General features: G+C 40.3%; 1 protein-coding gene and 1 long non-coding RNA gene across 3 annotated transcripts; one reads left to right on the top strand and one right to left on the bottom strand.

Moving 5' to 3' along the window:
• Positions 1-2,157: 2,157 nt before the first annotated feature.
• LOC112982209 (cadherin-6) lies at positions 2,158-112,522 on the bottom strand. 2 transcript variants are annotated; one of them, XM_064506885.1, is made up of 13 exons: positions 112,394-112,522; positions 112,061-112,275; positions 58,820-59,175; positions 33,607-33,901; positions 30,856-30,975; positions 28,061-28,228; positions 26,318-26,505; positions 24,598-24,851; positions 18,611-18,747; positions 14,178-14,299; positions 13,259-13,376; positions 12,917-13,168; positions 2,158-9,092 (listed from the first exon to the last, which is right to left on the bottom strand). In XM_064506885.1, exons 3-13 carry the CDS (start codon positions 59,045-59,047, stop codon positions 8,602-8,604), a joined length of 2,373 nt encoding a protein of 790 aa, XP_064362955.1. In that variant the 5' UTR covers positions 59,048-59,175; positions 112,061-112,275; positions 112,394-112,522; the 3' UTR covers positions 2,158-8,601. The 2 variants fall into 2 exon arrangements, with proteins under 2 accessions (XP_064362955.1, XP_064362954.1); XM_064506884.1 differs by lacking the exon at positions 112,394-112,522 and having other exon boundaries at positions 112,061-112,309.
• Positions 112,523-112,611: 89 nt separating this feature from the next.
• LOC112982210 (uncharacterized) lies at positions 112,612-115,347 on the top strand. Its single transcript, XR_003258922.2, has 2 exons — positions 112,612-113,294; positions 114,869-115,347. It is a non-coding gene; the product is annotated as an uncharacterized LOC112982210 (long non-coding RNA).
• Positions 115,348-121,896: the final 6,549 nt, after the last annotated feature.

Genomic DNA, 121,896 nt, shown 5'->3' with positions numbered 1-121,896 from the left:
TAGGCCACGAGTATCTCCTCAGCTAGTAAAAATATACATGGATTTGTGCGCTCTTTGGCTTGCTAAGGTTAAAAAATGCCTAACGAGTACTAGAGCAATTCTGATAATAGATAGTAAGTAACCAATGACTTCAGACAAGCCAGGAGTTCACTTTCTAATTTATGGAGAATAAGGAAAGTGGGATCAGCTTTTCTGAGTGGAGGGACAGAAAAGCTTGGGGACCTGATGTGGGAACAGACGACTGCTGAGAATTTTTTAGTTGGTATGGCCAGTTAGGAGAAGAACAGGAAGATGTAGAGGATGGTTATTTGCTAGATAGTTAGCTATGCTAGAAAACAGGGAAAGAAGTTCTAGCACTCTTTAGAATGAAAGAAAGAGAAAAGACTTCCAAAGATTCAGATAAGAGTACGTAATTTTTTTTTTCATTTACAGCATCAAAAGTAATGTCATAGAAGATTAAAGTCAGAGGGATGAACACTGAATTCAGATCTTTGTTGACACTTGGCTGCTCCTGTAAGTGATCATTCCAGCAATTTTTATGCAAGGGTAAAAACTCAGTGAAATATATTGCCCGTTTCTTTAGTTTCCTTGTTTGAGCTGTCCTTGAAAATTGACAGAAACTGGTAACACTTTTCAGAGTAAGATACTGTGGGCGTTAATGGCATCTAGTTAACTTGTCTCTGTGACAACTTTGATAGTATTAATGAAAGATGAATATTGAGAGTTTTGTGATAAATGTGTAGCTTTTTTGGGGGGAGGGGGGCATTTTATAGGGATAACTGGTAAATGAATGACTAAGAAATGAATTTCTAGCTGAAGTTGCAGCCTTTATTTCTCTCTTCCATGTGATTGAGGTGCTCTCTGATGTAGTAAATCAAATAAGAAGATAAGAAATATATCTGATTCCGCTCTCCTGTCAAGAAAAGTGATAGAGTCCTTGATTTGTATTTCTGGCACTGAGACCCCCCTCCCCCCCCCAGCATATGTGGAGGATTAAAGATTCTGGGCTACCTATCAGCAGGTGGCCAGCAGGGATTCCTGCTGTGACTAATGTGTTTGTTTAGAAGAAGAAACACTAAAGCTGACATATTGTGAGATTTCTTAGGCTTGCTCTAATACAAAAGGCAGCAGAACCAAGACACAGGGTAACTTTGCCCTCTGTGTGCTTGCACCTGCATGTGTGTGTCCTTAGTGTGCGCGCAGCAGGGGGAAGTAGCTAGGTCCTGCATGTACAGTGCCTAGTTTCTATGTGGTGTTCAGATAATGACATAATAAAAAGTGAATGCCTTTTAATTACTTCACAGACCTATGAATTTATAGCATCATGTTCTATTACTGAATGATTAAAAAAAAAGTTTCGTTGGCATTTTCATACAGAAAGTTTCTTCTTAAGGTCCACCAAAGATTGCATGATGTATAGGCTAATTTTTCTAGTGAGCGACAAAAGTTACTCTGTGGATTAAATTCATAAACCACATACAAGTCTCAGCATTAAATGGTTGTTTTTTGTGGTTATTTCTAGTGTTTTTGACAATACACTGCTTTGCTATGAGTTTTCCCACTCTTTTCTTTGCCGTTGTGCTTAGGAAATGCCACAGATACAGATAGATAATTTATTTAGGAAATGTTAAAATGAATAATTTTCTCTGGAGGTTTTTCTTTTTATATGAAAAGATATTGCAAATGACATTTGGAATCTCCATAAGGTAATGCAGTCATTAAGTGTTTTTGGAGCTCATGCACAAAGATAAATAACTGACTGGTAACGTTATAAATTGCATGATTTTTTTAATATGCTTTGGGGAAGGTGTTCCACGCTCTTTACTTGGGCAAAGCTCCTGATGACTTTCAGGGAAACCTCAGCTAATCAAAATATGGCATGTGACCATGTATTGTGTCCTCAAAGTAAACATCACTAAGTGATGCCTTCTTAAATTATATCACTCTTTTGGGGAGGCCTCACCAATCACAGAACACTGATCCTAGTGCTCTTACAGCATTTTGGAAGCCAGGCGTTTACAAATGGCATTTGAAAGATTGAGCCAATTCACATCTATGTCTTAAAATAACTATAAAATCTTTTTTTTATGACTCATCTTTATGATAGCTTTGTAAATACAAACCATAGATTGAGAGAATTAGGAAAAAAAAAACAAGTTAGAAAAAACAATTTATTAAGTAATATCATATAAATAACTTGTTACAAAAATCAATTTGCAAAAAGGCAAATTCACTCTATCTGTGAGAAATCGTTGTTCAAATTGGTTTCTCATTAAATTCATAAATTTCTTTCTCCCCCCCCCCCCAAAAAAGAAAGCCATTATGGTGAACAAGAAATATAAGGGAGAGAGTGCACACTTGCCATCTGACCATAGCAAATTGCCCAGCCACGCTGCAAGACACAATCATTCCAGCATGGGTCCCTTTGTTACATAGGGAAACTTCTAGGTGTAAACCTCTTGGGTGACAGAAATCTTATCGCCCACAAATGTTCCTCTGTGCTGACTGGTGACCGGATCCATCCGATGCTCAGGCTCCTTCATAGAACAAGGGGATGACATTGCGAGAGACTGTGTGGCTGGAGTGTGCCAGCAAGTAAATCCTCCCAGGTGGTGGCATCAGTTTCAATTTATGCTTGGAAGTATTTTTAATTAAAAAAAATCAATACCAAAAAGCATTTATTTTAAGGGTTTAAAAATCACATACCGCAATAGGAGTTTGCCAGATTGATTTAGCTCAGTAACACAGTTAAGATGCACATAGCATTTATTATAAGGCCTTTTTTTTAAGTTTAATTTTCAAAGCAATGAAAGTAATCACAGAATTAAAACAGTACAGTGATTCTGAAGAGTTTTTATGTGTCAAAATCCAAGACAATTTCATGTTTGTAGTGTTGTTTCTCTGTTGTTTTTACCTGAATGCTTAATAATTCTATACATTTGTTTCTTTAATAAACACTAAAGTAATAGAGCATAGAAAACTAAAAGCTTATAGAAAGTGTCTCCCGGTATATTTACATAAATAGTGCAGTCTCGTAGGAAAGGTCAAAAGCCTGTTGGAGTGGAAAGGATTTCTCTGTGTGCTGGACTTGCTCCTTATTTGTCCAATCAACTTTGTAGAAAGGGAAATTTAAAGTTTGCAGCTCCTGTATATTTTTTCTTTCCCTCTCTTCTTTTTTTTAAAGAAAGAATAAGACACATGCAGGAGAAATAAGAGCAGGTTCTACAAAAACTCCTTTGAAATCTAGTAACTATGCATAATATGGCAGCTTTGTGGCTTTTAAGTGCCATGGGCCTGCCTTGTATATGACGATTACTTTCCGCCCTAAACTCCATGCAATTAATTTTCTTCTCTTCCTGAAACTCCCCATTTTCTGACTCTCAAATGCCCTATAACCCCATACATGTTTTTTGGATACCTACTGCTGAATTTTATGAACTATTCATGATGAACGCAGGTCTGGGCTGAAAAGTGTAATATTGCAGAATGATGGGCAGGATCAAGATTGCCTTAGCTGTGCCAAAATAAAATGGCTGAGACGACAGGCAGGCATTAAAACGTGAAAGACATCTTGCTTCCTTTCTCAAGTGAATTGACTACTGTGCTTTTCCCTTCCTACTGGAGTAGTGCGTGAGGCTATAGACATTAAATATGCTTTCGTTCCTCTTCTTTCTTAAGTACAGAAACTGTCTCTTAGAAAACAATTCTTTCTAAATACCAAACATTAAAATGTTGTGTCTGTGATGTTTATTGGAGGAGGCTGCTGTTTCACAGTTCTAGAGGGAAAAGAACACTGCCTTTCACAATTTATGAACTAAAACATACTAGTCAGAAGTAGCGTAATGACTGTTAACTTCTCAGCTCTCATTTGACAAGGGAGCTCAGACTGCAGCCTTAATTGAAACACAAAGGGGCAGGAGATGGCAGCATCCAGTTGGGACGGTAGTCTTCTAAAGCACTTTAATACTTCTTATAGCATGAAATAAAGAGGCATTTTAAAACATGTGCTGGTAGGAATAGCTAACGTTATGGTGTCCGCAGTTACCGGCTCAGAACCACTGGCTGTAGTTCACTGCACACTGCTACAGAAAGCCATCAAGATAGATCTGTTGCAGAAGTTTATTATTAAAGCATGTTAATTATCAGAAAGTTGCACCAGTTCATCAGTTGCGGGGACTTTCTTCCCTGGAGATTTGAATCAAAATAGCCTGGATCTCTTTTGCTTGTTCTAAAAGAAGATAGTATCTTGCTTTCTATCCAGGCAAAACTCCCTCTGGCTGTTCTAGGAATTCTGGAAGTGTTGGAAATGGCTCTGCGCTTTAGCCCCTGTTCAACATGGATAAGTCTGATTTAGAAATGTGTCCAGTTGCTGATGTTCATTATTTTCTTTTTTATTCATACCGTGTATGTGTGCATGTGCACAGACATTCCCATAGCCATTTCTCCCTGCTCCACTTGTTTATAACCATACCACTTTTTATGAGATTACACAAATTCAGTTAATTGTTTTTTTCCTCTTTCTGTGACAGAGAAATAAGTGTTGTGCCTTGTAATGCAGCTCGCTACTTGCAAAACTTAATAATTTGAAGACTGCTTCTCTCATTCACATTTAACAGCTATGAAATACCTTTCCACGGAATGAAGTAAGACCTGACAACTAACAAAATATGTAAAATCCTTTTTCTTCTTCTGGAATAATGTGGCCACTTTGGGAGCTGGAGTGGAATAGCTATGCTAGAATCCTTAGTCTATTATAACTGTAGAGATGTTATTATTCTGCAGTAGCAAGGCTCACAATTTCACCTAGGTAAACAGGCCCTCATTTCATGTTAACCTCACTGAACTCCATGGTGTTTTTTAATAGCTCCCCGGTTTTTAGATCGGACACTTTTCCAAATTAAAAGTGAACTGCATTGCTCATCTCTGCCTGTCTTAGCTAAGTCTCTTAGCATTGTTTCTTCTCTTCAGATAGATGTGGCTCTAACAGGAGCAGTGTTTCTTAACGCAACCTTGAAACCCACTTTGTAGCCCATAATCTAACACTTGTTCATCTCTAAATGACAATTCTAGCATTGTGTGAAAGCATTGCAAAATACACATTTCTATATCATCTAGTACTCTGGCATGCAACGAGGTGCAAAGAAATACTATTGCAAAGTTTTGTATTCACTGCAATATGGCATTTTAATTATTTAATATGCAGTACCGATTTTATAAATTGCACTTTGTGGTACTGCCAAGAAAGAAGGAAAGTCAGAACTGAACTCTTCTTGCTGTGCGTGAGAGATACTAAATCTGCCTAATTTGCAGAAGAAAAAAGACCTCAAAACTTAGGTGTGTAAATAATAATTCAGATGTGAGCTATACATTTTCCTCTAATTTTTTGTTTGTTTTTTAGAAGAATCTCTTTGCTATTCAGGTACCACATCTGTGGTGTCATTACATAATTTATATAAAATATATTTACACGACAGGCACGAGTAGCCACTGTATTTACTGTGTCACTCATTGGACAAGATAAAACCAGCTGGCAAAGAAAAAAAAAAAGCAAAACTTGAGCTTGAACTGTTACTATCACTAACTTGGACAAAACCACTGTACAAATATAGGAAAATAGTTACAGGGAGATCAGTGATCCACCCCTATTTTGTTATTCCACTCCAAAGAGTGACTAAGGCAAATTTACTTGCAGGTTGGTCCAGTCCTTTCAGGGTTGTGGGCAGGCTCCCTGTGTGGAGGCAGGTGTAAGTACTGCCTTCAGTAAAGTGGCAGTGTCTCCCTCTTCCAGGGCCAAATGCCTGGGCATCCACAGGCCTAAAAGGTCTTAGAGCCACCCACCCTTGCTACCTCTTCGCCACACAGATCCGTGTCCTGGGGGAAGGGAGAATTCACTGACTCTGGGCATCTCACCTCACTCTGAGTTTGAGGCAAGTTGCTCTGAGCTCCCTGTACTGCAAAGGATGAGAAATAGGCACCTTGCAGGGTGCAGTTTGGATCACCAAAGTGAGGCTTCTGCTTGAAAGAGCCTCCTGAAGAGCACTGTCACCTCTCCATGGACAGTATGAGGAGAACAGCCCAAAGTGAGGGGACTGCAGCAGGTGGTGCCAAGCGTTTCCTTCTCCTCCCATATTGTTGAAAACCATTTTGGAACCAGGTGGTCTGGTTTGTATGCCAGAGCCAGATTTCAGACAGGCTGCCTTCTGGATGCTCTGATTTTAAGGAAGCCATGAAGGACTTTTACAGGTGTCATCCTAAATTGCAGAGAGATCCTTAGGAGAACGTTGAGAGTCTAGTCACGTCATTACTGTTGTGACAGGCACAGCAGGCTCAGGCACCTAACTCCACTGGAATAAAGTACCTTGAGAGGCCTCAATCAGTGAGACTGGAGGCTCAGCAGCTTTCAGAGCTCTGGACTCTCTCTACTCTGACAACCCATCTTATCTATAATGCTGGGCATCTATGAATCACTAGCTACCTTGCTTTAAACTTGTAATTGTGTAATGATCTCCACTGCAAAGGAGTCCCTTCTGGTTATGAGTGGACATCTTGGTGTAGACTGCTTGTCCTTTTAGCTGTGAGCGGGTTTGCAAAATCTGAAATTATATTGCCATGCTCAAATGTTTAATACTCTGGCATCCTACTACTCTCTTTGTTTAACTCTGAGTAACGAATTCCAGGGATTAATTTTTAATCCCTTTTAGTTTTCTGTTTATTAACTTTTTTTCCCTTCTCTTTTATTTTTTGAGTAAATTGGAGCTCTTGTTTGGTTTTCAAACTGATTCACTGAAGATTCTTGCGGGGGGGGGGGGGGGAAATCAATCCACGCCTGTAATTCTAGTATGCAATACTGTTTCAAAAATGAAATAAATGAGATTATTTACGATTATTTACACACACACACGGACACATGCCTTCCCCTTTCCTTGGTATGGTGTCACAGGCTCTGTCCCTATTGTGGGACCCAGGAGTGCTTTTAGCTCCTGGAACTGGGCACGCCCCATGGCCACCCTTCAGGATTTTCTCCACATAGCCTCTCCTAAATGGCTGGATTTGAATAGCAGCACTGCATGTTCTTGACAAGTGGTACTGGGTAGTGCGCAAACTGTTAAGAAAAGGTCTTGGTCTGAGTACTATGGCATTTTCTTTCTCCTTGCCCCAGCCCGGACAAAAATTGCTTAACTTGGCAAAGTGGATTAATACACCCTTGGAGAACTTCTGTTTAAAATGCTCTCTTTTGGTGAAGTCTTTAACAACCCTAGCTGACTAGTTTATTAAAAAGAGAGTTACAGTTATAAACCCTACTTTTCAGGCCTCTGGAATGACAATTGATTCTTACTTGTGCATTCGGGGCTTGAAACAGCAAAAAAATCCAAAAAGATGAGGAATTACTTCCTATGGCAGAATGCCAGTGTCTTCTCTAAGAATTTTGCAAATGATTCATCTATTCGTTGCAACATCCTGATGAGGTAGGTGTTGTTTCCCCACTTTACGGGTGGCAAAGCTGGGCAGAGAGTCAGTTGGGGAGCCACCCTGGGCATCCAAGCAGGGGAGTTCAGGGCATAAAAGTACTCCTTTCCTCCGATGCAGTTGCTTCTCTTGCCCCAATGGGTGGTAGTCACTGGAAAGCAACCACTCCCCTCCCGCACATACGAACAGGCAGAAGTAAATGGATATGAAAAGCCTGACTCCCACACCCCCAGCACAGTGGCCAGCACCACTGAACTGATGTGCAAGTGGAAGCCATCAGAACTACAAAGAAAAGCTTTTGTTCTGCTCCTTTCTCCAAGTCACGGTCTAATCTGCACTTGGATTAGATGAGTTGCCCCATATCACAAGGCAAGTCTGGGTTAGAACTGGGATACTGTCTAAAAATTAGCTGTAGGGGCTACTGACCACACACACATGCACGCACACACATCTCTCCAGCAATGCTAGGTCAGAAGAATATATACATAGCAGTCAATGAAATATATATACGTGTGTGATAATATAATTCAGTGCATTGGGGCAATGGCAAGTTCTAGAAAAACACTCAGATTTGAATGACTATTAGGCCTGTCTATCCTCCTCATGAGTAAAATGCATGTTTGATGGTTTTTCTCAGCTGACTCTACTTGTGTAATAAACCTCCATTCCACCACCACTACTTTTGACTATAATACATAGGTTAAACTAGGGTACCTCATTACATAAGGATGTGCAATACACAATCAACAGAGCAGTTGTCTGAACTGAATAATCTGAATACAAGTAAAAAGAGTAAGTGAGCTTAAACAGTAATATACTCCAATTTACAATATAAGCAGAACAAGTAAAAATATTGCTCCCCATCTGATCCTTTTTTTCCCTCCTCTACTGCTGTGCCTGTAAGATTGACTTGGTAAACTGGATACACTAAAAAATAATAACTTTGCCTCTTTGAAGCTCATAAAACGATACTAGAAAAGGTTTTCTGACAGTTGAGCCACACAGACTGCAGTCATTAGACAATTAGAACTGGTAGAATAGAGAACCCTTTCACAGAGCTGTGGAGAAATAGAAAGAAATAGCCACTTCACATATCTCAGTGCTGTTTCTGAAAATGAAAAAAAAGGCAACAAATTAAGAGTCTTTGTCACTGTCCATTGCGCCATACATATCTGCCAGCTTTTTAAACCGAGGCCCCCAGTCACTGAGGTAATCGTAGTCCTGATCTCCATCTGTAGTCACTGACTCCAAGGAGCTGAGGGACTCTGCTACAGAACCATTACCTTCATATGCGTAGGTTGCTAACGAGTCATATGGGGGTGCAGTTGGATCTGTATCATTTTCCTTTAACCTTTGGTTAATGAAATCTCTGACATCCGTGTTATCTCGCGCTGCTGCAGTCCGCCGTGGCATAAAAAGTGTTTCCGGCACAATGTCTCTGCGTAATTTATTATCATCTATGGCTTCGGGATTCCTCAGCGTGCCAATATCAAATGCCTGGGTATCTTCCTCTCCACCACCTTCATCGTTATAACTGACAATGTTGTCTCTGATGTCCTCTTTGGAAATAATCAAAGGCTCTTTTTTCCGTTGCCGTCTCAGCGCTGCAAACAGCACCACTGTAACTGGAAGCAAAAATAACAGAGGAAGAGAAAAGGAAAAGTTAATCCCTATCTCAATTAAAATCCCCAAGAAATGCTGCACTGCTTGAACTCTAAGTTTTAAAAGACGTTCTGCAAAACTGTGAACATATACTTTAGGTTTTCAGATTGTGCCTTATCTGTCTGTAAGTACCTTGTGAAATGAGGTATGCAGTAGAAGAAAGGAGATGGCAAGCTTGTAAGAAGCTAAGCAGGGTGTCATTTTTCCAGAAGTCATAGTTTTACGTAGAGACCTGTTGCTTTGAAAATAAAGCTAGTTTCATGAGACTTGGGAAGGGAGACTTATTCACCAAATAGGTAATAACATCAGATGTTAACTACCTTGAACCTCTGGGATGAGATGAAACTTGTGCTATGGACAAGGTTAGTATCTACTGGGCTGTCATGAAATGTTAGCAAGGCTACATTTCAAGAACAGTAAGCATCTCTTCCTCTGGAAAGAAGTTTGGAATGGGATGGGTTCTGAACCAGCACAAAGTACAAGTTCTGTTAACTTTCCTGGCATTTTTACAATGTACATCGCCTTAAAATCATACACAGCTTAAATCTTAAAGACTGATGAGATAAGATATTGGTATTATTTAATCTACTAAGGACATGAGATTTCTCAAACAGGTACTTTAGGCCATACATATATAATATTATATAATTGTATTTATTATATGTTATTATAAAGTGTACATAAATATATATACACACACACACACTTTAAAGTATATATTTCTTTTATTCTGAGGGTAGGAATTCTTTCCCAGGCCCTGATCCAGATTTAAATATTCACATTCAATAATGATCCCTAATACTGTCAGAGAAGTGGGCACAGAAAGGTGGGAGTGGATGTGTTCAACACTTTATTACCTTTAGAAGCTAATTTCAGGTTTCTTTAGTAGGATACTCCCTTAAATGATTGAATATTTAAAAATGAATAGTGGCAAGGAGCAGGCATGTATTACTGCTATCTCTGTTGCTTTGGTAGTCTGAGGCCCACAGTGCCCAGTCTTTCAGCTCTGCTGTGCAAACTCAGAAAAAAACCCACATCTTGCTGCTGTATTTGTAGTTCTTTTGTAGTTCTTTTTTAGCAAAGCAAATCAGAAAATATCTGCACTCATTGATATGAGATAATAACATGGATCAAAGTCATTTCTTGTGTTAGCTGTATTTCTGAAACTGTATGAGACAAGGCACAGTAACTGTCAAAGTCTTTTTTTTTTCCTGTAGTCCCTCCTTCATTTGTAACTGTGTTGAAGACATTGTCAAGTACTCAGGATATCTCCAAAACAAAATTTTAGCCCATTGAAACTAATCTTCTTTAGTTTCCCTTGTCAGACTAAAAGATAATTAAATAAATAAAAGAAGATAACTTAGAGCAAGATCCTCTTTGTAGGTGAGCTTCAGCACGTTCTGGAAAAGGCTCTTACTCTGTTTCTCTCCACTGACTATAGAGGAACTCAAGAAGACAGGATGAAGTAGGAGAATGCTCTCCTAATTCCTGCTGTGTCTTTGCCATAGACTAGTGTGAGAATATCTGTCAGTATGAGTTGAAAGGAAATGAGTTAAGTGGTGAAACTGAAAGAATTAGGAAGGCTGGTTCAGATGATGTTTCTTCATGCTGCTATACGAAAATGTAGTAAGAGAAATCCTGTCCTGAAGAGCATAAAGCTGTAAGACTATTTGGGAAGACTGGGAAAAGTCTGTATGAGAGAACAGAAGTATCTGGACAAAATCATGGAGAACTTGAAAAACAGAGTCAATTTTGAATGGGCTTCTAGAATAGTGACTGACAGAATTATCTGAGAAAGCATAGGAATAGTGCAGTTTTCTTTTTACGTGGAAGCGTTGCTGAAGTATCCCATTAACAAAAAAGATGTTATGTGGAATATGCTAGGATGATTCCTAAGACTGTGTGAGAGTCAAGGCACAATAACTGTCATTAATTAACTTACATTAATAATTATGTCACATCCTTGATACTTGGGTTTTCTTATTTTTTGCTGAACTTGCAGACAAAAAAACCCTAGATATTGCATGTTAGAGCACATCACCTTTATTTAGTCAACTTTTAGCAATATCTGAGGCCTCCTAATAAGCCACTAGGCCTACTCAAACTGCAGATAAAATCAGCAATTTTCAAGTACTTTTTGTTGATGCTAAACTTTAAATTTTCATTCAAGTCTGCCCAGAGTATTGTTTTTCACTCAGTCGTGGTTTCACATGCAAACCCAGCAAACAGACTGAAAGTAGAAAATTATATAGTAGACTTAATTGAAAATCTGCTTATGGTGCATGGCGGCGTGAGCAATAATTGACATAAAGTGCTGCTTAGCACACAGAATCAATTATTTTCGATTGACATAAAACAGGAAATCGTTTTAATGTTAGATTGATATTAATGAGTACAGTTGTACTAACTAGTGCAAAACTATCTGCAGAATCAGATTTCTTTGTCTGATAAGGAACTTGATACAAAGTGGGCTCAGCCCTTAGATACAATCATACCATGTTTTGAAAAATAATTTTAATTGCAAGTTAAAGGTCCTGGGAATCCTGTCTGCATTGCCTTGTGGGAATCCTTTCTGACAAAGGGATAGCGTTTATCTTGGCAAGCTATGACTATATTGTTGAAGTTTGAGACTCACCACATAGTCTTTAACTCGTGACTGGAGAGGGGAATATCTTGCTAATCATAAAGATCAAGATGATTCTGCTGTGGTGATCAGTGTGTTTGAGGGAGATAGGAGTACGGCAGAATCAAGTGGCATCACTGAGGAAACATTTTTCTCTCTTGCTTGACCCTGCTGATATAAAACCAGTCTGACTCCTTTTTTCCTGGGCAGATGCTAATGGTGACTAATGAAGTCTCCTTGAGAGCTGCCTATGTACAATTGTACTGTTCTCACCAGATGACTAGACTATGGTTAAAGGTTGAGGGACAGGTTTTCTGTTTGCTGTATGACATACAAGAGAGGTAGAACCTGGTTGAGAGGAATATGCAGTTAAACATTGCAAATGACCCTTATTTTTCAATTAAATAACGCTGACCACCTGTAAGTGCTGTAGCCTGCACATCCTCCAGACTCAGGAGATTCCAACTTCTTCATATTCCCAGGTGCTAGAAGTGGGGGACACTGTAGCTTTTGAGAGAGTGCTTTTATAGTCACCTCCTTTCAGTATCCATCTCCAGCACAACAAAAGCACTGTGTGAGACTCATTTCTCCTCACTTATAGACATGGAAAATTAATTGTTCAAAACTAAGTTATCTGGCCACCTTTTATAGTCATTGGAAATAGACAGACACCTCCAAGGGGTGATTTGGCTCATCCATCTCACATACCAATAAGAGCATGGGATAAGTGGCTCTCTAGAGGTGCCTGTCTCTTTCCGTTGGCCGGAGGGCAGAGCCCAGTCATCCCGTCTTGCTTGGACTTTGCTAACTTTTAGACAGCTATGGCCAGGTAGGATGAATTGTATCCACCACATCTGCAGTAGCCCTTAGAGAAGGAAATAAAATAATACAAATGCAGGATAAGACATTTGGTATCTCTGCTTTGTTATTACCCTAGCCTTGGCATAATCACTTGTAGCTATGCAAAATAAATCACTGTCATCTATGAGAGTGATCATTCTGATCTGGAAGAATTCTGTCCCCTTGTAACATTTATTTTGAGGAAAGCCAGTTTAATTTCTTTGTCCTACAAGTATTAAGGAGAGAAACTTTGCATGTATTATTTGTGTGAAATGTTCACTCCTAATCCAACTCTGAAAGGAACAATGTCTCTCTGCCACTTACCTAGTAATATAATGATACAGAGAAGAATAGCAATGAGAGCCCCAGTGCTAAGACCAGTAGGATGAATCAAAGCTTCTGCATTACAGGACAGCATCTTTCCTCGATGGTCACAAGCACATACTCGAATAGTCACTGTTTCGGTGCTGCTCTGGATAGGGTAGTCATTGTCTGATATTACCACTGGCAAGAAGTAGGTACTCATTTCATGCCGGTTATATCTGGTTTTTCGAGTGAAAATCCCTGCTGTGTTGTCTGGAAACACAAAGCAAACATTATAGGAGTACTCATCTGAAGAGCAAAAGCAAGGATGAGCTAATAAAGAAGGTCTTCCTAGAAATTCACCTCTGTTGTCCTGGAGTGTAAAGTTTGAGCTGCTGCCTGCCTCAGGAGCTAAGGAGAATGAAAACTGGTGTCCACTGAAAGAGTCGTCTTTATCAACGGCACTTAGTGTTTGTATCAGCTGAAACAATAAGAAAAACATTATCTCCAAAGTCATTTTGCCTTACTCTTATTTAGCTATACTAGGGTTGTAAAGTGATCTTATTGTATTAACTTCTTTATTCTACTTTAAGGCAGTTGATGCTGCTACAGTGAGCTTAATAAAAGTGATTCATGTGCCACTGATGCTACTTAGGATCACCATGCTATTGTATCCCAGGCTGTCAGCTCAGTAATGTAATGAATTTTGAAATCAGCAGGAGGATCATGTTGAATTCAAGAGAAGGCTTGGGCTGATGCTGCTCCAGCTGGATAGGAAACGTTTGCATTTGACAAGGAATGGAAATGAAAGGTGAGATAGTCCAAGCTGTCTGTATATTTTTCCACCCAAATCCCATGTCACAGGACTTGTTTGGCTGAGTTGTCTAAATTATCTACTACTTTGAACCATTTAACAGTAGGACTAGTAGAGAGAGAGTTATCTGGCAGCACACAGCTATATCACAGACAGGACTTTGTACAGACCTGTAACTCTTTCCTGAAGGAGGCAGTGGATGTGCCTGAATATAACAGAGGATCTCAGAGGGAAAATGCATCAGGGATAACAAGGCACAGTACAGAAAGCAGCTGTGTAAAACGTAGTGTCACTTTAGCTGCAAGAATACTAAGTATAGTCAGATTCTGTGCAGTCACTGTTTAATTTAATTTTGCAAAACTGACAGTTTATTGCAATGCAAAGTACACCTCTTGATGAGGTGATGCAGGAGTAGTACTGAAACACAATTTGTATGGAATATTTTCTTAGTACAAGCGGTCAACACACCTGTTCTGCCTTTGCATTTTCACAGACGAAGGTCTCGTAAAACATAGGAAACTCCGGAGCATTGTCATTTACATCCAAAACCTTAATGAACACTGGGACACGGCTGCTTTGTTTTGGGTTATCTGAAATGATAAAAACAGAAAGAACAGAGAATTTATTTAGCCCAGCTACTGACTTAGTGCAAAAAAAGAAAAGGACAGAGTTAGGGGCTCACTGCCTTAAATCTTTACTTGTTCATAACTCTCCACAAAAATCAGGCTTTGTTGTCATTACTCTGGTTCTGTGTAAACTGCTTGGCTAAGGCTGGGTAGGAATGAGTCCAGGGTTTATAAATTAATTTGAACATGCCAGGTGTGCTTATGAATGTATATGTAATATATATAAAATAAAATGCTGAAATTAGATGAAATAAATATATTAGCCTAAATAATACGATTTGGAGAAAACAAGGTTTCTGGAATCTATCATCTTCTCTAAGTCTGAAACAGGAGATCTGAACAGGTATGAAGGGTTTTTTACCTCTCCATCTGTAACAGACAGTATTCCCTGTCCCTACAAATCTTGTGTCACATTTAAGCTACTATGACTACCTTTACAATACATAAATCATAACTGTGTAGTTGTCATAGATCTTATCTGATCTTGTGTGGATTGATTTGGCTGATATTCTAGAATTGATGCTAAAACATATTGGCTGAACAACTTAAGCAGTACAAAGAATCTGCAGATCCCTGTATATAAACATACTATTTCTCCCGTAAGGACTATATGAGTACCAAGGGATTGAGTTTGATAAGGATATTCCTCAGCACAAAATACTTATTAAAATATTCCCATTGGACTCCCATAGAGGAATCCAAGAGACATTGCCAGTACTTGATAATCAGTGTCCCTTGTCCTCCATATCACATAAAAGTGATCCTGGACAGACTGGCTAGACATACACAACATAGTCCTTGGGAATATGTGCATGTGGGAATGTGAGAGAGTGAAATCTGTGAGGGAATGGGTGTGACTGAAATCAGTTTTATTTAAAATAAATATCATCTCCCCCTTTTTATGAACTCACATTGGTTTTTTTATGTTAATTTTCTACCCATGTTATAGTTTATTAATACACTTCAAACTATGTTTCAAGTGAAAAAAATGGTTGAATAAGATATAGCAGATCTATGACTCTGTATGCTTCTACAAGCACTCATTATAGTCATTTGAGTTAGGCTTTAGTGCAAACCCTATTACTGTATTTATCATACTTCTATAAATTTTAAAGTGCCTTCTTGAAAATTGGCACTGTATATTTATATTACAAAACTCAGTCATTTGGACAAAATGTTATACTTTAAAGCTCTATAGTCCCATTGAAGTTAATATGATTCCATTAGGCATAAAACACTCTAATATGAGCTGTTGGGCTACATTCACTCAGTTTAGTTGAATGTTTATTCAGTTTTGTATAATATCTGTATTAGCTGAACTCTGTCCTAAAATACATCAATACAATTGTTAAATTTTTATAACAGGCAGAAATCAAAGGTACTCATTTGAATTTGGAGGACTGCTTGCAAGACTATTTTGTATGGGTGTACTTTTCTAACAGATGCATTCAACACCTTTGTGTTGGGTGTATCTTTCTAACAAATGCATATATTGCCAAATGTATTTCTTTCCTCTCAAATATTACAATTGTTTTCTTTGTTGCTTTTTGAACATGTTTTTATTTTACTTTTTCTAGGTGCTTAAGATTCTGAAAAGTTAAAAAAGGTATTGTAGCAAATAGAAGTTTCATGAAAACCATATCCTCTGTGGACATGGGCCTTTTTTTTGATTTAATGGAAATATAAGTGGAAATATATTCATACAACTTAAAGTTTGTGGGTTTTTTACTTTTTTTCCTTTCAAACTATTTTTGCAAATGAATTAGTGTAGATTTTGTGTTGTGTTGTCCTTTAATCACTGCTGAGCTCCAACAGAAAGTTCCACCATACACAACAGATGCACAGATCTCCTTCAATCTGTTAAACTATATAGCAGTATGTTTTCTTTATAGCCAGCAACCAATCTGAAAACTTAAAAGTTTTTCTGAATATGGCCTCAAAGTCCTGCCAGTGTTTGGTTTATCCTTACGTCTTGAGCAAAGAATATTTGTTTTTAAATACTCTCAGAATTCTCTCAGATGAATCAGCTGTAATTCTGCAGCTGTGATTTGGGAGCTGTGTTCTGAGTTGTATTATCAGTCTGCCTTCTGACTATGTCTGGTAAACTGATCTAGTGTTTCACCAAGTATTTGCTTGCAGCTTTCAGAGGGTGATTCTCATGGCTGGTGAGGAACTGCTGCTCACACTGATGAAACACAGAGTCATTGGTAGTGTGTGTTTGGGAAAAAAAGCCCCCAAGTGTCTCAGGAAGACCATTCAAAAATGGAACTATCTACAAATAGTGTCTATTTTAGATAATTCAAGACAAAATTTATGTATTTCCATATTTTTTCTGTAAAATTAAATCAACAATAGTTATCACTGAAAGGTATTTCTATTTATGACTGTACCTTTGATTACTTTTTATATCAAAGGGAGCACCTACCTTTCTGAATGTATGTCCTGGCTGTAGCTAGACTGGATATTTGTTTTAAGTTATTTCAGGGAAATATACCCGGAGTTTGGTGTGATGGTATGTCACTGAGCGTGATTAATGATGAGCTGAAACTTAGTGGAATGGGACTTAGGCTAGCCTTGCTTGAAATCAGTAGTTTTAGCTAGGAGTGGTGAGTAGTGGTGTATTTCAGTCTAGTCACTTGAGACTAAAAGTTAGCCTTGCAGCCTGGATCTGTCTTGTTTCAACAGTAGCTCCATTTCAGCCAAGGAAATTGGCTTTGGAAGGCATCTACCCCTGTTAAGCCAAATTCAGTCTAGCTTCAGTGAAGTGCAGCCTGGGAGGTAGCTTGTTGCAGCCTGGAAGCATTCAGACTAAAGAGGAATTGTAATTAAGATAGAAACCCGCATCAGACACAAAAGGTTTGGTTTAGAATGCCTTGCCCCATATAAAGTCTGTCCTCAGGGGAGGAGGCAAGGAAGGAAATGGGTATTTCAGATAGAAGCTAACTTGTTTTTCAGATCTTATAGGTATCTTTATAATATACAATAATTTCAGTTCTGCTGGGATCAGTACAAGTGTATTTCCTAAATGTTCTTAGCGTTTTTTCCTTTCTAATTGTTTATCTTTCCTCTCTTCCTCTCCCTAGGAACTCAGGCTGTAGCGTACAAGTCTTGATCTTAGATCACTCCTTTAAAGACTTAACAGAAATACAACCTGACTATGAGTCAGCTAGAAGTCAAAGTGTTTGGTATGCTGAAACCACCTAGCATAAAAAGGGAAAGCTTTCAAGAGAGGGAAGGCTTTAGCCCACTACTGTTTTATGTAACTCCATCTGATTGTGTCAATCATGTTGTATTACATGAAGCAGTTTGCAGTTTTAAAAAGACTTTCTACAGAGTAAAGAAGAGCTGGAATCAAGTACTCCTTAGTTGCATTGTTTTACCTATTCAGCGGCTGAATGAGCTATATACACATGAACAAAAGATGAAAAAGTAGAGCTTATATTTGTATCAGTTCATATTTAAAAAAGAATGTCATTTAGCTTCTGAATTGCACAAAGACTTCGAGACAGTAACAGAACAGATGTTAGTATTAGATCTATCTACCATTCCACCATGCTTCACAATCACGGGTAATGTGACTCTAAAGTGAATAGGACTGCACTTATATTTGAGTGTGTCACATGCTTGTAGTTAATGTATTACAATAAAGAGGACTGTTTATTAAGATTACCTAGCATAACATGTCCTCATCTAGATCTCTTGCATTTTAGCTCCTAACATCAGTGTGACTAGTATTATCACAAGATGACTTCTGAGCAGTCCTAAACGAAACAACAGGATGGTTTGTAACTATGGATTTGAATTTCAAAGGAGAGTAAAGGAGTTAGAAATGAAAACCCTGTTAAAGCTGATTAAAAGCTGGGCACCTAGATCAATCCAGCCTCCTTAGGCCTACTTGAATGCATCCAGCCTGTGCTGAATTCAGTTTAGATCAAAACAAATTTGACCATGGAATGCAATTTGATTTTAAACCACACTGTATACCACTTTTCAGAATTCAACATTTATATTCAAATTTTAAAACGGCTATTACAGATTAGAAAACTCAGAAGTGTTGCCTTTCCTTCCTGCTCAGCTAAATTATCTCTTCATAAACTGTGTCCCTAGGAAACAGAAAACTGTAGATCGTCTCTTCCAGAGTTTCTACTGCTTCTTTACTATTGAGTAGGCCTATCCATATAACCTGACATCTGTCCAGCCGTGCTTTCCACACACTCATCTAGAAGGCTAAATTCATTGCATCAGGGACAGCAGTGATACCTAAGTTTGACTTACTGATCTCTGCTGCTATTACTGTAATGTTGTGCCATAGCAATGTTTCCCGGTCAAGGGGTTTTGAAGTAAATATCGAACCATTTCCTGAATTGATGTTGAATACTCGGTCCATATCAGTGTGTCGATCTACAGAATACCTGCAAATACAGATACAGTGGTTAGAAGAATGCTTTCCTTTTAATTTCTATGTCCTCAAAATATTTTCTAAGACTAGACATCAAACAACTAGTAAATGGGGTTGCCTTTTGTTTTCAGTTCAGGCTTCAGCATCTTTATATGGTCATACAAAGAGCTTGTTCTGAGCTGCTAGATAATGACACGTTGGAGGTTTGATTTAGAAGGTGGCATTGTTACTGAATAAATGAATTACTGTGGAATTTTCATACCTCTGAGACTCATGAAAGCTTTGTTTTTAGTGAGGAATATGAAGTCTGTGTCCTGAAAGATATGAAGTTTGTTTTAAGGCTGAAGTGGCTTTCCCATTATAAAATCCTCTTTTTATGTTTTGATATCTCAACTGTTCCAAATCACTTCTGATAGAAAATTTGACAGCTGGGGTTCATTTCTTCCTGTCACTTCCCAGTGTTTAAAAAGACTGCCCCCCAAAAATAAGCCAGCAAGAAACAGATTCATTACTGCATGGTACATATCACATAAAGGTTTGCCGTAATTCATTAAAACTAAGTTGCTCAGCCCTGGTTGATGGTAAGCTAGATGTGAAACTGAATACTAACAAGCGCTGGAGGAGCTGAGAGTCTAGATATTGTTTCAAATTTTCGATCTGATCTTTCTGCTGTACTGAGTCTACCTTGTAGAAGTCTGCAGTTTATGGGGATAGCGTTACTATCAGGACAGTGTTACTATCCTGATGCAAATGCTGTGACTTGATTCCACCTCTTGTGAAAAGAAAATTCTTGCATAAATTTTGGAGGTTTTGACAGAAATATGTCTCTGATATTGCTATAGCAAGTATACAACTACATTATTTTGTTCTTGTTTCAACCCTAATGTGTGCTGATGTACAATCCAGAGCCTTAGGAAGGCTTGTGTTTGCTTGGTCTCCTTCCAGGCCATAGCAATGGAGGGAAAGCAGCTACTGCTGTCCCTTACATCTGAGCAAGGATAAAGATATGGCTGAGCCAGGATAAAGATATGGCTGAGCCAGTATGGAGTTGGATTAAAACTGTGCTAGGAGAATGACAGAGTACAGTGTCACTGTAGAACAAAGGAATGCAAAGGCTAAAGAAATAAATTTCCATTCCCTGCTCTGCTCTAGGAGCAGCTCTGCAACATGTTGTCCCTTATTCTGCACAGATTTGCCAGTTCCTGTGTAGTGTCTCTTAACTTCAGAGAAAGAGCCTTGTCTGGAGGAAGAGAATAGAAGAGTCCAGTTCATACATGTGATTCTGAGGAAAATTTAAATTAAAAGGCAAACCTGCCTATCTTGTAAATGAATGCTTTTTTGTTCTTTGCAAATAAACAAAAAGGATATAATATCCACAGTAATTTAGCCTGACATTATTCTAAAATGAGAATTTAGTGTACCCTACCTTCCTAAACAAAATTGTACCAGGTACTAATTACTGAATTACTTTTCTTTCTCAACATTGAATTCCACAGATACAACCAAATGAGATTTGAACGTACTCACACAGCTAAAGTGTTTGGGAGGATTTGCATAGGGGTGCTTTGCTGCTTCTTCAGTAGTTGATTTAGTCTTTACTTTTTGCTCTCACTCGACCAACAGTATCCAAATTTCAGCTATAGGGAGTCAACTAACCTGGTGTCATTAACCTAGTTCCTTTACACAATATTATGACACTCCTGACAGCTTGAAAAGACAATACAAAAAGGTAGGTAATATGCAGTGCTGGCTGATGGGACAGCTCCAACAGAGCATATAGTTTTGTCCAAATCTAAATATTACGTGTGAATTCCTTGACTTAGCTGAAATGTTTGGTGGAAGCAAGTTTATACAAACTGGTGTGAATCTCTTACTTTCTGACAAACTAAATATTTGATATGGTAAACATTTCATTTTAACTTTCATTCATTCAGGCTTTTATATGACATTATGTTGGTATGTTGTGAATTCAGTTACATTTAAGATATTCTGCATCTCATTTCCATATCTTTTAGCTGAAATACTTTAATATTTCCATTTGGCAGTAAATCTAGATTTTTCATTCCTATTTGAAATGAAATATCAGGATTTCCCATAGATTAGCGATTCTAGGCAACTATAACAGTATGTTTTAGGTTCTTATTCAGCAAGATATTTAAGCAGTTGTCTAGCTTTAGGAATGAGTAGTCCATTTTTTTCTTCAATTATGCTCTCACTCATGCTTCGTATTATGAATGAACTTAAAATATCTTGCTGTCCTAGCACATTTTAATGCCTTGGTTATTCTAATTGCTATGATTACTTTGTAAAATTTTCTAAATTCAGTTGTGTCTGTGATACAATATCTGGGAGAAATGAAAAAAATTCTTTATGGACTCTTTTTAAGCTTAACAGAGCTGTGACATGGAGGTTTTTCTCTTCAAGATACTCAGAATTTAAAATATAAGTCTTTTCAAAGCCCTATGTTTATTCAAGTCATTTGTAAACTCAAAAAAGCAATAACAGAGAACAGCTTCTTAATGAAATGTTAATTTTATTTCTTCATATTCAAGAGAAAATACATACAAGGTCAATGCTGTTAAAGTATATTCTAATTATACCATTAACCCTAGCCTGGAAGGATGATTTTAATAAGCTAGACTGTCACTTCTGTTTCTCAGTTTATATAATCCTGTCTCCTTTGATCAAGCATTGTTAATTATGTCGAATTGGTGGCAATTCTGACTTAGCGGTTCATAACCTACTAAGAATTAAGCAGACAACATCAAACTCATTTTTGCATTTATTTAATGAAATCACTGATGCATATTTGTGAGATTTCAGGACTTCACCCCTTTCAAACCTTGAAAAATTGACAAGCTAGGAAGTTAAAAGGTATATATGTAGATTCCACTCTCTCCGTGTATACAAAAGCACGAAGCGGGGGAGAAAGAGACTCCAGCACATGCAAATACGTTGTCAGTAAAATACACAAACAGAATTAAGCCTTATATTTGTTTGCAGATCATTTTCATCTGGGATACTTTAGTAAATCAAATCACAGCAGGGAGGCAGTTCCAGTGACTGATGAACTTTATTATGCCTCTGAGGAGTTACTATAGCAAAAAAACTCAACTAGTGATTTAAAAAGATCTGATGTACAATACAGCCAATTGCAGCATTTTTTTTCCCAGTATGCAGTGGATACTAATATCATTTCTGTTTAGATCAAGCACAAGTAGAATGCAAAACTTTTTGTATAGCATGACTGGACAGTGGAGTGTTAATCAGGAGTTTATTGATGTTCCTATCTATGGATGACTATTTAAATAGAGACAAACATCTATGGGTATATTTTTGTATTTTCTTAATGTCATGTTACAGCCAAGCTTGTTTATAAGAGCTAGGCTGATGAAATGTGGCTCTACCAATACACAGGTAGTGAATGATGCACTCTAACAACCAGGGCAGGTGTCCACTTCATATTCTGCTGTTGCGTCATTGTCTTCTTTTACTCAGCAGCTTGCCGTCTAATGCAACCGCGGGGCAGGAAGATTTGTGGGTCAGGAAGGGATGTGTGTGTGAATTTTTCATAATGCATTTTCATAATGATATTGTGAAGGTTTCCTTTAATGGAAGATCAAAGGATCTTTCATCTAACAGAATTAGGGCTCAGATTTTTTAAAAGGAGAAATCTTCACTCAAGTGGAGGAGAAAATGGAAGGCTTTCATTGTAACATCAAGTGTCTAAAGATTTTATTTTAAAATGTCAAGGAAAATTGACAAGCAAGTGACAAGTCATATATATATAGTCTAATTGCATCTTTCCCGAAGTTCAGGATGAAAATCGGATTTAGCATCTCCATAGCATGATGGAAAAAAAAATCACCCTGTCAAAAAGATGCAGATGCAACCTGTGCCCCTAAAGTCTAGGAGATACCCAAGATATTAACACCATAAAGTCACCTCTTATTGCAAGTTTACATCTCACAGGCTACTGCTGTCTGTTGATTTCTTTCCCCTCTTCTGATTTTCCTGTTTCCTCTTGTTGCATTTATTTCTGTTACTTTAACCTGTTCCTTATTGTTCTTTTTCTTCTCCTTTCACCTTGATCATTACATGCTGGTAGTGTACAAGGGAGACAAGTTTCTGCTGCTCTGCATGAATTTTGACATTTCCATTATATTTTGCTCAATAATTATCTAATATCTCCTTATCCTAATATGCAAAGTACCTATATAGTATTAAAGAACTGTCTTGTCAAGGACTGGTAACTTCTAGCACACAAATTCAGGAAAAGAGCCAGTAGGCAACACTCAACAATGCACAGTATAATCCCTATCCGATATAAAGTACTTACAATTAGGAGCTGGTGCTCATGTGAAATGCAAACAATTGTAGTTCTCACCACAAAGAAACAGACTCCTCACTTCTCTCACTCTGCAGTGCCATTAGATATGAAAAGGAGGTACATATGAGGGCCAGAAGGGGCCAGGTTTCCACCTCAACCCAGTTTTAATTTTCATACTAATGTGCCCAAGAACACATGCTGTAGAAGGTGTTTATTTTGTCCTTGGGGTTCTCCAAGGTTGGCAAAAAACTATGTGGCTATTTACGTTACTATGCTCTGCTAATTCAGAAGTTAATATAATTGTTGCATGTCATGGTATAAATAAAACCATACCTTAATTAAAATTAGAAGGTTTAAGTGTTGAACTAGAATTCCTGGGCAAAACACTGCACACAAACTGAAGACAAAGAGGGTTTCTGCCAGAAGGGGTTTTTAGATTTAGTTTCATCATCAAGGAAATTGAGATGATAATATTTATCCATCCTGCAAGATGAACTGAGAGCTTAAAACTTACTCATGTTTCATAAGCATTGTGAGATATCTTGATGAAAGACAGTTGTTTGCAGAAGTGCAAAGTATCAATGGAGTGGACTTTATTAAATTTGCATTGTTCTAATTTGATCTTAAGGTTAGTATTGCATTTCCAAGGTGTCCAACCCAGCAACATGCTGAAAATTGACCTGAATTTAATATCGCTATGTTTTCCATTTCCTCCTTTTACTGGCTTTTCAGTAGCAATGAACTTTAATTAAAGGGCACAGCTATTTAAAAGTTCTTTCCTACTCTTTCCAACATGATTTCAGTACTCAAGTATGTTTTCAGATGCACCGAACTTTCTAAGTGAGACCTCTGTTTTATAAACCAACAACGAACCTGTTAAACAATTTACAGAAAATGAGAGCTTAGGTTTAGCTACTCCAAGTTTAAAGTCTCCTCCACTTCCTCTAAGCATAGTTTATTGATTCATGGCAAGTGTAATTTATGAAGTCCATGATCTTGATTCTTATCTTACTAACCTTACACTGATAGAAGTGAGATCAGACTCTATGTGTACATAAGCTGCTTCTAAGGTATTTCTGCTTGTAGTTTAGAGAAGGTAAATGTGACCTCGGTTAACCAGGGCTGGGAGGATGGGAGAAGAAAGGGTTACTGAATCACCATCCTGTCCCACAGCCAAGAGGATGAACTGCACTGGCAAGTGTTAGAGGTGGACAGGGAACACTAACCTCTTTTAGTGCTCTTTTTTGCAGTAAATCTTCCCATGTAGGTAGTGTAATTGAGAAATAACCACAAACATTAGTTACTGAAGAAGCTAGGGTGTAATTCAATGATGCAAGGGGCATGCACACGCAATCACGCATACATATATATGCTCTAGTGTAAGAGATCATTTGCCATCTACAATACTCTGCATTTAAGCATACTTGAACAATTTCACTGTTAGAAGTTTGGGGGTTTTTTTTATGCCAACATGAATAAAACAAAATTAAGCAGTAAAAAATTTAAGCATGAGGTGAAATAGTCAATGCTTACTTGACAGGGTTCTTGGCAGCATCTGGATCCTGAGCTGTTACTGTTCCTATTATGCTGTTTATTGGAACATCTTCTTTCACTTCAATTATATAAGCTGGTCTGCTGAACACTGGGGGTTCATCTACATCCTCCACCTGAATTCTGACTGTAGCTGAGTCCTTGAATGGCCCCAAGTAGAGGAATCGAGGGTCCACATAAGTATTGGTAGCTTCCACTTTCAGAATATACAGATTTTTTTTTTCAAAATCCAATGCCTTGGAAGAGAAAGAAAAGAGTTTGAGAGGTCTCTGGGAGTCGTTTTGGCTTGCAGCTAAATGTGCTAAATGAATGGGGGGATGTCAGGGAGAGGCCTGTGCCGTAACAGGAGCCTGAACTGGGATTAAAATGCCAGCAGAAAGGGGTTGTATGCCACTAACAGTAAGCTCCACAAAAATGTGCATTTGCAGGGAATTCTATGCCTAGAACTCCTAAACTCCTAGATTAATCATTCCTTCTCAAATAGTCTCAACGCTTCAGCTTTTTATTCTGTTAATTTTGGCATTTAGTTATTTTCTTGTCTGTTCCTTGGCCTTAAGCATCACACACTATAGGGGGAAAGATTTTATAGGAGCTGCTTGTTAAAATATTGGCATTCCATTACTGAAATGAAACAGCATGTCATCTGGCGTCAGAGGAAATCAAGGACCACCCATTAAGTAAAACATGATATTATGATAAGACATATTATGCTCTGTTAAAAGTATGAAGGAGAAGCGTGTAGGGACTGTTTCTTACAGAGTACCTACTTAGAGAAATTTGGGGGAGAGAGGAGTCACCCCATTTTTCCATTATGTTGTACAAAATTCCACAGAAGCCATGGCTTCCGTCAGCAACAGAGAAATACAAACAGAATTAGATGGATATCATAATCAGCCCCTGGAAGGCATCTCTTAAAAAACAAGTAATGACAGGTGTCGTACTGATATCAACAAGCAAAGTGCATGTTCTGAAAATCTACACAATGTCTATTTAGTGATGACTGAACTTGAACTGATGGAGGATGATATCTGTAACCTTATCAAGCTTGCCTGATAACCCACTGTAAACAATATTTCTCAAACCTTTTCTGACAGCCAATGTGCAACTTAGTAGATGATGTCCATTGTGATCCAACAAGGCACTGTGATTTTTTTCTGAAGTAAAAGCACACTGATAGATTTTCTTAATTACATTTTCACAAAATGTGAGTCAAAAGAAATTTGTCAATGTACTTTGATACGCTATAGCCTATACAATTCAACGCCTTCTAATAGTGCAAAGTAGGCAGTGTCATACTGATTATTTCTGTGGTCTTAACACAGCACCTTTCTAACAAGTGAGGAAATCCTGTAAGCACGACAGTGACAAAATCACAGTCCGAGTGTACTCCTTTGAGTTACTCTGTGAATATATTCAGAATGTAGAATTTTCTCTCAGGCCTATTCCACCCCATAGATTATTTACTTCTTAGATCCCTCAAAGCATGTGCACTGGTTTAGTAAAGGAGGGTATAAGAGCAGGGTTCCTAATTGGTTGTATAAAAGAAGCTTCACACAGGGAATGTTGTAGAGATTCCTAATAAATAGCATTCAAATCAATAAACAACACGTGCTGCACTAGAAAGAAGAAAAAAGAAATACACATTAGCTAAAGTTTTGATTGATATTTCAGAGGCTGGGATTAAGTATGTTAAGATGTGTACCTTTTTGATGGTTATAATTCCCTCCTGTGTGTCTTTGTCTGTGATAATTCCAAACATGTCATATCCATCCCCCTCAGTAATGCTGTATTCGATCTCTGCATTTTCATCCACATCAGCATCGTTAGCTTTTATTCTGCCAATTGGTGAGTCAGGTGGGGTAGACTCAGGAGCTCTGAATTGGTATGTGCCTACAGTGGACAGAGAAGGAAACTTTTGTCACTAACGATCGTGATATTTTGGATACCACCTTTTAGCACACCATCTATGTTGGGCATTCACAGATGAGGTAGTGAGCTGCTGTGTCTGCAGGCTTTCCTTGGGCAAAAACCTTCAGCTTCCGCCTTACTTTCATATGAATAAAAGTAACTTTTTCTTCTACCTATTTTCCAGTACAAAGCATGGGCATTTTGTTTTTCTGTCTACATGTATCTTTAGAAACATACGTCCTTTTCTAGACACTACCGTGATCTCTTTCGGCCATATGAAAATGGAACATGAGAAACTTCTTGAGGTCAAAAGACAAATAAAATATTTAGACCTACCAGAGGCCAATACAACATAGTGACTCTAAAAGCAAATCCAGCCCAAACGCCTATTTCTAATGTGCTACACTGAAATGTCCCCTGAGAAAAAAACTACTTGGGGAATATTGGCATTATGAAGCTGTATCTTTGGCTTTTGTATTGAAGACACTTATGTCCAGAGATGCATAATTAACTCATTGGAGGCAGAGTGCTATATTTCCTCTTAAGTTGTTCTAATTTAAATGGAAAAAGGTTTGCCCACAGCTAAGAGCACACTTTGAACTTAAATGACAAGTTGCTTCTAATAACTTTCCCAGTGATTTAACTGCCAAAGCTTGCTCATTTGTCTGATAGTATCTGCAATTATTTTCTTGAACAGCTGCTCTTGACTTGACACACGCGCGCGCGTGCGCGCACACACACACACACACACACACACACACAGACCAGTGTAGACAAAGCAAAAAAAACAGGAAAGGAGAGAAGAGGAGAGAAAACAGAAGAGAAAAGAGAGGAGAAAAAGAAGAGAGAAGAAAAGAGAGAAGAAATGAATGAAAACTTTTTGAATCACTTATGGCCATGAATTAATACAAATGACTGTGTTTGTAAGAGATGTGACTCAACTGGTTCCTTTAAATCTCACAGAGATACCTGCCAACTGACCTGAAGCAAGGGAAGAAAAAAAGAATAACAGGCAGAAAAACCTGGTATATTTATATATACATCTTTGTTTCTGTGTGTATAGGAAAATACACTGAAGCAAATGCTTCTTGGGTGAATATTCATTTTGATAGAACTGCTTTTGGGATCATTTTACCTACTTAAATAAATACGTTTAAAAACGTAGATGTGTTAGATTAGAACATCCATCTTAAAAATAGTCAGCTACAAGGTGTGACAGAAACAATGTTGACCTAGAAATATAATGATATCAATCAATGCTATTTCATGAGTAGAAAAAATAGGAGTTGTTTTTGTACGTTAATTCACCTCTCAGACTATCTACTGCAACTGGAGCAAAAATATTAAAGAAATGCTTCCCAACCACTGCAAGTAACCTTAGCATGATGCTACTGCTTGCTTCCTTGTGCTGTCTTTTTCTCAAAGGAAGTCTGATACCCTGTAAGTTAATGACAGCAGAAACAATAATTGAGGTGAAAAAAACAGATCAATTTCTGTCCGTTCTGCTGTGAAGACAGAGAACCTAAGTGTTCCATACTCTGGGGGAAGCGCGGAGGATTGTCGTTTACGTCAGTCAGTGTGATGTTCACGGTGGTGGTTCCTGATAATCCGCCCATCTGGCCTCCCATGTCCTTAGCTTGGATGACCACTTGGTACTGCTCCCTGTTTTCACGGTCCATGTTTAGTAAAGCAGTTTTAATAATGCCTGAAAATTAAAGAGGAGAAATTCACTAGTAATGTGTTGACTTTGATGAAAATTCATATTAAAAAAAAAAAAAAGAAACAGAGCCTAAAGAACAAAACAGTCTCTGTGTAATGAATGAACTTTGCCCAGTACAAATATTTACTGTTATGAGACGGCACATTAAATTACAGACTTGTCATATCATATCTCAGGCTGCTGCCTGTGTGACAGACACAGTATTAGTGGCATCCCCAGAAAGATATGCTATCTATTTGTGAGCAATGTTACTTTACATAACTATTTACCCCCTTTCTGTTCCATGCTGAAGTCCCTCACTGAACTGGAAGAAGGCTCAGTGTTCATTATAATGTGCTCCATCTTTTCTCCCCTGTTCTGTCAATATTTTTGTTTTGATAGGCATGGCAAAAAAAAAAAAAAAAAAAAAAAAAAGCAAACTTCAACAAGACATCATTAAAGAGGAGTACAGCAACATTAAACAGGAGAAGAGAAATTAATTAAGAAAATTGTAAGCATCCAAGCATGCCCAAGTATATATATTTCTATTTATACATTGATTGAAACAATTTTGCCAAGCACTTCCTTTGCCAAAGGCACAAGTATCAGTTACGATCCCAATATCTATTGAAATTCAATCATTTAGATTTACTGTGAAGCAAAATGTTTGAGTTCTTACTGGGTCTCTCTCTTAAGGCTAAAAACTGACTCCTTGGTAGGCAAACGGGGGGGAGATCCTGGTACTGAAATCCATGGCAAAATTCACAGCAACTTCAATGGAGACTTACTTCACTCTGGTAGTTTTATCATTGAGATCAAGCCTGTGATTTACCTTGCTTCCCTTCCTTCCTCATACAACCTTCTCGCTAAAAGACCATTAAACTCTCAGCTACGTCATCCTTACTACATCTCTAAATAGAAGAACACAGAGTGTGCTGCCCAACTCAGCATGAGGTGCATTTTGCATCAGTGCAAAAATTTGCTTTCTTGTAGTATCCAAATACCCTTATGCTTGAAGCAGAGGTTAACCCATAGATTTGTCTCAGTTCAGAGAGTGTCAGGCCCTTTTGATTCAGAACTAATGTGGTTGGGATACAAAAGCTGTTTTGGTGGTTTTTTTAAAGCATCTCAAGACTGAAGAAAGTCTTGTACTGCCCCTGCTTTTGGGTCTGCGCATCATGTCAAAAAGCAGATTGTCTCTTACATTACATTCTGAGAGTTTAACTTAGTAAGTTTGGAGACTAGTGTTTCTGCTAGGCTTTGGGCAGCAAAGGTGTCTTTCCAGCAAAAGTTGCTTTCTCTGAGTTTCACGTAGTGTCTGTTTTGGCTTACAGTTCACCTCCCAACTTGACACATGTTGATGAAAACAAATAAAAGTTTTGTAAAGATTTCCAAAACAGGTGACTCTTTCCTTAAGCATCATAAGATAGGCTTAGGTGTACCTTTGGGCAACAAATTTAGCATCTTTCCTAGCCTAACCTTCCTTATCACTTCAGGCCATCATTGAAGGATTTCTCTTTATGTTTCATTTTTGGGGACTTACAGCTTCAAAAAGAATAGAGTTTTCTTCTGAATCACGGAGTCTGCTCTTCCTTTCTCCAAAAACCTCCCTTTGGTTTTGGCTTTTCCTTTTTTTCAGAGGCATGCACCCTTTTTCACCTCAGAGGTTTTTCTCTGAGACACCTACCCTCTCCTTCCCTCCCTGAGTCTTTCAGATTTGGTTAGGATACAATGCTAAAACCTGATTAATTTTTTGGGATAGTCCATTCCTTTTCTGTAAGCATGCTTAATTTCACTAGCTTCCAGCAACCTATCATAATGGATGTTTCCATTTAAATAGTTTCTCAAGGTCTTTTGTTTCTTCTAGGAGAAATTTGTTGCAGATCTTGGAAAGAGACTGAAGATTATATATGCAATGAGATAGTCTAATGATACAGCAGTTTCTTTCTTTCAGTCAACTAGAGCTCATATGTTTTACATGCATGGGTTCCAAAGCTGTCTGATCAGCCCATAAGAAATTCCAGTCACTGTATATAACTTAAACATCTTCCAAGAACAGAACTCTGAAGTTTGGGATTCTATTTGTGAACTTCTAGTGTAGAGCAACAGCCAATTTTACCTCTAATATCATTATTCTTAATTAAGCTTTCTTTCATAAAATCAGCATTAAAGTGATATGTTGCAGATGTACAGAGATTATAATTACTTTAAACAAGTTTTAAAGACGCAGAGGGAGAAAAAAAATGAACAAACCCTCAGTCTTAATTTAGCCATTATGAAGATCTATGAGGGTTAAGCATTTTCTTTCACACCCACCTGCTTCTCCCCTTCTTCTAAGAGCCAACCTATTGGTTTAATTTAAGCATCTACAGAAGTCTCTGTACCCACTCTGTTGAAAATGACTGAAAACTGGTTCACATCTAGTTCTAATTTCATTTATTAGACTTTGCTGGTAAGATTAAAATAACGTAGGTGTCATGTTTACAGATGTATCGCTCTGTTAAGTTTGTCAGATTTTGCACTGACTAAGATGTAATCTCTTTGAAGTTTTTGTCTAATATGTCCTAGCTTGGCTTAGCATGTCATTTTAAATTACAGACATTGTCAGAGAATGACAGATAGGGTCTCCTGACCTGTCTCAGATTCGACAGAGAAATACGGTTGTCCCTGGAGAATGCTGTAGACAACTTTAGCGCTGTTCCCATATGTAGGATCATCAGCATCAGTTGCAGTGACTTGTACAACAAAGGTGCCTGCAATGATAAATTAAAGAAAATAAAAATCCATATTTTTTTCCATTAACAACACAGTTCATGATGTAGTTGTTTGTACTATCTAGCCAGTTGGACTTTCTTTAATGATCTGAATCTGGGCATGGATAGGTCTTTATTTTAGCAGCATTAAAGCAATTTAAATGTTATAACAAATGTTTGTGGGTGAAAAATACTATTTCCTATCCCTGCTTGTTTTTTTGAAGGTTGTATACAAAGAGTTTGATTGAATTATATGGAGAATGCTGCCATAGAAATACACGAACTGAGAGCAACTGAAAGGCAATACTAGTCTTCTTAAAATTCACACCTCTTTGTGCCCAAACTCTAGCAGGCAGCTGAATGAAATTAATCTTTTCCACCAAGGAGAACATCTGAGTTGGTTATTTGGGACATGAGATTCTTTGGATGTAGACCTTGTGTTTTCTTTGGGAGCAATGAGCTGGAATAAAATAACCCTTTCTGTGCACTCTGCCTCCCCTGGAGGCAGGCAGGCCAGGGACTACGGATACTTCTGCAGCTGCTTCCTTTGGAAATGCAACCCAATTATAGGTTATATTTGCATTCACTTATTCATTTTTTGTGCAAGGGGAATTTTTTTCCAAGGACATGCAACTAGTAGCTGGTGAACCATTACAGTTGTATGACCAGGGAACAAGATGGAGGCTCCATATAAAAGGCCTGTCCCTTCACTGTGATCAGTCAGGGTACCTGAGAGCATGGGCACCTTCACCCTAACCCGGGGATGAGAATGCTGCTAAAAATCCTCTGTGTCCCCAGTGAAAGAAACTGCACAAGGCTTCAGAGTAACATCTGAACTCGAGAACAGGGTGATCAATCTTCCTTGTATTTAAAAATATTTGTAAATAGTCACCAAGTTTTCCTGTCTGTATTGATAATATAACTGTGTATTAAAGGGAGTGTCTAAATTATAGATAAGAAAATCTCAGAAAAATCACAGATTGGATGTTACGTCGTAGGCCTGTAAAACATCTCTCAAATGCATCAGGAATGTCTATTTGTGATATTCTTGTACATCTTCTTTGAACACTACTAAGGGTCAGGGCAGTGTGACAATATGAAATACATACAAGAAAATTGTGTGCTTTTTGAAAGGATTTTTTTAGAGAAAATAAGCATAGTTCAGGTTCAATTCAAATTTGTCAAAACAATTTAGAGAAGTTCTTACTCTGTCTAAGTGTCTCTGCTCCTAAAGGACATAGATGCAACAACAAAATGATAGTTTACTTCTTCTGAGCCCATCAAAATACACAGTTATTGATTAGATATGGAGATTCTTTATTATATTTTCTATGAAGAACTGAGGAAACCCCTCCCCCAGGTATTGAAGGCATTGAAAATTTGAATCTATGTCAAGAATAAAATTTTGCAAATTTACTCATTCTTGTAATAGGTCAAACTAAAATTTACAATCTGAACAACCTTAATCTTGAGGTATTTGACACAGGAATGTAAATCTGAATTTTTAATGTACCTTCTAGAAAAAGAAATGGTGTTGAATTCCAGGCAAAGTGTTAAGAAATATGAAAAATGAACTCAGGTTTTGGGATTTAAAATGGGTTTGTGAACAAAGTATTCACTTCACATATTAAGCAGCAAATATTTGGAATATGAGGTTCTCTCTTCACCAGATGAGGTTCCATCCATGTGACAAGTCCCATGAATGAGAGGAGAGAGTATGCCCCACAGTCTTTATTTTCATATTGCTTGAGCTTTATTTTAATCTCTTTCTTGATTGTGATTAATTAATGCTTCTTTCCCTGGATATTATTTCAGATTGGAAACATGCTTCTTGTGGCTTAAGCATGCATCTCTTTCTGACAAAGAAATCAAAATGGTCCTCCTAAGAACCAGAGACAAAGAATCAAAACCTGTCAGTTTCTCTGAAAAAGATTCAATCTTAAAATCATATTTGAAAGAAATCATTTTCTTTTCATTTGTTGATTAATTTGTATAGCTCAATAAATTTTAAATCAAAGGGAAGATTTCAACAGACATTGATGGACTTGGGAGCTTTTTTTTTGCTTAAAAAGAAACAAAAAGAGCAACAAAGGTCAAAGGAATTTAATGGCATAGCTCAGAATCAGTGATGAGTTGATTTGTGTGATAGTTTTCTCTCCTGAAATGTGTATACCCCCTTCTAGACCTCCCCTCTTTACACATTTTTACCACCCTGAACTAAGTAAGTGTTGCTCTACAGGTTTAGGGGTGCGGACACAGTCAGGTGACTATGGCTTAACATATTATTACACTGGTGCTAAATCATGATACCACTGCATGTTAAGCTCTTTATGTGTGTCACGTAACACAGCTTAACTCAACTCTTTCACTGTGAGCTATGCTAGATTGCAGTAACTTGCATTTGTTGTAGGACAACACAGGGAGTGGGTGTCACCCAGCTGACACCTCCGATTTCAGTAAACCATTGTCACTATCCTACTGGAGTTAGATTTTTTAAGTGTCTGAGGTGCTGTTACTCAAAATTCAAACAACAGGTGTCTGTATTCAGTGCCTATAAACTTTGGGCCCTTAAGTAATTCTGCAGAAAGAATCCAGACTGGATACTGAAATCAACTATTAGTTAGCACCTACCAACATCTGACATTTCGGGAATGCTGGCATTGTAAACGTCCTTTGTAAACATTGGCTCATTGTCATTGATGTCATGGATCTTAATGATGAATTCAGATTCTGGTTCCACTGGTCTTCCAGTCCTTCTGTTTATAGCCTGGGCACGAAGTATGTATACAGGCTTTTCTTCCCTGTCTAGTCTCTTTGTGGCCTGGATGTCACCAGTGTTTTCATTGATAATGAAGAGGTCTCCTGCTCCATCTCCAGAAAGGATGTACTTAAGTGATCCATCTCCTTTATCTTGGTCTGAATGCAGCTGGTGATGAAATGGGAATAAAAAAAAGGGAAAATATATAATAGATACTTTATCTGTTACCATGATATATGCCTCACTATTATTAATGTCCAGCCAAAAGACTGCACACTGCTTTTGGGAAATGAGATGATACCACAGAAGAAGCAGTGAATTGGTAGAGCTGTGTCTTGATGTCAGAACTGAAATGGTATGCAACATTATAAGAAATTTTCTGGGGAAAATGATAAGATAAAGCTGCAGATCACCGTCCCAGGCTAAGCATACATCAATTGGCTCTAAATGCTAGTGACTTAGGTGGAATTCTATGAATATATAGAATACTGAAATCCTACAGTTGGAAAAAGGGTGGATTCAGGAACTGCAGTAATGAAAGAACTAGAAAGGGGCCAGGCTAGTTACTTCCTGAGTTTAAAATCAGGTTGCTCTGCTGTTGCTCACCCTGGACATGATGTAGCTTACTGCGCAAGGCATAACATAGTAAGAAATGAAATACATACACAAATAACAGCAAAGTACATGCATTCACAGGTGTAGCAAACTAAGAGCTGAGGCAGGCACGCTAGAGCATTGGCAATGAAGAGTTCAATTGCCTTTTAAAAGGGAAAAGGAGCAAACAAACATAATGGGGGTCAAGGGAAAGAAGAGAAGGATGGTAGTTAGCATATAAAGCCTGAGCTGCTCAAACCATCATCGTTTTTCCCTAGGAGAATTCCGCATCTCTGTTGAAAAGCTGCATGCCACACACACAAGGTACGACTGATTAAATCCTATTCCGATGGCTGTTCCTTTGATAAGGGCACATCTATCCCTCTTGGTCTTAAAGTCAAGGCTGATCAACTACATTTTATTCTGTTGTTACATTAGAGAAAATAAAATATGAAACATTAAAACTACTTTTAAAGTCAGGGTATAGGTGATGAAATTAATGGAAAAAAAATCTGTTAGGTAGGAGACTTCCACAAATGCTTGATTCATAGGAAAGACATGTGTTTATGAGTCAGGAGAGCTGGACTTTCTGGACCAGCTCTTTACTTTGTCTTCCTGCGTACAAAAGTAGAAAAACAATGCCTACCCAACTGTCACAGTAGAGTACTTACCGTTCTTGCATGGGATGCTCTGTAGAAGAGACAGATTTTTAAGTTGGAAGAATATGGAACATTATAGTCTTCACATAGACTTTATAATGCGTGGCTATGCCCTTACCATGCTGGAAGGGCAGCCTCTGGCAGGACCATAAGCACAATGTTTTGGACCTCCTCCAACCTTCTGCCCAGATCAGTGCTATGCTGGCAGCTTACTCACAACCCGCTTGGCAGCATACTGCTCTGCCACACGTGCTCCTGCCTATAGAAAGTATTCTCCAGGCAACGAGTCTGTCTTTAAGGGCAAGACTCTGCCTCTATGCATAAGTCTAATGTCCAGCAATACAAAATACCAGAACTGTAGCACAGTTAATCGTTAGCAGACATGCTGAGGCACTGTTTCTTCATCTTCTCCTTCGGGGAGACATTCAATGTAATTTTGCACAGTGCCCTTTCTCTTGATAATATGAATACCAGTAACCAGCTTATATGCAACATTTTTCATCAGTGGATTTCAAAACCCTTCACAAAAATGGTCAATATCATTTGCTCTGTTTTACAGATAACAAAGCCTAGAGACTAGCAGCTCCCTGGAAGGCTAGTGCAGGAGCCTGGAATACCATTCAGCTCTCCTGAGTCCTGCTCAATTGGCCAATCCACTTGGCCACAGGACCTAGAAGAATTAGATGGTTTGCGGATATAAGCTAAGTCTCTGAAGAATATCTGTTAGACCTGCTTGTTAAGAAGTCAGACTGGAAGTCTGCTGAGGAAAATAATTACAATAGGATCTTTGAGTCTAATTTTCTCAAAGGCGATCTGCAAAGGAAAAGGCACCTATAGACCTGAAAAGAATTCTGTCTTTAAAAATGTGTATTTTTTCTTGATTCTGTTTCACATTTGAAATTTAACTTATTTGCCTTGATAGCTTCTTTAATTTTCTCTGCATCCTATCACTGGGAAAAAAAGCAGCCTTCTGTAACAGCCTATCACTAATTTATACGAATCATAGAACAGTGTTATTGTGAGACTTTTTATAGGCTGAACTCCCAAACTCATTTTCATCATCATTTTAATTAAGCCTGGTTTCATCCAACAAGGTAGTAAAAAGGTCAAGTTACAAAAGGTGTTGGCACTACTAGGAACTGTGCTCCACAATATTCTTTACACAGTCTATACAAAGTTAAGATAAAGACATAACAAAGCAAACTCGTCTGAGTTTTGAAATCAATAGTTTATGAAATTTCCACTCCTCTCGCACATCTAATCCCCCCATGTGAGATGGAGAATGACTTTGGGTATCAGGACAACATATATCTCAATGTAAGGACTCATTAATGTTGTGAATGACCTAATCTTTGTCAAAGGTTCAGTGCCCAGCCCTTCAGCAAAAGCACGAACTTCCGAAAATAAACAAGATCCTTTTCAACTTTAATACCTTCAGTTTTACAGCTTTCCTAAGACATGAGGGAACACGTTGGCAAAGTAGTAAGTGGGTTATTTACTGTAAGACTGAGCGGTGGGAGCAGTCATGCTCCATGCAGCAGTGTATTACACAGAGCTAAGGCTGGCTGAGTGCCAGCCCTTCAGACTGACAGCTGATGCTACAGCATGTTATCACACACAGCCTCCAGAATCTGATTCATATAGATTCTCAAAAGCTGTGATTACAATCTGCTTGATTTCAGTAAATTAGGATAGCTCTCTAACTGCTAAACGTTAGGGTTTTGTGAGATATGCCAATATCAATATGCCAACATCAACTGAGCCAAAATAGCTTTGATTTTGTTCCCCTTTTCAGGAAAAATGTTGTTTTTATATGTTAGAAAAAGCAACCAGCTCTCTAGAGTTCCTATAGATGATAAATTTGTAACACTCACCTATGAGGAAAATACCTGAAAAAATGATTTATTATTTTAGATTAGGTTATCTGTCCTTGGTTTGTTTGGTAGAGTAGTTTCATCCAGGCAAAAACAATTTTTTTTTTAAAGGTTATGTTATCCTGGAAGGAATATACTGTGTGTGTAACCTATATAAAGAGGGAAATTACTATTCTAACCATATATAAAAAAAAAAAGAATAAAATTTAAAGGAGAAAAAAATGATGCAATTTCAGGCCAAAAGGAAGGCCTGGTTGAGAGATGCACTTAAAAATACCATTGGCAGTTTGGATTTTTTATTATCTTTCACTCAGCCAAACTGTAAGATACTAGCTGTCCTTTCCTTTCTTCCTCCCCCTTCACCCATTTAAAAGTTGTTGTTGAACACCTTCAGCTCCTAGAGTAGTTAAGAGGACCTGAGAATTGGTAGCACTGCCAGAACGTAGGCTATATGCACATTTTGCCAGAGAAAATTTCATTCTAATTATATTACTCCAAAATTTCCTTTGTAAGTGGAAATCGGTCAGTAATAGGAGCTCTTTATTCCAGTATGAGTTCCTATCATTCCACTTGAACAGCCATCTTTTCTGAAGCTGTTATTGAGGCCCGGACACAACAGCCCGATGTTGCAATGGCAGATGTGTATTCCCACTATGCCAGCAAGCAATGCATGCAGCAGCACTGAGGGCTGGTCCAGATTCCCTGTGGCTGCCCTGAGGAGCTGAGGTGGTTTCTGTGAGGATGCTTTCTATGCCGCCCGTGGGATGGAAAATGAGTTCACGTGCTGCTTGGCTCCACAAGTGGTAACCCATGTGGCAAGAGAGTGTCCCTTATCCTCTGCAGAAGGTCAGCATAGGCCACATAAATGAGCCGTGGCAGATAGTCATGGGCCAGAATAAAAAGTTTTGGTACACAGTGCTCATCTCAGCTAGGCTGTATCACATTATCATTCCTCATTGTGATATTTTGTCAGCCAAAGGTTTTTAGGACTCCACTGACAGCAAGGTTTTTTTATTTCCTCAGGAACTCTGTGTGACTCAATGGCATTCATTTCAGTGGGTGACTGAACTGAGTAATACTCGAAAGGTAAACAAAATTGTGTAGAAGTCTATGTTGCTGCAATAAAAAGCAAATGCCTCAGCGATTGCATTGTATTAATATTACGGTAATTAATTCACTCAGAATTTAACCTGGATACTTTGTGAAATCATCCATCAATCACTGGCTAAGGCTGAGGAGGAATGACAAATTAAAGATTTTACTATGCCCTAGGCATACTTTTACTCGTTTTACTTTAATACCACTGTTAAGTTAACCATCTGGTTTACTTCTAATGATTCACAGTTAGAAGAAACTGTCTTGTCTTTCTCACTCTTCTTCCCTCAGAACATCCTGGCCCCAAATATTTGAATATGGGTATTTGAAGACAAGTCCCTTAGTAAAGGCTTCATTGCTCTAGTAAGAAACAGAGATTTTTAAATGTGCTTGCAGAACTGTAGCATTAAGTACCTGTATTTGACATAATGCTTGTTATCGAATATACAGCTGTTATAAAATGTTATAAAATTTTTTTCAAGCTAGCCACAATCGGAATTAGCGCCATACTCCAAGATATCACTGGCAATATTCTTCTAAAATGTAAAGAGCAGTGACAATGACATATGTTAAGAATGCCAGAAAGGAAGATGAATGAAAGTTTTGGTCAAAGTATTTGTACTGTAAGCATTTTTTCTGAATGAATGTATTTACAGCATGTGTATTCATCTTGAAGAGACAGTATTTCTTAACCTGAAACAAAACTTCATGAAAATTTTACTGGAGTTTAAAAATTTAGATCAGACCCATGCTAAACAAATAGAAATTACTTCAGCAAAGTAAGTGGGAAGACTTTAAGGGAGTCTCATGCATTTTTGTAATAAGACTATAAGCTGAAATAGCATGAAAACAGCAGTTCAAAATACCATTAAGTTGTACAGTTCAGTATTGTCCGTCTTTGGTATTCTAAAGTCAGGACCTGGACTCTAAAATGTCAGCAATACTTAAAAACGAAGCAGTATTCTGTTTTCCTGTCTTTTTCATTTTTTAACCAGTCCCTGCCTCAGTGTGTGTGTGTGTGTGTGTGTGTGTTTGAAATTAGTATTGCCAACTCTCTGAAACATATGAAGTATTTCAGTCCTAGCTGTAGGAACTCGCAGGATAGGAACCTCCCCACTTCACCTTAAAATTATTAATAATTCTATGTCTCTAGCAGGCCCTAAATTTTTCCATCTTTAAGCAGTTTATTATAGTTGCATTGCTCCCACTCTGGTCTTCCTTTTAGCTCCTTGTCTGCTCCTTCTGCATTTCCAGCAGTACTTTCTCTTCCAGGCCCAGGGTAGCAGAGGGAGCGACAGCTCTACACCTTCTTCATCCCCTCTTCTGATCCAATGCTGCAGAGTGGGGAGCAAAAATGAGACAGGCAGCAAAGAGCCCCTTCCTCAAAAGAAAAAGCAGACTCAGCATGACTTGCCAGGACTTGCCTTTCTGTCCTCCCTGATTCTTTTGTGAAAATTGTTTCGCTACCCTAACTCTTTTGTCTGCCAAGGCAACGAGAGGAGTGAGAGGAGCGGGGCTAATTGGCTGCTCTTCAGAAAGGTGAAAGAAGGCCCGCCAGGGCAGTTTTCCGTTTAAAAATCGGCCCAGCAGTCAAGCATCTGTCAGGACACTGTGGGGGCAGTGGCTCACCAAGCCAGGGGTTGGGGCTCGGTATAGGCAGAGGCTGCCGGTGGGGCAGGGCCAGGCCTGGCCGGGGGGGGCGGGGGGCTGTGGCTGGGCAGGGGCTGGGCCGTGGGAGAGCGGGGACTGAGGGACCTGGGTTGGGCTGAAGTGGGGGCTGATGGAGACCTGGGGGCTAGGGGGAGAGGGCAGGGGTCAGCGGGGCTGGGAGGGCCCTGAGGGACTTGTACTAACCTTGCTAAAATCACCTTAACAAGAAATTGTATGAAACAGCAGTAGCAGAACTGTGTAACAGAAGTGAGACCCCCTATATTTTAATAGGGTTAAGATTAAGCTCCAACTTTTTTGCTTGTTTAAATGGAATATATTAGAGGGAAGCAGCTTTCTAGCACACATATTTGTAACAAGGTTTCTGGAAAATGTATTTTTTATAGCTGTGGTATTTAAATTCCAAAAAGTTGAAACTGCAGGCTATGGATATTCTCTACAATGGGATAACATCCCTCCTCCACCTCACTCTACAACACTGATTTAAACAGCATAGTTTATCTCATTTATAAAGTGGCTTTAAGTTATGTAAGACAGCTGGAAATTGTGGTTTAGCTCTCACTAATGTCATTCTGTGAGTTATGATGCCTGGGAATTCTGTGGGTGAGATTATTTCCCATCCATCCATCCTACACACCAAGTTCTGCTTCCTATCGCAAACATAACTCCCTGCGCATTGAATTTCAGAGCAGTTACTGAACCTCTGGAAAGATCAGAGTCAATTGACCTTGGGTTGTACACACTGGACCATCAACCTATAATTATCCAGAAATAAGCTGCCTGCTCTGTCTTATTGTTTGTTTGTATCTATAAGGGGAACTTGCTATTCTGGGGCTGCTGTGGTTGCATTTTTGTTTCCTAACACAATAATGAAATAAAGACCAACTACCTGAAATAGTAAGTAGGAGTTAGTAGGTAGCTAACAAACAGAATCATTGGTTTACTCTTGGCAGTATTCATAGCACATGATTTCATGGCAAATTGAATAGATCCAAACAGCAGAGACCTGTCTAGTAATGTACTAATTCAACCACATGTATTGCGTGAAGTTACACAGTGCAGGGCTACAGCATTCAGAAAAACTAAAGCTCAAGATGAGACTGCAAACACTATAAGATTGCACAGAGTTTCTGTATCAGAATCATAGCCACGTGACACCCTGTCTCTCCTGGCACTCTGTATCCCAACAGCATCAACCAGCCTCCTCAATTAATATCATAATCAGCACCATTAATATCATTAAATAATCAGCACTGAAGTTTTTACTCTACTTGGAGATTCTGGGTTAAAAGAAAAACGGCATTTTTTGTGTATAGGTAATAAATATTTATGTATATTTTGCTGAAGTTTAAATATAGACTTATTTGCTTCTTAATGGGCAAAAAACCCCTCCAAACACTATATATGTCATATACATACATACACATACGCTATATCACGTATCATCAAGACAAATACACAAATAATTTATTTCAAGCCATAAAAGAATCTTCCTTCTAAAAAGATATTCCACAAGAGCCATCAGAAGATCATCAGTAGAAATGATGATGCTTTATTTCCTATGGATGTGTGTGCCATGTTCCTGTGGCCTCCATTGTGCTAACCTCCATATCCTTTCATAGTTTGCATAGCATGTCTTTCTGGCTTGTCCCCAAGGCAGAACCTCTTGCTCTTGCCATGTAAGTTAGCCTACTGCACAATATTATATACTTTCAGCTCCTGCCTGTATCCTCAAAACCTCTTGATTGCAAAATCCTAAGCTCCTTCTCATGTTTCCTAAATGCTGGCTGGAGAAAAGACAGAATGTGCTGTGGTTGTTGGTGGATGGAGCACTCTGCTGACCAAACAGTTAAGGCATAGCGTAGGTTTCTTTGCCTCGCACAGTTGCTTTTTTCTCAAATATGTATGGAATTAATAGATTTGACACTTCTATTCGTCTATCAAATTTAATTGAAAGTGCTTAATGGACTTAGAGAAGGCTGGATGGACAGGGATAGGTGTTAGAACACTGAAGCTAGTTATCTGGTTAAGGTTAGATATCTATGTCAAGACTTGGGTACTTACCTTTAGGGATCAACTATTTCAAAAATTTAGCCCTAGATTTCTGGTAAATATGGAAGGATGGATGCTAAGAAAGAATTTGGAAGAGAATGGGAGAAAGATGATACAGTGGTTCCACATTTTCTTAGGAGGAAATAGTGTTCAGAGAAACCAGAAGAGGTGATTCATTTGCATTCCTATGTAAAGCAATTTGAAACTTATATGAAGATTTGTACTTCACAGCCTCAAAAGAGGGGGGAGTGAGATTTTGAAGCAAGTTCAAGCACTGTCATTTTCTATAAAATGGAATGGAATGGAACGGAATGGAATGGAATGGAATGGAATAGAATAAGTATTAACAAGCTGAAAGAGAAATACAAACAGACATAAGTTTACCAGAACACAACATGATGATTCCAGATACATGTCTATCAGAAATAATGCTTCCACACAAGGGCTTTTTCTAAACTGCTATGACAGGTGCTTGAAATAGGTACCCAGTTTTCTACATCTCTTTACCTACCCAAGATGTGTTGTCCTAAGCAATCATCAATCTTGATTGTTCATCATTTTCTTGACCTGACAGATCTTACAGTTTATAGAATACTTGAATTATTTTACTATAGTAAGTAAACCTGAATGTAGCTCAGGGTGACTATAGCAATGAGATTGCTACATTCAAGGGATGTCTATAGGAAAAAAAAATCACAGAACCGCATAGCATGATCACAGAAAGGTTTAATATAATCAATGACCCTGTTTAGTCTAAAAGAGTGTCCTACTTGGAGCAAAATACCTGGAGGGAATTCCTGAGTGTTTGAGTTTGTTAATGTAGACATGCTTCCACCATGCTTATTGAAGGAAAAGTTTGCAACAGGTATGCTATTTCCATTGGAATAAATCATTGCTCTGATGATTAGAAAGAATCTTGTTTCCCAGATTAAATTTGTCCATTGCAATTTCATACTGATTTGTTCTTGTGTCAGCATTGTTCTTCTGCTTTAAGGACCACCTCCTCTTACATGTACACATTCTTCCTCACCCAACCCTTTTAGATAATAATAATGTATGCTCTCATTATTTTCTTTTTGCTCAGCTATCAGCCTATATCCAGTCTTCTTTCATAAAATAGGCACTTTTGAGTCCTCAGATGAAATCCTGTTTACAATCCTAGTCTCTCATTTTCAAGACAAGTGGATTCCAAATAGAGCAAGTGAAGGAAAGGCCAGCTCTGAAGAGCTGATAATCCTAGTTAGTCCTTCTCTGTAATTGCTCCATTTCAATTGACCTTTCTTCTGTATGAATGTACATAAGATTCCATTTGGGGTCTTTGAGCAGTGCTATTAACATTTTCCCATTTCTATTAGAAATGAGTGAGTGCATTTGCCATTTCCATTGTCATGTCGAACTAGCTTATTCTTGTCGTCCCATGACTGACAAAAACACTCAGGTCTTTCTCCTTCTCTTACTGTTTCTAATTTATGATCATCATTGTGTAGTGAATTTTTTTTAATAAGTTCTTTTATGAACCTTGCATTTTTTCCAGATTCTGTTGCTTCTATCCCTAAGATCATCCTTTTCTTCCTGTAAGAAATTCTGGTGAGCAATAAAGAATATGTTACAGTTAAAAAAAAAAGTGAAATTAGACATGCAAATATTAAATCTATAATAAATTAAAGAAATAGAGCACTGAAGAACTACTGAGGTTATATGAGAATTTGGGAAGGTTAGTTTGTTTGGAGCTATTGCAAGGTACATTATGTCTTATTTATATTATAATTGTTTTTTTTTCTATAATTGGTTGTATGACAAATCAAGAAATACTTTAAACCCTAAGTCATTCAGCTTCGGAATTAATTTAATAATAGATAATGGTCTGTGATTTTATGTAAGGTTCGTATCTACAAGCTCTTTTCTTTAGGGAAACCATATCAGCCTCGGTTGTATGGAATGAAGTAGATTCACGTAGAAAATCTCAGTAAAACTGAAATTAAAAAAATGCTGTAAAGGATTCAAGGATCCAATACTTGGAATGTTAAAATGCAACTCAGATGTTTTATTAAGACAACCACTTCAGAGTATAATGGGCAAAGGACAAAACACTAATGCCAGGAGCTAAGGGCCCCCTTTAACCTAAGTATTAGTTCTTAGCTCTAACCCTGAGGTTTTTACAGAAGAAATATATTCCATGAAATTCAAGGAGAAAATGCTAAGATTACCCCCAATGCAAATGGGGAAAAAGGCCAAATGTCAGATAGAAGTGTTCAGTAACAGCAGTATCATCTGCAAGATCATCATCCTAATTGCAAGAACTACAGGAGGAATAAAAAACACCTACAAAAAGACCACCAGGGTCCTTGCAATCCTTCTGTTTCTTAAGAGTATCAAAATATCATTGATATTCCTCATTCACTTTCAAAAGTAGCAATGCCAATGCATTCCCTGTAAATGAATGACAGTGGGAGAAGCTGAAAACAGTTTTGTGCTGCTAAACATCATCAGCAAACAAATAGACCAAAGCACTAAGAACATTTCAAGATTCAGAAGCAACCAGGTACTCAAAAGTCAAACTGAGAATAACAGATGGTGACATCTGATTTAAAAACAAACAAACAAAACATGGAAAAGTCACTATAATGTCGCCTTCTGATGCGACAATCTCCCGTTCGCCTGAGACGGCACGGAGGCTCCCCCAGCCTCCGGGCCAATGAGCACTGACACCAATATGAGGATGCTGCAAATGGCGTTTATTGTACGCATGTATTTGCTTATGTACCTACAAGCATACTGCTATCTCTACGTCATATCCTTCCTCTTCCTTCCTCTTTCCGTGCCATCGCGAGATCTTCCGATCGCCGTTCCCTACACTATAATGAGAGTTTAGGGTGCTTGAGTGAAAAATTGAATATGGAGTAAAAAACAGAATATAAAAGGAACTGGAATAAGAAATTGTCATTTGACCAGGGACAAGAGACAAAGTGCTTTCACTTAAAACCCTCCAGATTCATACCTGCCAGGCAGGCTGGACAGCCCTTTCATTCTATTTTGTCAGGGCTATATAGGACTGCATTGCTTGAGATAGACAGGGGCAATAATTTTGCTGATGATGTGATCCTCAGTTTATGGAATAGGCTGCCCAAAGACTGGCTGGGCTCCTGTTATTCTGTTTTAAACATCTGAAGCTATGAATCCATGCTCTGGTGTCTCACACCTGTATTATACACCCTTCAAAATCGTAAGTGGGTTTTCCAACCTGAAGTGCAAACATGCCGCAACAGCTAATCAGCTTTCAGGGATGGGGCAAGAAATCAATCGGAAGGTATCAGTCTTTTCAACATTGCCTAGGGCTTATCAACTCTTTTCCCTCTTGGGCTGCCTGACTGCTGCTGCTCTTCACTGTGATTAAACAAGGACAATGACACAAGAGTTTTTGTTCTGCACTGCAGTATATAAGACTAGAAAGGTCTTCACTTATTCTGTTGGCCCTTCTCTCTAGGGGCAACTCGTCATTGGTTCTTAATGAGTATTTAGCAAAGCTGCAAACTAGGTATAAGCGTCTCCGTGTTCTGACCTGAGAGCTACTCAACTCTTCTGTGGTAATGCAGTTTATTTGTTCATCTTGCTAATATCTCGAAGCACAATTATAACAGGAATTCAAAAAGTTATGAAAGACAAATAGCTTTTTAATTTATAAGGCACAAGAGATTGCTCCGTCAAGTTTGATCTTCTCTATACATAAGGGCCCTTGAATTTCATGTTCTTCCATCAAACCTCTTGCTTTTTTTTGAACTACTCTATATCTGTAAAAAAGATAGCCAGTCTCACTTTGAAGACTCTAAGGAACTCAAAACCATTATGTTTCTGGCTAATAACTAATTTCCCTCACTTAAAAACAAAAGTTCCTTCGTTGTAAACTGAATTTCCCCAGTTTGATTTAATGCAGTTGGGCTTCATTATGCCTTTGTCTGAAAGATTAATGAGCCCTCTCCAGCTGAACAGCAGTGATCATAACAAAATAGCATTGTATAGACTTCTGGAATTACCCTCACAAAAGCTTGGAAATCCGTTAGTCAGTTCTCCATTTCTTAAGAAAGACCAGGGCTATTTAAAGAACCTTTTTATGGTTTTTTTTTGTCCATTTATTTCAATATCTGTAATTTCTTTGTTACAGTGACTGTCATCCTTTTTTTTGCCACTGTTTTTAGATTGTGTGGTGCAAACAGTACTCAGGAGATATGAGGATTAGTTTTAGTTGAGGCATCAGTGTTCACTTACTAAAAAGCATAAAGGACTTAGAAAGCCACCTCCAGACTTGTCGTACATTAGTTCAGGTACTAAGAATGCTCTGTCTTATATGTATATCTGAGCAGATGATTAGGAGAGATTAAAAATGATTTTATTACCCAGTTTATTTTATTTTATTACACTTCAGTGATAAGGAATGAAAATTCAAACCCTTGAAGCCTTGAAAGCCGTAAAGAACTGTACAAGTCATTTTGTTTAAAGAGACTTTTCTCATCACTACAGATTTCCCACCATAACTGAATAGTCAGTCACAGCATTCAAATGTGAGTCTTAAAGACTAAATGGGAAAATCAGTTTGAGGTATCACTGATGATTTGCTTGGTATCAAAAAAAAAAAAAACAAAACCAAACAAACAAGGAATGAAGCACATTGATGTGTGTCTCTGACAAAACACAAGATATGCAAAGGAAAGATAGGCTTGTAGCTGAAAATAGAGGACTGACAGGTTTTAATATTGTCTCTGTCACAATCTTCTTGCCTGATCTTAGACAGATCACTTTTTGATGCTTCCACATTCTCCCTGCAGTAAAATGTGGGTTGTTAACAATGTCCAATGTTGTATGGGATGATTATAACATGATTTGAGAGCTTTGGGTATAATTTGCTCTGTGTTAGTTTTTAGAAAGACTGAGGATTGTTTAATTGGAGTAAAGATTAGCAAGCAAAATACTGTGGCTTTGGCACAGCTTGCTGCATTCAGAGGGTTGGTGGATGTCCTATTCCTAATCCAGTTGTAGTGCTATAAAATGTACATGCTCTTAGGTGTTGATTATTATGCATCAGCTGAAGGTTACTGTTCCAAAAGCTTAGCTGATGGATGGGATAGATGGGGGATTTTCTGCACTATGGGCCTGGCTATATTAGGTCAAACAATATCTTAAGGTGTTATAAGACTTATGACTGTGCTAAAGTGAACAGGAGTGTATATATGCTTTCTCTTCTGTGAGGTGAACTGTAGGGTTAATGATAGTTAAATGCCTAACTTGTAGGGACTTTCAATGGGAGTGAAATGAATCCCTAAAGGAATACCTGCCTACCTAGAAATCTCCTCCCTAAATCCCCATGTTTCAATGAGAATTGCACATACAATTCAAGAACACCTAGTTTCTTTATTGCTTTTTTTCAAATCAGAGCAAAATAGTTATAATGTCCTGACATCATTGCATATCTCAAAGGCAGGTATGTGCACAGGAAGAGACACATGCAGCATGCTTTATATACCTTCACTGTTTAAATTTAATAATTAGTATATTAACTATTAAACTTAAAACTTCTTTTTGTGAGAAAAGGTACTCCCTGAGACAAAAGGCTCAGATTTATATCTCATCTTTTAAAAATTCCACAGAAGAAAAAAATATCAACTGAGCATTTTGTGGCAGAATAAATACTTTTCTGGGTCTGATCTAAATATCTATAAGTAATTTGAAAGTCTCCAACTGACTAATGGGTATTCTATCCTGTGCTGCATTACTCAATGAAAAAGAAACTCAGATAGCAGCAGATGACAGCAGGTCATCACAGAAGAAATTTTTTTTTAAAAAAAAGAGTGGTTTAATTTAATACATTCAAGAAACATGCACCTCCATAACTAATAATTTCTTTTAGTATATATCCCTTAATCTCTAGACTATGTGATAAGTATAGTTAGTGAAATCCATTTTTTTAATATATCCAGCTTGGATTGCTTTTGGTATCTCAGTGAGCTTATTTAAGAACAGTTGCTTAGTGTTTATTCACTGTCAGAATTATCCTTGAAATCATTATTTTTTTTAAAAAAAACTTAACTGTTTCTCTTGTTTTCCTTGAACTCATGAACTAGAACTTTCAAAAATGCTCCCAAATCATATGGTGAGCAAACACAGCATCTTATCATATTACATCATCCTAGCAATATTACATCAGCCCTGATCTTTCTCTATGGATTTACCATGGATGCATAAGGTTAGATGAAGAAATACATTTTTAATTCAGTGAGAACCTCTGTTCTCCTGGTGGGGGTAGAATATATCTTAAAGAGGAACTATAAATAAAAAAATACCCTTGGGCCTAATATCCAGAAATGTTTTTACTGGGATGTAGTTGAATAAAACATCAGGCTTCTTCAGCAAGTAACAGCTTCTTACTACTCCCCAATGGATGCGCTTGAAAGCAAATGCTCATTCTTTGCTTACTGACAACGGTGACCCCTCGATATTCTGAGCACTTGATGCTGAAAATCAAATCCAGAGGTATGTGTATGAATTTTATACACTATATAAAAGTATGTGTGGCAGGGTGGAAAGTAGAGGGGTGGAGAAGAGAGGATATAGAGAGGCACTCAAACAAATGAGAACCCACATTCAGATTCAAAACCAAGCTTTAAAGAGAAGAAAATGAATTCTTATCCACAGGTTTTGTTTAATCTTTAATCTAATTGCATTCCTCAGTCATCTAGCTTTACAATTCAGAAGCTGGGGAAAGGAAAAATATCTCCATTCCATCATGCATCCCAGCTTTGTTTCTAACCGAAGTTTGTGCCATGCAAACTGATAATTAAAGGACCGTGTGAGAGAACAGATGTAATCTAAAAGTGCACATACAGAAGTCCCACCAAGACCCTCTTGAGGGAGGCCACTCCACTAGGAATATGTTTATGGGAAGTCTAAGCCAAGGCTGCCCTTTAGTAGATTCTTCTTTCAAATTAATATTCCTCAAAATACGTTAGTCAGGAAATGATGGGATAGCTTGCATGACTCAAGTGCTGCAACAGAAGGATGTAGGCCCTGGAGGAAAGCCAGGCCAGGAAGGCAAGGAGGTGGAGTAGCATAAGAGCAGGTGCATGGAGCTTTGCTTTGGAACAGGTGACAAATCAGTCCAGAACTTTTGGGAAAGATTTAGAGGAAGGACCAACATGAGTGATGTCAGGGTAGCCATCTGCTACAGACTGCCTGGTCAAAAATAGAAAGTAAATGAAGCCTTCTTTAGACAGCTGGAGGAAGCCTCCTGACTGCAGGCCATGGTACTCATGAGGGACTTTAACCACCCTGATGTCTGCTGGAAGGGCAATGGGACTGGATGTAAGCAACCCAGGAGGTTTCCGGAGTGTGTCACAAGGCAATTTCTTGACACAGGTGATTGATGAGTTTACCAGGTGATGCACTATGATGTTGGATTGTCACTTAGGAATAAAGAAGAATAGCTCTGGAATGTGAAAGTTGATGACAATTTGCCCTCAGGCCTGAAAGGTCCCTGAGCCTAGGAGCAGAATCTGTGGTGGGGGGCTGGGGAAGGGATGTGAAGCATTATCCTCAGCAGATGAAAATCAAATGAGGGGCCATTTAAGCAAATTTGACATTCTCATGTCCATGGGAAAACGTAGGATGCATCTGAGGATGGCAAGGGAATGGGTTGATATCATTACAAAGCTACTTTCTATAGTGTTTGGAAGGTCACAGTGATTGGAGAAGGTTCCTGAGGTCCGAAAAAAGGCAAAATCATGCCCATTCTCAAGAAGGGCAAGAAGAAGGACCTTGCCAGCTTCACTTCAGTTGCAGGGAGGGTTATGGAGCAAATTCTCTTGGAAATCATTTCCAGGCACACGAAGAAAAAGGTTACTGGAAACTGCCCACATGGATTTACCAAGGGCAAATTGTGCTTAACCAACCTGATTGCCTTCTGTGTTGAGATGGATGGCCTTGTGGACAAGTAGAGATCATTGGATGCTTCATGACTTTCGCAAGGCTAAACAGTCTCCCATAGTATCCGTATAGACAAATAAATGGACAAATAAAGTGGGTGGAAAATTGCTGGGTAGCTGAGCTCAAAGGGCTGTGATCAGTGGTATGAATTCCAACTGGTGGCTGATTACTAGCGATGTTCCTCAGGGGTTGATACGATACTGGGGTCAGTACTGCTTAATGTCTTTATTAATGACTTGAATGTTGGAATGCACCCTCACCAACTTTGCAAATGGTACAAAACTGGAGGGTGGGTGCGTGGAGAGCAGTCAATATTGGGAGGGTAGGGCTGCTCCCTGGAGGGAACTCAACAGCCGCAAGAACCTCATGAAGTTCAACACAGGCAAATACAAAGTCCTACATCTGCACTGGAATAACCCCATGCAGCAGTGCAGGCTGGACAGAAAGCAGCTTCACAGTGAAGGAACTTGGGGTTCTAGGGAGCAGCAAGATGAGCATGAATCAGCAGTGTTCCCTTGCAGAGAAGAAAGCCAACTCTATGCTGGTCTGTTTTAGCAAGAGTATAGGCAGCCATTTGAGGGAAGTGATTATTTTCCTCCATTCAGCACGTGTGATAATGCAACTGGAGTACTGCATCTAGTTTTGGCCCCTCTGTACAAGAAAGACATACTGCAATGAGTCTAAGGGAAGGTCACCAAAAGGGTTAGGGAGCCAGAGCACATGATGTATGAGGAGAGGAGAGACAAACAGTTTTGTTTAGCTTCGAGAAGGCTAAAGGAGACTCTTACTGCTCTCTACAACTATCTAATGGGGGATGTACAGCAGACAGAGCTAGGTGCTTCTTGGAGATGTACAGTAATAGGATGAGAGCTAATGGACACAAGTTGCAACAAGGTAAATTCTGATTATATATTAGGAAGAAAAATCAGAGGAAAGGTGGTTAAGCACTGAAAGAGGTGCCAATAGAAAGTTGTGGAGTCTCCATCCTTGGAGATACTCAAAACTTGGCAAGACACAGCCCTAAGCAACCTGCTGTGATTGGACCTTCTTTGTGCAAGGTGTTGGACCAGATAACCTCAAAGGGTCTCTTCCAGCCTAAATTATTCTGTGATTCTATATAGCAGGAGTGATATTGAATCCCAGGCTCCAAGTAATAGTTTAGGATCCAGCACTGCATGTCTAGGAATGAGGGTTCATTTTGACTGGAGAGCCTGGAATTTTCAGTGAGTCAGCATTGACATCTATGTTCTCTAAATTATATCATATCTAGTATTTGTGGAATAAAAATTTTCTCTCTGAAGCACAGGTAATTGTTCCAATCCAAACAGTCTAAATCATCTAAAAGGAGAGTTCCTTTTTTTTAGGTTAAAGAAATTGATATTTGTATGAGCTAGGTTTACCTGAGTGAGTAGTGTAAGTCCTGAGAGGCTTTGTTACTTGGAAGCAACATGAGGCCCATGCTCATGCCAGCTCACAATCATTTTGCATACACATGTGAGAGTTTTCATGCACAGGGCATTTACTTCCTGCCCTCAACCCCCCGGAGTATGTTATCAGCCACGTGTAGAGGGCATTCTGTGAGGAATTTTAGCGGCTGTAAGCAGCATTAACTCCGCATTAAGCAACTGACCTGAAATGTGTAAAATCACAGGAAGACCATGGAATGGAAAAAAGCTATGAATGCTCTGACACCTCTGCTTGCATGCCCTTTAAATCCACTGCTGGTGCAGCAGTCAACTCGACTGCAAAGGATGCTGGTAGGAGGAAGCATGTCATAGAGACAAAGGTACAGTTATTCTGTTTGCTTCGGTCTTTTAGGGAGAACTAATCTTTTATTAATGATCACATGATTCTAAACACAAGTTTTACAAATGGCTTCTCTTAAGTTGATGTTGCCTTCCAACATGAGAATATAACATGGGCAAAGTTGACAAACATGCCAAAAAGTCTGGATGATGATTATGTGAGCTTGTACAGGACAGCAGAAACTTCTTTGTTCCAATAGATATCTACTGGTGAAACAACATTTACTGTTTCATGAAGAGACAGAGGAAGAACAAGTGCCAGATAGGTGATATCTCTATGCAGAGTAGCCGGTGCAGCTGGGTTCCTCAGGAAACCTTTGGGTTATCCTGCTGTGTACAGCATTGCATGTGCAAGTTGGGGATGGAAGGGTTGTGTTCACGTTTGGATGATGCAACTCCAAAATAAATAACTCTGAAAAAAAAAAAACCGGTGGGAATGGTACTTCCAGAAAAGAGATTTGCTTAGCTGTTTTTCCCTTCTCCTTTGATTTACATTTTTACCTCTCACTCGGTATGTCTCTACAATGTTCGTTGCTCCTGTTTTTTTGTGAAAGTAGAAAAAGAGAGAGAAAGGACTGATACTCTTCCATCTTCCCTCCCATCCTGAGGGTGATTCTTCCCTTCATCTGTCACCTCAGACTTTCACTATAACCACAAACTTCATTGAACCCTGAAATACATGCAAGTGCAGGCTGAGGTTTGTTTCACCCCATTAATGGTGAAAGGAAGTCACAGTCTGCATTAGCACATATGGATCAACAGTAGCTATTCATATCACAACACATTTTCAGTTTGTGTTTTGAAATGTTATGCTGACTGGCCACAGCTCTCAATCTGCTGCTGCCCCACTGTGAACTTATGTTCTCCAGTGAGGGAAACAGCAGCAAAAGCAAAGGGAGTCACAGAACATAAGAATTTAATCTAATAAAGAGATTTCTCTAACCTTTATAGTTTAATATTTTTGGTGAGCCAGTTGTAAACAACTAGGGGTGGAATAACAGTTATTCTTTGTCTTGAACCTGAAATGAGGGATTTGTTTGAGGTGTTGCTAGCCTGTATGTTCCGTGTTCATTTTGCTGCATTACAGTGAGAATGCTACTGTGCTATACAAACAAAGAAGAAAAAGTTAAACACAGCTTCAAAGACCAGTGACCTAAGTAACCCAAAATAAAACATGGACTTCACCAGCAGTCTTACCATGCTTTTGGGGAGGAAGATTAATGCGTTGAGTTGTTTTTCTGTAACTAGAAGTCTCAGGGCACACAGTTCAAGAAGATATGCAGATTGCTGGCAAGAGGAGGAAGGATGATCTGTATAAAGATGTGGCCCAAAATGTAAGCACTGATGTAAGTGGTTCATTAGCATAGGGAAAACAAAATCATTTAATTCAGGGTGCAAAAGATGAAAAATAAGAAAAGAATTAACAGAGAGAAATCTTGACTTGAGGGTCCCAGTATTTGCTCGCTTCCTCTTCTCTAGGTATACTGGAAAGAAGAGGAAGAGGTTCTATGACATTACACCATAATCTGCCATAATGTAAGAAATGTGGTTTGTTTGAGACAGATGGTTGTAAGGCTCTAATATTGTGTAATATATCTGGGAACAAGGAGGATGCTAAGTAGATTCACAATTATAAGGATCATAAATACTAAACATGTTGTGTTTCCTGCTGTTTCATTTTCTGAATAACATTTTTGCCCATCCCGCCCATTTCTCATTATCTCTTTTCTTAGCCTCCATATGACAGTTAGAAATTTGCAAGCTGTTTCTGGATTCTCTTCCTGGGCCTCTAACCTCTTAACTGTCCCTCATTTCAAAGTTATCTCTGTTCCACAGAGACTGACAGTACAGAGAACGGTCAACACCAGTAAATCTTTCAAAGAGGAATATAAGACAAGCATGTGTATATGTGTGCAATTCAATATTGGAATGAAGGGCAGTTGGGAAAGTCAAGTGGAAGAACATAAAATATGGATGATGAATGAGGAATAAAGGAAGTGCAGATGCGCCAGGGCATTTGTTCTACCTTTTACAAGAATGACAAGTATTCAGCTTGTTGAAGTGAAAGGCATGTGGCCTAATCATCTGCACAGGAGGGTAGAGGCTAGGAACTCTGATCTTTTTTTTAATCTTGGTTTCGAAATTTCCAACTTTTGGCTGTGCATCGGCCATTTAACCTCCTTGTAAATCAGTTTCCTCATCCATTAAAGGCTGGTGGTAATGCTTCCTTCACCACGGTATTAAACTTACCATTGTAACTAATATTGGCACATGTAAAGAACTGTTTGGCTTTCCTGCCAGGAACAAGGGCAGGAGTGTCTGTCACTAATGGTCCACAAAAGCCATACACCGTGCTAAGAGAGAACTGCCTCTGCAGAGGAGCGGCGCAGGTAGCCATCAGTGCCCTCCAGGGACCACAGCGCTCCGACACAGATAGCGTGCCAGAGGGAGCCTGCATCTAGAAAGGTGCAAAGGTTTAGTCCCTCTCCCTCTGTGCGGTAAAGGGCGTAGAGCTCCTCTGAGAGACACAGCACAAAACCAAATTCTGTGTGCACATTCAGCTGTGCAAGGAGAACAGTGAGGGCTTGCTGGGGACAGGAGTCCAGCCCAGAGCCCTGTGTCAGCTGTGGGCAGTGCCGCAGCCACAGAGCAGCTCAGATTGATTGGTGTAAGCTAGAGGTGACTGATGGCTCTCTCTGGTTTTGCTGTGAGCCACTCCGAGCCCAGGAATTGTTCAGGACTGACAAGCTGTACAGTGACTTACAGGCTGTCTCTTGGGCTGCTAGTTCTCTTGGAAGCAGAGTGCAGAATCTAGCTCTAGAGAAGTAATATTCTGAACATCGAGAGAAATTGAAAACCCTTTTGAATAGACTCACTGAATAAATAGAAGTCGCAAATATAATTTTTAATTTTAGGCCTCACTAAGACAACAAATAGTAACTGGATTTGTAACAGGAAACCAAAGACATCAGGAGTATATCATAGCACAAGGTACAAGGAAGAGAAAGTAAATACTGAGTAAGTGTTTGCCAATAGGATTGCATAAAGTGTGTTAAAAGTGAAGATGCAAATAGTCATTTTAGTTTGACTTTTCACATCTGCTTTTTTGGGGGGACAACAGTTTTGATGATAAGGACAGAATGCTAGCCTATTAAATTTCTGAGAGAAAGTGAAGATTTCTCTTGCTCGTTATCATGCATTCCAACTAAGATATGATAACTTCTAACCGCTGGAGTAAGTGACCCATTATTGCCTGAAATGCTGAAAATACATGAACTATATTATATGGTAAAAACTTTTTTGTTTAAACAGCCCTTTGTGTGTGCTCACAGTCCGATATCTTTTCTCTCTGTAAGTGACTTAGTCTCACCACTAGTAATGGTTTGGAGAGATTCTAGCTTTTGTTTGATTTGATTCTGATGAAATACCCTGCAGGGGACTGTTCTGCTTGCCTTCAAAAGAGCTGTAGCCAGAAGTAAAATCAGTGAAAAGAAAGAAAAACAGTACCTGAAAGTATCTTGCAATACCATTCACTTTATCCCCTCCTCACCCAAAGCCTCACAGAGGAGACCCTGTCTTTACCAGTGGTTCTTCTGACACCAAAGAAACAAAACAAAAAGACACTAGTTTTGCCCTGAGTAATGCACTATCCTTTCTGCTTTGCCAGGCCACATAGCAGAAGGACTTTGACTTTATCTTCCTTGAAAGATGGAGTTGTCAGCAGAGAATGATTGTTTATGATGGGACGTACAGGTAGTAACATCAGATAGCTTACAGGCAAGCACGCTGCTTGAATTATATGAACATCAATAAGACATAGCAAAAATAAAAAGTATGTCTGGAAGTTTCCTTTTAGTGCCAGATAGACAGAGTGTGACAAAACTGCTCTACTGTTGTCCCTGATGTTATCAGGAAAGCAAGTTGCTCCTTTCCACTGGAGGCTGCCAGAAGCTATTTCTGGGTTAATGAATAAGATTTAAGATTTGTTCAGACCTTTCTTTAGTCTAAAAGGAAGACGCATCCTATCCCTTTATTTAACAATAACTTGTAAGTTTGTGCTCTGACAGGACCACTTGGTGATGGATGTCAGTACATGGATTTTATATAGCCAATGGGATGGCTTTGTAAAGACATCAGTTGCATACAAATGGAGAGACGTGGTTACTGTACTTTTGAATATACTATTGTAACAGGGTGGATTTTTCCATTCTGTTTTCCAGGTAAATCTGAACACCTCTAGGGAACATAGCGTATATTTCTACATATAGCTGCACTACTACTTCACTGTTTATCTAGGATTTAGAGATGCATTCACCCCAGCCCTTTAAAGTCCTACCAAACAGGCACTGGTACAAGTAGATCTTTTTAGAAACCTGACTCAAATGTTCCAAATTTTTGCTGCACAGTAGTGCTGGGCACTTCTCTACTTTGATGCCCATATAATCCTTTTATTTTATTTTGGGATTGAGTCCCTGCCAAGTGCCATAATTTCTGAACCAGAAGAAAAGATATCTTCAGGTTTAAATGTCACCATGACCATCAGTCACACTCCAGTGAATAGCTGCAGTTCATAAGATATTCAGTAGCACAAGAAATAATTCCAGTCTAGAACTTTTCTGCAAGTTGCTGATATTGTTATGTTTGAGACTAACCAACACTGCAGGCATGACGTTCTGTTTTTCTTCTAAGGCTTCATTTTGGAAAATACAGAAATGAAATTTAGTAATACAAGAACTGGATAATAAAAGAGTGGATCTCGTGTCAGAACCACTGCATGCAATCAACTTGTATTGATAACGTTGGAAGTTGCTTCTTCTTGCCAGCTGCCCATGTGATATCGCAGCATATTTGGTCTGGTGGTAAAATATCCAACATACAAAACTGGACCACTTTTTAATAGTTTATTAGTTTAATATTTAGGTGTCCATAGGTACCAAATAAGGACTACTTTGTTTCATGTGTGCTTAGTCAGTTAGCTCCTGAAGGACATTCATTGGACATACTTTCTTAAGTACATTGGGCATACAGTCCCGAGCACAACAGTGCTCTGCTCCATGACTCAGATACTGCTTCAACACTGTTTTCAGTAGTGCCCTGAAATCTGCTGCTCTGTTTGATATCTTCAGAGACATCACCCTTCTTTTTTATTATCTCAAACCTAAATGCATTTCTCTCCTCCCTTCCTCCCGTCCTCTCCAAAAATACGGTCACAAATTTGTTTTTGTAGTATAAACAGCTACAGGATGCTCCAGCTGTAATCTAGGTGGTTATAGAAATAATGCTGTTGGAATATTTTACAACAGACTGCTTTTATCTCAAATTTTGATGTGGTTGATTGAATTAAACAGATGTTAAAAAAGTTAACAGAAAAAAACAAAGTAAAAGTTTTTTATTTTCTGACAGCTTATGTGGAATCATTTTTTAGAACTCTGATGTTAATCCCTACCAGTTTCAACTACTGAACACGAAAAACAAGAACCAGATCTGACTGCATAAGCAGTCAGACCTAAGCAGAACTCCCTTTTACATATATATGTTGCTAAGGGTGTTAATGATTTTACTGTTTACATTTCTTTATAATAGAACAAAAATATTATAACCAAATATGCTTATCATTGTCAGGTCATATTTAAGGTTAACTTCCTCTGAGAGAAAATATGCTTAATAAACATGTTCATTATCCTCATTTGCCCACACCAATCAAGTTTAATTGTTCAGTTAAATTGCCTGGTTACCTCAATTTAGAGACATCCAGCTATTTCCATCATTTATCCTCACACCAATACTCAACTTTCTCTAATAATAAATGGCTTCTATTTCATGCCTCTTGGCTAATTGTTCAATTACAAGGGTGTGAGTAGTTCTGGCATTTGAAAGACGTGTGAAAGGCCACTTGTGAATAGCCCAGGGACACAGAATCAATGACATTTATACATTATGTGTCATTTCTATGCTTTGTAATAGTAAGTGTATTAAAGAACCAATAGACAGAAGACTAATTCTTAAAAATAATGCCTATTTGATTTCTTTTTCCACTCCTCTATCTTGATTCCTCTCTGTGAAGTTTCCTCTCAGTCCACCTCTGTCTTCCTAGTTCTTCCCTCTTACTTTCTCCCGACTCGTTTTCTTACCCACTTATCTTCTCTCCCTACTTCTCCTCTCTGAGGACTCTCTGCCTTTGGCTTTTTGCTGTAGATTCACTGGGCTCAATGGATGCTGATTATCCTGGTTGGAACTCTATGAGTATTATACCAGCTGAGTAGCTCTTCATTTGAATCATGCCTTGCAGCCATTTAGTAGGAAAGAAGTGTCACATCCAACTTTGACAGCTGACTGGCAGGCAAGCAAAGCAGCCATCATCTCTCATGGGAACGCTCAGAACCTTGCAGAGGGAGATAAAATGTCAGACCACTGCGATCTTCAGCCTTTGCTAAGAGACTTGAAAGATCAAACTAAATCAGACACAATCCCATTTTAGTTTGGAAAACTAAGCTTTCTACTTTGAATGTCATCAATAGCACAATTTCTGCATTCTGCAATACAGAATCCTATAGACTATGGCACCTTGGACAGTATAGACTCATTCTGGACTCAACCACAGTTCCATTAGCTCTGCAGTTCACATAAAGGTTGTTGTCTACATGGGACTCTGCTGCTCAGGGAGGTAGCTATTCTCAGAGTTGTGTTTTTTTTTTTTTTTTTTCAACAGACCCTTTTCTAACTGTTATCATGCTTTGAGCATAGAAATTTTCAGCCATTTATTGTTTCCTAATATATAAGCACAGTATGCTTCAACTCTTCCTAATAGCATGGCTTATGGTATTATGGTCATATTACAGAGTCTTCAGTGGCACCACAAAACCTCATCAGAGGTATCTGCAGTGGAGAATGAGAAATGAAATGGATGAGAGAAACCTCACCAAAATACAGGCAGAGCAACTTCACCAAAATACTGGCACTGTGAATCCTAAATATCTTGGACCAAACCCTCTTCTGGTTTATATGGTAGGACTCTACCAAAATTAATGAACATAACGGAAAAGGCATATCAGATTTTAAAGCTAAGAATCTGGCCTAGAATATCATCCCGCAATTGAACTGCATTTTTTCCAGACAAAAATAAAAATAAAATCTTTAAAATAATTGTGTATGATTGGCCATGGGACTCACAGGCTGAACTGGGAACTTTGCCTTCCTGGCTGTTGATTGCAATTTGATGCTGAGGTATTCTAACCTTTCTCCGGCTGAAGCTGGACAGGCAGGAATGAGCACTAACATTTGCAGTAGACATCATTCATATATACTTGTTATTGATGGCTTTCTAATGCTTTTAAAATCAAAATGTGTATGTGTCTAAAAGAATCTTACCTTGCCAACATATTGGTAGTCGGTCCCTGTGTATTCCTCCAATAAAAAGAACTGATTCCACATCCAGCTTCTTTTGGAACGATTGAAGTCTTTCCTGCTATTTCCAGACAATACCAAAACCTTTTCCTTTTCTGGAAAGCCACTAGTCCTTTTGGACAACAAAGTTAAGCAACTTTGGTGGGGCTGACCAGCCCAAAACAGCAGCCAGAAGCAATGGTAAGTTCTCATCACGGCAACACAAGGAGGTGCAAATAATGACTTATTTTCTTGTCCTCAAACTAACCTACTTTACTGCACTGGATCCAGTCTCATGCGTTCTTCTTTCTTTAAACAGTCTTTGCAGTCTCAAAGGATATCTGAAAATAAAAATGACAACATTTTAAGCATTTTCAAAGGTACTTAATCATTACAGCAAGTAAGTCCAAAAAGTAGAAGAGTAATAGTGATTGTTGAAAAGCTAGGCTTTCTGGTTCAAAAACGTTGCAAGTGGTCCTTCAAATAATCTAAGTGAATCTGTACTAAGTAGGAGGAAGTATTCCTGATGTTTATTTTTCCCTTTACCTCCATTTACTTCCATTCTTGGATTAATGAACACTAGATATTTCTCTTTTTACTGCCTGGACTTTGGGATATAACTGATTAGATGGTGACTGGGGATCTTGATGGGGTTACATTACTACACTAAAAAGGGCTAGCAAGAGTGCACATTGCCTTCCCAGGAGGTATTAGGTTGCTATAGTTATGGGCTGAAAAGCCTGGACTTACTTAAATGGCTCCATGATTTTTACCCCAAATTTAAGAATTTTGCCTTTGATTTCATGTGAGAAAGGACAGGTAAATGGGTTAGTGAAATAAATGCACATCTTTGTCGATATCTTCCACATCTAAGAGCTGTTTGATACTGTGTAGGGCCTTAATTTGATTTTCTAAGTTATCTACTGCCAGAGTTTTATACTGAGTATTGGATCTTAAACTACATAGTTATACATGTAAATATTTTAATTAGTAACTTTTAAAAACAAAACCTCTGAGCTGGTTCATCTTTATTTGTGGGTTCTTCTTAGCTACTGTTTCCTACATTCATATTAAATATCTGGACACGTACAAAATAATTATCAAAATGATACCAATTTCTGAAGACTTCAAGAATTTCATCATGAACAAAGCTATACAAACAGTACCATAGTGTGGTTTTAACTATTCTTCTGTTTTTTTAAAAAAAGTTGAAATCTTCCCCTCAGGAAGAAGAAATGATACTACATATCTCGGGTGACCAATAATGCAAAATGCTTAATGAACAACTTTGGAACACTTTATAAGTCTGAAGAAGTTAAAATTACTTTACAGAAACATTCGACAACATATAAGAATATTTTTCATAGATACTTTGTTTGTTTTTTACTCCAAACAGATCCATATTCTTAAAGAAGGATCATATGATGCATTTTCAGTTTGTTTTGCGCAGATGCTCTTTGGAAAAGTTTTTTCTTTTTTAGTATCCTCATCAAAAACTATAAATCATTCTAAAACAGCTTAAAATTCAATGCAGCAGCTATCAATATTTGTAAATAGCAACTGTTGCTTTCCAACCAAATCCCAAAGAGAAATTATTCTTTTTGTTTTCTTTTGTAAACATTTTGCACAATACTATTTGGATCATATTCTATATCAAAGGCCAAATTCTTTGCTGTATTATGCGTCTGTAGTTTTTTAAAGGTGTAAATCAGGCAGAATTTAGCCTTTGAGCTACACGGATGGAGTTAAAGCATTTATAATGCCTCAGGTTAGCCACTCTTCTGGTTGTCATTGTTCTTAGTAATAAATTGTATAAAATAACCTCAAGTTTCTTACAGTTCCTCTTACTAAATCATTCTTTAAAGAAATACCACTTAGCTGTTAGATGGATAGTAGGCAGTGGAACAGGGCTATTCAAACAATATCATTTTACTGGTTCTCAAGGTAAAATACAGTGAAAAGGTAACTTCTGGGGAAGGGAGAATCCATTTTTTAACATTGAGAGGACGAGTGGAATAGGCATGGTTCATTCTGAAGCAGTGTAGTCTTCTCTCGAGCAAAGGGAAAGTTTGCAGTTAGCTCTCCTTAACATCCATAAGCCCTCTGTAGGTAAAAAACCAGCTTTGTCCTGTAGTCTGTGGGAACTGATCCATGTAAGGCTTTGAGTGTTGTGAGACAGACAGACACGGATATATACAAACATATGCACACACACACAGATATATCAGTACGTACACGCGCGCACACACACACACACACACACACACACACACACACACACACAAATGTAACAGTAAGAACGGACCCACTGCCCAGTGTGCTTTTCCCTTAGTAAGAAGAGGACTTTCACAGAGGAGAGCGGAAGAAAAAATGAGAGGAATAGGAAAAACCAAGGTGCCTGAGCTTTACAATATATACAGCAATTGCATTCAAGGTGATTAATGGAGCACCAGTAAATAAATGCGCAGGTAGTTCGAGGGGGACATGGGCAGAGTCAGGCACCAGGCTACAGAGAACTGAGCTTGGTTTAACTCTCCTCATTCTTATCTGTTCTCCTTCTCCTGTATCCTTCTGACTCGCTTAGGGTCTCCTCATTTATGGCTCTGCCAACATCCGCTCTTCTAACCTCCCAGCTCTGAGTGGAGCCTGTTCTGGTGGGCATGTTCTCTGATGTGATATGAAAGAGGAGATTATGTCTTGTACAGTATTTTTGACTTTCATTTTATTGTCAGACTGCTTTGGGGCGAGGCTGCAGCCTGCCTAGGTGAGTTAATTAGTGCCCTGGGCAGTGGCAGCCCTGGTGAGCTGCCATTTAACAGCAGGCCTATCATGATATTTGCTCTGAGCGTAGATGTGAAAAGACTGATGAGATGTTCTGCCTGTGCGCACATGGCTCGCCTTATTGGGCAGGCAGGGTCTGAGGTAGGGAGCAGAGCGTATATGAACAAACCTATTATTTTGCTATTAGTGAAGTCTGTACGGATTGCTGAGGCGTGAAGGAGCGAAAATCATCACTCGACAGGCACCCCCAGCGTTCATCTCATTACCCCTACGGACAAATCCCACAGTGGGGCTCGATACCTGTGCTCCTGTACGTAACGTTTCCTCAGCGATACTGCCTAGAGCAGAATTACCTGGAACGGGTGCGTGCCAGCCTTTTAAAGGATCAGTCCCATAAATGCCAGTTGCCAGGAAACACTTATTCCTGCGGGGGAGTTTTCTGCACTTGAAGTCAGCTATATTTCACAGCTCTGATGTCATGGGAGAGGTTTTGTAGTGGCTTATGCTGAAATATAGCTCGTGAGAGTGATATCATAGCTGTGAAATATGGCTTTTTTATTCTCCTCTGCTGAGATGTGTCTAAAATGCTGAACTAAGGGCATGATCCTGAAATATCCTTCTTGCCTGGGTAGTCTTCACGCAGCAGCAGACCAGCTAAGCCCCGGTAACTTCTGTGCCAGCACCCAGAGAGCAGACACATTTCACAGATCTGGGCTTAAGTGGGCAACAGAGGTAAGTACAAGCTGAAGTCTAGGATGGTTTTGCCCTATAGGTGCTGAAAACTATTTTACGGGTCAGAGCGGCACATTCAGCTGAGTGAATAAAGAGGACGGGAGCACTGCACTCTGTGCTAAGACTTTTGTAAAGAGTGAGCACGGGTGGTTGTTAGCTGCCATTTTGTGCTTCAGCTCCAATGGCTCATGCGCCGGAGAGGTCTCTGCGGCGTGATAATTTCTCTCTTGCAATTGCTGTATTTACTCCTTTCAGTATTTTGAAAACTATTTATTCACAAGGAACATTTTTTCCTTTAAATGGAGGTGTGTAAAGTTGAGTGAATAAAGAGGACGGGAGCACTGCACTCTCTGCTAAGACTTTTGTAAAGAGTGAGCACGGGTGGTTGTTAGCTGCCATTTTGTGCTTCAGCTCCAATGGCTCATGCGCCAGAGAGGTCTCTGCGGCGTGATAATTTCTCTCTTGCAATTGCTGTATTTACTCCTTTCAGTATTTTGAAAACTATTTATTCACAAGGAACATTTTTTCCTTTAAATGGAGGTGTGTAAAGTATAACTCATGGGACCTTTTGCTTGGTAGGGAGGGATGGGGCTAAAATTTCTTTGTTTTCTTCAAATCACACAAAGACAGGCAATGAGACAAAAGTGTCACTTTAAACATCCCACTTTTCTCAGTTATCAGCCGGTCAGCCAGTGGGGGATCTAACTGTGCTAATGAACTAAAATGTCAAGAGTGAAAACAATTTTATTGTATGACAGTCTCAGACAACTGGCTTTAGCTCTGTCAGCTCAAATATGTAGCAGATCTAGGCTTTTCATGGGAGCAGAAGGAAACTGCATACCAAAGTTTAAAAAAATCCCAGTCTAACTTTCAGTATGATGATTATTAACATAAAAGCAATGTCACTTGCAGTTAAAGAATTGTCTTCAGTGTGACAAGTCATAGATTTAAAGTTTATGATCATGCCTCTCTGAAGGATCAAAACCTCAGACAATTACTTAATCACTATAAATATCAGCTTACTTCAAAATTATTTCCTCTAGGTGATGATATTCATAGTCAACCTTACAATTCACCCTTTCCCCCAGTATCTTGTGTGCTGAATGTTAATGTAGATAATGCCCTAATGCCACCAATGTGAGAATTACATGCAGATTTACCTGCTTACTGAGACACTTAATTATTTCAACCACAAGTCAAAGAAGAAATACCTCTGTTAAAGTCCCTCCAGGACTTTAATCAGGGAGCACTGCTTGGGCATGGCTTTCCCTGCTTAGACTGGCAGGTACCATGTGCAGGTTCTTGAAATAGGGAGTTACAAAGAGGTTCAGTCCTGGCTGGTACTTAGGGTTGTGGGCTGCAATGTTGTCTCTGGATAGTGATTAAATAACACTGAACTAGTGAAGACAGTTCCTATCAGAGCCATCAGGGAGGGGATGAAAAACATTTTTCCTTCATTCCCTTCTGTTCACCTCCCTGCTCAATAGACTCTGAGAGGAATATGCTTTATAAATTGTTCTACACTTTGGACTTGAGCATCATTTCTTTTCAAATCCCATGCATTCACTTACTTTTCTATATATATTTACATGCCTCAGACATTATGGGCTGATGATTATTTGATTTTGAATATCCTCTAAATACATCAACAATAATCAGTGTCTCTAAAATTTCTGACATAATACAAACAGTTTATACAAACGAAAATGCCAGTATAATAGATTGTTTATTCCCTTGTCATCATTTCATTGTTTGAGGGCTGGGTACAAAGCTTCACACTTTAGGATTAAGGTCCATTAGTGCACTGGAATTAACATTAATTGTATTGCAAGAATCACTAATCCACAGTTATTGTCACACTAAGAATGAATGAGGAGGTGAAAATGAATAGATGCTATGGCATAGCAATTTAGGAAACGGAGCACAGGAAATGTTACTGATATACCCTGGGTGAGTGTAGTTTGGATCTGAAAATTCATCTAATATGAATAGTTAGTTGTTCTTTTTTTTTTCCTGATTCATGTGAAACAATAAACAGTATTCCTCCCCATGGAGACTGCTTAGGCTCTTGTTAAAAAAAAAAGAAAAAAAAAGGCAGAGAACTGACCCTGCTGTTTCATTCAAGCAGTTTTACACTATGAATGCACCTGTGTATGTGCCTCTACTACTCCAAAATCATGCCTGATTTATGGTCAGTGGTGGAAAGATGCAGACTATTTCCTGGCTTCATCAACAACTGCATCATATAAAGTGTCTACCAGTGCCTGTGGAAGAGAAGGAGGGTTCTGCCAGGGAGGCTTTAATTTATATTTATATTTTGTAGAAGATAAAAGATGGGGGAATGCAATAAAAATATTTTGATATCATATCTCCTAGATGCTCTACTCAGACTGCTCTCCCAACCAGCACCAAGTGAGTTTGCCAGACAAACTGACCCTGCATAAATCCCCAGCAGTTTTACAGAGCACACTGTCAGCCACAGTAGCCTGACTGCAGGCTTTTCAGCATCGTGCTGTCCCCATGCGGGAGACGGAAGTGCCAGTCCCACAGTGAGAACATGCATGTGAGAGCTGCTCTCAGGACTAGCATGGTCCTGCTGAAAGTACCTTCCCCTGGCTGTGGCATCAGGTACGAGTGTTTAATCTGTCAAGCCAGAGAGCAAGGAAGGTATCAACGCTTTATTGTCAATGCCTGAGGAACGAAGGGAAGGGAAAATGGTTAACAGAGGGGCAGGGGGTGATATCATGCAATCATGCATGCATCGGGGCAAAATATTGAGTATTAGGTTCAGTGCATAAGATGTGACAGACAGTGATTTTAAATGACGTGTGCTAGGCAAGCATCTGGTGCTTATTTGCTTGGATTTTACCTTGCTGCAAAGCTGTGTCAAAGAAGCAATGTCTGGCTCCCTAAGAGAACTCAAACAACCCGCAGGAGCCAGGACCCCAAGCTATCTCTGGGTTATGCTCACAAACATGAAGGATGCCATTCTGCTACCCCAAATGCAAACTGTAAGAAAAAACTTAAGACCATAAGGAAAATCTGAAGAAAAATTACTTTTTTTTCCTATGGGGAAAAGTAGCGGGTTGAAGTAGCAGTAGTTACACAGAGAAAAGAAAGTATTGCAGCTAACCTCAAAAATGGAGGCTTCCAGATTTATCATATGCATTTACTTTCAGTGTCATATTCATATAGTTAAATATATCATATTGATACATTTTGATATGTAATATAGAATTTCTTGCTGGATATTTTCAGTAATAACTAAGTTTCATTTACTCAGAAGCTGTAACACTGCAGACTTGTCCATAATTGACTTGGGCTTAAAAGGCAGTTGTTGAGTTTGAGCTTACTTTACCATTATGTCTCTCTTGTGACCAGTCAGATCTGAAAGTCTTCATCTAATAATTTTCTCAAGTGTGAATTAGCTTTTACAGCTCTGAAATCCAAATGCCCTTTTTCCCTTCATTCTCCATGAGACATTCCTTTGTAAATATCAGTCATAAATACAAAAAATGTCAATTTCTTTAAAGATAGCTGATGAAATTTTAATCTTCTAATGTTCACTTTTTTTTTGATATCTTTGTTATTTAAACTATATGCTCTAGTGATCATTTTTGTAAATACACCTCTGAAATCACAAAACAGAACAGGGCCAAGAGAGAATTCAAACTAAAGGATTTATGGTTTTAAACTAGAGGTACTTTCTGAAGATGTCAAGCACACAATGTAATTGCAGCCAGCAGTGGTTGATTATAGTGTCTTTCAAAGTCATTTTTTTATTCAGTTCTCTCAGCAGGAAAAAAGGCCCAGAACTATAAAAATAACTGAATGCAGCAGAAATGTTAAGATAACTACTACCTCCATCCTGCATTGGGATCTATTAGGATGGCCCTTATGAACAATGCCACTGCTTTAACCCTAGTGGACCTGGATGCACACAAACACCAGTCATCACAAAAGCACATACTGACAAAAGAGGGAAAGCGAGAAGTATATCTTTTTATTTAGTGACCAGATGATGGTGGCAAAAGATTATGGTATGACTGTAGGATTATTCAGTGTCTGGTGAGTGGACCTATGATTTGGTTTATCTGCTCTTACACATTTTTATCTCTTTCACTTGTCATTTGAAAAGAGCCTTACTGTCATTTTTGTTTCTGAGCTGCCCCTCTAAATGTCTGTATTTAGCAAAATTGGAAGTGTATCTTTTATCCACTGTGCATAACAATCTAAAAACACAAGACAGAGGAAGGGCAGAAAAAAGGAAGTATTGTTTCCATTGTGTGTTGGTATTAAGTGACTTATTTATGGTCCTACAAGAATGTCTGTGTCACGGCTTAAATCTCCTGAGTCCAGCATATTAATCACACAGTTATTTTTCATCCTTTTGGACAGTGAGATCAATCAAGACATAACATCTGTGCTTTAATCACCATGGTTAACCTTTGCTGCACACACTGTGTAGGTGCTGCACATTGGCGTGCGCTGGACAGTGTATGGACAGGTGATATTGCAGCAGGAACATCTAGGAAAGGATCTGATGTTCCCTGAATGTGCAGGCAAGGGCAGTGACTCCAGCAACCTTACATAGGTGCCACAAGCTATTCACATTCTCCGCAACCAGCTACATGGAGAGGTGCAGAGGAGGAAGAACAGATGCTAGCTCTATCTGATCCTGTCTTTTTAGTGAGTTAGTTCTGCACAGCGTTAGCAGGAAGCAGGAGTTGGACTTTTAGCTTTCTTTAACTTTTGCCGGTGAGGTAGGGACAAGCCTCCATGGTATTTCATTGTCCCCCTGCAGAGAGAATCATTCTGCTAATATTGTGTTTATAATCTAAAAATAGGGACTAGCAGGTAATGCAGAAGAATACTGTAAATTACATTATATTGTTCCTTGAGGAAGAGAAGACTAAAACACTTAAGAAATCAACTACGTTTACTAGTGAAACAAATCAGGAGCACTTCTACAACTGGGCATATCTGGTATATGGGTCTTTTATTCCTAATCAATACCTTGTAGGCAGAGAGTAGCAGATGTGGACCAAATGGAAACCAGTTCAATTTGCAAAGGGTATGTAGCAGGACCAAAAATATCCTTGAAGCTATGAAAATGCTGTAAGAAAACCTCAATGCAGTACTTGGTGGAAGCTTGCAGTTTTGCCATCTTGTTGTGAAAGTTACTGTTGTTTTCAGATATACGATAAACAGGTACCATACTTGCATATTTTTTTAAAAGTTTGGGTTCTTATGTTTCCCAAAAGAGAGAAAGATAGGGAATTAGGGTTCTTTAAAGCAGGAGCATCATCAAAGAAAACATCAGTCTACCTCATGCATCAAAATCTGATGTCTGAAAAGGAACCTAGCCTGCTTATGCAATTAATGGAAAGAGGTAGGCTCCTCTGCAGGATGACAGGAAGTGCCTAAGGCATTTTGTCTCTCTGAAAGAACTCAGATAGTTTGAATACCTCTTCCTCTGTTTCTCTGTAGGCTCTGGTACTCAAAACTCTTATAGACAGGCTCTCAGAAGTGATCAGTGACTTCTGAGGCTGTAATTTTCAAAAGAAAAAAACGGAACTATTTTTAAAAAAGATTCCATTCTGAGAAAGGTCAGGATGCCACCACCCAAAAATCTCTAGTAGCAGAACTATTCCAAATCTTTAGACACTTAAAAAAAACCCTTGGCCAGCTTCCCCCTGAAAATTATCTTCTCCTTAATGCTGGTGAGACTTCATGGTTTGCTTTTTCCATGAACACTCAGCCAAGAGTTTATTAGGCACCTGCCTCCCTGCCATCAATGAGGAGTCATCCACAAGCTCCCATAATTGAGACAGAGCCATAGACAACAGCTCCTTTCTGTGCTGATCAGCAATTATGCAAAGCCAAGGTGTCCAAGATACTCTCCAAACACAAGAGAAAAATCTGGGTTTGCAGTTGTTTAAGTGGCATTGCAGTTCTCCCTAAAGTACTGCAGTGTGATAATGAAAGCAGAGGCTATACTGCCACATGCATAGCCAGGAATGAAACAAAGCAGTAGGTAAAGTTTCTTTTTCAAAAGGTACCTGCAGGTCTTCCTAATACTATTTTTGACAGTAATAATTAGGCAGTTCTCTAACAAGCAGACCCAAAGAGAAGAACACTCTTTGACAGAAATACTTTGGTTGTGCTTTGGGCAGTGTATATTATTTTCAGACACAATATTAATTGCTAAAGCCCTGATTTATTTCCTATACAGGAAACCCACACACTGAGATTACAGAATTGCTATAAGAAGTAGTATAATTGAGGTAAACAGAGTTCACCTATTTCTAATTTAGCCATATTAGAGTTTATACACTTTTCTGACATACAAAAAAAGATGTTTTTTCTTTTTTTAAATTTTTTACCACTGTAAGCTCATATTTCTAAGAGAGCCACATCCTGCATGTGACTACTGCTCTTTCTTTTCGTAGTGACCCTAATCTTTTCTGCCAGTCTTTTGCATTTCTCCCTTATAGGGACTTCTTCCCTTGCTGCCCCCATTCCCAGAATGCCCCATTTCGTCTTTGGTAGAGCAAAGCTGTTGCCTTTCTCAAGTCATTTTCCATTTAGCAGCTGCTGTTTGCTTCTTTCTCTCTGCTAGAGGCTCAGTGCTCACTATATTTTTCTTTACTTCTTGACAGAAACATATGGTGATTACCCATGAAGTTAGGTGAAAACAATAGGTAGATGGGACATAATGTATTGAACCTGGGGAGGATAGAAATAGCTTAACTTTGGCTTTGTGTTTGATCATCAAGGACTTTCTCATTTCTCATGGACTTTCATGGTCATTTACCACCATGAAATCGATGCAGACTGCTACCGAATCAGAATCGTCTGTAATGCTAGGCTTATTGTGGGCAAGTGAACTCCATTTGTGCAAATGCACTCCAACAGGAGCAATCAACTGGAAAAGAGAGGAATGCCCATTAAAACACATTTCATTACAAATGGACTATTAAGAGAACTGTAGATTAGTAGGTCATGTCTCTCTTTTTGATAAAACAGTCTCTTATTTGTTTGATCCTGATAGTAACTGGCTGTACTAGAAGGCTATGGCTTCTTTAAAAGCCTTAATGTTACCGCTATTAGTTGCACAGCTTAAGAAACCACAGCGAAAGACAGGAGAGCTAATGTAGATCTTCTGGCCTCCCTTAACAGACCTTTGGATCCTGCATAGGATCTTTTTAAGGGTGTAGAAGATCCTATGTATCTTCTCAGGCAGGACTAGACTAGATGGCAAAAGGTGGAAATATCCACAGCAAGTCATCCTGCGCTCTCCTCATGGCTAGCATTAAAGAAGCTGCAGCACTGAGAAAGACTTAACCATTTCTGAATGACTTCAGAGTTGCGAGGTCTGGATAATGACTATCAAAATGGGCAAAAGGCTGTTCATCCAGGGTGAATAAATACCATGCCATTATGGCAGGGATGTTCTAGCAGTCTGACCACTAGCACACGATATTTATTCATCCTACAGTTACAGCCATTGCACAGCCAGAAACACCTACACCCTAACACCACCCTGTATGGGAAATCTGCCTGTGGCTTCAGGAGAGGCAATAAACTTCTCCATTACAGGGTATAATTCCAGCAATCAGGACTCATTATTTAACAGGTTTTGTAAACAGTGAGTGATGTTTCTGAAACTCCTGAGTTTTTTGAATAGGAAACATGCATACTTGCTTTTCAAATTACTAATCTGAGAGGTGTCTTTCTTCTTAGAAAGGGGCCTTTTAATATGTTTTTGTTAGTAATTTTATGTTTCTTATTATATGAAAATGTATAAAAAGAATATTACTTATTACTGAATAACTTTTAGAGTATGTAATAATGCCACTTATGTCCCCAGTTCTTTCAAAAGCCTTAATGAGTTAATTAGGAATATTGAGGAAATATGACTCATGTGATTTCTTGCTTTCTTTGTACATACAGCTCTGTGTGTACATACACCACTAACATCAAAGATTATACACGTGACTAACCTCTCTGCATGTGTTATTGAAGCATGTTCCTCTGGCTATTGAAACCAGTGAAAAAGTTCCTTTCAGCGGTATGTGATCAGCTCCTCATAAACATGTTGTTTCTTAGTAGTAAAAAAATCTGGGAAAGATTCTGACCTGACTTAGAACAGTCTATGTTCATAGTATCGTTAAATTCTGGGCAACTATATGTGGAATCTTTTGGGAATATAAAAAGAGTTTGGATTTTCTTTTTAAATTCTGCTCCAGCCAGACTCTTTGCTACTGCTTTCCAGAGAAGGGAGGAGGGAGTCATACTGCAACTCTTAAGTACTTTGTTAATGCTAAATAACTATGTGATCATCATATGCAGCAAACTGGGGATTAGAAACTTCTAGGACAGCTCTGCTCTTATGTTTCAGACAACTGAAGAAGCTAATCCTAAATCTTCAAAATGCATGATGCAAGTGGTTCTTCTCTGTTCAAGATTCAGTGTAACATTAGTCTGTGTAAACCACTGAAAATTGGAAAATCAGCATTCTTTGCTCAGTGGAGTTATGTTTTTGATTCTGAGTTAATTCCATGGAGTAGCCAGGACTGATACTCTTCTGGACAAGATAGACTTCCTTCTTATTTCAGAAATTCTTTTTTGGCTAAAAGGTATTCCACTATGACATGCCAGTTTATGTAACTATCAGTTACCATAAACCTCAATCAAACCAAGAATTAATCCATGCTAAAATTTAATCCTGCAAATAACTGTTGTTAGACTAGCAGGTGCAGTTAGCACTCAGGAAGCTAATTCCAGTTAAAAGTGAAACTTGACCATCCAAGGTCAATACAATCAAATACAATCTCTGACACTGCTCTTTACCTTAGAAATGGGCAAGTCTGGTATTCTTCAATTATTAGAAAGACTACTCTATATGTCCTCAGTTTTAGTGCAAGAAAATATTAGCTTCTCTGGTGCTTTCCTTATACAGAACACTAAAAAGAAAGAGCCGACTTGGGCCTGATACTGATAAGAATTTTGTCTCATTAGGGCCAGGGAGTCACTGAATTTTTTAAAGTTTTTTCTTAGTTTGCCAATTGCTTCTTTCAATATTCTTCTTATTGCTAAAATTTCTGTTAGCCTGGTTTTTAAGCTCCAGTGTCTTCATCTGTAGTCATTAAATATCAAAAGAAGTGGCCAAATACTTACTGACTGCTTCTAGAATGAAATCCATGCCTTTGCAACAAAATATACATCTAATCAAATCTCAGACATTCCTAAAAATGCATTTATGTGCACTCATAATATGTTCCACCCCAGAATCTTAAATATTGCATGTACTTCTAGTGCATTATGACTATCATCAACTTAGGCTGCATACTTCTGGAGAGATAAAAGCCTCTTTCCTGTCAAGGTCATTTTGCTTTCATCCTAAACTCCTACCACTTTCTGCTTTTCCATTCTCTTCTCACCTCTAATTAGGGGCAAACTGATACAAGCTGAAAATTGTCAGATTGCCCTCCAGGCAAACATGAGTGTTTATTCATCTGGCTGAGGTACCTGCATAGTCTCAATTACCAAAGTATTCGATCACTTAGTAATATTTATTGTTTGTATCCTCAGAATTCTTTTGTGAGAATGGCAAAACTATCATTCCTGAAAATAGTAACAGAATGAATTCAAAGACCAAACCTTCAAAGGCATTTAGACACTTAATATTGCAATTTAAGCCTTTTATTCCACGATGTTTCAGTAATAATTAAATAATTAAACCCAGGAGATAATATAGCCATCTAAATAGCTGTGGAATCATTAAAAAACAGACATGAATAAACTCATACACCCCCCCCCCCCGCCCATGCATATGTATCTCTGTCATTATTCTGCAAGATTTCATATATTTCTACTCAAGTCTGGGTAACTTTGTTTTTAAGGATCTTTTCCTAAATAACTGATAAGACATTTACTGATATATGATATTTGTCACCTGCTGGAAGAAGACAGTTTCAAAACAAAATCAAAATTACACCAGCAGTTTATTAGCTCCATCTATACATTACCTGTTTAATTATGTTGTAATGAAATACTGTCTTTTTAGTTACATAACCAATCCATAAGTTACCTATTTTAGACCAAAAACTAGATTCTCTCTCTTCTTTAAGGCCTCTGCAACTCAGCAAAAAGGCAGGTGTTAGGTACATGCAGGTAATGTGAGGGGAAGTTTACCCTGAAGTTACTAGCCTCTGCTTCCCTGCGCCCAATAACCTCTAACCAATACTCTTTGTTCTGATTTACTGCAGGTTATTTTACACTGTAGGTTATATGCAGACTTATTTTCAAGCATGGGCACTTACAAAGCAGTAGGGATTATCCAAGATTCAGGCTGTCTGTGAAAAAATACAGTATTTCATTACATGGGCAATGTAAGATGTATGATTTTAGCTTTTCATTCCTTTCTGTTTATAAATGCTTGAAGTTTGTCAGAAGTGTGATATATTGCCATTTAGTAACTGTAGTGCAAGCGTTGAGCTTACATATATATGCATATACACACACATATATATGTATATATATATGTACCTCTAAGCTTGAACCTTGATTTTAGTGCCGAAAGGCTAAAGAATTTCGCTGATGTTAGCACCCAGAATAGGATGGAGGCTTAAAACCACAAGCTGCTGTTGCCTGAAATGAAGGTGTGACTCTATCAGATGTGAACAGAGCTGAGCAAGTTCAGCTTGAAAGAAAACCTCAGATGTTTCGGGGAATAATGTCTAACACTTCGACTGTAGTCTGTTTGACTGTTACTGCAAACAGATCAGGTATGCAGAGTTTTAGTGCCAAAAATGTTTATGGAAGGTGCAAATAGTATATGTGCTTATTTGGAAGAAAATGCACGTGCATCAGCAGTACCATTGTGAAAACAGCTCTTGTAGCCCTATAGCTTAGGAAGTACGATGGTGCCATTGCTAACAACAGACTGCAGACTTCGTATTAACTTAACCATTTCAGGTCTTGTCTGGTCTTGAGCTTATTTCAGTTTGTTTTAGCTGAACCAGCAGTTGCCCAACAGGTGACTAATGTCTAACTTGTTTTTTTCATTAGCTTAGTTTTGTGCAATTGCATGGTTTTACCCTAAAGAAATTATCAGTCATCCCGTGACATACCATAATATGGTAAGGATTTAACAAATCCTACATGATCATTGTGTAACTGAACTTGTGGACCAATCAAAAAAAAGCATTAGCAGCAGACTGTTTGAAAACATGTGAAAATAAGCTCCAGCAGACCCAAGACTGAGGAGGAAGAAACTCGTACCATCAACAGCATACTGCTGCCAGTGAAGAACTGGGGATGCTAAAAACTTGCTGTTACTGCTCATAAGAAAGGTGAGCATAACACCAGAGAAAGAGGTAGATACCATGAAGTTGGTGACTAACATAATGAACTGTATTATTAATGAGAATTAACAATAACTCGGACTATAAATGTTAGCATCATTGTAACTGGACTAAGAGTAGCTGTTTGTTTCATTGGCTGCTTCATTTTGATTTGACTGTTGAAGGATTAATTAGACTAACAGTAAATTCTAACTCTTGGCTCTGTATATAAAGTGTGTTCCCGTGTGCCCATAATGAGATTTTGACTGTAACATTCTTTGTCAGGTGGGCAACTTTTATGCAGCAGAAGAGTGGGAAAAGGGAAAATAATGAGAAATAGCAGCAAGGAGAAAGAAAAGGAGTTGGCAGTATAAAGGTTCCTAGCTTAGCAGCACTTCAGAGCTGGGATACAGCTGGTTATCCAGCTGTGAGCCTGGGATGCAGCCAGACAGTGAAGACCTAGGGCACTGCCACAACCCCCCGATGTTCCTTCTCTCTGCATTCGTATTGAGCTCATACCGGTGGCACTCAGACATATTGGCCACCATTGCATGGGCCAGGTGTTTTCTTAGGCTCCAGCCCTGCAGGGAATTCTGCGTGGGCATCCCTCCCTGCCTCCCCGCACTCTGTCCACGGGGAGCTGCATTAAAGGCATTGGACTGCGCAGTCATGAAGGCTGCAATCTCGCTTTTGTTCACGGGACCAATTTTGCTCTTGAAGCAGCCCCCTCTTCTCAGCAGTTTCACACTGGGGGATGAGCTCCATGCCAAAACTGACAGAGCCAATTCATTAGTCAAGGCTGACTGAAATTCAGTGCTGCATCTCTGAGGTGCAGCCCATGATTTAGAGACCTGAGGGAAACATGGATCAGCGTGACTTTAAGCAGCCTCAGCTTCTGGCATGCTTTGGGGCCTGAAGTGACTTGTCACACAGCTTAGGCAGCTCTGTGGTCATTACAGCAGCCCGTGTTTTGCTGCTTGGTCTTTACCTCCCAAAATATCTGTAGTCCTGTAGATGCAGGCCAAGACCACCCTGGCATGCTCCCTATGCTGGCATAGATGTGAGCAAAGCCACATTCAAAGTTCAGTTCCTGTGTAAATGAAGAAACGTGGGGGAACACATCCTCCCTGGCTGTGGCTGGGGCTCCTTTAATGACAATACAGACCCTTTAGGGGTCCACAGGAATTCCACAGGGAATCTGTGAGAGTGACGGATGCCTCCCTATCTGAGTCTAATTGCAACCCACAATGTGACACTCGGGTGATTTTTTTCAATATTAAAAAATAAAGACCCCCCCCCCCAACCACCCCGCCCCACACATACTTCACTGCTGTTGCAGGCTAAAAAGGGAAAGGGAGCACAGAGCATTTCATCTCTGTGAGGTTGCCTGCCTGTTGAACTGACATGGTGGGGAAAGGGCCAGGACCTTGTTCACGCGGGGGCTCTCAGTTAAAAGGCATCTGAGCCTTGTGTTCTCAATAGCATATAAAGGAAAATGAGTTGTCTTCAAGGAAAAATGATAATGCCTGGCCTGTCTTGCTTTGCCATTCTTTCCCAAATAGGGTCCTATGAAGTATCATCCCTGCCTAAACTCTGCATATTGAATTAAGCCCAACATTTGGATTTATTAATAGTAGAACTTCCCTCCTCCATACCCTCAGCATAAGAATTCAGTCTTTTCCTCAGTAGCTGCATTTTTTTGCATAGTTATGGCCAGACAAGGTTCACAGAAGGTGACCCTCTACAGAAAATGTGTGCCTTGTTAATGTCAGTTTATTTCTGTGTTTGCTACAGGAGCCTGTAGTAATCTAGACGAGTATTTGCAGTAAATTAAGAACAAAATAAGATGTCTTACAAAGTATAGGCTAGCATGAGGGGAAAAAAAATCCCCATTCCATTTAAAATTAGCAAAGTCGTTACAAAATGCAGAGATTTCCCTTTGTCTTCCAGAGTATTTTATCAGGGAAATCTTTTATTACGGCTGTTTGGTGAGTGGGATGAGAAGGAGACAGGTAATTGATGAATGTGCTTTTTTTGACACGGTGGAATGTAAGCATGGCTTGTGGCAGGGGAGAAAGGAAGATTAATTGTCAGCTGGTCTATTGTACAAAACTTTGAACTTCTATGGTTTCGCTAGAGATTGCTTCTACACTTTTTAAATGTCTGTCTTTTTCTTTCCCTGGGTATGTGTGAAAGTAATACCCGTAGTTCTAGGCATGGAGGGAAAGATGTTGAAATACTAAACTGCAGTAAGAAAATCAGAATAGAATGGATCACCATTTTAATGTTGAGCTTTTCACAGGATGGGAGGCACAGGAGAAGAGCAGCAGAGAGTTTTGGCTGAGTGAGGCAGAATTTCTCCCTGGGCTTAAAAGAGGGTGCATGCTGCCACAGCATCTCCTTCATCCTGTGGTGGGATAGTACCTAGTCAGTCCTCAGAGTATATAACCCTATTCCTCATACTTCTGGCAGGGTAATGTCAGCCTGATGGCTGTGGGTCCTCTTCTGATTTTCCCTTGCCTCTGTACTTGTGTGTGTCACGATTAGCCTTCCCCCCCCCCCCGAATTATTGTTAATTGCTTTTAAAAGCTATTGTATCCTACTTTCTTTTCATTCTTATAGCGAAGAACACTAGGTGGTTGCAGTATGGAAAAATCTATAAATTCTATTTTAGACAAGGAAAAAGGCTCTGAACAATTTTTCTAAACCATTTTTTCTTACTTGCTTTTATTTATAGGCTTGATCTCCAATCCCGTCCCCCAACTCACCTCTGTACCAAACCAAATTAAGTCTTAATGAGAAAATCTTTAGGGTTAGATCATAACAAATAAATAGCTATTTACCCACGAGTCCTTTCTATTGTGTCTCATTTTTGCGTGTGCATTGTAGTATTTCTGTTTTGATAGGATCAAGGTAGTCTGGCTTTGTGGTCCCATACCTGGTCACAGGCTATATGTACCTTTTTCAAATTCAACCTTCCACCCAGGACATGTACTAGCTCTCAAGGAGGCATAAAGGAAACATCTCAATCCAATGAATGCTGCAGGTGTGTTCAATAAAAGAAGAGCTGTAACTACACAAATTACCTTTGCTAAGCTGCAGGTTGCTGCAGCGCTCCTGGAATGAGTTTCTCTTTACCACACTTTTCATTCTCTCTGCTGGTTGTGAATGAATACAAATTAAGAAAAAGTCCCTGAAAGAGGTTATAGACCTGTACAGATATCTTACAAGAGAATTGGACTGTTCGTATAGCTTATTTTTTACATTGCAGGTAGTTTTAAGAGGAAAGAGGTGCTACCTTTTTAGAGACCTGCATGGACAGAGGAGGAATCTGAGAGGTTCAGCATAGCTGACTTGCAATTTCATTGCAGGTCTTGCAGTAGTTGATATTTTAATTAAAATCTCAGCTCCCAGAAACAGGTGACTGTGTGAGAATCTCCATTTTCATTTAGGAAAGCATGTTTCTAGTCTGATGTTTGCCAGAGAAAATCTGAAAATACAACCCACGTCCTAGTGACCCAAGAGCTAGAATGCTTTGAAAACCAGTCTGTATTTAATATATTTTCTCATTATTTAAGACAAAATACCCCCTGATTTTAAAGCCAAACTAATAAGTGCTGGAGCCAGGCCCCAAACTTTCAAACATGGCATGGTTAATTCTGGAGGTTTAAATTCAAGATGAGAAACATGCTAAGATTGAGGGCAGCAGACGGAAGGGGCTGTGGCAGACTGTAATGGGGTGGTGTGTGAAGGAGTTGGGGTGAGCGAGAAATACCTGTTGGGACCAGGAAGAACAGAGCAGTCGCAGCAAATTGTGTCTGCTAGCTATGTCCCCGCAAGGAGCAAAGCATGCACCCTGCCAGAGAACAAATAACTACAAGAGAAGAATTGCTATATTACCTTCCAGCTGAGGAAAACAGTTTCGTACAGAGATTGATTTACTCCATCTTTTGGCTCCAAGTTGAAACTCGTCATGTGAAACACAGAGCAACTTGTTGACATTAGATTTAAAAAGCAAACAAAGGCCCCAATAACCATGCATCACACAGACCTCCCCTGATGCACCTGACCTGCTGAGCCCAGCACTGGCCATTCGCAGCATATTTTCCCCTTGTTGTTCCTGGTGTCCCAAACCTTCTCCCTCTGCTGATAACATCTGAGTCCTGGTTTCAGTCCATAGACAGCCCTGGCTATTCTCCAGACCTCCAGATCTAGCTAAGGCTCAGCCCAGCTCCTTCATCAGTGGCATCCCCAGCTCTCTAGTGTTTTAAAAACGTGTCATCTTGTCCTTCTCTGACAGGTGCAGAGGGACTGGTTGTAGTTTGGTTTTGTAGATGTGGAAGCAGGATTTTAACTGTTCTTCCCTACTTACAGCTCCCTTTTATTTCCCCTAGCAGCTACTCTCCTGCTGCAGAACTCTGGGAAATGAGGCCAGGAGCTTACCCACATTAGGGATATTTTCTGCCCCCCCCCCCTTTTTTTTCCTGTCTGCAAATTTGCTATGCACAATCAATTTTAAATTGCTATAAGAAGAGCTAACATGAAAGAATTTCAGAACCCATAGTGGAATGTTGCCTTTAAAAATAACAACATTTTGGCTCCAGGCCAGCAGTGCTTTGAACGAATGGAAGAAAATTTCTCTTAAAATATTTAATGTTACACACTGGATTATACTGGATTACAAATAATTAAACATGTCTGTTTATTTTAAAAAGACATTCATGTCAAGTGCAGTTCTGTAGCTTTCATGTTTGTTTGTTACTACTGAATAATATTTTAGTAAAAGCCTCTTATTGTTCAGAAAATTTTACTTTATTCTTTATTGGGTTTTGCCTTTTTCTTATACATACTTAAATACAGAGAATTTTTTGCATGGACTTCCAGAAGAGTCGGGTGGGATCTGCTTCCAATTAGCAAATGTTGCATTCTCTTTCCTCCTCTAATTCATGAAACATCTCACATTGCACATACAAAGATGGCCATGGACTGACCTATTTTGTTGCAACAAATCACTGGTGTGAATGGATCCAGTTTTATGTATAATCTGCTGTGGCATTAGCTGACAGCATAGGTAATTCTATGCCTTTTTTCTCCCAAATGTGGTTGATAACAGTCTCTACTTATATAATTGGCAGAGTTTTGGGAACAAGCTTTATTAATTTGTCCTCTTTTAGAAGGATGAGTACACTAGGAAGAAAAAAAAAAGGAGAAATGAATGCAGTAAGAGTGGTTATTATGTGGGATTTTTAATGGATTAGTGACACATGAGGGACAAAGAGGGTTGAGAACTGCAAAAGCAACTTTCATATTATGGAAGTGGTATTTGTCCAATCATTGAAATAAAATATTCAGTAGGATCGGTTCAGGAAGTCTGGGCCGATGAACTTGGGCCCTGAAGCTCAGCATTTAGAGCCTTTGAACCTCTTCCTCAGCTGCCAGCTGCCTGTAGAGATGCCAGAATTCCCCAGGCATTTATGTTCCTGCCATCAAAGTCCTCCAGGTGCCTGCACTTGTGCTGCTGAGAAAGGGCAAAATTATCAAAATCTGATACAGGCAGGCAATGTGGCAGCTAAAGCTTGGCACGATTCACGAGCTACACCCTTCTTTTCCTATTTCACCTCAGGAGCCTCAGCTGGGACATCAAAATGCGTCCACCAACTTGGAAGAGCAATTCAAACCCATTTGCCACTTCCAGCCTCTGTGCTCTGGTGGGCTTTTCTGAGCTGCAGCCTTTTCAGTTTGTTTTGTATGAGTAACATACTGGAATATGTATAGCAGGGATTAGCACCCCGGATGTCCAGCTGGCTGCCCTAAACACCAGCCCTAAGCCTCTTTCCAGTCTTTCTTTGGCCCAGTAGCAAAAGGAAAAGTTTTGTCTCAAGCTCTCTCTCCTCTCTGGTTATTATCTTTTTCCCTGCTCCTGTCTAAATGGATAGAGCATAAACTGCATCATGGCACTTCCTTACACAACTAAATGGGCTCAGATGGGGGAGCGAGGTCTTGTCCACATGTTCCCTTTCAACTGCAGCTGTGTTGGCTGATGAGTCTTTTTGTCACCAGACACTCATCTCTACACCCTGCCAGGAGATAAGGTTGTTAGCTGTACTACTCCTTAACCCATTTCAGTCAAAATAAGCTCATTGTAATTTGCAGAACTCTGGCTAACCCATGTAATCTTGACACAGCGGAGCTGGGGAACATTCCCAGGAAGAACGTAGGTGGAATAGTGGTATCTCCTCAGCTAATGCAGTGCAGCAGGAAGGGCACGTAGGAACAAGACCTTGGCCGTGTCATGAAAAAGAGGCTGATACAGCTTCTGTGCAGAGTAGACGAAGGGACTGAATTGCGTCTGAACGGCTGGCTGTGCTTGCTTCTGTTTCCTGGCCTGGACTGCAAGATGCCAATTTAGCTATTAAGTTCTAATAAAAAAATTGAAAGCTCAATTATAAAAGATGAAATGTTGCATTAAAGGTTAGTAGAGCAGCCTGATAAACAAATAAATTGTTGTATTTCATCTCCCTGTTACCAAATTACAGGTTTGTCAAATGTGTGTTTCTACCCTTTCCTACTCTCTTTCCATGTGTTTTTTTTATCAGCTTTTGTTTGTAATGCAGTTGATTTAAATATAATCTGTCCTCTCTTTGAATATAACAAAGTATAACTAAGACTTAGCTACACTGCTTTAGCTAAAATATCTCCTGTTCTCTTATCCCTCAAACTACATCTTTTGCTTCAGTCATGCAGAAATGAATGAAATGGGAATCAAGCTTGGGGGATTTAATCACAGTGCCAAAAGGCATGGAGAGCCCTGGGGATTCGGCACCCTCTTTTAGCTGTGTGACGTTGACACTAGGAAAATTTGAGATGAATGTATTTGATAGGACAGAGCCTGCACATTATCTCCATAAAAATCCCCATTGTTTCCAGTTTCGCTGAATATTCTACACTTATGCAGTTCTGCTAGAGGATTTTAGAAGCACTTTACAGGCACTGAGTAGAACCTTGCAATACCTCTTTATGCTAAGTGCTATCTGTATTTAAAAGACTGAGGGGGAAGGAAGAAGAGGGAAGGGGGATGCCAAGAGGGATTAGTGCTAAGAGGGACTTACAAAAATACTTGCGTGAGTTAACTTAATGGGAATTAGGCACCTGGCTGACTTCTGTGCATCCCATAAAGGCATCTAACTCCCTTGGATGAACTCCCTTAGGGGCTTTTGCAAGTCTGTTGAGGTAACATTATATCTTTGTAAATCTCATAGAGCAGATTGTGTCAAGCCTGAGCCAACTGCGATTAAGGCTGAATGTTTTCATCTCTCATTGAGGTAAATGGGATTTGGGGCTATACAAAAGGTCGATCTGTACTACTCTGAGGGTGTGACAGTGAGCCTGAATAATCCAGAGGCCTGCCAGACTGGTGTACTAACTGGCTAAGTGCGCGCAGACAGGAGAAGCTCCACATGTTCTGGCTGTGCTTCCAGGCTCACTCTTTACCTGATGCTGAGAGCAGCCCTGGATAGTCCCCAAAATACAAACCTCCCCAGGGTGACTTGTCCATGCCAGTCTGTAACAGAGCAGGAAATAAAACCTAGCCCATTTCACATGAGCATGGAGACCTTGCTTCTTCCTGGCTGTTAGTGGCAGGGTAGGGAAGAAGCCGAGGCAGTAAAGACTATGAGGAAACAACCTGCTGCCTCTGAAATATTGAGATATCTGGTGGTTCTTTTGTGGCAAAGAGTTTAGAAATGCTCATTGTTTACAATGTAAGGGTTTTTTTTTTCTCTTTCTATTCTCCTGATCTCTATGATTACACACAGCTTCTACAAGCGTTTTGAATTAGAGGGTGTGTTCTGAAATCTAATTGTCCTTTTGAAAACAAAACATCTCCCTCCCCCAAAGCCCCACAATACAACTAACAAATCCATGCTTACAGACAAAAAAGATAGTTAACATGTGGACAATGCAAAATAAGGTAAGAATTCAAGGGTATGTATGTGACCTACTGCAACCCTTGAGCACAACTATTTTGCTAGTCCAGTATAGATAAGACACTGTCAGAGCTTTTGAACCCTCTTTATACTTTTTACAGTGTGCTGCAAAACCAGCATGCTTGGCCCCAATACTTCTCTGAGCATGAAGCAAAGAGAAAAGCAGCAGCAGAAATGAGATCTACTGCTGTTGATACAGCAAGCGCTGTACAACCTGCTAGAGTGTTGTTGTTTTACAGGGCTGCGTGTAAAAGTGTGCACGTTTACCCAGGTGTGAATATACATATTGCCTCCCTCCGTTTACATGGATGCTTTTGCCTCCTGTGTTTATACAAGCTTGTTTTAAAGGCTGGCACATCTCATCTTTGAAGCTGTGAATCCCTCAAATTCCATCCAGACATACTGCCAGCAATCCACAGCTGTACACAGCAAGAACAAGTGAATAAAACAAGTGTGACTGCAAGGAAAGCAACGCTGCTTTGCTCTTGTATGAGCTTTTTTCCACTAGCCCTGTTGAAAGACCCAATTTAGTAGAGCACTTAACTTTCAAACTGTGTAGTTCTACTGAAGCCTGCTAGCAGATGAAGATGTACTTGACCACTTTGCTGAATCGAGGCCTAAGAAACAGAGCATAACAGGGAAAATGTTGATCTTTATCTAAGAAATTGTGGGCTGGCATCATGCTGGTAGAAGTACATTTTCAGTGCACATAAAAACAGTAGGTATTACAGGTGAGAAATGCATTTCTGCATCTTCTCCCTGACTCATTGAAATGAATGGTCTTATGTTTCCAGCAAGTTTATTTTAGTTATTTCTTCCAAACATGCATTTTGTGTTTGAGTTTGGTAATCAAGACTGTGAATGAACTCTTCTGATTGTTCCACAAATTCAGGGCAGCCTTAGTTTTTCTCCAGCTACCTATCTGTAAGGGAGGGAGGGCTCCACGTGGGAAGCAGCTTTGTACTGAGAATGGAACATTTTTTTGCAAATGGGAAAGAAAATTTTGCCTTAAAATGGGTTGGCAGATCAGTAGTGAGGTGATGCACCTTGCCATTCCCAAGGTACAATAGGATTTCTGGAACTGGGAAGAGCAAGCAATACTATAATAATATCAGTGTCTTCCTTGAGTAAACAAATCCCCTTGCAGGGAAAGGGAAAGGAGAGTAGAATTTGAATCTGAATATGCTGCCCTCCACACATACACACAGCCCTCCTGCCAAAAGATGCATCTGGTTCTACAAAAAACCCGTATCCTCTTGTATTAATGCAATCTAAAGACATAGGTTTGCGTAAGAACCGAATCCTGAGCCAGAGGGCTGTGAAGTATCTGTCAGCTTGTCAGCCGGGTGCATGCAGTGGGAGTTATTTAGAGCTGATGTTGCTACTGGGAAGATTTATACTTGGTTATTTTAGTAAAAAGCTTCTTGACACCCATGGCCTATCTGTGTAGTTTGTATTTCATAATACTTCTACCTGCCTTTACCTCACCCCGTTTGAGCTAAGGGCAATTTCCAAATAAGTGGCTAATGTTAGAGTGCTCCAAGCTTCACGCGTGGCTAAACCTTTACTCTGGCATGGTGTGGCAACCCAGTGCTGCAGTGCTGCCTGGTGAGCTGGGAGGCCAGAGCGCTGTGTGGAAGAGAAGCCTAAAGAGTATTAGGGAGAGAGGCGCTCTGGCGGTCAGGAAAGCGGTGCGGCGTACGCCTGGCCCATCGGGTCTGCGGAGAGGGAGCTCAGGAAAGGTTTTAGGAAGGAAGCAACTGCAGAGCTGTGTGAAATAATGAGGTGAGCTTCACCACCACCTTCCATCCTTGTCTCGAGTGATGTGTGGTCTGCTTTGATTTCCGCTTCAAGCAAATTGTGGGCTTTGAACGAAAATTCAGCCAAAACTATGCAGGTAACCAAGTGGGCTTTCAGAAAATCACAGTATATGGTTGACCATATCCTTCCTTAAATAGCTGCCTTCATAACAGAGGACAGTGGCACCAATGACTCTCTACCCTTTTAAAAAAACAAAAGAAAATAAACAATGCTTTTAGTCCCATTGTCTTTAGAACAACTACAGGTCTCTACAAACTGTCAGGAAGTTACTCAGCAGTGATACTGCTATCCTGTAATGCTAGTGGCATCAGAGTCCCTTCCTAGATGCAGGTGCTGGCCAGAAAACCTGAAATTAAATCCTGCTGTGATCTCCATTTTCTTATTCCACTGAAACAAATGGGATAGTGGTTCACTGCTGATGCCTTCTCAAAGTGTGGTCTGTGACAGTGATCTTGGAAACGGGTCTGCAAGCTGAGGCCTCTCGTTCCTGTTCTGAAGTGCTCTAGCAGATTAAAAACAGTGGGATGGAGAAGGAAAGGTTGCTGAGCAGTTAATGGCACTAGAATGGGGAGATTGCATGTTGTGATGAACATTGCCATAGTTTGTGACCTTGCCTGGTGCATGCGGTGCTGATTATACCAAAGAATCAAGCAGATGTGAAGGAAAATTGAGTTTCATCTCCTCCCAGCTATCACAGGCCCTCTTTGGTAAGTGGAGGATTATGATGCTCCAGGAAAATAATGTATATATCTGTATGTGGCTGCAATAATGATGGATTTTTTCCCCAACTGAAGTAACTGTGATTGATGCAGCTGGCTGCAACTTATAAAGAACACTAAGGTTAATTGGAGCCAAGGGCACAGCAGTCCTTAAGTAGCATTATTCTTTGGTGCACTCATGTGCTGTCATTAATTTTCCTATTTGTTTGACTTTACAAAAACACAGAAAAAAAATCTGGAAAGAACAGAAAAAAAGTAAAGAGCTCAATTATACCTCTTACAAGGTAGAACTGTATTAAGGATGGGGAGAAGCTGAATCACCCAAGTGCTTGATAACATCATGCTTTTGTAGAGCATAACGCCTCCAAGTACCTGGAAAGCATACTGTGCAGTGGCATTTGCTACTGTGCTCTCCTGTCTCTTGTAGCTGGTGCATTACAAAGTTAGGCATCATAACACTTCCAGGCCACAGCTATTTTATTACAGCAGAGTTCAACCTGAGTCAGAATTTGGACTCCTGACGATGGGCATTGTAAAACTATATGGAAAATAAGATTAAAGCCATTTTGCTGTATGAGAACAAACACCTGGCTGGTGTAGTCTGGTATCATGTCTTTGACTGTGGCCAGTGTCTGATGCATTAGAAGAATGGTCAAAGATCTCAGGAGTAGGCAGATGTAGGGATAATCTGCTTTCCATGTGGGGATCCTAATCCACAGAGTTAAAGATTGCTTTGGACTTTGAAAACCTGATGTATTATGCCTCTTCCAAAAACATTTTTGGGGAGCTTGAACTGTTCTCATTCACAGTAACCTGGTTTTGTCCATACACGTGTCCAGTTCCTTTTTGGAAGTTACAAAAGTTGGGCTCGGCAATGCTGTGTGTTGCAGTGCTACCTGCAGTACATGTTCCTGTTACACAAAAAAATATTTCCTCTCATCCATACTCATACCTTTTGGGACTGGGCCATACAGCTTTGTGTTATGGGGTGTGCCACAAAACAGCCATAACATAGAGTGGAAGGTAGCAGGAATAACAACAGTGAGAGGAATAAGAATGAGAACTGATAGATCACAGATATCTGACAAACAGTGCTTGTCTCTGCTTATCCTACAGCATTGCACAAATATGCAAGACAAGTCAAGCCCATAAAACATGTGAACCATTATATACTTCTCAGAATATTCTAAATAAAACCCCACCAGCCTCCCTTCCCCCCAGCAAACCAACCCTTGGACGCAGTAGAAGATATTTTGCTTTATTAAAGAAGTCAATAAATCAGAAATGATTCATATTCTTATATAAAATAGATTTGTTACAAGTTTTTGTTTGAATGAATGGAGACTGTGAGTATGTGGCTATATTAAGAGGTGTATAAGAAGGAGAGCATTCGGTGTAATGTAGTATCAAGGACATAAACTAAATTCAAATTACAGGGAAAAAATAGGTGCCTGTGATCTATCTAAAGTGACTGTTCTCACTTCAATTATCTTTACAAGATTTCAGGGCAAATAGTAACACGCCAGGTGCAAAATCTACTGCCCAACTCATTCCATGATAATGGGAGAATTATGATGTTCAACCATAAGAAATAATTATGCATATCAGGAAAAATGACAAGTCAAGTGCCCCTGTATTCCTGGCATTTATCTCTGTATGCACACTTTTTCACACTTGCAACCTTACAACATACTGCATGTGTGTGAGGGGCAGGAGGGAAAGGGAGCTGGGACAAGATTCCTGCACGTCAAAAGTATTAACAGATGTTTTTGAATATTTCCCTAAGAATTTCTGGTTGCTGTATTTCATAAATGAAAAGATTTTAATATCATTTCCTTGTTATCACTATTCTACAGCTGCCTGTATCCTGATGTGATTATTTTTTGGACATAATTCCTGTTAGTGCTCTTAAACATATACAGTATTTAGATATGCCTCTTTTGACTCAACTACAGTACAAAACTGGAAAATGACAGCATAGCTAGACTTTTCCAGACTCCTGAAAACAGCTAGGCTTTCAAAAAGAGGGAATTATTATTGCTTTTGGACTATTCCTCAGCAGGAAAGGGCTCAGTCACTCTCTTTCTCTGGAAACATGATACCCTGCCACTGCATCCAGTGTCTGCATAGAAGTTTCTTAGGTGAGCAATAATATGTCATTGTTGGCCTAGCTAATAAGCAATGGAAGAGCTGGGGGGATGGCAAGTAAAATTCAAGCTCCTGGTAATCATTCTGAGTATATTCCACATTCAGCATTTTAATTATTCATTAAAAGAAACCAAAGTAATTGACAGGATCAGAATCCTTTTTAGTGGGCCCTAAAATAGCAACCAAGATATTAACTTTGTTCATGGCTTTTGTTTTTTTGATTTCTTTTTAGTAGAAATGTAATAAGAAAGTAGGAAAAATATTGGTCCAATTTAAGAGAATACATTTCTTGGTTGTTATTTTCATGTACTAAAAAGATATAACCTTTTTCTTTCTTAGAGGAACAATATTAATGTGTCATAAAAGCCTGTATTTTATATGGGGATTTATTGACAGGGACATAAAACTTGGGGCAGTACATAAGCACAGTGAGCAAGATCTTGCTTTAAGCCAGTATCAAATGAGACTATTATGTCAGGTATCTCTCAGCCCATCAGGATAACGTTACACCATCCAGCAGAAACAATATGGTACAAACTCCTACACAGTTGGAAGGCATTTGGACTTTAAAATGAGTGCCACAAATCTTTCCGCCAATGCTTTATACTTCTAGAAAGGATCACCAAATTAACATTGCACAAAAGAAACACAGGGGAGCGTGATTCATTCCAAGCTGTGGCTTAAGAGCAGCTCAGGGAGTGAAGGCAGGGTTAAAGGTGGCTGTAAGCCTTGTTTATATACTACTAGTCCTCAGTCGGCTTCCGCCAGATCATACTCTTGATCTCTTCCTTTCCCTTATTGCAATGTTTTGTCATTTTTATGCTGCTTCTGCATGTTGCACCTCAGGTCTCAGGTGGGGAAGAGGATGTGGTGAAGGGTGAAGCGTGCTGTGGCCACCTGCAAGCTAGATGTCTATTCTGTCTATTATGTGGAGACTTGTCAATATGGGAGAACTGGACTCAATGCCCCAAATGATTCCTTCAAGCATTATGTTCCAAGGAAATCCAGCAATATTTAGAGTAGTCTGAAGGCTATTTTAAGTTGTGGCAGCTGCTAAACACAGCAGGAATTCACTGGGGCGATAAAGGACATTTTAGATCAAGTCATGACTTACACTCTTTGCAGAGAGAGTGATATAAAAACTGCTTGGAAAGCTCTGCACAATCTGAGAATTCACCTATTCTGGGATAAACTTTCCAGGGCTGTGCAAAGACAGATTTATGTTAGAGGAATGGTGCCAATCTGCACTAATGCAAACAGGATCTGGCTGTAGGAAAGAGCATAACAATAGCAGAATTATTTAAGGCCAAAGATTGATATTTGAGACCTAACTGGCTGGAGGTTGTGGGTTTTTGGTATTTCATTTTTCATTCATTAAACTGGTAACCTATCTGCAGTCCCTGTTAATGCAACTGAACTGCAGGAGTGTTTTACCAACCCATTAAAAGAACTGCCTCAGAGAAAAAGATGGGCAAAATGGCATCCTTATTACCGCACTACGATAGTGACGCAGGCATAACGTGATGCAGCGCTCCATCAGCACTCTGACTGGCGCTAATAAAAAGTAAGGAAAGGATGGGAGGCTAGAGGGAAAATCAGTGAGCTTTTTCACGTGTGTTTCAGGATCTGGGATTTTGAAATGACGCTAGCTGGGCATAAACCGGAGCTGCCAGCAGCAGCTGCCCTGTGCCCAGATAAAAGCATGCTGCCTTATTGTAGGCATTGAAAGAAGGATGCTGAAAAGCTTGGAGCAAGAGTTGACACCATCCGCCCTCATGGCTTCTTGTGCTTGCTGCCTCAGTGAAGTTTTCTGCTTTGCCGGAAAGACCATTCATTCTGTGTGCCTGCGCATTGCTGGTAGGGCTGGTGGACAGGAGCCCAAACCTGCCTTACGCAGCACGCGGAGGGAGTAGGCTGATCTAACACACAGGCTTCAGGGTTCACTGAGGCGACTCTAAGATAAGGGCTAGAGCCAGATGATAAGAGATTTCTCTTCAAGGCTCAGAACCTATGGGCAATTATGGCACCTCGGTTGGAAGTCAGTGCTTCTGCGCCTAATCGCCGAGTTCTGCGTGGGTGCGCTCCTCATCCACCCTAGCACAAAGTCTGCATGCTTAGCTTGAACCTCAGTGGAAGCTGGTTTGAGCTGGTCCTGCTGAATCCGCACTGAACATGCGTGTTGTACACGGTCAGTACTGACTGCGAGTAGCAGTGCGGTAATGTACCATCGGGGAAGGAACCTTTTAAACCATTTCTGTGGTGCTCATCTGACCATAGCGGCCAAATGCCTCCTTTGTGAAGGCTCAGTGACATGATTTTGTGTTTTTAGTCCGCTACTCCCTTCCCTGGCTTACAGCATTTATCTGCCTGGCAGGACAGCGCAGTCCTCCGTCAAGGCACTCCCTCCTCCTCTGCTAAGGGACTTGGCCCTACCATTGCTGTGACACAACACGTCACATGGGCAGCCCCAGTGGGTGACACCAAAGGTCCACCCAGCCCTTGGCCTCCCTGCCTCTCCTGTGCCTGGGTGAGTCCAGGCTGGAAATGAGGAACAACCCTTCCTCCCTTGTTACCTGGCGTCCCTCCAGGTGACAACCTGGGGATCTGATCAGTACCCCCACCTCCTTCAGGAGCCCTCCCCATTGCACACCTTCCCTTACCCCGCTGCTCCCCTGTGGTGGCGATGTTGGAGTCATGCATTGCTCTCACGGCAGACGCTCGGCCCTCCTGCCTTTTGCATTGCTTCCTAATAACAGCGTGCATGGGAGGAGCAAATACCTAAGCAAAAAACAGGCGAGAAGGGGGGTCTTTGTGCCTTTATAGGCAAACTTGATATATCCTCCATCTGCAAAGATGGAAGAGAGATGCCCAGGAATACGAATCGGGCCACCAAAGTCTAAATAAATCACTCTGGAGGAGCCTGTCCCTCTCTCCGTATTGCTCCAGAAGAAAACCTTGCGAAACCGGCCTCTGCAAAAAATAGCGGAAAATGGGGGTTGCTTTTTGTGTGCTTTTTTTTTTTTTTTTTTTTAAATAGCTGCTTGTCGTTTTAATTCTACTCAGGTACGGCTGTGCCTGAGCCCAGGGCAGAGTCCGCGCGGGGTTTGCTGCGCGGGGCGCTGCGCTGCGCGGGGCGGGGCGGTGGCGGCGGCGGGGGAGGCGCGGGGCGCGCGAGCTGCCGCCGGCAGCCACGGGAGGGCGCCCCCCGCTTGGCGATCGGCCCGCGAGGCCGAGATGGCGCTCGCTGCGCGGGCACTTAAAGAAAGGGGAAAAAAAATAAAAATCAGTGCCTTGATGGGACATGCAGTTCGCAAATAATTTAAGGGCAGAAGCGAAACGACTGCCAGGCTTAAATAATAAAAAACTGGACTGCCCTCGCTGATGTACATTTGAAAATGTGACAGCTAACACAAATGGCTAATCATTGCACTGTTTTCCAGTTATGCATTTAATTGTGAGGAAAGAAAGGGCTATGAGCACTTTAAACAACTCAGCTGGAAGCACAGAAATTAGCATGAAGTGAAATATTTATGGGAGCTTAATACAGTTTAAGATCATTATTTTCTCTGCCATAAGACACCAAGGCCAATTAACAATTTCCAATTAAGTAGCCTAAAACAAAATAGTGTGCGGCCAGAAACAGCAGCTAAGTAGTTATGACTGGATTCGAGAACGAGGAAAGACTAACCCTTGATGCAGAGGTAAATAACTTCCAAAACATAAAACTGCTATGCCATGAAAAGGCAACAATTGGATGAAAGAATTAAAAGAGCAAATAATGTTCACAATTTACCTTATTGAAATCTAGGGTTCTCTTCAAATCCTAGTTGTCAAGTGTGAAACTTTGTTTGTCTAGATGAATATCAGACTGCATAATTTTGCTACACAAACCAGCAGAGCAAATCCCTGCTCCTCTGCCACATTGCAAAGTTCAGGCTTTCTTGTGGGATTTCCGTACAGAACAGAGATAGTGAGGGAAGTGTATTTGTTTTTTTCCCTTTGAATGACTCAAAATTAACTAATCAGTTCTGTCACAAGGTTGTGGGTATGGAAGTTTTATTAATCCAGATGGTTTACATTATAGTTTGTTTTATGTTTTCAGCATCTAAACCGTTGGCATTGGAGTTGGACGTTTATATCGCACCGTATGAATAGGGAAGTGAGTTTAAATTTCCCTGAAATGGATGAGGTAATGTTTATGGATTCATAACCTGACTGCTGCTTGTGCTGTTGTTTGCTCTTCGGGATTGGGTTAACAGTCTGACTGCCATGGTGACTCTCTGGAAACCTAGACAAGTAGAGCAGCACGTTAGCAACTGAAAAAGACATTTACTGTTAGATTACGGGATACTGCATAATGCGGTGGAAATTTTGGAAGGAATCCTGCAATCCCAAAGGTTGCATTTATTTTCACTTTGGAGATTTATGATCACAATTTTCCTCCACTTTGTGGAGATACCGCAGGTAAACTGTCTGACTCATGGCCATAGCGGGGAGAAAAAGTGCATTGCAGCCTCACAGACAGAGCCTGATGAAAATCTTAGCTCTTCTGATAGTTTTGGGTGCAGACAAAGCAAGCTCGGAGTGGCTTTCCATATGACAAATGTTTTCCTAGGAGCTTAAGATGAAAATATGCATCAATGGTTATTCTTCAGCTGCCATTTTTCACAATTCAGACAACTTCAAGTTTTCTGTGATGTAAAGATATCTTAAAGAGACCTAGAAAGGTGTAGTTTTCAAGCTGCATCGTAACAATTGATTAAATCTTCCTTAAACCTTTCTGAATGATAAGCAAAATCCTATGAGTGGCTACACATGTGAGCAATTGAGACTATTAGTGTCCCTGAAGATATATATCCGTGCAAAAGTATGTGCAAGACTGGGCTCATCCGCCCTAACTTGGGACCACCGGAGCTAATTTTAATTTTTTTTTAAATCAAAACTGTTCTTTGTCAAATACTCTGATAGCTTTGTCTTGTTTTAAAAAGCAGCAGCACATTTAATTGTAATTCAGCGTGGATTTTTTTTCGGCAGTCTGGCGATGCAAGAGCTTTGCCTTGAACTAGCATTCAGGCTGCACAGCCCTCGAGAGCTGCCTCGCTCTCTCACTGCCACGCTGCTCAGACCCTCTCACAAAGTGCCCCGCGATGCTCGCTGCCTTCCAGCCGCACGCTTTGGCTGTACCCCTTGCAAGGGCAGGCCTCCCTGGCTGCGCAGCTGAGGGCACAGCGGAGGGCCCCGTGCTGGCCAAGGGGCTGACGGCCGCCCCACCGCACTGGCACCGTGCTGCCCCTCGCGAACGCGTCCCGCTGGCAGGCGGACCGCAGCCGCCAGGGCTGCCGGGGCTGCCATCGGGGGTGGCGTCTCTGCCGGGTGTTGTGCGGGCCCCTCGCAGCGGTACCAGTGAGCTCTGGGAGCTCCGGTGCCGCGCCGAACCCTCCACGCAGACCTGCTTATCACCTTGGTATCTGAATCAACAGTGCTGCTATCAAACACCGCCTGGAAGAGACATCTGCTATTTCAGTGTGCTATTCCAGATGAAAGAGATTGAGTACATGAGACACAAACACTTTCCCTTATATAGTCAGTATTTTTAAGCAGTTTATCTATTTATTAACAAGAGAGTTTTAAAACATTTTGCTGGAGCTGGCATTCTTTAATTATAATATTCACACTGCTGAATGTACAGTCACGCCAGCCCACTGGGAAAGAACACACAGCTCCAATCTGTTTCTTTCTCTGTATTTTTTTAACTTGATTGTATTTTTCCATTCATAATTATTTTTTTGTTTGCTTCTCACATTTCTTTTTAAATGTGTGTGGTTTTTTTCCTCTTACTCTGTCGTTCCACTTGAAAACACCAGGATTAGCATGCAGATGTTTTTTTGATCAGAGATTTTTTTTTAATCATTTCCATTTTCCACAGCGTATTTGGGTAGCTGAGCTTTTTTCTTTTGGTTTGTTTGTTTGTTCCTGCCTTGTCTTGGGTTTTCTTTCCTGACAAATGTATTGCTCTAGTCTTCTGAATATAAACAACTTCTGTTTGCTATTGTTTTCTTAAGACAGTGTTTTAGAAATTTAAGTATTTCTTTTAGTTAAATAAATCATGTGCTATGCTAAGTATGTCAGTAGCCTAATATTTCCCATGTTTTTAGTGCTTCACTAACCACAAAGACTTCAGATAAAGTGTTATTATTTTAGAAGTGTTTTGTAAAAAAATGGATAACAAGTTTTCAGCATATCTGTTATAAAATTGTGCTGTGATAGCTTTAGAAATGCTTGTAGAATTCTCCTGTTATAGGATTTGCTGAACCTCGAATTGGTAGGGGAGGAAAAAAGTATTATTTCTTGGTAATAAGAAGGGGCCAAATTTATATTTATTTATTTATTTAAAAAGAATAACCCCCTCTTTAAATAGGCACCAACGGGAATTTTGGCTACCTTGTAATTTGCAGGCTAACTTTCACAAGAGTTGGATTATACTCAGTTATTAGAAAGATGAGAGAAGAAAAAGATATTTTGCAGCTTAGCTTAGGAAAACTGCCATCAAATGCCGCTTAAGCACAGACCAGGAGATCCAATACAAACCGAGCTGTTGCCATTCTTCAATCTGGCAATGTCTACCTTCATTAAATCTAAATTAAAAACACGGAAGAAGTTCATAACTGCCCTCTCTCTTGCATTAGAAGAAGTAATCAATGGATGTTACAAGGCTGGTGCTTCACTATAAATTTTTAATGTCAAGAAACTAAAGCTGGGGTGGGGGGGTTGTTCCATAACCCTGAATATTGCCAGTAACTAGGGTTTCTACTACTGCCCTTTATTAGATACATATTTTTAAAAGAATTTCTATGCCTTGTAGAGTACTTGTGGAGAGGGAAGCTCCCCTGTATGCCATTCCTCCCAAGGACAAGCAATGTAAGATCACTTCAGTAGAAAAAGCCCTTCAATGATGTGGGCTGGGTAAACTCAGAAACGCTGTGAACTTCAGTTGTATTGGAGCCTGGCCAAATCGGCAGAACATCCTGCTCATTTCCAAAGTTCGTTAAGTGTCTAGAGCGTAGTTGGTTAGTAGCTCCCTCTCAGCCAGAGTGACCTAGTCTTTGGTGGGCGATCGTAATTCTCTTTAAAATAGAACGAAGGGTCACCATGTCCAAGCACCCCCAAGCAGCAGCTCTGCGGCAGCCCCACTGAGTCTGAGGAAAGGTCAGTTCAGTAGAGAGGAAGAATGTAACCTAAACAATTACTTTGGCTTAGTCCCTTAGACAGTTTTTGCCACCAACTCTCTTATGCAGTAGTCATAATTCCTAAAAAGGGTTATTGTCCAAATTAAAAAAAACAACCGGATGTTGAAATGTGAATCATCCTTTGAAAGTTATTCTACAAATAAGTAAGCGCAAAAGTCCACAGATGTTGCTTTTTTCTTTTCTTTATTGTTAGACAACTCACAAAAAATGGGAAAACTTTTTGAGTAAGTTTTTAAGACAAACTGTCTTTTCCCCCAGAAGAGAAAGCAGATAATCTGTTACCCATAGCTATAATCAGGATAATATTACAAAGCTGCTTTTTCCCTGCAATCTTTTTTTTTTTTTTGCTAAAGTGATTAATTTTTGTGACATCGCATACTTCAGGGAGCAAACACAAGATGACTCTACTACAGCACTAGGAGCAGGGCAGCAAGGAGCGGCTTTTTCTCCCTTTTGCTCTGCAATATGCAACAGAAAATGCCTTAGCTGTTAGTCAGCTTTCTTTAAACGTGTGGCAGTTATAAAGAGTTTTCCAAGCCCTTCTTCTGTGTCCTGTCATGAACAGACAAAGCACAGGATTTGCTGTAGCCCCACGGTCCCCTTGCACCGATATAGCTGAAGCAAAGGCAATATGGGCAAGGTAAAAACCTCTCCAAGAAAAGAGCAGGTGTTTGTGGGGAGGTCTAGATGTGTGCCACTTCTGATGAGGGACCTGGGCGTGTGAAGCTACAGAGAGATTATCCTAAAGCAGCCTCCTTCCATCTTGTAATCTAGTGATCTCCTATCCCAGCACAGCAGTTTATTACAGTAAGAACACAATTTAGCCTCTCTCTGAACACACTGTTATTACTGAACGTAGCATAATTAGTTCCTGCTTGAGAAGCACTTGGACATGAAGGAACACTGTAAGTGCTAAGTGTTACAGTCATTATCATTCACCTTTTCTTGATGCTTTCCCATTTTGCTTAGCAGCTTGTGCCCATGGAATCGGCATGCTTTTAGCAAGACTGTACAAGAATGAGCCAGGGAGACCATACAGACAGAGAGGCTGAGTCCTGAAATCTGTCTTGCCCCAGAAAGCTGAGAGAGGTTTGCTGGTAACGTAGTATGCTACTACTTAATAAGGAATTAATAAACTGTTGCAGTTAATTTAACTATGTTGCCAATCCCAACTGTCCAAAAAATCATGAGTTGGACTGACTTAAAAATAATTGTTAGTTTATTTTTTTCCTGTTGGTAGAGTTCATGTTTTCAAGGCTTTCTCCACGTGTAAGAGTGAAATTTTACTTTTTTTAGTGAAAATTAAAAGCCTTGTATAATAATATCTCTACAGGAACAGGTCAGGAAAACAAATACTAAGAGCTGACAATAAGGAATGAAGTATGCAGTGGATTTGGAAAAGAAACAAACACCACCAAAAATGAAAATATAAAGCCCTGATTTATTGTTACCACTGGCATAAATTGAGAACAATTCCACCAAAATCTATAGGTAAAATCCAAACCTCCCAAACTCTTAGAAGTCCTTTGAAAATGTTACCAGGATCTTCTAGAGAAGATCAAGGAGCTCATGTAAATAAGAACAAAGGTAGGCCCTGTCATTTGACCAGGCAGAGAAAAAAGGACTGTGGCTTCAGCTGCTGCATATTTCATGCAATTATTGGACACGTTTTTGCTTTCTTTTTTTTTCGTCAGAGGAATATTGATTTGGCTGTCTGATGAGCTGAAATTTAAGGTTGAGCTTTAGGTCTGGTTTAGAATATAGTGGAAGAAGCAAGTGTCTGCATGAGGTGGACAACTATATGCATTTTAGATGCATATATATCTATTCATGTGAGGACAAAATCCATTCTATTTATGAATGTAGGCCATATGGTCTCTTTCTGTGAGCCTGTGCTTCTATAAGGGTATATATTTACAAAAACCAAATACTTAAGAGAATCTTCAGACTCAAGTGTTTGATTCTGTAGACTTAAAGTGAGTCATCACTCTGCCTTTATGAAGATACTTCTCCACTGTAATTCTGCCAGTGATCTTCTGTGGGGTATAAAGACCTCAGAAAGTAGTGATACTATACACTTGATTAAAAAAAAAAAAAATTGAACTCAGCATAAGTAAGGATTACTCATGAAAGGAAGGACACCAGTACTTAAACCTTTAGTTATTCAGTTCCTGTCAATATCTGGTCTCGAATCAGTGGTTGCAAAACTGTGAATGTATTTTACTCCCCTCTTTCCTCTTCCCCCTCCATCCCAGGAAATATTGCAAGTCCAATTTCTATGATTTAAAAACTTGGTCTGAATGCTTCAGATATTCAGTGCAGATCTTTCACTGCATGGCTAGAGAATGTGAAAAGTGAATTCCACCCTGAGGTAAGAATCTCCCTATCTGTAGTCCTCTCCACACGTGAGAAAACACAGCTTCTTTGAATAACTCAGTATGTTGTTCAGGGCCCCAGACGTTCATGAATCCTTCCCTTTCCTGCATCCATTGCAAACCAGCTGCTCTGGGATCAGCATTTCTTTTTAAAAATATCTCTGTACCGATGCAATGCTTCTGCAGTGTAGAGACTGACAGCTGCAGAAGCTGAAGACCTCTATTTGTCCACAGAACAGATAAAGTAAAAGCAGGGGCAGTGGGACTTTCTTCAGCCAGCCTTCCCAAGGAGTCTCAAGCCTGTTTTGCAGGGAGTGCGCCTGGGTGCAGGACAGCAGCACAGTGCCCCAAGCCCCTTCTGCAGCTGCTCCATGGGCAAGTGCCATCGAAGGTGCCAACGGATGATGCTATTAATACAACTCCCCCTGCACAAACACATTATTTTTTTTTCTCTATCAGAGGCAATGAAAACGCTTGTTTTGCTCACATAGTCCTCTGAAGAGCTATTAGGTGATCCTAATGGTGCTTTTGACTGTTGGCATCTGTTCTATCTGGGGCTTGAGCACGGGCCTTGAAGGCAGTACTCTTTCAAAACCTCTTTGTTTGCCAGTCCCCTGAGGTATAGCAGCTATGTTGGTATCAACATACTGAAAGATGTGTGATACCAGCCAGCAAGCCAGGTGCTCTCAATGGCAGAGTAACAGTTTATTGAGACAGGCATTTGAGGGTGAGCCATGAAGTAATGATGCAAAATTTCTCTTGCAAGACCTTTTAAACACTCTTGCTGAATTACCCTTTTAAAATAACACTACTTAAAAGCTTTTGGAGAATGTTCTCTTCTGTTCCCACATATCCCTCCCCCAGAGGCATTTACCAGTTGACAGCGTTGTGGGGAAAAGATAAATGCTGAGTCTCTCTTTCTGCTCGAAAAAAGAGAGAATTTTAAAGGCTGCTAGAAGGAAATAAAATCATATTCCTTAGAAATACTTTTAACAGAGGTTTTCTCAACAAGCACCATTCTACATGTCTTTCCCTGACAATCCTGTATATTTTTTTTTCCTGTGCCAGTGACCTGAATGGTAACAGAGTAGCATGAGACAGGCTGGTGTCACACACTACTCGTCCTGAGCAGAAGTCAGGTCAAAATGCCCACTCCTGCATCACTTTTAAGTTTTTTCATCCAGAGGGAAAAAAACAAAAAACAAAACATAGACATCCAAAATGTCCTATATGAGATGGTACTACATTCTTTCCCCTCTTTGCTTCTGGGTTTCAAAAAGATCCTTTTTGCTGGACTTAGGGTTCAGCCTCCTGTTTTTTGTGGAGTGGCCACGCTTCTGACTTTGCATGAAAAAGAGCGATAGCTGAGAGAGCAAAGCTGAGTGTTTATATTAGTATGTGAGTTGTGTCCACGGCCAAGTAGTTAGAAGTGCAGAGGGCTTGCAGTTGGTAGGTATGCATCCAGCTCTACACACCAGACAACAACCAGAAACTTTGGCATCCTTTCAGTCAGGCAGAAACAATGCACAGGCCAAATGTTCCCAAGCTTCCTCTACTTTGCCATCACAGGGCCAGTTCATCGGCTGGTAGAAATGAATATAGTTCCTAAAGTTACCAGAGTTACACACGGATTTACTCCAATTAAGGACTTGGCCCAGATGCCTTTTTTTTTAATGCATTAGCAGATGGCAGATACGCACTGAACACAGCCAGACTACTGTTTTTTGAGGGCAGTGGCTGTTTGCAATGCTAATTTGGGGTTTTATGCTTGCGGAAGCTAACCTGGAGGGACACATTTCAGAGCTGGGTTGAAACAGCAGAAAGACTCATGCTGCAAAGTTCAGAGCTAGGTATCAGCATCCCATTTAAAGCTGGGGTATTTGGATGCAGGGTTGGGTGTCTGCGCGTTCTGAGGAGACTCAGAAAATAAGGAAGGAGATGATGTTAAGCGATCACCTACTTCATGTTTTTCCCTCATTCATTCCTGTGAAGATGAGGTCACTTGCATGATGTGGACCCCAGTCCAGTCTCCAAAACCCTTCATCATGTGAAGGTATTTGACTCTACGGTATGGATTCAGACCAGCTGACACTCCATTGTAGCTCATATCCACACACTCGCTTGGAAATAATGTCCACATGAGAAAGTTTAAGTGTGCTGGTGTGTGGTGGAACTTCATTAGTAATCAGCACCCAAAGGTAGAGGTTTAGAGATGTACGTAAAACAGGTATTCCCAGATTTTTTCATCTACCAGTTCTGCAGACCATGCCTGTATCTGCAAACTATGATGTGGTTTTGCAGCCTCATGTAGAACAAAGTCAACATTTTCCACAAAATTCTGCTATCCTTGCCGCAAGAAGCAACCGGGGATAACCATAAAATACCTAGAGACTGGGGTTTGAACATCTTGGTATCTGGTTCAGAGCGCGCACTGCATAGCAATGAAATATAGTTTTGAATGCTTCCGAGTGTGATGATTAACAAAACAAGCCACAGGCCATTCTTCTGGCGTGAGGTCTATCCACAAAGACAGCGGAGGGATGTGTGTGTAACGGAGGGCAGAATTTATCTTGAAGAGCACTAAAGGCACATATTATGGCCTCCAGTGACCTCCAGCAGCTTCCAGAGCATGCTTTGTACCTCACTTCTTATTTTCTAGTTGTGTCTGTTCCTTTCATTATTTTGGGCCTGATGCCATTTGTTCCTCCACGTAAGATATTCTCCTGCATTACTACCGCTCTTATATTTTTTCATTTCTGATTCATTTAAGAGAAACAAGAAGCCATCTTTGTGAGTGAAAAATCACATCGACCTCACTTGAAAATTCTGTACACCAAAGACTTTAAAATCACTCCAGTGACTACAGAATAAATCATAATATAGTAAGCATTCAGCTATTTTTTTAGTAAGTATGCTTTAATTGGACAAAAGCATGTTTGACATGTTTAATTTGCACGTCTATTACAGAGTAGGACTCACTTAACCACTCTGTTCTAATATGATTTGCTGCAAAGTTAGCCGCATTTTGGTCAAATAATCATACAACCAAGACTGATTTCTCTGAACATATTTGCCAGCTGGGACTCTATTAGAGCACTACTTCACACAATTAGGACCTGTGGGCACTAATGCAATACAAATAAATAATAATATGTTGTTGTAGAATAGTTTGGATAAATAATTCATTCTACAGCTTAAGTATGAACTATTTGCTTGTGCTGTTGTTTCTTGCGTCGCTGGCCGCAGAAGTCTCATGGTATTGCTTCTGCTCTCTGGCTACATGGCTGAGGATATTTTAATGGGAGAGTGAGCAGAGAGCGGGGAGCTGACTGTTCACAATACCTGGACATGTCCACTGTTGATAATTTATTTATGCATTTTCTTCTGCTTTTTTTTTAACCTCCCTGGAAGTCAATGGAATAATATCCATTTTTCCTCTTTTGACTGAGAATGTGACTAGATAAAATTTCAGTCAGAACTGAAGAATGAGTTAGAAACCTTGAGTGTTGCTAATCTTCAGTCTAAGGAACTTACTTCTCACAGATACTCTTCAGTCCTTGATTCAGCAGAATATTTTGAGCATTTGCTTAAATGCCACTGACAGTGATGGGACAGAAGCACATGCTGAATGCAGGCCCCACAAGAAAATATTCTGACTTCAGTTCTCAGAGTTCCCATAACAGCAGATCCTTGAAATGTGAATACAGCCCAAGCAAGGGAACTAAACTAAAATTTAGTTTATCACACTCTGAAAAGCCAGGAATAGGAGAAATCTTCCTTTGAGTGTGTTAATGTTCATTTTTGCTTTGAATAACCAGCAATTTTCAGATTGTGGCTTTTAAAACTTAAAAGCCCTTGAATCCAAGACAAAAACTAAGTTGTTGATTAGAAGAAAAAACAGAGAGGTGTTAAGAGTTCAAGTAAAGCAATGAAGATGCTTAAATATCGGCACTTCTTTTGAGCCTTTTAGTGTCTTATTGACTAGGGAAGCTCAAGAAGACAAAAATAATGTCTCCCTTCCTGTGAGTCAGTGAAACGCATAGTCCCTAGTTAGCAATCTTTTCCCTTAGCTCTACAGGTTATGACCACCCCATCTAACCCTTGGTAAAATAAGTGCTAAGTCCACGGAAGTGTGGATCGGAAATGGAAGCACAAAGGAAAGAACATACATTTTTCTGAACCAGCTGAACTTGGAGAATACAAGGCAAGGGGGGCATTAGGTCAATTTGAGAATAGAAAGATAGCAGAAGAGGCCATTGCTGTTATTTTCTGTTTGATCATTGAAAAAAACAAAAAGCTTGCCAGAAGTGGAATAAATTCCATTCTGTCCCACCAAAGAGCAGGTCTTTGGCCTGTTCTGGACTTGTGAAACTGAGCAAAGTTTGGACAACAGATTTATTGGTTTCTGCCCCCCTCCCCTTTCCACCTGGTAGCACGTGCCTCCTTGGGTTTCCTCTGTAAGAGCAGCAAGCTGCAGCTCCTGCCCTGTCCCTTCCCAGAACACAGCTCCCCGCCTCCCCTCCAAGCAGAGGCTGCCCAGCAGCGAGCTAGTAAGCAGGGCTGGGAGGCTTATAGCAGAACAGCACTGAGACAGAGATGTGACTAGCTGCACAAAGTAAATGTTAAAGGAGACTTCCTCTCTGGGAAGGTGTGTCAAGCAAGCCTTAGTCATGAATATCTGGATTTCATTCTCTAAAGTAATGTTAGCTGAACAACAGGCAGTTATTAGTCTTGCAGACCGCAGCTCAATTCTGCCAGGTGCCATCACCGTCCATCCCAGCAGACTTCAGAAGCCGTGAAAAGCAACTGAGACCGGCAGGGGACCAAAGCTGTCATTCTGCAAGATCAAGCCCATCTCATGATGCAAGACGCCAGTTTTTCCCCCAACCTGTGTGAGGGGATTAGGTACTGAAAGATACTACAACAAACTGGTGCTCGCGGTGTTCGCATAAGCAGTATTTCTGAGGCAGCAATAGTAATAATAAAAATAATAAATAATGAACATGTAAACCTGGGTAGGGTCTCTCTCAGATGCAAATTAAGATTTAAATATAAAAATGATAGGTTTCTGCTAATCTTTCTCAGGAAGTCATAAATTGTTAATCAGACCCTAGGCGGTGTTGTTTAATACCAACTTTAATAAAATAGCTGCCTGAAGCAGAAAGACAGTTGGGATCCTGACTCTAAAACTTTGGTAGCCTTATCCACATTTTTGTAGCCTGAGGCTCTTACACTACCATTGATACCAACTCCTTTGAAATATGCTCATTTTTTAGGCTGCTAAATTATTAAACACCTTATTAGTAGAAAGATTAGATGGAAGAAAAGTCATCTCTGTATGAAGGAAAATGGATTGGAAAAGGAAGAAAAAGTTGAGGGAATATTTACCTAAAAGACACAGCTCTGTTGTTGATATACAGAGGTAATCCATAATCCATAATTCATTTAAGAAACGAACCCCTCAAATTACATCACAATGCCTGACAAACTGCGACTGTTGAGCTATCCTGCAATAAATCACACAGAGTCATTCCTGTCACAGTAAAACTGCGTTGAGGCTAAAAAAGCAATGTCACCACAAGCTTATTCCCCGTTTTTCCATAGGACTCATCTATCTCAGGCAGTGTCTCACATTCCCATCGCATGTCTCGTGGGGGCAGCCAAAGGTCCCCGGGACGGGGTAACCCCAAAAGCCACCAAATTCAAAGTTCTGATGACTGGGAGGAAGGTGAAAGGAAGAAGCAGGGGAAATGCTTTTTCCTTATTATCCCTTCATAGTGCTTGCAGTCAGGTGAGCTGAAAAGCAAAAAAGCAGCAGTCATTTCCTTAAGTGCAATGCCTTTCACTTTCTGTCCGGAGCAGCTTGTTAGCATGCTAATTGTTTGGTTTAATATGCAATACAAAGCACACTTACTGCTTTGAAGTGCTTATTCATGATGTCATGGATATTAGTGTATATTTCTTAATTACACAACAGGACAATCTTTCCCCCCTTCGACTTACACTTTCTGTTGCTCCGATTGGTTTTTCTAACTAGCCAGAATAATCATTTTGCCACACAGAAGCAGATAAGGAAAAAAAAATGTAAACAATTTTAAAAGCCATTTTAATTTAATAACAAATTGGGAGCTGTACTTTGTGTTAAATTAGCACTGCAAGCCTCATATCAATTCAAGGCAAGGTTCCTTGTTCGTTACTGCTTAATTAATCAGTCCTGTTTCCATCTAAATGAAAAGTTTTCTCTCTCCCTATCATCTCTAATATCTCATTTCAGGCAGCCCATCAAGTTAATCTTGCTTATATTAGCAACTTATTTCTAATGGCTCAGCTCAGTTATTTACAATAATTCATCCTATCCCAGCTTGCAGCTGAATCTTGCTTGGCCTGTTTGCACCGTCTGTACAGTAGAAGTCAATGGCGTACCAGTAAGTGCAGAGCAAGCACATTTGGCTCTGTGATGCACTGTGTGAAGACAAAGACCTATTTCTAAAAAAATGATGTCTGCTGAAATTTTGTTTCCTGATGTATCTTGTCTTCCTGGAGGCAACATGGGTAGAGTTGGTCACAGGATTGTTATCTCCTAAAACCACAGATAAGCATGTAACAGCACAATGGAAAAAGAGAAATGGATAAATGAAGGAGAAGAAACGAAGTCAGGTGGTGCCGGAAAAGCATGTCCTGATTACCCTACTTTCCCTTATAAGGCACATCCCATAAATAAAGCTGGAATAAACATGAGTTCTGCACTACCGTTACCTGTGTATATAAACAATGTCACCTTCAAAAGAAATGCAGATGGCCGTTCAAGCACTGGCTAGCTGAATGCCTCCTCTGTGTACTCACCCTACTGTTCACAGAGCCGAAAGCTGCTGCTGATGCCACGATATAGTACTTTCTATCGCAGTAGCACCCAAATACACTGTTTGGGACTTGAAGAGTGTGCCAGTCCTCTGGCCTTTTGGGTTGTACTGACCTGGCCGCAGTCAAACCCTTCCTGAATCTGTGGTCTCCGACAGCAAGCTAGTCTACGTCCTGAGTATTCCTAAGTTCACGCTCAAGAAGTAAGTTTTCTGGTTGTCTTGTGCTGCTCAGATGTTTCCCATGTCAAGAGGCATGTTGTTAATTCCTCCTCCCTCTTCAGATGGCACCGCAGATTAACCACTCAGTCCTGTTCTGACCCTTAGCTTTGAGAGGTAACAAATACTTGCTCGAGTGAGGACTAGAAACTAAATCTGCATGTGAAGTGCCTATCTCAGGTGGAAGGCTGCTTTTAATGCCAGTCTAACCAAACTTAAAAACATCAGTAAAAAACACAAAATATGCTTAATATTAAATGACCCATTCCAACTGCAGAAAAGCTGCTTCTGAGAAACTCTACTACTTTTGCTCAGCCAGGATTCAGGATAGTATTTCATCCGGAAAAAAGGATCTGCAGTATATTTTAACCTCCTAGATCTGTGACAACCAGCTTCTGACCTCACATTTACCAGCCTGGTTGAAATTACAACCTGTTGGTAAGGAAAACTCTATGATACCTTCAAGTGAGTGTGATATCAAGTAGCTTCAAGATATCTGACAAATGGATTACAGTAAATTAATAAGGAACCATTTTAGAAATCTGTCAAAAGACAGCCTAAAATGTTAAAATATGATAATACAATTTCATTTAATAATAATATAAATTCTGTGCAGAGAGAAGGGGAAGCATGGATTTTTTAAAGAGAAAAAAATCTTTCCTGCAAATCAGAGTAGACACTTATGTTTCTGATGGGAGACACTGCTCTGAAAAGCACTGAATTTCAAAGCTGCTTGAGATTAGATTGTCTGTGGAATTTTGCTGTTGCCTATAAATATTAATAAATAAGATACATACACTGGGCCAGCATTTTTCCTCAGATGCGTATACGCTGCTTCCTCTTAAGTATAGAGGACCTTAAGACACAGGCAACTGAAGGAAGAATTTGACCTAAGAATTGCCTTTTAGTTATAAAGCACAGCAACACTTACACAAAAGGAAGACTCCCCTGCTATATTCAGGCAGAGCCAGACAATAAGGTGCAATTTACTCCAATATTCTGCATGCAGTCTGCAACTGCCCTGACCACAGACAGCAGAAGCGCAGCAGAGAATCCAAGTCCATGCTGTACAAATGAGCCAGGGACATATCACCGAAGGGGATCCAGTGGGAAATAGTGATTATTCTTACTCAGTTGTTCCCATCCGTACTTTTCCTAGTCTCCTATTCAGGGGCATCAAATATACAAAGTCTTGGAGGTCACAGTTTGGTCACCATGGAAATAATTGCAAAGCTGTAAACAGTGCATTGCAAGATCCTGATATCTTGGTTCAGGAAGGCACTTCAGTATGCAGACAGTCTTGCGGACTGCAATGCAATTTATTGGTATGTTTAAAAGTGAACATGTGTTTAACAATTTGCTGGTTTGGGACCAGGTGTGATAAGGCAGAGAGAGAACATTGCTTTGTTTATAGCAGAAATAACTCGGTAATTATCAACAATGAGAACGGAAATAGAGTAGCAGGTCATTCATATTATTTAGACTTAAATGGAGTTTAGATGAAATACAGAGTTTCATAAAACTCGTTGGCACAGCATGGATTGCTTAAAGGGATGTGGCTGGTGGACTTAAAAGTTGCTTCTGCATCTTTTTCCCTTTCAGCAGTGACAGCTAAATTGAGCACCAATTTCACAAAAGGAATTTGCTCCCTGAAAGGGATTCTAACTCTATATATTCCTGTTCTGTGATCTCCCAGAGCACTCTTCACACTGTGAAAATGAGGAAATAGGCTCTCTTGAATTCTTACAGTGGTCGATCAGTTTGTAAGGCCAGGTCCAATAGCATTAGGGCATAGTAGGCTGCACACAGCTCAGAGCCTGGTAGTATCTGGATCTAACCCAGCCCCATACCTTGCAAATTTAATGTGTCTTTTCATGTGTCTTGTTCTACCTTTTCTTCTATTTATTTATATTAAGATCGATACCTATGCAAGAGGCATTGGTGCATACCACATCCTTGTTCAAGTAACTTTTTTTTGACTCGGCTTCCTATCTATACAACAGGAATACCATTCCTTAGATATTTACAAAGCAGGGGTGCTTTGAAATGACTTTGTACAGGCACAGGGGTGAAAAAGAGAGCACGGTGTGACCTGTGGCTGCCCCAAACCATGGGCAGCAGCATGCAGAAAAAGCAGCCTTTTACAGGACTGTTTTATCCCCTTCTCTGCCACAGGCATAAGTAGGTGGGACTGGACACAGCAGGGAATGGTAAAGAACCTCTCACTGTGGTCAGTCCAGCTGGCCTAATACAGAGAGGAAGGTCACCTCCGCCTTGCTTAGGGAGAGCTCAGACTACTTTCCTCCAGGAGTAAAACGCTCAGTCTCGTCCTGGACTGCTCTGGAGCTAATCCACTTCCCCCTTTTCCTCTAGAATCAGAACACTAGTGAACAAACAAGCAAAAAACATCCAGAAAATCCTTTGGGGAGAGTGTCAAGGCAGCTGCAAGGAGTCCTTGAGAAAAAATAATTGGCTTTCTTTTGGATGAAAGAAGAGACCCAAATTTGATTTTTTTGCCATCCATTCTTTGATCAGCTCCAACAACTCGAGTGAGCAGCAGAGGCAGGAGGGTTCACTGCAAGCTGCACTCACTGTGCATCCAGGTTCAGCATTCCCGCTGTGCCACAGACTCCTTGTGTGACTTTGGGCAAATCACTCGGCTCCTTTGTGAGCCCTTCCCCCCCGCTGCAAAACAAGGCCAGTTATACTGGCCAGTCTCACAGGGGCACTGGGTGGTAGGTCTGTTTAGAGACTGTGGAGTACGTCAATACCTTCAGGGTGAAGGGCACATGCAGGTAAACTCAGCCTTGTCCCTTGCTTGGAGCAAGACTACCAAATGTCCATACAGCACCTTACAGTGCTAAAATGTTATTTTTGCGGTGTGATACTATAAGCGACTTCATTTTCCTTTTGTCTATGAAGCTTTTTTCAAATAATGAATATCAGGCTAATGACATCCTAAAGTTGCAAACCACCAGGCACTCGAAGAGAATCAATTCAGTGAGGAAACAGATTTCACCTGAATGCTCAGGGCAAAACTACAAGCAACTGTGCTTTCAATTATTATTTTTGCTAATGTATTGGAGTAGGGGGGATGAGGGAGGAGGTCACACGGATATCTTTGAAGAGCCAAGTGAGAGCGCTCTCCCTGGGGTTAGAGCCTGGCCTCCGTCCTGCTGGGCATCAGCCCCCTGCTTCAGGCCCACAGGCACAGGCAGTTCTCCCACCATCAGACGGCCTCAAATGAGGAACAGATTTGGATCCCTGCAACGTTCGAGGATGCAAAGCAGAGCTGCCATCAGAGATAAACATTTTCTTTGTGTCTGGTCTTACCCTTCACACCAAAGCAGAGCTACATGCTAATGATCATGTTGATTAAGCAGCCTTTGTGGTTATAGGAGCTATTAACTGACAATTGCAATGCAGCAGTTAGGGAGTAGGCAGCTCTGTCTTACACCTGGACAAGCATGCACCTGCAATACCTGGGGAACTCTGCTAGTATTTAATTTCTGTGCTAATTTTCAATTCCCACTGACCCTTCTCCTAGGTTCTCCTGTTCTGGTCCTGTGATTAGATGCAGAAGTGGGAACGCAGGAGAGATTCGCTACCTATTATCTCGCAGGCAGCTGTAAACATTACGGCAAGATAATGGAATTAGGTTAGCTGAGAGGAATTAAGGGATCCAGATAGTACAGGACCTATCTCATTCATAAAGTGCTCTCTTCTGTGTGTTGCGGTGTGTCATTATGGAAGAGCTGGGGCGATATGATGGGTATTTAGGTTGCAAATCAAATCAAATAGTCACATTATGGCTAAAGTTAAGCATTTTCTGAATATATATATATATGTATATGTATATGTATGTAAATGACTCTGTGTGTGTGTATGTATGCATGTATATCCTGGCAAGACAGGCTAATTAATCCATAAAATATTTGCCCACCATATCAGAGTAAAGCCATTACTGAACAGGTTACTTAAAACACAGCAAGGCTGACACCATTTCCACCTGTGAGCAGGTGGAAATGTATCTGCTCCTTGTGTGTGTGCTTGGCAGAGAGGAGAGTATGGAGAGTGTGTCTTGGGGCTGGGTATGAAGAAAGATAATGCAGTATCAGTGTAGTTGTGCATGTTTCATCCCAGCGCTATCAAGTGTTCTGGCACCATCACAGTTAAGCAGTCACTTCTTTGCTTAAAACTTCTTTTTTGCGGTCCAGCACCATAACTCATGAAGGACACTGCACTAGGTGTGCCTTTCCCCCGCTGGCAGGGGTTGCCAGGGCCTCCACCAGAAGGACGCAGTCTCTCTTCCCCCTCAGCATTGCCCCTTGCAGCTGTGAGGGAGGCTGCATGCACCGAGGGGAAAGCTGTCCTTTCCCGACTGCTTCGAAGGAGGAAAACACGTAAGAGAAGCGGGCAGCTCCACGAGACAGGACAGACTGACCAGTAACTTTCATTAACACCACTCTAGGCAGTCCTAAACCATAGCTATTGTAATCTCCTTAGGGAATGCTCCTGTTAACAAACACAAGCATAAATACAAATATTCATGGTATTTGTTTGAGCCTTTCAATGCCAAGTGCAAAGCAAGGAAAATAAATAAAGCAAAAGACAATGTTGGCAACCAGCCACACCTCGAGTAAATACAGGAGATGGTCATGGATGCAAGGAGGGATAAGGCTGCCTGATCTGGCAGAGGGGGGAAAGGGGGGAGTCACTGATGGGGTGATCAGGATGAAATGGCTCAGCAGTGCCCTAGAGAAGCCTGGGAACCCAAGACTGGATGGACTCCCAGATATCGGACAGTCATTAAGGAAGGCTGAGGGAGAAGCTTTTAGGATGAGACTTACAAAAAGAAGAACCCAAATGGATGTGAGGACCCAAACTTTCAAAATGCTTTTACCTAGCACTTACTCCGCCTAGTCCTACTGCAGTGTCACTCCCAGGACCGCCTGGAGAGGGTGGCGTCTTCTGCCCCTTCCCTAGTGAGCACAACGCTGCTGGTGTTTGCCATGGATTATGCATTCTGCAAGGGTGATTTTAAAACTCAAACAGGGACTAATAATCTGTCCTGTACCTTTTGTTAAGTAAATAAAGGCAGGTAACAGCTGGGTTTAATCACGCTAGCCCTCCAGCACCACCACCTCTTTTCCTCCTAAATAAAGCATGAGGTGGCACAATATCTCTCTCCTCCTAGAAAGCCTAATTTATCCAGACCCTTTGGAAAGGGCTGCCATGACTAAGCAAGTAGCTCGAGCAAACCAGCTCCTACTGGGTTTTATCTCAATCAGAACGTAATTAAACTTTAGAACCAGTGTTTATAAGGCAAGTTGAATTCTGCACAGAGTCAGCAAAAGAGACTGGGTCCTGCAGCGCACAGAGCTATTCATTCTATGTGCAGGATCAGGGACTTGCTTTAAAGGTTTCTGTTTGAAAGGACCTGAATTTAGCCCTTAAATGCCAGTGAACATAATCACAGTTAAGTTTACCATCTTTGTTTCTGAGAGTTGTGAACCCAAGCGATTATTTCAAGAAGGAAAAAGAAAAGGAAAAGGAAAAGAAAAAAAAGAAAAAAGACTCCGAATGATTCAGAGCCCTTGAAGGAATCAGGACAGTTACTGTAGCTAACCATGTCTTTAAGGGGTTAATCAAGAAGTCTCCCTTGCACCCAGCTTCCAAGGCACTGTTCCTCCATGGCATTTCTCACATGCTTATGATAATCAAAAGATACTGAAAACCAATTCTACTTTATTCTGGTGTAATTGCAATAGATCCACTAGAGGAACTGCAACCATTATGCAACATGAGGCGCCACCACAGTGGGGCCTGCTGCTTCCAATGGATTCCACCAACTTGTTTTTATAGATTTCAGCTACCTTTCATTTTAGTAATTAGCCACCATTTCCAATGAGATCCATAAGCAATTTCCTGCCCATCTTGAGCTATAATGCTACAAGATTACACTGGCAACTGAGCACAGTTTGAAAGTATTCAACAAAGGGCAGATGGCACGCGAAAAAGTCAGGCACACTACAAGTTAGGAAGTCAAGCAAAAGCTGGAAACCACCATTTCATTTAACCACAGGTAAAGGTCATAAATCAGCTCGACCACTACAAAGCGCGCTGGCATCCACTGGAAAACCCACTAGCGATTCCTTCTGGAGCCAAAAATATTGTGGGAGTCTATTAATGAGAAGCAAACTGAAGTGCTGAAGTCTTTTCAGTCAAAGCACAAGTAACGCAGCCGACGCAAGGCGATGGTGGACTCAGGGGACAATTTGCCCCACGGGACCTGATGCGCCCTTCGGTAAAACGCTGTCCGCAGCGGGACGGTGCTCTGGAGGAACCCCGGCTGGTTCAGAGGACAGGCACACTCAGGGCTCCCAGCAAGTTTACATTACTGTTGAGCTCTTCAGCAGAAAGGGGGGAGGAAAAAAAGCCCCAAACCATTTTTTTTAATGCGGGTGTTTTGCTTTCAAGGAAGTCTCTCAACTAAATATTTTTGAAACAGCAGATGGCAAAACGCAAACTTTATGAAAGGGAAGGCTGCCTTGAGCGGCAGGTTACTGCTTGCATGGGAGAGCTGTGCAAGGGATGGGGGCGGGGCGAGGAAGCAGAAGTTAAGATGCATATTTCTAGCTGAACAGCTTGGTTGGAAAATGATGGCCATGTGTATAAATGTAATCTTTGGAGTGCTAGCATGGAGCTATGTAAGAGCTGTGAACTGCTGTGAAAGCTAAAATACCTAGAGGGACTAATAAATCCCTGTGGGGACCCCAGTTTACCAGGTCCTTAAATGGCTGCAAAGGATAATTGCAGAGAACTACGGCAGGACTGAATCAATTGCCATTTTCCCTGAAAAAAAATGTATTGCTGCCTCTGACTATGTTATTCTGAAAAGACTGTCTGCTTTCCCTCCCCCTCCCCCCCAAAAACGTCAACCAAGCCACTAGAAATACGTCCAGAAAGATTATGGTGCAGCTGAAAGCCAGAAGCTTATGAGATTATATATTTACCGGTGCTGTGTCAGATAACATCTGAGAGGAGAGGAAAAAGGGATTCAGCCCTGCAGTGTTTATTAGCATGTTTGGGCTGCTTAAAGGAGCTATCCAATTGTGGCTTTGCTGCCAGGCCTCTAAAACTGTATAAATCCATGATAAAGGAATCTACTTGATCTTGATCACAAGCCTCCAAGCCCTACCAGGCTCTCCTGTGACATGCAAACTTACTGCTTTTAAACAGGAATTAGGAAAAAGAAATGAATAGAGATGCACTGTTACCCATAGCATTATATTGCTCAGGAACAGATGTTAATCAATTTTATGGAATGCTTTAAGTAATATGCAAGCACTTCTGCACAGAACTGATTGCATAATAGAGATCTCAGCCCAGCAAATACATGAGATAAGCCTTTATCTTGACTAGGAAAGTTATATCTACTTTGATTAAAACCAAGGAGGACTGCACATTCAAGCAATTTTATTCCTTTGGAATTACATTATTTCTAGGGTGCTGGTACATATGGTCATATGACAAAAAGGAATGGAAATAACCTTGCTCTCAATCGTACTGTTTTCCCTGCGCATGTGTTCGCACACACAGCCCATGAAGTACCCGTGTGAGTGTGTGTACTGCCCGCACAGCTTCCCGAGTGGGCAGCAGCAACCATGCTCCCTTTTCCACCTGCACTGGGAGAACTGTACATTTGGGGAAAGGACCGACCTCACACCCAGCATGTAATTTTTGCTACGCAGTCTCCCCATGCGGTGCTAACGAAACTTTAAATCCCACATGTCACACACAAACACAAGGAAGAAGGTGCCTCATCTGCGCTGTATAAAAGTAGCAGCTGTGCCATTGTGCTGGGAGTAAGTCTGATCATTAAACTTCTTGATCCTTGAATGTCATCAGGAGTTACTTAGGTGACCATCCACTTGCACTTAAAAGTACTGCATTTAACTCTCCATAAAATATGGATTTTATTGCAGCAGTGACAAGACTTCTTTCCACAGCCACTGACCTCTACCACTACTGCTTATCTCTTGACTCAACCTCCTGCCTAAGAACACACACATATATATAGTATATATATGTATTGTGTATTGCTCTGTGTGTGTGTGTAGGTGTTATATACATGTGAATATATAAATAGTTCAATCTATTTGACATACAGACAAAGTGTGTTACCAGTTCCTTAGAAACATTTACAACAACCAAATTCAGTGCTTTCTTTCTGTAATTATCCAACTTCTCTCCTGTAAAATGACTGTACGCCCACCCCCTTTCTTCCACCACCTCCATCGCTCCCCAGCCCATGCCTTTATCGAATAAAGGATTTCAGATTTGTCAATGCCTGTAATATCCCCAGATCTGCCCCCTCTGCCTGACTTTCCTGTCGCCAAGGGAGCGCCTCATTTCAGCTGTGCTCCACATCCAGCTCTGCACTTTGCTGGGGATTTTGCTTGTGAGCCGCAGGGTTTTGCCCTGTATCCTTTTCGTGGCAACTACATAGTGTCAAGAAGCCAAGACAGGGGTTTTTTGAAGGGGTGCTGGTGTTTTGTTGCTGTTACTTTATAGGTATTTACTCCGCTCCTCCGTTTCCCGTATTATTTTCGCTCCCTGCCGAGCACACGCAGCCCCCCGGCTCCCTCCACCTTTCCCGCGCCCAGGCGCCCCGCTGCTCGCACTCTCCGCGGGCAGCGCCGCAGCCCTGCGCCGCTCTCCCGCGGCCGCTACCCCCAACCCGCCGGCGCGGCGCTCCCGGCGCGCTGCAGAGCCCCCGGCGCGGAGCTCCCGGCGCGGAGCCTTGCGGGGCTCCCTGTGCGGAGCGGCGCGAAGCCCCCAGCACGCCCCCTGCCAACTTTGCAAATGAGTGCTCGGCGCCCCCCCGCCCCCCTTTTAATTAGCATTTCCAGTAAAACGCAGCAAATGGAAAGGGAAGGCGCCAGATGGAAGTTGCTCCGCCAGAAGTGCGAAGCCGCAGCCCCTTACCGGCAAGCAGCGACGAGAGGCCCAGTGCCCAGTGCGGCTCCGCGGCGCGGCGGGCAGCGCGGGCGCTGCGCTGCTTCGCTGCCTCCTGTCTCCAGCGCTCAACCTGCTCGCCTCTCACTGGGGCTCCCGCGCTGCCAGCATCACTTTTTAACTCCAGCATGCAGGCAGCCGAAGCCGAGGGGGCTGTCTATCTGATTGGTTTCCATTCAGTGCTCCTGATTAATAAAAAAAAAAAAAAAAAAAGAGAGAGAGGGAGGAAAAAAAAGAAAAATCCCGTAACTCCTCCCTCCCTGCCTGCCTCCCTGACACCCCTCCTCCCTCCCCCGCACGCACTCCTGGCGCTGGCGCTGCGGCTGCCGGAGCTGCGGCACTGGGGACGGCCGCGGGCGCGCAGCGGGCCCCGCCGGGAGGGCCGGGGTTTGCGAGTGACTGCGGTGGGAGGGCAGAGGGGGAGGGCTGCGCTGCGGACCCCCGCCCGCCCCCAGAGCCGCTCCGCGCTGGAGGTGGAAGGCAGCCAGCTTCTTTCTAAGCGGGTGGCAGTGATGGTAAAAGCAAAATAAAATTCGGGGGAGGGGGGAAAAAAAGGAGGGAGAGGCATGCTCTTCTGTCCATAACTATGTGCTTGTGCTGTGGGAGTTTTTCATCCTCGGATCTTTTTAAGTCCTTCTCTTGACACCAGAGATGCCTGGCTGGTCTTTTTCCACTCTTCCTGGGAACTTCCTGGACTGGAGGAATCAAGAATTTCAGTGAATTATTAATGGGGATGACACTCCGTGGGGGTGATCACATGTGGCGGTTTCTGTGTGAATGGGAAGCAGCGGAGGAGATTTTTCCAGGTGCCTCTCTTTGCTCCGGCCCCCTCTTCCCAGAAGGCTCCCGACTCAGTAGGTTATGACTAATCTTAATGCTGAAAGAACTGAAATCTCACCTTTTGCCGGGGGACACAGGGAGCACCTCTGCACCCTGACCCCATGCATCCTGTAGCCTTCTGTATGTGTGTGCACAATGTTCATTTTGTAAGTTGCTCAGCACCGAAAATTCTTGTAATTGCCTTAGGGCAATCCTGAGCTTCAGCACAGCTCCCACCCCACCCCCTCACAATCAGCCTAGTCTTAAACAAGGCTTTGGAGGGTTTAATCTAAATATTAAATGACAAGATGGAAATTACCTGCCAGTTTATTATTTACCTGACAACAGTCTACTCCAACTGCACAGAGACCCCTTAAGATTCATGGTAAGTGTTGCAAGAAGTGAAGCCTTCTGCCATTTGCCTCTGAAGATTTCTCTATGGTCTTATGTTTGACCTTTATGATGTATTCTTTTCCCTGCTAGCCAGTTTTAAGCTTGCCTTTTTCTTTTTTTTTCCTTTTCTTCCCATCCTCTTACCCACCTCACACAATTTCTGCTTGCTGTATGTCTTAAGGATAGCTCTGTATTGGCTGTAAGCCACCTTTGTGTCCTCCTGTTTCTGGACTATTTCAGCTTTTAGTATATTTTAGATCCTATGAGCACCAGAAGTTCAGGTAACTATCTTGCCGCTTGTGCTGTCCTGTTGGTCTCACAGCTTTCTGCAATTTTTACAGTACTGCAGCACCGTCTCCACAGCATAGCCGTTATCCCTGAAATTGTGACTTGGCTCCTTAAGGCAGCCTTCAAGCTGTTCCCTACAGTCACTGTGTTGGCAGAGTCTTCCTCAGTGCAAACTGGGACTTTTGAGGACTCTGTATGATACATACAAAAGCCAGAGCAGTGTGAAGAGGCTGTGTGTTTGTGAACTCTGCTTATGCAAATCACCCCAAAAGCCACTGAGGCACCACTGAACTCATTCAGCCATTTTAGTCTTTCCGCAGAGCTGACATTTTTCAGCATGCAGATCATTTTGATTGCTCTTCTTTGAACTTCCTCTAGTTCCCATATTATTTTACTGGCAATGACAGGTCCAGAGCTCAGTGCAGTATTTGCGGAGTATTCCCACGAGAGCCTTCTGGACACAGGCTACCTCGCCTGTATGACGGGACGCATTTGCAGCCTTTCTTTTCCCTGCCATACTGCATTGTCGATACGCGATTTACTGCCCACTCTGCCCCTGAGGCCTCCTTGGGCATTATTCCTTCCTGCATGTCTCATTCTGGTTAGCTTTCATATGGCTGCTGTAGGGTTTTGTGGGTTGGTTTTTGTTTTTTTTTTTGGTATTATTTCCTCAGACAAAATAGGTTTATTTATGTCCAAGATGGACTTCTGTATTTGTGTCAAAAAGTGAGTAGTGGTACAGTAACAGCAGTTACTGTTGTGTTCTCCAAAGCATGTGCTTGAGATTTTTGTCTTCTCATTAATTATATGAATTTGTGGTTGACAGCTCTAAGTTCATGGTTGTGTGAAGAAGACTCCTGTTTTCATTTCATTCTGTGGGACCTTGTCAAGGTGATGTCCTTCCTCCTCAATGCTCTTCTTTTGACAGCCATAATGATATTAGAAGTCCCAGACTAGGTCAGGTCATTAGCCTATGAAGTGTCCTGTACCTGGCACATTAGCTGAGGGAAATGTTCAGGTAGACTTGTGAAAATTACTCAAAATCAGCCTTGGTTGAAATTAACTGCCCTGTCATGAGGTTCTGAGTTTAAGAAGATTCAAAGAGAAACTGAATGTTTATGAGTCTAGTGGTCAGAGTTGTTATAGTTAATGCTTTGAAAAAGAAGACTGGAAAGGAGATAAAACTTCATTTTTCAGCACTTGAAGTAATCTAATATTTGGAAATCAGGATGAATACTGTATGTAAAACACACTTTCTTACATATATCATATTTGTAGGTCTTCTGTCTCCTTCTGAAGCAACTGTTCCTCCATGGACAGACACAGCACTGGATTAGCTGGAACGAGGATCCAGTGTGGCAACTTCTGTTTCTACAGTCCCTGTGGAATGCCTAAATTCTGCAGTCTGAGACCAAAATGTCTGCGAATCTCAGCCATTAGCGCAAAAAGAAAATAGAGCATGAACTAGGAATATATGTTATTGTTCTCTAAGCTATCCAGGAGATATCCCATTCTGAAAGCAATGAAAGATGTGTTTTCGGGATTTAAGGACTATTTCAAGAAATGCCCTGAAGCTGGTGAAAGGCCAGCTCTGCTTCACTACTCACTGCAGTATCTATGAAATGATCTGAAGTTCTCCCTTTGTGAATCCTTGCATGAACCAGACTCTTCAGAGTTCTCACAGCCCTGTTTATTTTCCAAAAATGTGGAGGGACTGTATTCTGAATTTATAAAGGCATAACCTCGATCTAACTGAATTTTCCTCACTCTTTTTTTTTTTTTTTTTTTTTTGGGGGGTGGGGTGGGGAGGAAGACAGAAATCATTCCAAAAAAGGGTACAACTTCACTGCTACATAACAGAAGGGAAGAAATTTATGTTGAACATTGTAGGGAATCAGCTGGTGCCCAGAATTTTGCGGCAGAATAAATCATTAGCTTGTTGCATCACTATGGATGCTATGCTTGGCCACCACCCAAGTCTTTAAAAATCCACAGTTTAACACTTAGGACCTTCTGTGATGATGGGTTCCACAGGTAAACTGTATACAGCGCAAATATGTCTTTTTTTGTTTGCTTGCTTTACATTTGCTTCTTTTTAATTTCAGTGCCACATTTATATTAAGGATACAGAAAATAATGAGTTCCAGGGGAGTTTTAACCATATTTTTCCTCGGTCTTGAGGTATTCTTGATAACACAAATTATTTTAATTTTTGCCTTTCCAAACTGGAATGCCACGTGTCTTCTAAGCCTCTAAGCTCCTTCTAGAAATGCTGAAGAAAAGTAGGTGATGGCTTGATTTGCTTCTTCAATACAACCAAAGCTGATAACTGCTCTATTTCTGCCCATGCCATGAATGTTTTAAAGTGAAAGATCTTCCCATTGTAAGGTACAAAAGAACAAAGAAACAAAATTTTCATCAGAGCTTTATTGTTTTCATGTACAGAAATCTGCCTGGTTCCTCTTAACTTGCTGCTCTGAACCTCCCGAGTCGGGAACCTGGAACTCTCACTACTTGGAGTTCTCCAGTTTCAGGGCTTCTTGAGTGGCCCTGTTTCCCCGTTTTCCTTCTGGTGTCTAGTCAGTGTCTTTTTGCCTAGGGATCGCAAAAACAACCTCATCTTTGAGTGAAACTCACAGTGAAACATATTTTCAGAACTGTCACAAACCTCTGAGTTTCTTACTTCTCCCAATTCCAGTGGTACTGAAATATCACCAGAACAGCTGTTGTTGTGTTACTGCTGAAGTCAGTAATTACAGACTTGTGTTGTGAAAGTACCAAACTAAAGAGTGGCAGCAAGATTTCACAGACCTCTGATTTAGATGCGTTCAACTGACCTGAACCCTTGAACTTGCAAGGTTTACCCCTCACTCACGATAAACTACAAGGAAACCCTGTTTTTAAGAGTAACATTAGAGAGTCCTTCACCTCCGCATTACCAGAATGTCTGATGGATCATTCCTGACAGAAGCATGAAAACATGAGCATTGCAAATAAGCCATGTAAATAATAGCTAATGCATTGGGGGGTTCATTGCCTCAACAGGTCTAGGAAGTTATAACTGCTCTAATCAGCACTCCCAAAAGCAGTTAGCACTTCCACCTGCAATGGAAGAGACCTGAAAGGACAGAAATGTCTTGCCATTCAAAACACTGTGGAAATCAAATACATCACAACAAGTGTGGTCTTTAAAACCAAAAGCTTGTGCGATTAGGATGAGTGAGGAGCCAACGCACATCTGCATGCACAGTATAGTATGTAAAAAAATGGAAAATCAGATTCAGTCCCTGTAGCTGAATAATCATTAAACAGTAAGATCAGTTCATGACCAAATTTCACTAAAAGTCCTTTGGCTGCACTCAGAAACTTGATGGCTTCCCTGTACCTGATAAGAAACGTTATCAGTGATCCTCCGATGCTGCTGTTAGAGGAGTTGTTAGTCTTGGGAACCAGTCAGAATCAGTGCATGTTACTTCTTTCCACATGTGGTGTTACTGCAATAAAATTAGAAGGCACTAACATTTTGCCAGCTCTGTCAAAGCTTTGGGTGGTTTGGGAATGTTCTACAAAATGTGTATATGCATTTTTCAAGAAATGCTTAATTTTCTAAGAAACTTCCTTTAAGTTATTGTGGAACTTGCCAAACTCTTCTGCAGGGTTGCATTTGCTATATAAATATATATATAAAATACCCTGCTTTGGCCATGAATCCTATTATTTATCTGTGTGAAGCTAACATTCTTGGCAGTCCCCTGCCTGTATCCATCAATTCTCTCTTCTCTTAGGGCTCAAACTTTCTGTGCAAGTTGCCATGGTTTAACCAGCTACTGCTCACTGCCTGAGCCACAGTCACTGTCTGTGTGTACTCTCAGCTGGCAGTGAACACCATGTAATTTGACTTTGTCAATCCCCTCTCACTGTGGACTAGGCTGCAAAGAATTATCTGCCATTTGCTCCTTGCTCAGGGTGCCTATATGAGCAGTTACTACTCTTCAGCTGATGTGGGATACTCACTGCACAGTAATAACTAGCTTGTGAGTCTGATATGAATGTACTTTTTATTTTAATACCCTCTGGAGAACTGAATGTCTTTTTAGTCTGTGCTTGTACAGCACCTAGCGCAAAGAGAGAAAAGGCACTAAAAAGTCATGCAAATAATTAATATGTCAAAATCACAGTGTATTATTCAGTAGTACGTGCATGCACGCGTCCATACATAGACTTCCTGGCCCAAAGGACTGACACCTAAACAGACCTGAACAGCAAATGCTGAAAAGGAAAAGGAAAAGATGAAGTGAGTTAAGCTTCACACAGCAGGTCAGTTTAGATCTGGGGATATAATCCAAACCCGATTCCTGCTCCACTCCAGCTCACACCAGCGTCTTATCCTCTTATTCATAGTGCCTACCATGCCTGGCTCCTACCGAGGGTTTTCCACCAGGCATAGCTTTTTCACTTCTCAGGTACACACTGCTGAGAATCACAGGTCTCTCCTTCCCCCTCAGCTGAACCAAGTCCTCCTTCCTGAGCTTACAACTTACTCCAGATCTTTCCTGGTAATGCTACTGATGCATATACCTGTGTCTGTTAGGTTAGTTCATCTGCACAAGCAATACTGGGTCATTTTGAGTAGTCTTCTAAAAAGTGGTGCTTTCCTTTGCCGCATCTCCTGTACTTTTTGATTCATACTGTGCCAGATATATTCCTTGCACTGTTGCAGTGATCTGAGGGATGACACCAGGGCTGGATACTGGAACACACGCCTTACAATAAGGTTGTAAATCCACATTACATTTTTCTTAATAAAGCAATTTAAGTCATTTCCCCCTCCCCTACCTGTGGTCTGCCTAGTGATTCCTGCCTCTGCCCCAGCTCACCCCCCTCCTCAGTTTGGTCATCACAGCCATTTGTGCTGTGTGCTGTAAAGTGAGTCACAGAAATGGACTTGGTTAAAAATGATTGTTGCCAATGTTAGTTTTCTAACTTAGACCATTTCAGGCATCTTCTGTAGTGGCATATCTGAGGGACGGGTGAACTACAGCATCTGTGTGTATGTGGAGGAGTGAGATGATTGAGGAAACTTCTTAAATGACTATGTCATTGGAAAAAACACAGTGTCACACTACATGTTAATAGATACTTTTCCTTTTCAGGAGAGTTATCTAGCAGCAGAATAATGAAAATGATAAAAAGTCTCCAGGACATTTCTGAACAATACTTCTCTAAAATAGCTAGACATATACAGAATTTGCAAAGTGTGCTAGAGTTTTGCACTGGCATTTACTTGAACTAACCAGCAAATCTGCTTCTGCTTTTCTGCTTGCCAAGCGATATTGTCATCCCAAAGAAAACAAACATCCTTGACATCACAGCATCGTGGGCTCTGCATATGCCACTCACTTTATGTAAGTCATATAACCTGGTGTTATTGCTATTTGGCTGTAGGCAGGGGGCTAGAAAACTTCTTTAAAATAAGAATGAAATTTATGTGAGCTATTTTATTCTTCTCCACAATATATCTTTTTTTTTTTTCCTCCCTCTTTCTTCTGTTTTGGAATTCCTCTCATCTGCTTCCTCACAAAAGCCTTCATCAGAAGAGTGGAAATTGCAACTCCTTGTGCCTAGCTTCAGAGCTGCCAGGAAGACTTGTCATTAAAGACTTGAATATGATGCCAGTTCTTGGAATCCTGTGATCAGAAAATATTAATAAATTTCTTGTCCATAGCTCTGGTGTATGTAAACATCTTGCTCCCCTAAGAGAGTGGCACTAATCTGGGTTAGCATCTTAAGAAGGCAGCATTATTTTGAATTTAAGTGGATGTCTCCATTTCAAATAAAGGTGTGATTGCAGCCAACGGGGCAGGCCTTTGCAGTATGTGTAAATACATACGCTTTTCCTAGGAAGCTGCAGCATTTTGAGAGTTTCCAACTTGCCTGCTTCCATGCCAAAAGCCTCAGTCCCCTGGTCCTAAAACAACATGGTTACTTACATGGGTGCCCATTCATCCTTCATCCCCCAAGCCCTGTCCCTTTACGGGAACTTGTAGGAACCAGGATCCTAACTCTTGGCAGAATTTCTTACAACTCCCTTCATGCAGAACTACACAACTACACCTCTGGATGAGGTGGTCCCTAAGTGGAGCTCCCTAAGCTGGAGTATGGTCCCTAAGGACCAGGTGACTTGACGCAGGTTGCCACAACGTGCAACAGAAGTACTGAAACTGCATAATGCAGCTGGCTACTCAGCCTGGTGTTAATATTATTTTGCTTTTTTTTCTTCCCCCTTTAATGAAGAGAAACAGGCTTGCCTCTGTAAAGGATTTCCAGTCAGAAGGAGAAGCAGCAACCTTTTATTTTGCTTTTAATGAGGATAGCCCCCACTAGAAAAGAGCATATTGTCAGGACCTCTTTTATTTACTTTCACAATTAGTAGCGAACTGTGATAGTAACTCACAAGAGAATTAACACTCTGTTTTTTGCATTTCACTGTCTCCTCTGCCTGTAGCTATTTTAGGAACTGCAACCCTGGGGGATATACCTACTTCCCATTAGTAGGTACTGTACTGAAAAGCAGAGAGCTAAACACCCTCTGCTTCATCCTGTTTCTAATCTCTTATTCAGTGGGCTTTCTAGTAGGGTGGGGAACATTTTTGCAGCAGTTAGAGTGATGGAGTCAGACCTTTGTAAGAAAAGACCATCTTGTATTAGGCTGAAAATACCTAGGCTAGACAACGCAGAGGAAGATGGTAGCTCCTCTTGGATTCATTGCAAGGATGAGGTGGCCATGCTAAGGTATGGTAGGCTCAGCTGTGACTGAAATGTTGGCTTCTTGACCTCGGTTGCACTCTGCAAGTTAATTAGAAACATGCTGAAGTCTGGGTACCTGCGTAGCCCCCCAGGGCCATTGGAATGACTCTCTTGTGTCTTCACTGAATCAAGACTTGGGATGTTTTGGGGCTTAGCGCTGCAGTAAGCCCCCTGCTGACTACAGAGGGTTAAAAAATCCTGTTTACACAGTCTCCTTGAATTGGGTGAAAAAATATTTTCTGAACCCACAGGCTTTGTTTCACACTTGAAATACTGTATAGCCCATTTGAATATTTTTGTAGTGCTTAACATTAGCATCTCTCACACGGTTTACATTACTTTGATTTATAGAGGTCTCACTGTGGAGGATTTGGGGAAAAAAAAAGTTCTGTATTGGTAAGCCTGTGACAGAAAAAGAGGCAATTATCTCTTACTTTAAAAGCTCCGAAGTGTAATTCTTGCAATTAATTCCTGCAAGGTTCAGAGAATCTAGGCTGGATTTGGTTTGTGGTAGATATTTACATTCTCCTTGGATCAGCTATATATTTATATATAAGAACACAAATTTCCGTAACAATCTTCTACTTAAAATTGCAAATCAAATAGACCCTATGGGACATCTGATGTAAATTAGTGAGCTGTTGTTAGAGGTCCAGCTGAGTATCTGATGTTATGGATAAAAATAGGTTTCTTGGCATGTCTTAGACTCTTAAAAAAAAAAAGGCGCTCTCTTGCTAGAATTAGTTCCCTTTTTCTGTTTTCTCCCATATGATTAGTTATGTATTAGTTAAACAACACAGTAGGGAAAACACACAACAACTATTCAGAGATACAGATAGAGCCTAATATAGCACAAGCCAAATGGGAACTTCACCCATAGAAGCTGTTGGGCTACGGCCTTAAGAAAGAGGCATAATTTATAATTGGCTACTGTTCATGTGACAACAAAGAGAGAAATTGTGAGTTCAAAAGGGACGTCAAAATGTGAACCTGTCAGAGCATCTGCATTGTGTTTGCTTTGGATAGTGCATTAACATCTCTAGCAAAGCTTACGTTATTTTGAGTGATGGAGGTCCTACTGTGTAGGGCTGGGGGAAAAAAATAAAGTTCTCTATTAGTAAGCATGTGCCTGAAAAAAAAGGCAATTATCTCTTTCTTTAAAAGCTAGAGTGCAGTGGTGGTAGTTTCTGACGAGAGTAAACTAGATGTGCACAGCTTACAGGCAAACTGAGGACATGCAGATGAAAAGTTCAGCCCTCTGTTCCTTCCCCCCTCCTTTCCTTACCCACCCTTATGATCTCTTTGCTAGAGTTTGAGAGAAAATCTGGGACACTTGTTTCTTTTATTTCTTCCAGATTGTTATTTTATCTTCATTTTTGATAGAGCAGTAATGATATCCAGTGTCTGCTTAGATGAATCACCGATAGATATTCCTTAGGGATATTCCAGAAAAATGCATCCCAGCCAGGACTTATTTCCTAAGTCACAGTGTGAATTTT

This window comes from Dromaius novaehollandiae, chromosome 2, assembly GCF_036370855.1.
Source record: "Dromaius novaehollandiae isolate bDroNov1 chromosome 2, bDroNov1.hap1, whole genome shotgun sequence".
NCBI classification, from domain to species: Eukaryota; Metazoa; Chordata; class Aves; order Casuariiformes; family Dromaiidae; genus Dromaius; species Dromaius novaehollandiae.
Note: the sequence above shows the minus strand (reverse complement) of the source record. Positions and strands in the feature narration are given on the sequence as shown.

What these genes read in the sequence shown, in the direction of transcription:
- LOC112982209 (XM_064506885.1), bottom strand. Translation starts at nt 59,047, where the DNA reads ATGAGAACTTACCATTGCTTCTGGCTGCTGTTTTGGGCTGGTCAGCCC. An exon ending in GAATTATAACCATCAAAAAG is followed by an intron (nt 24,852 to 26,317) that starts GTACACATCTTA and finishes TTCTCTTCCAAG; the next exon opens with GCATTGGATTTTGAAAAAAA. An exon ending in GCTGCCAAGAACCCTGTCAA is followed by an intron (nt 18,748 to 24,597) that starts GTAAGCATTGAC and finishes CTGTATTTGCAG; the next exon opens with GTATTCTGTAGATCGACACA.